This window comes from Balaenoptera musculus, chromosome 1 (assembly GCF_009873245.2).
Source record: "Balaenoptera musculus isolate JJ_BM4_2016_0621 chromosome 1, mBalMus1.pri.v3, whole genome shotgun sequence".
Taxonomy (NCBI): Eukaryota; Metazoa; Chordata; class Mammalia; order Artiodactyla; family Balaenopteridae; genus Balaenoptera; species Balaenoptera musculus.
Genome location: NC_045785.1, coordinates 116,738,366 through 116,879,813, shown reverse-complemented (window position 1 = coordinate 116,879,813; position 141,448 = coordinate 116,738,366). Strand labels below are relative to the sequence as shown.

General features: G+C 48.2%; 5 protein-coding genes across 15 annotated transcripts in view; 3 read left to right on the top strand and 2 right to left on the bottom strand.

The window, feature by feature from the left end:
* The window catches only part of ATP1A2 (ATPase Na+/K+ transporting subunit alpha 2), a 25,171-nt gene extending 19,293 nt beyond the window's left edge, over nt 1–5,878 (bottom strand). For both annotated transcript variants that reach the window (XM_036845042.1, XM_036845051.1), the window contains exons 1-2: nt 5,767–5,878; nt 148–252 (exon numbers count right to left, since the gene is read on the bottom strand). In XM_036845042.1, the coding sequence (XP_036700937.1) occupies nt 148–252; nt 5,767–5,778 (117 nt within the window). In that variant the 5' untranslated portion in view covers nt 5,779–5,878. The remainder of the gene's footprint in view (nt 1–147; nt 253–5,766) is intronic.
* A 21,036-nt stretch (nt 5,879–26,914) lies between these two features.
* Nucleotides 26,915–34,118, top strand: IGSF8 (immunoglobulin superfamily member 8). Of its 4 annotated transcripts, none has more exons than XM_036852514.1 (7): nt 26,915–27,181; nt 30,297–30,674; nt 31,373–31,834; nt 32,174–32,581; nt 32,797–33,210; nt 33,561–33,691; nt 33,865–34,118. In XM_036852514.1, the coding sequence occupies exons 1-6, from the start codon at nt 27,130–27,132 to the stop codon at nt 33,674–33,676; spliced, it is 1,830 nt and encodes a 609-aa protein (XP_036708409.1). In that variant the 5' UTR covers nt 26,915–27,129; the 3' UTR covers nt 33,677–33,691; nt 33,865–34,118. The 4 variants fall into 4 exon arrangements, with proteins under 4 accessions (XP_036708409.1, XP_036708418.1, XP_036708398.1 ...); XM_036852523.1 differs by having other exon boundaries at nt 33,833–34,118; XM_036852503.1 differs by having other exon boundaries at nt 26,916–27,181; nt 33,561–34,118.
* A 688-nt stretch (nt 34,119–34,806) lies between these two features.
* On the bottom strand, nt 34,807–43,768 carry KCNJ9 (potassium inwardly rectifying channel subfamily J member 9). 7 transcript variants are annotated; one of them, XM_036852567.1, is made up of 5 exons: nt 43,556–43,625; nt 42,379–42,432; nt 42,011–42,114; nt 40,424–41,330; nt 34,807–37,822 (listed from the first exon to the last, which is right to left on the bottom strand). In XM_036852567.1, the coding sequence occupies exons 4-5, from the start codon at nt 41,271–41,273 to the stop codon at nt 37,491–37,493; spliced, it is 1,182 nt and encodes a 393-aa protein (XP_036708462.1). In that variant the 5' UTR covers nt 41,274–41,330; nt 42,011–42,114; nt 42,379–42,432; nt 43,556–43,625; the 3' UTR covers nt 34,807–37,490. The 7 variants fall into 7 exon arrangements, with proteins under 7 accessions (XP_036708462.1, XP_036708454.1, XP_036708446.1 ...); XM_036852559.1 differs by having other exon boundaries at nt 42,379–42,491; nt 43,556–43,622; XM_036852551.1 differs by having other exon boundaries at nt 42,379–42,586; nt 43,556–43,606.
* A 7,591-nt stretch (nt 43,769–51,359) lies between these two features.
* KCNJ10 (potassium inwardly rectifying channel subfamily J member 10) lies at nt 51,360–83,377 on the top strand. Its single transcript, XM_036852607.1, has 2 exons — nt 51,360–51,557; nt 78,323–83,377. Exon 2 carries the CDS (start codon nt 78,323–78,325, stop codon nt 79,460–79,462), a length of 1,140 nt encoding a protein of 379 aa, XP_036708502.1. The 5' UTR covers nt 51,360–51,557; the 3' UTR covers nt 79,463–83,377.
* A 6,549-nt stretch (nt 83,378–89,926) lies between these two features.
* On the top strand, nt 89,927–91,478 carry PIGM (phosphatidylinositol glycan anchor biosynthesis class M). Its single transcript, XM_036835952.1, has one exon. It carries the CDS (start codon nt 90,141–90,143, stop codon nt 91,410–91,412), a length of 1,272 nt encoding a protein of 423 aa, XP_036691847.1. The 5' UTR covers nt 89,927–90,140; the 3' UTR covers nt 91,413–91,478.
* The last annotated feature ends 49,970 nt before the right edge of the window (nt 91,479–141,448 follow it).

Here is a 141,448-nt window from a genome sequence, read left to right as displayed (position 1 = left end):
GTGTGTGTCTAGAATGCATCTGCGGGCACTGAGAGCACAGCAGTGAGGCAAGGAGCATGGGGCGGTGGGCACGAGCTTCCCTGAGGGGCAGCTTTCCCAACATGGGAGCCCTTTTCCATGGCCTGGCTGGGCTGGCTGTGGGCTCACCATGGTCACCTCCTTCTTCAGCTCATCCAGCTCCTTCTCTTTCTGTTTTTTCTTGCCGCCCCCATTTTCCGCAGTGGTGGCTGCAGGTGAGTACTCGCGGCCGGCCTGCAAGAGGAAGGGAGAGCCCGGGGAGTCAGGGAGGACGGAGGCTGGAGCCTCTATTCCTACTGGATAGCCTGGGACCCCAGGCATTAGGAGTGGGGGGCCAGTGGATTCAAAGTCAGTGGTCATCCCAGGGGAGGAAAGGGGGTTGCAGGGTGGCGGGGACCCCAGGCCCTCAGTTTGAAAACTATTAGCAGAGCCCCAGGGCTCTACATTTGAACTTCGGGAAAGGCTGAGGGGCTCAGGACTCAGGATCCCACTCTTAGCTTTTGAGCAGTCGGGCTCATGCTAAGATTTTGTTTGTTGAAAGAAGCCTGCTCTTAAAGCATAGTAAACAGAAACCTTAAAAACCACCATCCTACACTACTTAGAATTGTAGAAGGGACTGGACAGGGTAGGGGGGTCGTTGAGGAAGCAGTAGGATGTCTTTGTCCCAACACCATGGCTGCTTTACTCAGAGAGGAGTCAAGACAGTTAGGAATGGGGGGGGGCAGTTAAGAGTCTTTGGGGAGTCAGGGGTCAGGGCAGGGAAGTGCCTGGAGGAGGAGGGGAGCCACAGGGTCTGGTGGTGGAGTGTGGAAATGGGATGAGCAGGGCTCACGGACGGAGAAATCAGTAGTCAGAGGATCAGTGCGTCCAGGAAATGGGCGCGCAGAGCGTCCTGGGAGCCCTCCCCATCCTGCTGCCACCTCCCACCAGAATGCAGGACTTGGGGCTGGGGTGAGTCATGACCTCTTGTTGGCAAAGGTTTGTGGGGGCGTACCCCCAAGCCCCCCTCGCCTCCAGCCTGGAATGTGAAGTGACTCCCCAACCCCTTTGGCCACGGCACTTTTGGGACTAGGCTGCCGCTGCTTGGGCAGGATAAAAGGTGCTGGGAGATCATGTGTCTGCAAGTCCTGTCAGCCAAGAAATAAAAGTTGACCTCAGAGCTGAAAAAAAAAAATTGCGACTGGGTAAGAGGCAATTCACAGGATTTGAAGCCCCCGAGCACAATTGGGTGAGGAGGGGACTGGGCCCTGTTTGTCTAAAAATGTAAGAAATTGTCTCTGAGCGTGGAGAATGGACTTGAGGACACGGGGAGGGAGAAGGGTAAGCTGGGACGAAGTGAGAGAGAGGCATGGACATATACACACTACCATATGTAAAACAGATAGCTAGTGGGAAGCAGCCGCATAGCACAGGGAGATCAGCTCGGTGCTTTGTGACCACCTAGAGGGGTGGGATAGGGAGGGTGGGAGGGAGACGCAAGAGGGAGGAGATATGGGGATGTATGTATATGTATAGCTGATTCACTTTGTTATAAAGCAGAAACTAACACACCATTGTGAAGCAATTATACTCCAATAAAGATGTTAAAAAAAAAAAAAAATGTCTCTCTTGGGGCTTCCCTGGAGGCGCAGCGGTTGAGAGTCTGCCTGCCAATGCAGGGGACACGGGTTCGAGCCCTGGTCTGGGAAGATCCCACATGCCGCGGAGCGGCTGGGCCCATGAGCCACAGTTACTGAGCCTGCGCGTCTGGAGCCTGTGCTCTGCAACAAGAGAGGCCACGATAGTGAGAGGCCCGCGCACCGCGATGAAGAGTGGCCCCCCGCTCGCCGCCACTAGAGAAAGCCCTCGCACAGAAACGAAGACCCAACACAGCCATAAATAAATAAATAAATAAATTAAAAAAAAAAAAAAAAAAAAAGAGCATCAGGTTCTTAACTTAAAAAAAAAAGAAATTGTCTCTGAGGATAAATCTAAAACTGAAAATGCATGGAACTCTTAGGTCCAGCCATTCCTGGGTCCTTTAGTGAAGTCAGGTGAACATTTTAACAGGAGCCTCGTGAGGCTACCATTTCCCCCTCCTCTTACGGGTCTGTGGTCTCCTCACCGCCACCAGGCTTCCAGGGTCTCACAGGGGGCCTTCTGGGGGAGAGGGTGGGGAATTTCTCCTTCCAAGGGGTCTTGAGTGATAGGATAGGAGGGAGCTGGGGAGGCCTGGGGTGGCATGACAAGTGCCTTCCCACCCCCTCTACCTTCCCAGGCTCCTCTCCTCCCACCTCCCTCAGGATGTCGTGTCCTTGTCACAGAGAGACTGTTCAGTTCCTGTCCTGTGCCTCCACTTTTCCACTGGACCCTAAGGGCCATGCCAGGGTTTCAAGAATGAGCTTTTCTATACTATGATGAAATTCATTTTTTTTTTTTTCTGTAAAGAGGGAACACCTGGGTGGGATCTACAGTCACGGTGTTTGCCCTTTTTTTTTTTTGCAGGATAATTTATTTTTTAAAAACAGCCTTTTTCATTCAGAGCAGTTTTAGGTTCACAGCAAAACTGAGCAAAAATTACAGGCTCCCATATACCTCCTACCCCACCCTGCACGGCCTCCCCACCATCAACATCTGGCACCAGAGCAGTACATTTGTTACAATGGATGAACCTTTGTTGACACATCATTATCACTCAAAGTCCATAGTTTACATTAGGGTTCATTCTTGGTGTTGCACCTTCTGTGGATTTGGATGAATGCATAATAACATATATCCATTATTATAGTGTACAGAGTAGTTTCACTGCCCTAAAAATCCACTGTGCTTGGGGATGATACATTTTTTTACCAGCAAAGAGGAGCCATCCAAGGAATGTGGCAGCTGCCCTGATCACAAGAGATCACGCATCTAGCACCTGGAGATATAGAAGTCTGACCAGTGAAATCAGGAACTGGGGTGGGGGAGGTGCAGTGAGAGGTGGACACCGTTATCGCCCAGACACTAAAGATCTAGAAGGATCATTAGAATGATCTAGCCTCTTTGCAGTCTGTGTTGCTCAGAAGTGCTCTTCTCAGCAAAGGTGATCAGTAAATCTTGCATTTGTTTCCATGTGAAACATCTATGAATCAAGGCTATTTTTGGCTTCCTGAAGGCTGATCTTCCTGGGGAGACCAAAGCAGCCCAACAGTAGGAGTGGGGAAGGGCTGTGAGTAGTGTTACCTCTCGCTTCCCCAGGTGACTCAGGGGGGCTCATTTAACTGAATGGATTGAAACGTCCTGGATTCACAAATCTAATGTTTTGGATTCTGTCCTTGATGGGACAGCACTGAGAAATGGATGAAAAGCAGCGAAGAGACAAGAGGCCAGAGATTGGGTTGGATAAGCTTCAATGTGACCCTCCATAGCTCCCGGGGCAGGAACAGGGTCTGGGCATTCACAGAGGAGGGGGCTGTGCCTGGGGGCCAAGGAGCAGAGCCCAGAGAATTTCTGTACATACAGGCATGAAGTAAAGTTCATGAAAATTAGAATCAAAGGCATGGTTTAAAAAATTTCCCAGCCCACATATGTACGTCTGGCATGTACAGATGGTGGCTAAGCAAGGAAGCTCTGAGCAGCAGCCCCTTTCCCTAAGTGCCCATCCTGCTTTCCTGCAGGCAGGCACAGAGCTGGGGACACACTGCTCCGTCCCACCTCCTGTCCTGGCAGGGATCTCAGGCTCTGCAGCCAGGAGCCTGCGGAGATTCGGGGCCAGCGGGCTGCCCAGGCAAGAAAGAGAGGAAGCAAGGACCACTCCCCTCCCCTCCTCCCTCCCCCATCCACAAGTCCAAAGTCCCCCTCTCTGGGCCTTGAGTGCTGAAGGAGAACAGAGAGTTCTTTCTGAGAAAGCCCAGGGCTGGGACAGAGTCGGGGCAGCTGGAAATCAGCCAGCCCTCCCCCCACCGCTGCCCTTCGGTGGCAGCTGGAGCAGGCTGGGCTCCCTCCCACCAGGGTTGTCCCTTCCCCCAACTCCCATGCTGCCCTTCACAGTCATAGGGTGATGAGGTGACAGTGAGCCCTTGCTCTGCAGGGAAAAGGGGGATTTGGATGGGGGTTGCCTTCCCTCTTCAGGGGTCTCCTGGCCGGGTGAGCTCCAAGCTCCCTCCCTAAGTCCCCCCACTCTCCCCAGCCTCAGTCTGGACAGAACCAGACCTGCTCGCTGACTCGCTACTGGGAGTAGATGGGAAGGGAGTTCAGGGATGCTGGGGGAGAAGCACAGACCCCTGAAGAAGTCAAGGTCAAATCATTTCTCAAGCAGGACCTCTTGAGCTGGGTCCACCCTGTGCTAAGGTGGAGGAGGGGAGAGGTCAGAGGTCCTGTGCCTCAGCTGGGGACTCCCGTTCCCTGGGGGAACAAAAGATGTCAAGGTGCAGCTGAAGGTCCCCAGACAGTATCTTCCCATGGTTGTGAGCTCTTCCTCTGTGAAGCCCACACGTCAGACATAGCTCTTCACAGACCTCACGTGCCCTCACACCGTGACATCTATGCTCACTCATGCTTGAAGGTCTGCACGTTTGCAAATTTGTCTGCTGAGACACAGACACAGGTGCTAACCCATGAATGTCTGTATCAACTGCAGCCTATGGAGAACACATGAAAACCACACACACACACACACACACACACACTCACACACCAGTTCTATTTATAGCTCCCACCCTAGCTCAGGAACCCTGGTGTCCAAGCTCCGAGTTTTCTCAGCTGCTAAACTCAGTGTGATACCATGTCCTTGCCTGACCCCCCTGGGCCCAAAGAGCCCTGCATCTCCCCACAGGCGCCTTCTTTCCTCAGCACCCTCCCATCGCTCCCCAGGCCCTTTCCCTCCCTGCTCTCTTCTGCCAGCATTCCACAAAAGGAAAGCCGCCAGGCGCAGGATGTAAAGGGATTGGGTCACTTTCCTCCATATGGAAATTTCATTTCAAAGAATTCAAAGCCCTGGCCCTGCCCCCCACCCCCCTTCCCTGGCGGTTGTTAATCTTCCCCTTGGCATACCCAGTGCTGCAGAATGCCACAGGCTGGGGTGGACTGAGGGGGGTGCCGGCGGCTCTCACCAGCCTCTGGGAAAGTCCTCAAAGCACATGGCTTGCAGCCAGAGGGCAATGCTGCCCGGGACATCCGGGGGCGCTGGACGGGGGGCTGGGGACACATCACTCTTCCTCCTCACCCTCCGCCCAGCTGTCCCTGGAGCTCAGGGCCCCTGGAGCTGGTGTCCGGAACTGCTTGGTGACTCTGGAGTGGACGGCCCCTGCCCCTCTGTCCAACCTCAGATTGGACCCCCATCCTCTCAGGCTGGGGCTCCCAGAGGAATGGATACTTTCAGAGGGTGGCGAAGGCGGGGAGGATTAACAGTACCAAATGTCCCTTCAGCTGGGAGGCTGGGAGATGCGGTGAGAGAGGAGGAACCGTGGGGATGTGGCTGGAGGAGCAGGGAGAGAGATGAGGGAGGGGGTGGAGGGCGGGCCGGAGGGGATGCGGGTGGTGGGCTGCGGGGCTAGTGCTGGGGCTGCTGGTGGAGAGGACCGCGCCTGGGCGGCTGAGCGCTGTGGGGCTGTGCTGTGGGGCTGTGCACACAGTCGTAGCTGGGACACTGTCAGTTCCAAGTTCAAACCAGCCCACTGCTCCTCCCTCCGTATCCCATCTCCACCTCATCCTTTCCCTCCAGCCCCCGTCACCGTCCAGAGAGCCCTACTGCTCCCCCCAGAGAGGCCCCTGCTCTTTGGGGATACTCACCCCACGGCCCATCTTGGGGCAGAGTGGCTGAGGGACCTGGATGGGGGAGGTCACCAGGAGGATCCCAAGCTCACACCGCCAACCTGGGGTGGCCAGAGACCCCGGCAGACAGACAGAGACAGTGAGCAACAGGGGAGCTTTAAATAGGTCCCTCTCCCCCTCTCCCCCCGCCTTCCCCTTCTCGGGAAAGAAACGTTTGTTGAAACAGGATCTCTGAGGACTCCTCCCCTCCCGCCCCTTAAGCAACTGGCCTGTGGAAGGTCCGTTTGTCCCGCTGAGTGCTCCCCCTGGGCTCCCCTCACCCTCCAAGCCCTGGCCTGGGGCCACCGCTGCTGAGAGCAGGGAGAGGCCGTGCCGGGTTGGGAACATGCCCCTTAGGGACAGGCGGAGGGGGTGCAGTCCCCTCAGCATCCCGGAGGCCAGATGCCATGAGATCAGACCCTTCTTCTTGTTTTCCTGATGGGGAAACTGAGGCCCAGGGAGATTGAACAATTTGAGCTGATAAAACAGAGTCAGAATCTGGGTCTCCTGAGTCTACATCCAACCTCCCAGAGAAAGAAGCAGAGACTGTTCCTTCCAACTGTAGAGGTGGTGGGGATACCGAAGCCAGGAAAAGGTAGTGGTGGAACCCCAGACCAGCCCTTGTGTATGAGGGGGCCCCTGGTGAGAGTCAAAGGCAGCTCAAGGAGCAGCATGAAGTCTGCTTGGAGATGGAGGGGAGAGGGTCTCCCAAGCCCTCCAGATGTAGCCTCTCCAAAGTTTGAGAATCAAGACTCCTGGGGCCTGGGAGGTGGCTGGCGGAGGGACAGGCTGGGCACAGAGGAGACAGCCCAGCAGGCTTCCCAGATAACATCTCTGGGTTTCGTTCACCTTTGTTACAGGCAGGACACGCCACTCCCTTAGTTGAGGAGCTCTAGGCTGAAATTGTGCCTGGGGTTTGTGGGTGCGTGGGGAGAAGCCCCAAAAGAGGCAAATTCAGAGCTTCTAAGAGATGTATGGAGATCAATATCTTAACAAGTACCAGACCTGTGAACTAGAAAGGAGGGCTACAAGCTTCCTTCTTCTGGTGGGGAAGGGAAGGCAAGTCTGCAGCCGGCAGGATGGAGGGTAGTAGACAAGGGGCCGCTCTTCAGGGAAGCATGGGAGAAACTGAGGAAGTGCCTGGGGAGAGAGGTGGGCCCTCACCTCTGGCAGGATGGGGGTCTGGAACCTGACACCAGCCAGAAACAGCAGTAGAGGAGATAGCCAGGAAAGGACCCTCTGGTCTAGAGGTGGTGTTGCTGCTTGTTTGTTAAAAGAGCCAAAGAATGGGGGCAAAGGGAGGAAGCGGGGAGCCCGAAGGGGCAGAGAGTGAAGAAAAGATCCTGCGCCTGCCTTCTCGTGGGAGCACTCAGAGGGCAGGGTTCTCCTGGTAGAGGGAAGCCAGCCGATAGGGGGCAGGTCTGAGCCTTAGCTGGGAAGCTTGAAAGGAAGTTAGGAGAGGAGGGCAGGCTTGGGGCCCTTGGGCCAGAGGCCTGAGGTGTCTGCTGATTGGGCTGGTCCCTCTCTGACCCCAGAGGGAACTCCCCACAGAGGGATTATCAACCTCTCCTCAGCAAGTCCACTCTCAGGGCACAAGGCTCTGAACTCCCCAAATAACCGGCCCCCTCCGGGCCTGCAGTTGGGATTTTCCATTACAGGGATCCGGTAGGTCACACCCTTCTCCTCCTGGGTTGCAGCAGGAAGGGTGGGTGGAATGGAGTAGACACCTTCTCCACATGGACCCCTCAACTGACCTTGAATTTGGACCTGGGGGGAACAGGCAGTGGGAGGAAACAACGAGGAGAAAACAGATCCCAGTTCAAGCCCAGGTGTGTAGAGGGGAGAGTGAGAGAAGTAGCTGAAGATGTAACAAGAAGGCTGGTGGTTAGACGTCAGGAGAGGCTGCCTGAAGAAGTCAGGGGAAGAGTGACCCACGTGTGGGGGGCACTCCACACAGAGGGCAGCCTTGCCCTGGGGAAGGAGTGGATGAGAGATGACTTGGGATGTAGGAAGCACCTGTTCCTCCATTCCTAAGTTGGAGTATCTGGGTTATCTTCTGCCTTGCCCTCTGCAGGACACAAGGTGAGGTCGAACACAGCCCCCGGAACTTCAGGGTCTGCGAACTTCTGGCACAGGGCTCTCCTAGTTTTCACTGCCCACCCTCACCCACCCTGGCACCTCCCACTACTGCCCAGTCCTTCCAATGCCCTGGCTCTGGTCCCTGTAGCCAGGCCCAACACTGGAAGGGACTGTGCCCTTCCTCTGCCCACACAGCCTAGTGGGGGGTCCCCGGCCTCGCCCCGCATTTGGGCTAGTGTGCAGCTCCAAGGGCACTGCTGTATGCACATCTAGGGCTCAGACAAAGGAAAGGGTGGACAGGACACCTGTGGCCCATTCCTCACCCGTGTCCTGCATCCCTGACCACCCTCCCTGCCCGGGACATTGTGGAGGCTCTGGGAGTCTACCTCCTCCTCCACCTCCTCCACCGTGGACCTCAGACTCCAGGACATCAGCCAGTGTAGACACCAGCTGGTCCTTTGATCTGGGGGGCCTGGTCGGGCTCCTGCTTCCTTTGAACACAGCCGGTGGTGCCAGCTTGGATCAAGGCCCTTGGGGTAAGAAGAGCAAAGCAGAGAGTGAGAAAGACTTAAAAGTAGGAGGTGGGAAGGCCGGGGGGACTGGGCTGGGGCGTGGGTTGGAGAGAAAGTCATAGATCAGATAGGGGGTCCGCAAAGGGCAGGGTGCGTGGCTCTGAATCAGGTGTTTGGTTGGTGTGGGAGGATCTGGGAAGGAGGTGTGTGTGTGTGTGTGTGTGTGTGTGTGTGTGTGTGTGTGTGTGTGTGAGAGAGAGAGACAGACACAGAGAGAGACCAAGAGAGCGTCAGAGAGAGGCAGAGGAGGGCATATTCTTGCGTGTGTGTGTGTGTGCACGCGCATGCACCTGTGTGCTCGTCATTGACTGAGGGGGATGTGACTGTGTGGGGTCCTGTGTGTGGGGAAGAGACCGTGGGAAGGAACCAAGGTAACTCCAGAGGGGGGATGTGTGGTCAGTGTAGTAAAAATCAGTTCTTTGTGTACCAGTGCATGTTAGTACCCCGCTGTGTGTGTGCGTGGGTGCGTGCGTGCGTGTGCACGTGTGGCCGGTGGGGAGGACGTGTGGGGCCGGGTGGGTGTACGTGAGAGGCCATGGGAGAATGTGTATGTGCACAGGGAGGGGGTGGGGACGCCGCTCAGCTGCAGATGGGCTTTCAAGGTCTCCAAGAAACAGTTTTGTTTCCTAAGTGACTGGTCTCCTGGGGCCTCCAGCCCAGACTTGAAGGTTGTTTCAAGATCATGAAAGAGAGCGAGGGAGGGAGAATGGGAGGGCAGGCAGCGCTGGGAGCTCTAGCACTGCCACCCCACTGGCCTCCTGCCCGTCCCCTCACCCCACTTCTCTGCCCCGGTCCCCATCTGGACCCGGATCCCCAGCCCTGCTCTCCCTCTTCCTCCTTTCCCACTGCCAGCCCGCTCTGGGCGGCCTCGCTTCTCCCCACTGTCATTCCCTCTGAATCCCTTCCCCCCTTCTTCTTCAGGGCTTGTGGTCTTGCCACCACGGCCAGGCCCCCAGGGCCTTCTGGGGGGAGTGAGTGGAAAACTTCTCCTTCCATGAGGAAGCCGTCTTGAGGTGGTAGGATGGACGGGGAGCCTGGAAAGGCCTGGAGTGGCCGTGACAAGTGTCCCAGAAAGGTGCATCTTCCTCTCCAGCCCTCCCTCCCTGTACTTCCCGCAGGTTGCAGTGACCGTGTGGTGGGCAGAGTGGCTGTCCAGGTCCTGCTGCTGCCTCCGTTTCACCACTGGACCACAAGGACCATGTTGGATTTTCTCTCTCACTTGCTCTCCCCCTTTACATCTGCACCTGTTTTCTTTCTGGTCTTTCTTTTCAAGCTACACAAAATGCGTTCTAAGAGCCTCTTCCTCTGTCTCTCCTTGTTTCTGTCATCTTTAATTTTTCCTCCAGATTATTCTTATTATCCTTTTTATTGTTAAAACCAAATTATAAAGAATTCAGGAGGGTGGGCCTAGAGAAATGGGAGGTTGGTGTTTTGTTGTACTTTGGTTTCCTTGTGGAAGGAAAACTTGTATGTCAATGGTAATTATCTGGTAGAGAAGAAGAAACTGATAATTCAGAAGAGACAGAGATAAATTCAGGAATTAAGTCCTTCAGAGTGAGGATAGGATCCAAAGCACAAAAGGAAGTCCCGGGTTACATGTTTGATTGTAACAAGGAAACAAAAATAACTAAGTGTCTTTCTTCCTTTTGATTCAATGTAAAATTATGCTTCCTGATTGAATTTAATTTTTTCATTAAGTTTGTCATATTAAAGTAACTAAACAAGGAGGCCATTAGATTGAGGTGGCAGCCTATGTAAGCAGACCAAAATCCAAACCCAAACATGTAAATGCCTCAAGATCATGAAATCAAAATGCTAAGGACAACGAATTCTAGGCTTTAAACTATGGTCATTAAATAATTTCCTTCCTTTTCTTCCACAGCTTCTTTATGTAAGTCTTTCTCCTAGCTTCTTTTAGCAAAACACTCCTAACCACTTCCAATTTGGTGGATTGGAATGGATTTTTGCTCAAATAAACTCTTAAAATTAAAGAAAAAAAAAAAAAAAGAATTCAGAAAATAGAGAAAAGAGCACCCAGAAGAATTTTCCTCCATCTCTCTGCCTCTGCTCCATGCCCACCTCTTTTGGCCCCCTTTACTGCTCTCTGGGTTTGGATAGCTCCATACCTGTGTCCTAGACGCACAGTGGAAGTCGGAGGGAGGAAAAGGAAAGGACCGGGGTGTGGCCCAGGGGGAGCGTGTCAATCCTCCTCCTTGAGCACGATGGCCCAGAGCTGCTCTGTGCCCGTCTTCCCACTGTCCTACCTGCGGCCCACACCATGGTCCAATGCAAAAGGCACATGTCTGCAAGACAGGCCAGCGAGGTTGGTCTCAGTGGGACCACTCGTGTGACCTTGGGCAAGAGGCATCCCCACTCTGGCTTTGCTTCTTCATCTGAATAACGAGGAGCAGAGCTAGAAAATCTCTGAGGTCCTTTTGCAACTCTGATGACCTCCAAATTCCAGGCTACTTCCTCCTCAGCTCATGGCTCAGCTCAGGTAAACGGGAAAATTTACCTGTGGTTCTATCTCCAACCACACGTTGGAGACCAGGGTTCAAAAGGAGATATAAGGGGGCAGGCATTCCTATTTTGTTTATCAGTGTAACCCCCAGAAATGGGTCTGATCCCTTCAACTCTTGGCCTAGAAGCAAGGAATGGCTCAGGGTTTGGGCAAAGACTACCCTGGCTTCTTACAGAGAGCCTGTGTGGGAGGGGGGAAGGGTCTGACTGTCTTTTGGGGAGAAGGGCAGGGCTGGGAGTGAGGTTGGAGAAACTTGACATTTCTTGGCTGGCATTTGATCCACAAACAACAGATGGGTCTGTTTCCAGAGATTCTTCAGGCTGGGAAAAGTCTGTTAGGGGTCATGGGGAAGATGGGGTTAATGGGCCCCACTGAGTGTGGGGGGCAGGGGTCACAGCTGGGCCCTCTAGGGTTCCTGTTTGCCTTTGATTCCATCTGGGCAGGGAGGGAGCGGTCCCCAGCCCCCTGAGGCAGGTTTGCTTTGGCCTGAGATCTGACCCAGCCACCGGCCCAGAGCTCCCCACCTCCCTGCTCCCCCTATCAAGAGGCAGCCCGGTTCCCCCCAGCCTCCTCCTTTCTACCTCCTTCTTCCCTAACCAGGCCCCCTCCACTTGGCCCAGGATACAGCTCTGCTTGTCTGCCTGTCCCCTTTGGCGTTCCAGACGCCCGGCTAGGACAAGATGCCCTGCAAACATCTGGCAAGCAGGGCCGAAAGCTCGCTCCACACAACGAACTCTCCTTGGGGCCTTGGGGAGCTCGGCCTCCACTGTGCCTCGGTTTCTCTGCAAGTCGAGGATCCTTTCACTCTTGTGCTCCTGTTTGGATGTTCTCAGCCTTGTCCCTTGGGGAACCTGAGTGGCCCCCATGGATGATTCAGTCAATGATGTGGGCTCACAGTCAGTCCACTGCATCCATCAAGACTTTCTCCCAGTATTTCTGGAGCACTTACTGTGTGCCAGGTTCTGTGCAAGGTACTGGAGAGACTGTTACAATCAAGGCAAATAAGGTTCCCATCCTCATGGTCCTTTTGTCAGAATCTCATGGCCTTTTAGTCACCAAATCCCTCTACCCTGGTCTTCCCAAGGGCAGCTCTGAGCCCTCGGGGATGCCTCATTTCCTCTAGCTCCCCTCACTTCGTTACTTTCATTTATGCTAAGTGAGATTGGGTGGGCCTGGGGCTGCTTCCCACCTGGGCGATTCTCCCATCCCAAAGATGCAGGAGCAAAGGCTGGGCCATGGAGCACTAGACTTCACCCTGGGCTGGACCAGAGGGAGAGCAGAAGCTTGCCAGACAAGACTCACTCCACCATGAACTAGACGTGTGAACCTGAATAAGTCCTTTACCTCCCATCAGTAGAGTGAGGGGGTGTACTGGGTAGTATACAGCTCACCTCTAGCTGTATACTAATAACCCACGCCTGGGCCTCACCCCAGGGATTACGTTTTAGCTGGTCTGAGGTGGGACTCAGCCATCAGTAACTTTTAAAAGCTCCCAGATGATTCCATGTGCAAGCAGAGTTGGAACCAATCATGTCTAAGAGCTCTAGCTCATCAGAGCTAACAGTTAATGAGGCACCATGCTAAGCACTTTAGCACTTCCCATGAGTTACTTCATTTAATTCTCATAACAACTCTTTTATAGATGGGGAAACTGAGACATGAAGACCCCAAGACGCTTACCCAAGTAAGGCAACTGGGATTCAAACCCAAGCAGTTTGGTTCTAGAACCTGCACATATAACTTCTGGGTTATAAGGATGCAGAGAAGGAGCTGCTCTATCCCCAGGAGCACACGGGCAGAATCCTCCAGGCTGCAATGGCGAGAGAGAGGAATGCCCCAGAAGATACAGGGAAGGAAAAGTACAGTTCAGGACTTGGCAATTGATTGTACGTCTGCTGGCTGCACACTGTTGTGTTTAGAGGGTGGTGGGAGCTCAGAGAAGGAAGAGATGGTTCTCAGCTGGAAGAATTAGGAGGCCTGCAGGGAGGAGGTGGCATTCTAGTTGGGTCTTGATGGATAGGTAGGATCCAGTTCTGGCTCAGAGAACCAGAGAGAGCATGTTCCGGGTAGAGGAAACACAATGGGCGCAGGCACAGAAGACTGAAGCACCCAGTGTGCAAAGAAACAAGGGAGCTGATACTGGGAATGGGTGTGGGAGCCATTTCATGGGGGGGGGGGGCCTTGAACACCAGACTAAGTGCCATTCTAAAACGCCAGTGTTTCCTAAAAGCTTCTGATGATAATAATCACTTCGGGGGCTTATTGCAAATACAGGAGAGCAAGCACATCTCTTAGAAATTCTGATCCATAAGGGCAGGGGTGGAGAGTGGGAATCTGTATTTTTACTGCCAAGCAAATTTGAAAAATATTGTTATAAGCAACATGGAGCCACTTCAGATTTTTGAGCAGGGGAGCGATGCTCTCGCAAGGTTCACTGATTGCGGGGGTGTGTGTGTACATGGACCGAGGTGTTGGGCTGGAAGGGAGAGACAGGTAGGAGGTTACGGCAAAAATTTAGCAAAGAGGTGATAAGGGTCTGGAGCAAGAGAGTGGCAATGACAATGAAGAGAAAGGGACTTTGGGAGGTAGAATTTCAGGATTTGGCAATTGATTGTACGTCAGGATGAGAGAGGAAGGAGCTGGAGATGGGGGTGGATACTGGTGCAGAGTTAACTAAGATAAGGGTATGGAAGAAAGGAGGTTGTGTGGGAGAGAAGATGCACATTTGCCCCGGGGCATATTCAGTTTGAGGTGTTACTGGCAGGGTTTCCAGGTGAAGGCGCTCAGTGGGTGGTGAATTGGGAACTGGAACTTGGGAGAGGGGGCAGGCTGTGGAGGTCACCTGCACAGAGGTGATCACTGAACCAGGAGCACCAACTTATCTTGGACAGAACCTTGGGTAACATCCGGTGTAGAGAAGGAGGATCCAAAAGATGGAGAAGTAGACAAGCCAGAGAGATGGGGGAACTAGACCAAGCAGGAGGCCTGGAAACCGAAAGAGGAAAAAGTTTTAAGGGGCAAGGAACTAACAGCTTCAGATGCTACAGGAGGCCAAGGGGAAATGAAAGCTGCTCACTTTTGGGGGAACTCAGAAGTTACTGGTGTGACCTTTGAGAAAACCATTTCCATAGAGGGTGGAGTTTGGAGATAAAATTGTGAAGGGATAAGGAGTGTATGGAAACTGAAGCAGGCGTGGAGGTTACCCTCTTCCAAGAGGAATACAGGAAGTGGAGGGAAAAAGACAGTGGGAAACAGAGAGCAGAGGGGGTGGGAACCAGGGGACAGACACGGCTCACTTAGAAGAATCTCCCCGCCTCTATTTGCTGCAGGTCCTGCTCCGCCATGTGCCCTAGCTTTGATCATAGCCAGGCACCGTGATACCTACATTCTCACTTTATCTTCACAACAGTCCTCAAAAAAACATAAGGTCAAGACTGTACTAATTCTCATATTCTACACGGTGAAACCAAGGCTAGAGGAAGTCAGTAACAGGATGGAGGCAACACAGCTGGTAGAACCAAGTTCAGCCAGACCTATGTTGTCTGATTCTGGAATCTCAGCCCCAAAGTTTTTGACTAAGTTGAGAGCACAGAAGTTTCACTTCATATGCCTGAACGCCTGAAGCTAAGCGGCTTCATCCCCCAACGTGGGGGTCTGCTCTGTCTGGTCACCTGCCCCCAGGGACATCTAGTTAAGAAGCTGGCATCCTCAGCACCAGCGCTCGGTGCCTCAGTGCCCTCTGGAGCAGGCAGTCCTGCCCACCTGGATTCCCATCACGCAGGACCCGCACCCTTGTCGTTCCCCCAGACACTGGCTCCTCGGGATTGCCGTTTGTCCTATGCAGAAGCTGCATGGCAACGTAGTCAGGAACTACTGTGGAGTCAGAATGCCTGGATAAGAAACCCAAATCTACCACTCACTGGACAAAAGTCTAGCTTCTCTGAGCTTCAGTTTCCTTATCAGCTCTAATTCATAGGGTTATTTTGAGAATTCAAATGCTCGACGCATGGTCGCTACTATATTTTCTGCCCTTGCTTTTCCATGTCCTGGTCTTGGGACTGCAGTTTCTTCCTTAGCTGAGTCCAGTCTCCAGCACACTTTCTCCCCAGAGGACAGAGCTCGGCCCTTCCCAGGCTGCCCAGGAAGCCAGGATGGGTTGTCTGCTGAGGGATGGAAGCTTAGGGCTCCGAAATAGGAGGAGAAGCTTTCTGTCAACTGTGGATGGTCTGTTTGTCTGTGGAGTGTCAGACAAACTCCAGAGGGGGCAACAGCGCCCACCGTGGAGGCGATCTGGCCACGAGAGAAAGGACCCAGCTTCCCTCTCTCTCCGTCACCCATTTGCTCCCTCGCTTCCTCAGTTGCTTGGCACTTATCTGTGGCGCTTCTCCTCCTTGCCAGGCACTGCGCTAGGCATGGGGGCAGAGCCAAGAAGAGCCAACGGTGGCCTTGAGCGGCTCGCAGCCAGGATGGAGAGGCAAATATAAACCAGGCCTGGGACAACAATGCAGAGTGGAAAACGCCATCAAAGGGCTGAGGACAGGTGCTGTGGGAGCAGGGGAGGGCACGTCAGCATCAGGACCCCCGGCCCGCTCCCCCCCGGGGTGAGCTCCTTCATCCTCACCATCCTATCTGTTTCTTTGTTTTTGTAGTCTTGATTTCTGGCTTTGTTTTCCCTTCTCTTTTCCAACAGAGAGCCTTTGGAAAAATTCCACCCTTGTTTCAGTTGGACTAGGGAAAAGGGCATTTGTCTACTCTTTGGCCAGGAGAACCAAGGGGTGCCAGGTTCCTGGAGAGTCCAGGTGTGGACAGTGGGGTGCCGGGGCTGCGGGGAGGGAGGCTTGGAGAGCACGCAGCGCAGCACCGGGGCAGGGAATGGTGACAAGCAGGGGCTGCATGCTCCGGTACCCTCTTCCCAGAGCTCGCCTCATATCCCCCATCCTCTGTCCTGATTGGAGGGGAGAGTTAAGGCCCCCGTCCATCTCAGGGAGCCCTGTGAACCCCGCTTTCAGTCCTCTTTCCCCACCCAGGGTGCTTGGAAGGGCTGCGGCCCCAGAGGTGGAAGTGAGCCTTTGATATCGGCAGCTCGAGGGCTGTGTATGTGTGCGTGTGTGCACGCGTGTGAAATTCCTCTTGCCCATTTCTCCCCTCACCCCACCCTCCACACCACACACACACACACACGCTCCTCTTATTGATTCCTCTTTTCCTGAGCCTCAGCACTGCATTCATTCATCGAACAAATATTTATTAAACACCCATTATGTGCCAGGAGCTGGAGATACACTCGTGGGAAAAGACTGTTATTTCAAAAGGTTGCATAGGCACCAGGAGTGCGTGCATATGTGTGTGTGTGTGTGTGTGTGCACATGTGCGTATATGAGCAAGTGTGTGAGGGTGAGGGGAGCAGGAGGGAGAAGAATGTTAGCAGCTTGAGTTCAGGAGACAAGCGGCTTGCACTTGCATCCGGGTGCTACCATTTGCTAGCCTGGTGGCCTTGGGTAGGGGATATACCCTCTCCTGGCCTCCTGCTCCCATCTGCAAAACAGGTGGCAACAGGACTCAGCCCTCGTAGCTGTTGTGAGGAGCGGGCCGAGGGAGTGAGTGCATGCGTGCAGGGTGTGCAGAGCAGTGCCTGGCGCACAGCAGGTGTTCAGTAAGTATTAGCAATCGCTGGTGCCTCCTCCTCACCTTGCTCAGAGCTGGGTGTGGGCAAACTTGGGAACGACCTGTTCTCCAAATCTGCCTCCTGCTCACTGACTCAGAGGCAGTCACCGGGCGCTTACCACCTTCTGCCCCCGGAGGCTCATCTACAACACGCAGCCTACAAACCTCTGTCTAGCCATACCGTTGCCATCTTCTGCCCTTGATCGGTCCCACTCCCCCACCCCAGCTGCTTGTGATGGGGAAGAAGTGATGTCACACAGTGGGAGCTGCTTCAGCCCCGTGCCACCCTCCAGACATAGGTCTGCACCGGCAGCCCCCTCTCAGCTGGCTGGGAATGGAGGAAAGAGATGCGGGAGCATCTGCGGTGGAGCCCAGGCACCCAGCCCTGTGGGACTGGGGAACAAGGGACTTGTCAGGGGAGGGAGGATGAGGGGGTTCCAGCGGAGAGGGATCCATCCACGGCCTTCCAAAGTGGGAGGCAGCTGGCACTAATCCTGGCTTTAGAAATGGCAGGGCTTCCTCCGGAGTCAGGGCTAGGCCAGCAATGGCGTGGTGGGTTCTCTGTTCTTTTTCTTCTTCTTCTTCGTCTTCTCCATTTTTCGGCCATGCCACGCGGCATGCGGGATCTTAGTTTCCCGACCAGGGACCAAACCTGCACCCCCTGCAGTGGAAGCTCGGAGTCTTAAACACTGTACCGCCAGGGAAGTCCGTGGTTTCCCTGCTCCTGAACAGCTGTGCCGCCCCCTTGGCATAGGGTTCGAGAACTGGGGAAGGAGTGTGGGCTCAGCCAGGGCTAGAGGAGGGTTCAGGGAGTAGATACACACACATACACACACACACGATCCCCCATGAGGGTGCAGATGCCTGGCTAGGAAGGAAGGAGGGAGAGGGTCTGGTGTGAACGTGTGTGGGTGCGGGAGGTAGCTTTGTGGTTGTGTGAGTGGGTCTGGGTGTGCCTGCTGTCTGTGTGTTTCTCTTTTGGTGCACCCAGGTCCCTGTGTCTGCATCTCTGTTTCAGTGTGTCTCTGCATGAGTTGGATGTCAGGGTAAAGGTAGGTTTTTTGCTCCATCTCTGTCTTGTCTCTTTACTTGAGGCTCTCAGCAAGTCAGCAGAGAGAATTTTCCCTTTTGGGAGGGTGGGAAAATATGGCTCATCGGGGCAGTAGGGGTCAAGGCTTTCATAAACACACACAAAGCACAGGACATTCTTGTGTGTGATCCTAAGCTCCCACCAAACTGGGATTTATACACATTTAAGAGAAAGAAAGCCAAGGACTACGAGTGTGTCTGTGACTCTTCTGTAAGTCTAATGTCTGGTGGGTATGTGTGCTCGTTTCTTGGATGTGTTTGTCACTCTGTCCCCAAGGCACTGTCCGTATCCATAGACGGGTGTATGTCTGCACATACGTGCTGGTCCATGTTTGCCTTTAAGAAGCCATTTATCAGAAGAAGCACCGGCTCCTCAAACTCAGACAACCCGAGGTTCAAATCCGAGTTTAGACAGTAACTAATCCATTAACTTTGGACACGTTCCTAAACTCCTGTAAGCCTCAGTCTCTCCACAGGGGTGATAATAGCACTAACCTCACGAGGTGCTGGGAGGATTAAATGAGATCATGTTACACACCTGGCACAGGTGAGAATATGTCAACAGCCCCATCTGTGAATGTGCCTCTCTGAGAAAAATGTCTCCACGGTTGTGACTGTAAAGTATGACATCTCAGCCAGATTCTCCACTCCTTTAGGGCACAGCGTGGGTCTTATGATCTTTAAGGACTCAGGACACCTCAGTGCCTTGTATATATTTCATCTTAGGGGAAGTGAGTTAAATAAGCCTGGGAAACATAGGCCTGGTGTCTGATGTATGCCCACCCCTGGTGGTACAGGCAGGGCGAGTTGGCTGGTGATGGCATAGTGACAACAGCCCCCCATGATCACTACCACCCACTTCACTCACATCTCTGCAACCCCAGGCTCCCTCCCTTATGGCTGATGAGGCTGGCCCAAGACTCATGGAAAGGCCGCCTTCCTCCTTTCTCTGCTCACCCCACCGCAGGCATCAGCCTCGGTGCTGGGTAAGCCTGGGTGGAGTTTTTATGGACCAGATCGGGAGGGTACAGGAGAGCTCTCCATTCCCGATGATATATCCCTCCTCTGCAGCATGTGGGTGTGCTGTGTGTCTGTGCATCGCTCTGTTGGGGGTGTGACGTCTTTCTGTATGAAGCTTCTCTGTGTTATTGTAGGTACATGCGTGTGCTACTGTGTGACGCGCCTCTGCCTGGGGTTTGCTCTCCTCCCCCAGTTTTCCCAGTTACATAAGCATCTGAGGGGCTACTCAGGCCTGGGCAATGGGCTCCCCCTGCTGGCAGCCTCTGGAACTCACAGCCTGGGGAGGGGCACGTGCAAGAGCGGGTCTCCCAGGGCCTCATTCCCACTGGAGAGGCCAGCCCAGCCCTCAGCGGCTGCCTGCCCTCGGCTCCCTCCCAGCCCCAAGCCCTAGGGTGTTCTCTGCTCCCTGAGTGTCCCTCTCATGACACTCATTCTGGGGGTTGGTTATTACTTGCTTGTGGTACAACTCTCCGGCACGACTGTATGTTCCCTGAAGGAAACATTTCTGCCTGTTTACCTCTGCATCTCCAGTGCCCTGCATGCGGTGTGGCCCCATCGGTATTTTTGTATGTGCGCGTGTGCTTCCACAGCATGTCCATTTTTTGGAGACATTTTTATTGAAGTATAATTGATTTAAAATGTTGTGTTAGTTTCTGCTGCACAGCAAAGTGAATCAGTTATACACATACATATATCTACTCTTTTTTAGATTCTTTTCCCATATAGGTCATTACAGAGTATTGAGTAGCGTTCCCTGTGCTATACAGTAGGTCCTCATTAGTCATCTATTTCCAGTCGGTATTTGTTCAATAAAAAGGTTATAGGGTGAAGAGGCTTGGGAAGAGAGACGGGGGGGTGGGTGAGGGAAGATTTGGGGTTTTGGGGACAGATAGGCCTGAGCTCGTCATACCTTGGCCACCTAAAAGCTGTGTGGCCTTGGGCAAAATGCTTAACCCCTCTGAACCTCAAGTTTCTCATATGTTAAATGACACCATCTGGCACAATATACTGTAAAGACTGGAAGTAATGTCCAAAAAGGCCTTATTGTACAGGCATCTGTGAAATTGAACAAAGGAAACCTAAATCAAAATGGAGTCAGGAAGCCATGAAGGGAGGTCTCTCATGCACTCATTACTCACCACAGCTTATAGATCCCAGCAGGAAGAAGGAAGCCTTCCTTTTGACCCAGCAACAAGCTGCCCATCACTTGCAGCTAATAAAAATTCCCTGCCACGGCCTGCCCTCCTCTCCTCCCATTTCTTCCTAAAACCTAGTAAAACTTGACCTTCCCTTTGTCTCCTTGGACTTGCCTGTGGTTCACCATAGTTTGCTTGTCCCGAATTGCAATTCCTGTGCTATTCACGGATAAACTTATTTTGGTTAGCTTAAGACCTTGTTGTTTCATTTTTATTTTGTTTTATTTTTTAACATCTTTATTGGAGTATAATTGCTTTGCAATGGTGTGTTAGTTTCTGCTTTATAACAAAGTGAATCAGCTATACATATACATATATCCCCATATCTCCTCCCTCTTGCATCTCCCTCCCACCCTCCCTATCCCACCCCACTAGGTGGTCACAAAGCACAGAGCTGATCTCCCTGTGCTACGTGGCTGCTTCCCACTAGCTATCTATTTTACGTTTGGTAGTGTACATATGTCCATGCCACTCTCTTACTTCGTCCTAGCTTACCCTTCCCCCTCCCCATGTCCTCAAGTCCATTCTCTATGTCTGCGTCTTTATTCCTGTCCTGCCCCTAGGTTCTTCGTAACCATTTTTTTTTTTTTTGATTCCATATATATGTGTTAGCATACGGTATTTGTTTTTCTCTTTCTGACTTACTTCACTCTGTATGACAGACTCTAGGTCCATCCACCTCACTACAAATAACTCAATTTCGTTTCTTTTTATGGCTGAGTAATACTCCATTGTATATATGTGCCACATCTTTTTTATCCATTCATCTGTCCATGGACACTTAGGTTGCTTCCATGTCCTGGTTATTGTAAATATTGTTTCATCTTTAAGGGTGACATTTCATGACAACCATTAAGGGATCCGAAGGAGATGAACCCCCTGGAACTGCATGCCCTCCGCTCCTGTGAGATGTCTTCTTTGGTTCACAAGCCTCCTCTCAGATTCGAGCTCCCTCTTTTTGGTCGAGTTCTCTGACTTTATTCAGGATCTGTTTTCCTGAAGGCATTGTCCTTTTGGTGAGTACTTGTTTGTTTTTCTGAACTTCTAAGTTAACATTATGGGATCCCATAAACACTCTCAGGATGGCCCTTCCTTTGGGACCCTGGCCCCATTCTGTGTTTAAAAACTATGGTCCCTCCTCATTTGCATTTTTAATGACATGGACTGACCTAACCAAAGATAATTTAGAACTTCAATGGCTATTATGGCGAAGCTTCAATCTCCCCAAATTTGTTTCTCTCAGAACTAAACTTGAGGACCACAACTCTAAAAGACAACAAATTGAATGGGTACCTATTTCAGTTGACATCTTGAGGCTTTACAAAAAAACCTTTCTAAATTGACAGAGGTGAATAAACCATTACAAGAAGATTAAAACGCATTGGAAGCCTCTTCATCCTCTTCCCCTACTGCACGTACTCCACCTCCTTTGTACCCACCACATCCTCATTCCAACCCTCCCAGTGAATTTCCCTTTTTCTCCAAACTTCTCCCTCCTTTCTTTTCATCCGAAACTGTTAGAACCTGCTCCTTTAAAATCAGTCCCTCTGAGGATCCTATTGCTAAGCCCCTAATTTCCTATGTCCTCTAGACTAAGGCCAAACTAAAAGCCATAGTCAAGGATTTTCCTAGAGCTACTGAAGATCCTTATAGATTTTGCAGAGGCATTTAATACAGGTACCCAGACTTACCAGTCAGGTTCCTCAGATTTATACCAGCTAGTTCACATGCTTGTTGGCAAAGGCCAAGCCCAACATTGAATGAAAACAGCTAATTGGGATAATCCTGAAAAATCTCTAGAAATTATAGGATCAGGCTCGGCAGTTGCTAAATGACTTCACCTGGAAATCCCAAAAACCTGTTAACTGGAATAAGATTCAGGCTTACACTCAGAAATCCAGTGAACTTGTGCACGACTATTACAGTCAACTCCAAATGTTTTTGAGATATCTGGTCTCCCTCTGGATGTCCAACCCAATTGGGTAGGCTTCAAATCTGTGTTCATCAATGGGCTAAACCAGGACTTTTCTCTCTTGGTTAAGAGAACCAGAATAGAATGGGAAACCATGTCCATTGCAGACTTAGTTTGGCAAACTAATTAGCCTGCACCCTAGATGATTATACTAAGAAAAAGACCATTAAAATCCTTAATCTCTAGCTTCAGCAGATGGAGGCCTGTAAAATCCCCCCGGCCTGTTGTTACTGTAAGAAGTCAGGACACTGAAAAAAAGACTGCTATAAACTAAATGGTCCAGGAGTCTTCAATCACCAAACCAATCTTTCCAATGTCCTTCCACATCCCAGTGATGGGACTCCGAGGAATTCCAGGGGCTTTCCCCAACCCTTCTCCAGGCTGGGAATGACTTTCCACTGGAGCTACTATTAAACAGCCCCTGGGGGCTTCCCTGGTGGCGCAGTGGTTGAGAGTCTGCCTGCCAATGCAGGGGACATGGGTTCGAGCCCTGGTCTGGGAAGATCCCACATGCCGCAGAGCAACTGGGCCCGTGAGCCACAATTGCTGAGCCTGCGCATCTGGAGCCTGTGCTCCGCAGCAAGAGAGGCCACGATAGTGAGAGGCCCGTGCACCGCAATGAAGAGTGGCCCCCGCTTGCCACAACTAGAGAAAGCCCTCGCACAGAAGTGAAGACCCAACACAGCCAGGAATTAAATAAATAAATAAAAATAAATAATTTTAAAAAATAAAAAAACAAAAAAAAACAGCCTCTGCTTCAGAATACTAAAATGATTCATATAGTGGGGATCTCTGATAAACTTCAACAAGTCAAGAGAAAAAAACCATTGCATCAAAAATGCTTAGTGCCCTTTGAACAAGAGTGAACAGACTGGTGATGACAAAGTGAGGGAGCAGGTTGACACACTGTTTGAAGTGTTGCATATCGTGAATTTTAACACCAGTGTGCAGACTTTAATGTTGCTTTCCCAAGTCATGAATTCTCAGCAGATGATATCAGACCAATATTATGCAGCATTGCATAGGAAGATGCTGGATCCAGGGATGATGTTTATTCCTAAAATACAACCCAGAAAAATCCGTCCTCACTGCTTCTAGGCACTTTACATTGCCTGATGGACCATCTGAGGCTTGGCAAATGGATTTCATACAGCTTCCCCCACCTCACGGGCGTAAATATGTCTTGGCAATGATTTGCATGTTTTCTTTCTGGACTGAAGCTTTTCCATGTAGACAGGCTACTGACTCCTCCGTGGCTAAGAACCTATTGGAAAAGATCATTCCTACCTGAGGGAACCTCCTCCAAACTTTATAGTGATAGGGGAACCCACTTTACTGGTCAAGTGTGACAAGAAGTCTGTGCCATATGGCCAGTTCTACAACATTTTCACTGCAGTTCTCGTGCCCGGTCTCCAGGACTAGTCGAATGTACCAATGGCATCATCAAAACCCAACAGGAAAAATCTGTAGAGACCCTTCAAATACCCTGGCCAAAAGCATTGCCATTAGTCCTTCTGAACCTTAGGACCACTCCTTTCAGAACCCACAAACTATACTTAACCATATATTAGAACAATCTTTCCATGGCATGCTCCCAGGACATGAAGACCTTAAGCACCATACCTTACAAACTGGAGAGTTGTCTATTGGAAAAGACATCTCCAAAAAGACTCTCTTCAACCCCATTGGAAAGGTCACTATCAGGTACTGTTAACCAACCCTTGTGCCACGAAACTCCAAGGAATATGCTCGTGGATCCATGTGTCACATCTAAAGAAAGCACCAAACCCTGACTGGACCTACACCCCAACTGGTGACCTAAAAGTAAAGATTTCCAAGAATTGAAGCATACAGTAGCTTAAGGAAACAGCTTTCCCATGATGACCGGCCTGTATATCTTTTCCCTACTGTTACTTCTTGCCTTATCTTCTCCCTCTCTTTCTTGGAAAGACGATGCTCTTACCCATATTTCCTAATCCATTGCCAAAGGGGGAAACCTTCTGACTGTTGAATATGTTACCAGAAACCTCAATATGTCCACGACAGTGGTGACCCTCTGGTATTAAGTCTGCTTGATGTAACGAAATAACCCCTCTCTTTGCAGGCTTTAGGGACAAAATCCACAGAACAGAATGGTTTCTTCTTAAATAGTCCCCAAACATCATTGACTCTTGGCTCTAAAGGACCAACTGGTAAATTCCAGTTAGTGGCACTGTTAATAAGTCTTATGTGCACCACCTGGCTTCAGCCTTGTCTGTGGCAAATGAAACTCTCAATGAGCCTATGAATGTCTGGACAGCTGGTAAATGGGAGGCCAGTGTTTATTGGGATATTTAACCATCCCTGTTAATATCTATAATAAATCTGAAGCTTCCCACTGATCTTCCCCATTAAATCTTCGTAAGCATCTTAAATGGGAACTACCTGGGGCATACATGACTCCGGGCTTGCCTCCATAGCGAGAGGCTTTCCCCCTTGGGTCAAAGTGCCAATGAGAATATGAACATAAATCTCTCCCTAACATTAGAAGAGCTAGCTGATTCTGCAGCCTAACAATGATCACTTGATTCCTTGGCTAAAGTAGTTGTAGACAATCAGTAGCCTTGATTTTGAACAAGGTGGCATTAGCATATACCACCTGTTGCATGTGGGTAAACGCCTCTGGAGAAGTAGGAACTCAATTATACAAGATCAGGGAACAAGTGCACTTGCTATTTGTTCAGTTGACTACTTTAGGATCATGATTTAAAGCCATCATACAAACAAAGTCATATTACTTTTAATTTGCTTTGTATAATCTTAAATTTTTGCACCTGTTGCCTGCCCAACCTCTGCAGAAACTATGCACCAAACAGAATGTTGACTCAACATGATGCTTTCAAGGAAAGAGTTTGATCAAAAGGGGAAAATGTGAAAATGAACAAAGGAAACCTAAATCAAAATGGAGTCAGGAAGCCATGAAGAGAGGACTCTCACACACATATCACTCACTGCAGCTTACAGATCACAGCAGGAAGAAGGGTTTCCTTCTGACTCAGCAACAACAAGCTGCTCACCAATTGCAGCTAACGAAAAAGAAAACTGCCACAGCCCTGTCCAGTTTCCTCCTAAAACCTAATGAAAGCTGACCTTCCCTTTGTCTCCTCCGACATGCCTATGGTTCACCAGTTTGTTTCTCTCAAATTGTAATTCCTCTGCTATTCCTGAATAAACTCATTTTGGCTAGCTTAAGACCTTGTTATTTTTAAGATCAACACGTCCCATAAACTGCATCTATGATGATGATGATGATGATGATGATGATGATGTTTGGCAACATCTCGCATCTCTCGAGCATCAGGAAGGCATCATGTTCACTCCACTCCCAAATAAAGGGAGAGTGGCTTTCCTCCCAAAGCTTCCCTATACATTTCAGTTTTCACACAGCTCAATCTGGCCTGTGGATGAATTTAGATGGAATGAATCTGGAGATATCAGGCTGTGGATATGACAAAGTAGGAGGAAAAAGGCACCCTGCTCCCCTGTTCCTGGGCCAGAAGTGGAAGTATTGAGAGGGGAGGTTTGGACCTCTGATTCCGTCAACTGTCCCCAGCATTCTGTCTCAGAATTTCTCCAGTCTCTCCAGGGTTCCTGAAGGTGGCTTCAACTGAGCACCTCCTCTGATCTAGCCACTGTGCCAGGCTCTGGGAAGACAAAGTCAAGGAATGTCTGGTCTGGGCTGTGTCACTTCCCCTCTCTGGGCCTCCATTTTCTCCTCTGTAAAAGGGAGTGAGGAGTGAGTGGGAGGGTTGGGGGAATGAATGGGGACTGATGGAAGTTTGAGGATGAAGGTGCTAGATGAGCTCTGGGGTCACCTCCTACGGATGGCCACTTTGACAGCCTTAGCTTTGCAGACCTGGCTGTCCCTTTTCCTGGTTCTGGCTCCACCCTTCCAGCTCCTCCCCACTCCCCACATTCTCCATAATTGAGAAAGAAACAGAGTGCCTAGGAAAGATGCCTTTTCCTGTCTCCGACCTCCAGGGCACGCCCCACCCCTCTCAGTGCAGAGTGTTGTCCACTTCTCCTCACTGGAACTAGAGACTCCTTCACCCAAACCCAGGCTCACCCTTTCCTTAGGTCCCAACTAAACCTCTTAGCAAAGAGTTTAAATAATTTATCCCCCGGCCCCATCTCCTATTTAGTGTATTCTGTGCCAAGCACCTTCTGTACATTATCTCAATTAACGTCACAAAAATCCTTTGGGATGGATGACATCCACCTCAATTTGCCAACAAGAAAACAGGTTGGAGGAGGTTAAGCAAGTTGACCAGGATCGCCAACCAGGAAGTGACAGCATCCAAACGGCCCAGCCTCCTAACTCACTTCTTCTGGTTCTGCCCCAAGGGGGTGGCAAACAGGTCTCCAGTGACCTTGCAGAGCCGTGAAGCGCCCTTCAGACCAGATCCTCCTCATTCCTTAACTCCTAGATCCCGCCCTTTCCCACTTCAGCAGGGTTTGCGGCGAGGCCTAGAGGCCCAGAGCAAATGGCTGGATTCAAAGTGAGAAGCCACAGTCACCTCGCCGACCTCAGGGCCCCTGCACCCAACTCTCAGGGGAAAGCCGGAAGGTGCAGGGCACCTGTGCACTCTGCGGCGCTGCCGGGGATTTGGCCAAGACCAGGTGCAGCCCGCCCCCGGACCGGGGTCGGGGCGGAGACAGGGCTGAGGGGGGCGGGCCTGGGTGGGGGTCGGGGCGGAGCCGGGTACCGAAGAGGGGGCGGGGCTAGGGCTGGAGTCCGGGCGGAGCCTGGAACAGGGGCGGGGGGAGCCGGGGCCGAGGTCCAGTACCCCGCTGGGGCACACCCGGGGACCTGAGCGGGGTCAAGGTCTGGAGGGGTCAGGGCGGAGTTGGGGACCGGAGTGGGGCCGGGGCCGGGGCCGGGAGCCCAGGGCGGGGGCGGGGCCCGGGTAAGGCGGGGCGGGAATGGTCTTCCGAGTTGCCAAGGCGGGAGGGAAAGCAGTAGGAGGAGGAGAGGAGGAGGGGAGAAGGGAGGAGGGAGGAGGGCAGAGGGAAGAGGGCAGAGGGAAGAGGGCGGTGACTTGGCAGCTCCAGCTTCGCTCAGCTTCGCTCCGCGCACCCACGCCTCGCTGCTCCGCTTCGTGCCCCCCACCCGGGCATGCGCCCCCCGAACCCCCGGCCACCCAGAGCCCGCGCCGCCCCCCAGAGCCTTCGCAGAGCCGGCTGCGCAGGATGGGCGCCCTCGGTCCCAAGCCGCCGCCGCCGCTGCTGCTGTTAATCCTGGGTAAGCCCGGCCCCCGGCTCCGGCTCCCAGCCCCGCCCGGCAGGTGCCTGACACCTGGTGACCAGCCCTGCCCGCCTCCCCAGCATTTCGGAGCCCCTCGCACCCCTTTCTCCGTCAGGGGCTCCCCCAGCCTCCCCGGGCCTGGCGCCCAGCTGCTCTGTGTGGCCGCGCTCCGAGCCAGTCTTGGGGCCGGCGGGGGGTGGGGTAGCGGTGAAGGCTCCCCAGTTCTAGGCCCCGGGCTGGGGCACAGTGAGGACCCACCGAGGTGTCGCCCCTAGGAACCGCCAGGCCCCACTTCTCAGCCGGCACACTCAGGTCCTGAGGTCGCTGCGCCCAAATGCTGCGACTCCTCTCTGCCTCACTCAGCTTCAGGCCCAGCCTTGGGTGCTCGCCCTGCGTGGGCAGTGTCTGTCCATCTTTATAATTGCCCGAGTTGGCTGGAGGCCCAGGGGCCGGTTCTGCCCACAATCTTTGAAGTGCGTCTCCCCTAATTGCACACCCCACCACCCCCTTCATCATCTGAAGTTGGAGGCAGTTCCATCTCCGTCCTGGGCTGCGTCTTTCCCCCACTTTCCCTCTCCCAGATAGCCGCACTTGGCTTTGTAGCCTCCCACTGGTTGTCACACCCCCTTAGTCCCAGCTTCCCTGCCTCAGGAGAAACCAGGCTCCATGGAGACTGATGCTGAGATCTCCAAGCACCCTGTATCTGTTGTGGTGGGTGTTCATGGTGGGATGTTCTGGGCCACCGCTGCATGGATGCATGAGGACAGTGACAGTGGAAATGTTTTGGGCGTGAATGGGAGGGTTCCCTGTAGGGATGGTCTGGGGAGGAGTATGGGATCGAGGCAGTGAGACTGCCCGTACAGATGTTCAGGAGACGGAAACCCTTGAAATAAGAACACAGGGTGGTGAGGGGGTGGCTTTGGTGCCAGGATTTGGAGCTGCCATAGTTAAGGCAGAGGCTGACGTAGCCCCAGCCGCCTGTTTCTAGACCAGAGCTCCATCGCAGTGCCAAGGAGCCTCCCTGTGCTGCATAGGTCCCTGGGCCCTGTGGGACTAGAGTGAGCCCTCTCCTTGGGGCCCTGGGTGGGAGGCAGGAGGATATACAGAGGAAGGAGCTGTGAGGCCTGGCAGCCTAGTAGTTGGCCCGTTTTCCCCAGTGGGCAGCGTGGAGCAGAGAGGAGCCCAGGGTAAAGGTGGTGCAAAGAGACAGAAAAGCTTGCTGAGATCTGAGCGCCCTGGGTGTAGGCGCTTACTTTCATTTTGAAGATGAGGAAAAGGAAGTCACTTGCCCCAGAGAACATATCTAGTGAGTGTTGGGGCTTGGATTTGAAACCACTCCCATCTGACTCCAAAGCAGGTCTCTTTGCTCTCCTTTCCCTCTCCGCTGACACAGAGGAGGGGACCTGGCTGGGGAGAGAGCTGCCCGGCAGCTGGTTTCCCAAGGCGGTGGGGGTGACTTTCCCATGGGTATCTCCAAGCATCAGCAGTTGTGGAGCCAGGAAGATGGGAGGGGACCCTCCTGAGCAGAGTCTGCCCGGAGCCCAGGGAAGGTGTCAGCTCGCTTGTCTCCGCCATCACTCTGATTATGAAACATCCTCGGGCAGAGCCCTTCTGAGACACAGGCTCACTCACTGTCAGGGTGGAAGCTCTTAGCTCTCTGCCAGTGTAGAAACTGAGGCCTGGGAGTGGAAGGGGCTGGTCCAAACGGTACAGCTGGGGATGGGGATGGGGATGGGGCTGGAAGCTGACCTCCTGATCCCAGCCTGTGCTCTAACCGAGCAACCGCAAGTTTTCCCTGTGACTCAGCCGCAGGAAGAAGGGAAAGGTAAGGGTAGTGCTTCTGGAGGAGCTGGAGGACAGTTTGACTACAGATTAGGTGTTTTCCTCCAGCCCCTGAAGAAAGGTGACGGTTATGCCCCTGGGAGTGACATTCTGGTTGGTGAGGTCAGTGCCTTCAGGCCTCTCCTTGGAGTTCCCCATCGCCTCTCTGGCTTTGTCCCTCTGCAGGGGCGTGTGGAAGCTAGCCAAGGATAGCAGGAACTTGGCCAAGACATTATACTTCTTGTACCTTAACTTTCTCATCTGTAAAATGGAGGCAGAGGGCTGACCCAGCCCTTCTTACGTTCTGAGGTTCTGTGATCTGGGGCTGTGGAAGGATGGAAGGAGAGAAGGAAGAAGCTGAGCCCTCCAAGGCCACCAGGAGTATCTGCGAGGGCAGGGTAGGGGTGAGGGTGGGGTGAAGAAGCATTTTGGCCTCTCTGAGAAAGATGGGAAGGGGCAGCTGGGGGGTTACTGCCTCCCTACTGAAAGGGAGCGGGATGTAAATAAATGCACACCATATGCAAATGAAGGCTTCCGTTAGGGAGTTGGAGGGGGTCGGGTGAGGGTTGTTTGTCAGCTGGGCCTGCCCCGGGAGATTGGCAGGCACTGGTGGGGGAGGGGAGCTTCTGCCCCCAGAGGCCAGGGCAGAGGCTGGCTCTTGCCCCCTGAGCCTCAGCTGCCTCGGCAGCCCTGTGGGGCAGAGAAGCAGTGAGCTCATGGCACAGCTGGAGTGGGGAGGGATTGTGTGGTGAGAACTGACTGGGCCTGTGCCCTGTCCTGCTCGGGCCACTGGCTCCATTGTCTGGAGTCCCCTGGTCCAGGTGACACAGCTGAGCGAACCAGCCCTTCTGATCAAGATTTTGCCAGCTCCCTTCAAACAAAGGAGGGGGACATGTGGTCTCAGGATCCCTTAGCTAGAAGGCTCAACAGGCATAAACGTGGGGAAACGGAGTGGAGGGGGAACTAAGGCACAGCCGGAATCAGGAATGGTTAGATCAGGAAGCAGATACACTCCTTTCTGACCTTAGGTGCTCTGCTTCTGGCCTGCCAGTAATGGGATGTTTCTGGGTTCTGAGGCAAACCTGGCTCTATACCAGCACCTCCTTGAGACCCAGGTGTCTTACCTCCCAGCATCCTTTGCCTGTTCTCGGAACAGGGCCCAAGTGTATACCAACTTTCCTCAGGTTTCCTCTCCTTTCACAAGCAGAGGTCAAGAGTGATGTGGGGGCCGGGGTGGGGGGGATGCAGTAGGGACCCAGGCATCCCTAACTTCTCCTGTCCTTCCCTATAGGAGTCGGGTGCTGTGCCCGGGAGGTGCTAGTCCCTGAGGGGCCCCTGTATCGCGTGGCTGGCACAGCCATCTCCATCTCCTGCAATGTCACTGGCTACGAGGGCCCTGCCCAGCAGGACTTCGAGTGGTTCCTGTACAGGCCTGAGGCCCCAGAGGCTGCCCTGGGCATTGTCAGTACCAGGGATACCCGATTCTCCTATGCTGTCTTTGGGCCCCGAGTGGCAGCTGGTGAGGTACAGGTACAGCGTCTGCAGGGTGATGCCGTGGTGCTCAAGATTGCCCACCTGCAGGCCCAGGATGCTGGCATTTACGAGTGCTACACACCCTCCACGGATGCCCAGTACCTGGGCAGCTACAGCGGCAAAGTGGAACTGAGAGGTACTGGGCCCTGGGTTGGGGTCAGGGCCGTGCCCTCCCAAAAGGCAGAAAGTCAGGGCCAGCAGGGACCTAAGAGGAACCTGAGGCCCAACGAAGTTAAGTGACTTGCATGAAGTTACCCAACAAGTTAGTGGCTGGCCTGAGACTCTAACCCAGAACTCTTCATTCCAGTCCACTGCTCTTATTCTGTCAAGCTACTTCTGGGAGAGGAGAAGTGTCCTTAAGCTGTCCAGCCCCTTTCCATTCCCTGATAGGGGAGGGGAGCCTGATAGGGTGAAGAGACTCCATTCCTGGAGATTCCAGGATCCAGATCTGGGGGAGCGGGGGTGGCAGGGGAAATAGAGGCAGGGTAGGAGGAGTGAGACCACATGACAGTCTTGCTCTCTTAAGTTTCTTTGTCTTCTGAGAAGGAAGACAGAGCCACTCTTCTGAGTATTTCAAACAGGGGTCAGTCTCAAGCATAAGGGTGAGTAGGCGATGGGCTGGTTCTATGAAATTCAAGAAGTATTGAGTGCCCGTTGTGTGCCCAGCACTGTGCTTGGCACCATTGGGTTACAGAAGGAATAATACAGCATGAAGTCTCTGCCTTCTAGGAGCTCACAGTCTATTTAGGGAAATAGGTTGTAGGTAGGAAACAGTACCAAGGGTTAGTTACTGTACAGCTCCCAGCCCTCCCTCACTCCAGCTGTTCTCTCCAGTTCTTCCAGATATGCTGCAGGTGTCTGCTACCCCCCCAGGGCCCCGGGGCCGTCAGGCCCCGACTTCACCCCCTCGCCTGATGGTGCACGAGGGGCAGGAGCTGGCACTGGGCTGCCTGGCACGGACGAGCACCCAGAAGCACACACACCTGGCCGTGTCCTTTGGGCGAGCTGTGCCCGAGGCGCCAGTGGGGCGAGCAACTCTGCAGGAAGTGGTGGGACTCCGGCCCGACCTGGCCGTGGAGGCCGGAGCTCCCTATGCTGAGCGGCTGGCGGCAGGGGAGCTGCGGCTGGGCAAGGAGGGGACTGAGCGCTACCGCATGGTGGTGGGGGGCGCCCAGGCGGACGACGTGGGCACCTACCACTGCACTGCCGCTGAGTGGATTCAGGATCCCGATGGCAGCTGGGCCCAGATCGCGGAGAAGAGGGCTGTCCTGGCCCACGTGGACGTGCAGACGCTGTGTGAGTGCCGTGCGTCCCACGGCGCCAGCTGGGAGCCTTGGTATCTCAGGAGGCACCATGGCCACCATGGGCACTAGGTGGCCATCGTCTGACTCCAGGGAGCCCGCCTTCCCTAGAGTGAAGTCCCATTAGTATCGCTTCCTGTTAGCATCTGTACCCATGATGGACTTTCTCTGCTCAGAAATTGGGTGTGGGGATGGGAGGGCCATGGCTGAGAGGTGAGAGCCAGGCCCCTCGGTGGCAGAGACGGGTGGCCTCGAAGTTGCTGCTATCAAGGAAGGACAGGTGCTCTGTGCCCTCTCCTGCCTCCCTGACACCCCTTCCCCTCCTGTGTTTCAGCCAGCCAGCTGGCAGTGACAGTGGGGCCTGGTGAGCGTCGGATCGGCCCAGGGGAGCCCTTGGAGCTGCTGTGCAATGTGTCAGGGGCCCTGCCCCCACCAGGCCGTCATGCTGCGTACTCCGTGGGCTGGGAGATGGCACCTGCAGGGGCACCTGGGCCTGGCCGCCTGGTTGCCCAGCTGGACACGGAGGGTGTGGGCAGCCTGGGCCCTGGCTACGAGGGCCGGCACATTGCCATGGAGAAGGTGGCTTCCAGAACCTACCGGCTACGGCTGGAGGCTGCCCGGCCTGGGGATGCGGGCACCTACCGCTGCCTCGCCAAGGCCTATGTCCGAGGATCTGGGGCCCGGCTTCGGGAAGCCGCCAGTGCCCGCTCCCGGCCCCTCCCCGTGCACGTGCGTGAGGAAGGTGAGAGGGGGCGGGTTGGCCCTGGACAGGATACGGGGTCTGCAGAACCTTTCCCTTCTGTTTCTGTGCCTCTCTCCCTCTCCGTCGGCTGCCTCCGTGTCTCAGTCTCACACTCCTAAGATTGTGGGAACACCCGGAGTTTCTGGGGTGTTGCTTGGACAGCAGTCCTAACCCCATGCCCCCTGACCTTTCACCTTCTGACCTTTGTTCTGCAGGTGTGGTGCTGGAGGCTGTGGCCTGGCTAGTGGGAGGCACAGTGTACCGCGGGGAGACGGCCTCCCTGCTCTGCAACATCTCTGTGCGGGGCGGCCCCCCCGGGCTGCGGCTGGCTGTCAGCTGGTGGGTGGAGCGGCTGGAGGAGGGGGAGCTGAGCTCTGCCCCTGCCCAGCTGGTGGGTGGCGTGGGCCAGGACGGTGTGGCAGAGCTGGGGGTCCGGCCCGGAGGCGGCCCTATCAGCGTGGAGCTGGTGGGGCCCCGAAGCCATCGGCTGAGACTCCACGGCTTGGGGCCCGAGGACGAAGGCGTGTACCACTGTGCCCCCAGCGCCTGGGTGCAGCACGCTGACTACAGCTGGTACCAGGCGGGCAGTGCCCGCTCGGGGCCTGTCACGGTCTACCCATACACGCATGGTGAGTGGTGCCCCCCCCCAGCCCCCCTCACCCCCATGCTCTTGTTGTCCCTTTTGCCTCTGATCCTCCTGCTGGTGGTGCCTCTGGTTCCTCTTTCTCTTCCTCTTCGCTTCGCACGGAAAGTCTGAAAGTCCAGCTTTCAGCCCTTCAGTGCCCGGCTGCCCCGGTGTCCTGGTGGGTAGGGGCTGGCTTGAGCGCAGAGAGGGCGGGGAGCAGGCGGGGGAAAGCTGTGTGTGAACGGGAGGAGGTGGTGTGGACGGCCTGACCGAGAAGGTACTGGCACACGGGTGGGAACGTGGGTGGAGGGCAGCGACACCCCAGGCTGAACACAGCCCTCCTCTCTCGCCCAGCCCTGGACACCCTGGTTGTGCCCCTGCTGGTGGGTGCAGGGGTTGCCCTAGCCATCGGAGCCACCGTCCTGGGCTCCATCACCTGCTGCTTCATGAAGAGGCTGCGGAAACGGTGATCCCTGACACCCCAGGTGAGGGGCAAGGACCCCCAGCCCCAGCCCCGTCTTCCCTAGTCCTGAGATGAGCACCTCCCTCCCTGGTCCCAGCTGGAGAAGGAGCAGCCCCGCTCAGCTCTGCGGTCCAGGGCCAGGAGGAAGTCACACTCTCCTCAGCCCCCTCCACGTGCGCTCTCCCGTTCCTGCAGGTGTGACTATCTTCCAACCCAGCCGCGAGCCCGCCTCTGGTATCTGAATACCCTCTCCCTCTGCCTGCCCTTCCTTTAATTTATTTGACCTACTCCCACCCAGAGTGGGGGACACGGCCTCCATGCCCCACTCCTTCCTTCCCAAGCTCCTCCCTCTGGCCTTCTGTTCATGATCTCATACATAGCCCAAAGGGAGGCCGTTCCCTGTCCTAGAATTAGTTTTTCTAAAATGTGAATAAACTTGTTTTATAAAATCCAGGGCTGGCTGTGTCTTCCCTGCTATGAGGCTCTAAGAGGCAGGGGCGCGTGGCAGGTGGGCTACTGGGGGCTGACAGCCTCTTCTGGACGACCCGTGCCTCTCTTCCCCCCACAAACACCATCTGGCCTCCGTGGGCCGTGCCACACACCCCAGGAGGGGAAACCTGGGTCCCATCTGCTGTCTGAGCTGTCAGTGCAGAGCCAGTTCCTGTTGGGATTCCTCGTTGCGGTGGGGAGAGAGAAAGGGGGATGAGTTCCAGTTGAGCACGGGCCCTGCCCCTAGACTTCTCCTAGGTTGCAGGGCAGGGGCTTCCAGGGCCCGGTGCCCTTTTCTGAGTCCCCACGCTATTCCGCAGTCTCATTCTCTTGGTCAGGCTAATCTTGGACCTGACTCCTCCCCCCAGGCCCTGGGGCCTCAGCCTTTCTCCTCCTGATCTTCATTATTCTGCCTGACAGCAGCAGAATGGAAGGCCCAGAACACAGCCACCTGGGCAGACGGGGACGCCAGCAGTCACAGGGGCCCCTGCATACACCCGCCCCACCTCCTGCGCGCATGCCCCCTTGCCTCACCCGTCCTCCCGTGCCCCCGGGGCTCCCTGAATTTGTCTCTGCCTAAGGATTCTCGGATCCTAGAATTCTTAGCTGCACTGCACCTCGAGAGGCACGCAGTCTATCTCTTTCAACTCAGTTATTTAAACATTTATTGAGCATTACCAGTTTACCAAGTGTTGTTTTTACAGATAGGGAAACTGAGGCCCAGAGTAGTGATGCGACTTGCCCAGAGTCATAGAACTAATTCGTGACAGTGTCAGGACTAGAACCCAGGTCCCCAGACTCCTTGCACTGCACACAGTGGGGCCCTGAGTGGTCGCTGAGTGGCAAGGAGAGGGGTGGCGGGGTCTCAGTGCCTTCCATCCAGCCTCAGTTCCTCTACGGTGGGTTCACTTGCAATGGGTGAACTACCGCGTGAGTGAGTGTGGGCACCCAGAGCCCGCCCCCTCCTATCCAGACTCCAGATGTTTCAGCAAATTAAACCAGAACTGCTGCTCATCCCACGCCCCAACATTTGTTCTTTGGGAACAGCCAGCACCAGGGTTCAGGGACCTCATCTTTGGGTGATGGTGACCCAAGTCACCCTGTGACCTGAGGCAAAGACGTTCTCTCCGAGCGGACCCAAGCTGGCATGGGTTCCCTCCACAGCCCCCTTTCCTGCTTCCAGGAGGCACGGCATCCCCCAGGACCCCAGCTTCCCAGCCTGGAATGCAGCACACTGGGGTGCTTCCCCGCAAGGGGCTCAGAGTTTTGTTAAAGAACAGGAATGGGGTGTAGCCAGGGCCAAGGGCTGGAGGTCACTGCTGGGCCCGTGCGGTGGGAGGGTGCGCCTGCCTGTGTGTACACGTCTCTCCCAGAGGCAGGTCCCCCTACCTCTGCCCCTTCTCGACTCGCCATTGCTCTCCCTTCACAATCCTGGGGTGGGGGGTGTCCCTGGTGACCGGGATGACACCAGGAAGGGGGTGCACGTGGCATGGGAACACCTCTCCAGGGGCTCCTGCCCCAGCTGGGCAGACAGCAGGTCACAGTCACATCCGGATATTTGGACTCTCGCTTCTCTCTCACATCTTCTCCCACATTTAATCCTGCCTCTTAAGTCCTACATGGGATTCCATCCTTTGCCACAGATGCCCTTCCTGCTCCAGCTCGCCACCACCTCGCCAGCACTCCCCTGAAGCCCTCCCGACTGCTTTGTCCTATCTATCTTGCCTACTCATCTTGCCCAAACACCATCTCTAGCTTGTCACAGCCCTATTTGCACTGACGGGTGAGGCCCTAGGCCCAGAGTCAGACTCTTCGGCCTTGGTTTCATGGTCTCCTTTCCCCCCACCACAGTTCTCCATACCCATTATATTTCAGTCTCCTCCCCAAGGACCCTCAGCTACTCCTCAGCTTGATGCTCACCTACTGACAGGACCCCCAAGTCTGCTTAGGGAAGGGCTTCTCAGAGCGTGGTCCCTGTTCCAGCAGCGTCAGCAGGACCTGGGACTTGTTAGAAATGCAAAGTTTTGGTCTCTACCCCAGACCCATTAAGTCAGAAACTCTGGGAGAGGGGCTCAGCCATATGTGTTCCCAAGCCCTCCAGGGGACCCTGATGCCCACCCAAGTTCATGACTGCTGGCTCAGGTCACTCTCCAGGCCTGACTCAATCCCTAGCTTTCTGATTACCAAGCCCTTCCACCCCCTGCTCGGAGAGATCGCCCAGGTTCTCAGTTTGAAACAGTTGCCACAGGCATATTTCTCTGTTTTTCCCACTTGTACTGTATTCCCAGAATAGGAATCGGGTCTCTGACTGTCCTCCCCACACATGCCCGGGTCAGTGCTCTGGACCCAACGGGCACCCAGTGAACCACGTGAATGACTCCCTCTCACTGTGCCCTAAGGCTGATTCTGCTTTCCTGAGGGCCCCGTGTCCCAGCTCTAGTGAACTCAGGTTTCTCCATCTCTCCCCGGCCCTTCTTCCTCCTCGGAACCTCTCTAGCCCTCCCTGCCCCCGCAGTGGTACTTACGAGACCTCACTTCACTGTCAGAAAATAGCCATCCCTGGTTCGCCTTTCCTAGGCCCTGCCCCAGGGCCCCAGCTCTGGCATCTCCCCCATTGCCGGTTTCCCTGCACACGTGGACAAGGTCATTCACACCCTGCGGAGCCGCCCCTGCAGCCTTTCACCCTCCCTCTCAGCCTGTCACAGTGGCAGGGGTGGAGCTGGGAGGGTGCCCTCCTCATCTCTGCCCGCCTCCGTCCAGCTTTCTCACCTCTGGGTCAGCTTGGGCTACTGTGTCCAGTGAGACAGGTGCGCCAGACTCAAGGAAGCTGGCTGAGGAGGTGAGTGGGGACTAAAATCCAGCCCACACTCTGCTCCCCAAGCCATGCACCCTAGTTTGGGGTAGTGTCAGTCTGGAGGAAAAGGGCGCCTTTTTAGAATTTGCACCAAGATACTCTATGAGTTAGCGGCAGGCCTGAGCACACCACCTGTCTGTTGGTCTGGTGGCCCATTCACCTATCCACTGGCTGGCTGTCTCTCTCTGCTTCCACCTTCTCATCCAGCCCACATAGGTCCATCCTTCTGTCCGTCCATCCACGCATGAACGGAAGTGAAGGTCAAACACAGGCTGGCAAGTTTACCCATTCCCCACCCTCCATTCTCCTGAAATCAGGATCTCTCCCATCCATGTTGGATCCCAGACCTGAGATTCTGAGGAGGCTCTCCAGCTTTAGTGCATTCCCAGGGACCTTGCCTGTGCCTTCCTCCACCTTCGATAACCAGCTCCCCAGGTACCTGTGTCTGGCCCTGCCACAGGGGTCTGGAGGAAACTGGTCACACCTTGGACTCACTCTCCACGGGTGGCAGGCAGCCATTCTGCTCTTTGTCAGCCCCAGCCTCTTCGCCTGCCCCCTCCCCCAACCCCTCCTCCTCCACCTTCTCGTCCAGCCGGCTGGGGATGGACCAGTAGAGATGGGCGTCAAGGCGGGCTGCGGCCTCGGCCAGCTCCCGGGCGCTGCATGAGGGTGTGGGCACCTCAAAGGTCTGGTGGAAGCTGGCATAGTCCACCTCGTAGAAGCCATCCTCCAGGGTCAGCACTGACGTGAAGCGGTGACCCCACAGCACCTCATCCACCAGGTAGGAGCTCCGAGCTTGGCATGTCATTCCTGGGGGTAAGGGCATGGGTCAAGGGGGATCCCAGCCCCAGCCTTCCCTCCCCTGCCTCATTCCACAACCCTATTCCTAGAACCCTTCCCTGGAGCCCCCCTCAAGGACCCCCACCCACCCTTTGGTCCAGCCCACTTTCTCTTCCTTCCCAACTCTTGTACTTGTCCAGCTCCCCCTCCTCCTCTCCATTTGCCCCAACTCCTCTTAACCTCCAGCCCACATTCTCCCCTCCTCTCCATTGGAGATGCCAATCAGAGAAGCTTAACCTTGAAACTGACCTTGGGGATCATCTAGCCCAATTTTCCTCTCCATACAGGGCTTCCCACTGGAGCATTCCCAATAATGGGCATCTAGCTTGCACTTGATTACCTCCCAGGATTGAGAGCTCACCACCTCACAAGGAGCCCACTCCTTTGTGTGACGGCTCTAATATTTGGGTTGTTCTTTATACAGAGCTAAAATCTGCCACCCTTATTTTCATTCTCCTGCTGTGTGACACCCCTTCAAGTATCTGAAAGAAGGAGTCTCAGGTTTCATCATGTCTTCTCTCCTTCAGGCTGAACATCCGTGTCTCCCTCGACCATTCCTGATGTGACCTGGCTTCCAAAAATTTTACTTTTTGACTGCAAACCAGAATGGCCAAGGAGGATCTTTTAAGCACTCTGAGTGTGATAAATACTCCAGCTGTGGCCTGATCCATGCATAAGAGAGGGCTCACCACCTCTCTCTTCTGGCCATGATGTTTTAGCTAATAGGGCCCAAGATTACATTACATAAACATTTTTGGAAGCTGTATCACATTGCCTGTGGCCAACTAAAACCCCCAATTCTTTTTTCACCAGAGCTCTTCCATGCTGTGCTTACATAAGTGATTTTTTTAAAGCCTAAATGTAGAACTTTATATTTATTCGTTTTAAATGTCATCTTGTTGGATTTTGGCTCATTATACTCGCTTTTCAGAAGCATTTTGGATACTGACTCTCTCACCCAAAATATTACCATCCTTTCCAGCTTTGTCTCTCTAGAAAAATCCAACAAGCTCCCCTCCCTATCTCCTCCACCCCACCCTCCCTTGTCCTCCTTGCTGTGGGCCTGTGTCCTGTTTTCCCTGTGGGGTGGGCACACCCACCGGGGCAAGTGATTTTCCTTCTACCCTGAGATCTCTCATATTCCCCTCAGTTCATATCCACCTCCGAACAAGGGAGAATGGAAGAGTGAACATTAGCTAACCAGAGACTGGCTCTCAACATTGAAAGCTCTGCCCTGAGCCAACTTGGTGACATTGGTATTCTTTGTTCCTTTGGTGAAAACTGGCATAGGAAATGTCCGGTAAAGGAGGGGAAGAAGAGGCAAAAGGGACACTGGGGAGAGGGGCTGCAAGGAAGAAAGGGAAGGGCTGGAGGTACAAAGGGAGAAGAGGGTTGGGCAGGGACTTCTCAGGTACCAGCAAAAATGTGCTAGCTGGTGAAATGAGAGGAAAGGAAGCAGGGTGAGTGGGGGAAGGGAAAGGAGTTAGGGGAGTCTGGGGGTGGGGAGAAGGAGTGGGGAACACTGAGGCAGAGAGCGATGAAGTAGAGGCTCAGCATGAAGGGCCAGGAAAGGGGTTTGATGGCACCAGTCTGGGAGAAGCCAGCAGAGGGCAATACTGGCAACAGTGGCAGGAACTGCAGGGCCCCCTGGTGGGCCTTTGGTTATCCCACTTGCAGTTTTCTTCTCCCACTTCTAGATCTCAAGTCCCAAAGGACTCATTTGCTGCCCCTGCACTGGTCTTGCCCTACCTGCTCCCAAACCTTTCACTGTATAGGCCTGAGTTGGAGGTTCTGACATCACAGGTACATTGCTAGTTCCTTCTGGAAAGGGGCTTGAAATGTGCAGATCATCTATCCTTTGTCAGTGGAAACTGAATTTTCTGATGGATGGGGAAACTGAGGCAGAAGTGAGCCCAGCTATCGACCTCTCCCTAAGGTCCAGCCTAGGAATAACTCAGGCCATGGAAAACCTGCACCATCACATTCCAGGGGCCTGGACCTCTCAGTATTGAGAAAAACCTGGAACCTAAACCCCCCCTTCCTACTCTGCACCCTAAATGCTGAAGCCAGACTGCCTGGGTCCAATCCAGTTGTGGCCGCTTATTTAGCCTATGACTGTGGACAACTTAACCTTTCACTGGGGCAATTTCCTCCCTGAAAAATGAGCACAGTAACAAGAAATTACCTTCATGGGGCTCAGATTAAATAAACCAGGAGGTGTAAAGTGCTTTGGAACCGTGCAGGGCACAGAGTAAGCACTGGGTGTTGTCTATTGTCATTACTCTCTCCTATTCCCAGTGACACAGACCTCTCGGCCCAGGGCCCCAGGCCAGGGCCACTTCGGAGGATTCCTCCCAGCTTTCTCTCGGCTCTCTGTGGGGAGGGGCGTCACTGTTTTCATACACCCCTCCCAACCCATCTCATCTCAGCCTCTCATCCTCCACCAGCCTCTCCATCCCTCCCCCCCTGGCTTCCTCCGCCCTGGCCCCTCTAGGTCCAATTCCCCGCCCACCCGCTCCCCTCCTCTGTCCTGCTTTTCCTCCTCTTCCTTCTCCTTCGGCCCGCCCGCACCCGTGGCTTCCACCATGCCCTCGAGGATGACGACGATCTCAAAGTCGTCCCTCTCGAGGGCGCGGCGCGACGCCTCCCAGAAGGGGCTGGCGGCGTCGATCTCGTGGCTGATGACGAGCGGTGAGACGAGGAAGAGGCGGTCGTCGCCCGTTTCAAAGCCCACGCTGAGGTCGGTCTGGTGCAGCGGGATGAACTCGCCCTCGAGCGTCTGGCGCGAGCGGATGAGCTTGGCGCGGATGGAAGCCTCGACTATGTGCGACGAACGCAGGTCGCCCACGCGGAACATGAGGCAGAGGCGCCCGTCGCGCAGCGACACCACGGCGTGCGAGGAGAAGACGAGCGTGGCGGCGCGCTTGTTGGGCTGCGAGATCTTGACGAACATGCAGCCCACCATGAAGGCGTTCACCATGGAGCCCAGGATGGCCTGTAGCAGCAGCAGCACGATGCCCTCGGGGCACTGGTCGGTGATGACGCGGTGCCCGTAGCCGATGGTGGTCTCCGTCTCGATGGAGAAGAGGAAGGCGGCCACGAAGCCGTTGAGGTTGTTGACGCACGGCGTCCACGCCGTGTCCTCCAGGTGCTCCAGGTCGCCGCGGCCGTAGGCGATCAGCCACCAGATGGCGCCGAAGAAGAGCCAGGTGAGCGCGTAGGCCAGCACGAAGAAGAGCAGGCTCAGGCGCCACTGCAGGTCCACGAGCGTGGTGAACAGGTCGGTCAGGTAGCGGTACGTCTCGCGCACGTTGCCCTGCTGCACGTTGCAGCGGCCGTCCTTCTCCACGTAGCGCTGGCGGCCGCGGCGCCGCGGCTGCTCCTCGGGCCCCGGCGAGAGGGCGGTGTTCTCCTGCGCCATGGCCGTAGCCGCGGCGGGGAGGTCACGGCCCGGGCGGAGGCGCGGGGCCTGGAGGGGCTGAGAGGTGGGCCAGATTAGCCGAGCCGCGGGAGAGGCCGAGACGTCCGGGCCTGCGCCCAGGGGCCAGGTGGCCCAGAGCGAGTCCCTTGCCGTCTCAGCCTCAGCTTTCCGCATCCATAGAATGGGAACAATACACACAACCCTAGCCGCCCCCACCCCCAGCTCGCAGCACCGTGAAGATCAAATGGGATAGTGTGTATGAACTGGATCGCACTCTGCACGACTATTTTCAAGGAAACGGGGTACCAGAGGTCTTGGTCCCCCTGCTCTAACTGGGCTGTGCAGCACCTCACGGCCACCCCCAGGCGAGAGGCCCAGGCAAGGAGGGAGTTCCCTGAAACGCTTAGACTGTGGGTTCCTTGGAGGCAGGTGCTTAATCTCCCTCTCCTGTGCAGAGCCCTCCCTGCCCGAAGGCCACCCCCGCCCCACTCCGCCCTGGCTAATATCAGGCAGTCCCCTAATCCCTGTCTCCGTAATTCAACCTGCAGTCTCACCAGGATCTTTTGAAGTTCACCTGGAGACTGACACAAAAAGTCTTTCCCATTCCTCCCTCCTTGGACCTCGCTTACTCTACCCCCTCCCACATCTTCTTCCTCTCAACAAGCTTACAGAGGAGAAATGGAAGTGGTGGAAAACGAGTGAAAAATCTCCAGTGGGCAAGGGTTGAACATTCCCACCTTGCGAAATTCCCGCTGGAAATCCTCCCTGAGGACTGACCATGATCATTGCGGCTGTAGCGTCAGCCCCATATCCCCTAGGTTATTTCCACAGTGGAGACAGCCTGCAAATGGGCAGGAGGACGGGAGAATATGAGATCAACACGGACAGCCGGGGTAAAGGAAGCACAAAGTTCAATATAGGCTTGTAGCCCTCTAGTATCCTATTCTTCATGAGCCATTAAATCAGATAAGTGATTTAAGCACACACCTTTACCTCCTTCCTCCCTTCAGTTCGCCCCTCCCTCCCCAGCCTCTCACCTCCCTTGACTATCCTTAAACAGCCCCCCTCCATATGCCGCAAAGCTCACATTCCAAGGGAAGCCTACCTGATTTTGCTTTAAGTTCTTCCCCGTGAGGAGCTCTCTGAGCTGCAGGCTGCCCTGAGAGAGAGAGACCCAGAGCCCTTCCCTAGGCACCCAGGGGCCCCTAGGAGGTATGGCTCGTATGAGGAAAGGTTAAGAATTCAGGACTTTTCAACTTTCCCTTCTTCTTGGGAATCATCCTCTTTCCCCACTCCAAGGACACCTGGGCTGGCTGAGGTGGGGTGATGGAGGGGAAGAGTGTGACATAAGGACCACAGATGGCCTGGACGTTTGACCAGGTCCTGGGGAGAAACTGCCTGGGTATGTAACTCCAAACCCAGCACTCTCCAATTTAAGTTCTGGAGTGAGGCGTTCTGCAGCCAGACCTCTGGAGGCTGTGTGTGTGTGTGTGTGTGTGTGTGTGTGTGTTGGGGTAGAGGGCAGGAGGAAAAACCAAAATGAGATGGCTTGGAGCTTAGGGGTATCCCCTACATTTCCAGGAGGAATCAGGGGACACAGGATCCAGGAACCCCAATGCAATGGCAGATTAGGGTCTTCCCCTCCCCCAACCATGAGCTTGCTTTTTCTCTTCCTGCAGCCCACGATGTCCTCGATTGGTTTAGAGATCACAGGTCATTCAGAGAAGTACCTGGGCCCACTTATTCCAGCTTCTGCCAAGGTGGGCTTTCAGATGTTCTCTCAGGGTCTTAGGTAATCTGACCCCCAAGCTGCCTGCTGAGGCAGATTTCTCTGCCCAGGTGTGGGGAAGAAATGCCAGAGTCTGATGGCCCCCAGAACTCTCTCACCCGCCATTGCCTCGGGAATCTAGGTGAGCCTCACTTTGATTGTGTTTTATCTCCTGTCTCCGGGCTGCACTTTCTCAATGGGTAAGGAAAGGTGTGAAATCGTTGCCTCTATCTCAAGAGCAAAGACTCGATTTCTACACCTTCCCTCCAAAGAGTCCTGTTCCTCCAGCCTGTTCCTCCTTATTTCATGTGCATGCTGTGCCCCCTTTCCAGAAGACCCCAGTGCTGCATTTTCCTGGATCTCCCTTTCTCTGGCTAGAGAGTGCTGGCCAGCAAAGGGGCTTATTTTTTGGAAGGGGATCTGGCGAAAACTCCCTCAGGAACCAGCTCTTCCCAAACCCCCACTTGCCTTGGAAATAGGGGCCCAAACCCAAGTCCCCTGGAACTCAACTCACAGCGTGTGGAGAGGAGAGTAGCCGGCAGCAGAGACCCCTGGGGGGGTAGCGTCCATGCCCCTGACACCGCCTCCCCCCCCACCCCAGCCCCCTTGGAGGGTGGGAGCCGCAGGCACCGCTGTCTCCTAAATGTAGCGGCAGCTCTGACTAGGACTTGCTATCTGTGTCATCCGCACTTCCCAGGCTCCCCTGCTCCTCTCCTGTTTCCACAGCAACCAGTCTGGCGACAGCTCTAGAGCATCCCCCTCCCCTCCCCAGTCCTGGGTACCACTAGAGGCTGATCCATACGCCATAGCTATTTTTGCCAAAGTTCCTCCTCCTGGACAACTCAGAGCTCGCCTCCTCACCCCCTCAGGAAAAAAAAAAAAAAAGAAAAGCTAGCATGCTGGCTCTTTCCTGAGAAGCTCCTTGCTCTGGGAAAATACAGGCCTTGATGTGTTTGGGAATAAGGCATTTGGTTTCCTAGGGATTCACCTCCAGCCGGGCTTCTGGGTGCATGTGCTGCTCTCGGGCCAGGCCTACCATCACAGTCTCCGTTTTTGGAGAGGCCACCTGATCCAGAAGAAGGTAGCTAGAGGGAAAAGAGATCCAAGCAAGGAAGGGAGGTAGGGTCAGAGGTTCTAATCTTTGTCACTGATTGTGACCCATAGGCATCACTTCACTTCCCTCAGCCACAGTCGCTCCATCTTTCACAAGATGTGGATATGTGCAAATAGCCCTTTCTGCCTACTTTACAGGGTGTGCAGATCGAATGAGGCAATATAAATCGAAGGGCTTTGAGGTGTAGTTTCTTAACAGCAAAAGGTCTAGAAATAACCCCAATGTCCAACAGAGAGAAAAGGCTAGTTTAGGGCTTACTAACTCTTCATTCAACAAATTTTTGTGGAGCCCATGTGCCAGGTAATGTGCTAGGTGGGGCTGGTTACAGAAATGGATAAGTCCCTGCCCACCAGGAGCTCATGGTCCAGTGAGGGAGAAAGATCCATAAGCACAGAATACTAACACTACTACTAAGAATTGATTGAGCATCAGCTCTGAGCTAGACACACACCTTATTCAACAACCCTGGGCGATACCCTATGAGGATACCTATGAGACAGGTATTATTTTCTCTATTTATAGATGAGAAAATTAAAACTGAAAAAGGTTAAGTGATTTACCAAATGTCACAGAGCTGGATATCGGCAGAGAAGTAGTCACACTCACACACCTGTGTCACACCCCCATGCTCTGCTCCCTTGGTAATGCAATATTTGTGGCAAAGCAATATAATCAGTTACTATGTTCATATATGTAAATGTGCATGCAGGCACACGGTTACATAAAAACCAGAACATGAAAGTATTCTTTTTTATTTTTGGCCTCAGCACCACACATCTTGCAGGATCCCAGGGCCCCAACCAGCGATCAAACCTGTGCCCCCTGCAGTGGAAGTGTGGAGTCCTAACCACTGGACCGCCAGGGAATTCCCCAAAGTATTCTTATAAACTGATCAGAACTGTATAGAAATAGCTTTAGGAACACTGATAAAAATCAGGAAAAAAATTGGAGAAATGGAAATACTTCAATGTTTATTTTCCCGAGGGAAATAATTAAAAGCAGAGAGTGGTAGACGAATGCCAGGTGTTGCTAGTATCAGCATTATTATACCCAAGATATTGATCAGTTCTCCAGCTGCCTTAAAGTTGGAACAGGAAGATGTGAGCTAGAGAAGCAGGATGATGTAGAAATGGATACCAGCAGGTTAGAAGTCCCTGGAATGGCCTGGCAAGGTGGAAAAGGTGGTGCTGAGTAATATAGTGTCAGGAGGCAGTGTCCTGGGTTCAAGTCCCAACTCTGTCCCCTATTAGCTGGGTGACTTTGAGCAAGTTACTTAACCTCTCTGACCAGTTTCTTCATCTAAGAACTGAGAACAACTGTATTATCCATCTCTGGGGGATTGTCATGAGGATTATATGAGGCAGTGGTGGCACATTGTAAGTACTCAGTAGATGCTAGCTATGGTCTTCTTTCTTCTCATCATCATCGTCTTCATCCCAGGCATCTCCTGAAATCTCCACTTACCCTGTGCCGCCTTCCTCTGTTCTGGTGCCACCCAGTGAGACCTGCAGGGGGCACTCCTGGTACACTGCCCTCCTCTCCCAGCCCTCTCGCTTGTGTTTCTTGTTCCAAGTGGAAATATCGAGTTTTCAGCCTGAGATTGGCATCAGGAGGGCTGTTAAAGCCCCAGTCAACATCCCCGTCTCCTGGGCCTGGCCCTGTCACCTGAGCCTTGGGACTGCTAGCCTGCCCTTCTCTGTCCTGCCAAGCAGCTGCTCACGTTGGTTCCACTGTGCCAGAAGCTCAGAGAGAAGAAACCAAACTCCTGGGTAAGAACGTATTTGCATAGAACTGGCCCCATTTCCTGGAGGGGGAAATCACAGGGCTGGCAGGGTCCTCCGGAAGATGTATCAGCCAGACCCCTGCCTCAGTGCAGGCTGCCTTGAGCATGGCCTTCCTGACAAAGGAGACCACCACCCCCTCCCCTGCTTTATGGATCCGGCAGGTCCTGGACTTTACCTGGTATCTAACCTCAATTCTTTGTGTATCATTGAACTTGAACAGAGTGAGGGAAAAAAAAGTTTTCTTAGGTACCAGGATACAGAAAAATAAGCAGGATCCTAGCTTTCAGGTATTATGAGGTAAAGAAAGCAACTTTACAAGGAGTCAATGAAATACGTCAGTACAGTTGTGATGATGGGAGATTGGGTTTGGAACTGGAGAATGTTGAGGGCAGGAGGGGCACAGCTGGGGCCACATTGCTGGTCTATAAAGAACCTTGGTACAAAATAGAAAAAAGGAACCCCCTCTGGGCAGATGCACTCCTTATGGCATGTAGCAAGTGATACTTTGGCGTAAAAAAAAAATAAAAAGGGGAATCCCTCCAGTAGACACGGCTCCAAGCCATGATGCAAGGAATGGCAAACTGAACGTGGTTCAGTCCTCAATTTGCCCCCTCAGTGGGTGCCTTTATGCAGAGCACAAACTGTACAACTGTATGTGGCAGCCTTGGGGTCAACCAATCTGGGAAGATTTCCTTGAGCAGTATCATGAGACTTCTTAGGTAAAAGGTTGGAGCTGGGAGAGGAAGCATGATGGGGAATACAGGAGGTGGCTGAGGATATGAACTTAGTGGAGCAGGGAGGCCAATCAGATAGATTATAACAATTTCTATAAATTCAAGGGAGATGCGGCCCTAGGAAACTCAGAGCAGAGGGAGCATAGGTTTGCAGGAGTGAAATGTGGCTGGATATCAGAGTGAAATGGGGAGAAGCAGAGCACAGATCCAGGACGGACGGAGCCCCACTGGGCTCCTGAGGCTGAGGGCTTTGCTGGTCTTCTGGCTGAGTTCAGGAGAGCACGAGCATCAGAACCTTCTCATACACAGGTCTATCTTGCTTTATAGGACTGGAGGAAGTAGACCAGGATTTAAAAGTCATGGACTTTAGAGGTAGTCCAGAATTAATCCTCACTTTACGGGTAAGGGATGGATCCCAAGCACTTTACAGATAAGGATGGGTCCCAAGTAATTTACAGGTAAGGCATGGGTCCCAAGAGGATAGACAGAACTAAGACCCAGGCCTCCTGGCTCCTGGTCCCTGGTTGTTTCTTTATTCCCTGTTGCCTCCCTCCTACCACAGTATATTGGGTGTTAATAGAATTTCTGTCCATTGGACCCAATTAGAAAGGTACTAGAGAAACCACCTAGTTAAAGAAATTCTGGATAGAACCCTTTGGTAATGTGATTAAGCATCCCCTAACTTATGTCTTATAAATGTGAGTTTTTGTAAATCGCATTTACTGAAAGGAGGTGGTATACCTAAATAATGATCCATTCATGACTTGGTGGGGTGGGTGTAGCTCAGTCCCTCTCTTGGATTTCTCCTCTGTGGTCTGGGTTATCCAGCTATTAGGTGCCCTACTACTAATGGAAATTGTTCAGCCTTGTGGGGCCCGAATGCTAAAATGCCCCTTGGAATCCTGTGGTGGGCGTTGTCAGTATCTCTATTTCCAGCCGATCCCTCTGACTGTGAAATGTTGCCTATTCTGAGCCTCCTCATGCCTCCTGACCCAAAGCTTCCCTCATCCCTTCCGTCCGCACTGGCTTTTCCCAGCAGAAGCCCCTCATACTGCTGCCCACTTGTGGATTCTCCTTCCCAAACAAGTTACTCACCCCTACTGTCCTCTGTGCTCTGAAGGAGCCCCTGCCCTATTACGAATGAGGTAAAAGAAGAGATGAGGCCAAACTTGGGAGGAGTGAGTTAGAAAGGAGCAATTGAGAATAAGAAAGACAGAACTTGCTAAAGTGAGGAAACAGAGGGGTGTCCTTAAAAAAAGATGGTTCCCCTAACTGCCATTTTGTGTGGGAACACTGGACATCGCAACCCTGGCAAATTTTTCATACCGATGTGTGCTCATATTGACAAGTTTGTTTCAACCATGCAAAATCACTCTAGTATCACCTTGAGACAAGCTTTGGAGTTCAACATACGTGGATTCAAATTCCAAATCGAACACTTTCTAGCTATGTTACCATAGGCGAGCTGCTGAACCTCTCTGAACCACAGTTTCTCCGTCTCAAGTAATATGTATATCTTGCATAGTAAACACTCACAAATATGAATTTCCTATGCCATTTATTATTGATTCCCTATAGGGCTCCTAGTGAGTGTTCTAGGACTTCATTTTTTTTGTAAAAAGACTTAGAAATGGGCTTCCCTGGTGGCGCAGTGGTTGAGAATCTGCCTGCCAATGCAGGGGACACAGGTTCAGGCCCAGGTCTGGGAGGATCCCACGTGCCGCGGGGCAGCTGGGCCCGTGAGCCACAGCTACTGAGCCTGCGCGTCTGCAGCCTGTGCTCCACAATAGGAGAGGCCGCAATGGTGAGAGGCCCGCGCACCGCGATGAAGAGTGGCCCCCGCTTGCCGCAACTAGAGAAAGCCCTCGCACAGAAACGAAGACCCAACACAGCCATAAATAAATAAATAAATAAATATTTTTTTAAAAAAAGACTTAGAAATTAAAAACTGACATTTGATATGTACAAAGGAATGTATACATGATGGATATCTGTGTATATGCTATAAAACATAATTTAAGAACAAAAACTCAACTTAAATCACTCTCGTAAAATTAGAAACTTACAGTGCCATTCAAGCTATCTGTGTCTTTTTCCACAACCTCTGCACACCTGCTGTTCTGGAACTTTTAAATGCTTTCTAATTGCTCAGTCCCACCGCCACCCTGAGTTTCAGTGAATGACTTTTCTGAACTACAGAAAAGTGAAAACCATTTGGAAGGAACTTCTGCAGAGACTTCTTCACCACCCGGTATCTCTTCCTGCTCCTGCCCTGTGATTCTTTCTTCCCTCCTCTCTCAGAGGAGTACTCCAAATGTCGAGCTGAGGAGTTTGCACTGTGACCTGTAAGCAAGGGCCACCAGTTTGGGGTTTTGATCCAAGGGCATAGGGACTGACATTGTGAATACAGGTTACCTCTTCCTTTGAGACTAGAGAGAAGGGTGCAGGGTGGGTCAAGGTCCTGGGCTGCTAGTGACCTTCCTGATCCTGATGGTGGCCATGAAATGAAAAAGGATATCCTAGAGAGATAGAACAAAGGGAGACTTGACAGAATTTGGTGGTTTTGTTGACATGTCAATGGATGGAACATAGGGTAAGGGTGAAGAGTGAAGATCATCTTTAGCTTTTTAATCTGATTAACTGGGAGGAACACAGAAGTAAGGAAGGAAGTCATGAGAACTCCCAGCCTTGAGGAGGAAGAGGATGAGTTCAGTTTGGGGCCTGTCCAGTTGGAGTGGAAATCCCCTGCCAGCCGCTGGAACTGTGGAGGTAATGCTCTAAAGAGAGCCCAAGGCTGAAGATAGAGATTTGGGTATAACTCAGGAACGATAGTTGGAACCATGTAAGTGATGAAGGGTCCAGGAGCAGGACATGGAAAGAGAACATAAGACTGAACCTTGGGTACTGGAGGAGGAAACAGCTGTAGGTAGGGGCAGTGGAAGAAGATGAGGCTGGAATGGCACCAGGTCCAGGTCATAAGAGGCCTTCTGTTTCATGGTTAGGAATTTGGACTTTACTTATAGACAGTGGGCAGTGTATTGAAAGCTTAAATTGAGAAGTGACACAGTCAGATTTGTGTTTCAGAGAGATTGGTGTTTCTTCTTAAATGAAGGATTTTATGATCTGACAGATTATTAGAGTAGAGAAAGACTAGAGGTAGGTGTTAGAAGGCTGCTGTAGTAATCCTGGTGAGAGGTGATGGGGTCCTGGACCACTGGCATGATGATGAGATAGAGAGGAAGGGAGTGGGATTTAGGTGATTTAGAAAGTAGATGCATTGATTAGATAAGGGAGATGGGGTGAGGAAGAATGAAGTCTAGGATTGCTGTCATGTTTCCTCTTGAGTCAAACCACTGTGTTCACCTGCAGATTAGTGTTCCTAAAATTCTGCTCTACCTTTGTCTCCCCTCTGCTCAAGAAACCTTCATTTACTCTCCATTGCCTTCAGAGCTGACCATGAATGGGCATAGCTCTATATTTACTCCAGGTCTTCCCCCACCACAAATGCTACGCTTACCTTCAGCCCAGTGCCCCCCCACCCCCGCCATGGGGGCTATTTGAAATGGACATTTACCCATCATAGGGCGTTTAGAGGCTGAACTGAACTAAAATGTCAAGCGCCGTTCCTCTTTTTTCCCCCACTATGTATATCAACTCAATATGATAATACTGGTTACTGATTAGTAGTTAAATATCTATGATGAGCAAAAATGGGGAAATAAATGTTTTCTTCCTTAATACATGCCAGGAGTGGGAGATTGTGGATAAAAACCTCTCAAAACATGGATTCAGATAATGAAAGAAGTCCTTCGTGATGAAAAGGTTGAGAACCACCACTCCGTATTCTGGTCCAGTGGACCACTTTGCTGCTGTTTCCCAAGCAGACTTGTATTTTCCTGTCCTCCCAGGACTTTGTGAATGCAGTTACCTCTGCCTTAAATGCCCTCCCCACCGTCTCCCCGTACCTGAATCCTCTGCATTCTTTAGGGGCCTTATCGGATGGATGTCACGTCTGTCCTCCCACATCTGCAGGACCCCCTAAGTAGAGTGATCTTTCCCTTTCTGCTGCCTCCTGGGCACTTGGGCTGCATGTTCTGCCCTCTCTCAGACCAAGCCACTGCAAGTGGGAATGATGTCTGCGCATTTCGCATCCAGGACCTCACCCAGCACTTAGAAAACGGCAAACAGCATGGAAATGGTGCTGAAGGATATAACCCCGTCGTCCCCTGAGCCCGCCCCTTCAGCGCTGCTTGTCGGGCCACTGGGCCGGTCCTGAATTCATTTCCACCTCATTAACTCGGCCCCAGGTCCGCCCCCGCCTGCTCCCGCTCTCATTCCCCATCCCTGACACGACAGCCTCCTTTTCCTTCCTTCTCTCTTCCCCTGTCATCTTGCCAGCTCGGCTTCTATCGCTTCGCCTATCGTCTCTCTATCTGTTTCTCCCTGAGTCTGTCTGGGTCTCTGTCTTCGGGTGTTGCTCTCTGTCCTGCTCCTCCAGCTGTCTGGGGCTCCGCTTCGTTGCCCCTACGCCCCACCCCCTGCCCAGGCCCCTCCAATCCCGGCAGCTCGGGCCTGGCGCTCCACATTCCCATTGGCCTGTCCGGAGCCCCCCGCCCCCGCCCGCCCGGCCCCTCCAGGTTCCTCCGTTCGTGCAAAGTTTGGCTCTGCGCTGCGGAGGGAGGGGGCGGCCCGGCCCGGCCCAGCTCTGCCCCCGGCCGGCCCGACCCCGGCCCCGGCCCCAGGACCAGCCCTTATCTGATCCCAGCTCCGGGTTTAAGAGTCCTGGCCCTGCCCGTCGCACAGCTCCGTTCCTCACGCCTGCCCGCCCCGTCTGTCCGTCTGTCCCGCTGCCCATCCGAGGGGCCACTCCACCCCGGACCCAAGGTAAGACCCTGGCCCTGATGAAGGAGTGCTGCCGCCGCAGCCGGGGTCCTGTCCACCTCACTCTCCAGAGATACCGGGGCCCCCAGCCCCTAGGTCCCTACCCTGACTGGCCTCAGTGGTACGGTCCTATTCCCCAGCCTCCCACCTTGGGCGGCCCCAAACGGAGCCTTCTAGGAAGGGCTCACCAAGAAGGAAACTTTCCCAAACTGGTCACCTCAGCACTTTCAGCTAAGAAAGGGGCTTTCCTAATGCTCCTTCCTATTGGGCAGACCTGCAGTTGCATCACAGCCCTCCAACTAAATACAGTGACCACCACATATAACCATGCACCCTCACAGGCACTCCAGAGAGTGCCCCCTCTTCCCGGGATCATCAGGTTACTCCCACTCCCATGCCCAGCCCCTTTTCCCCCCTCCCCATGCTGTGACATTCACACAGTGACACCCACTGATCACTAGTTCACACAGGGGAAGAAGACACCTACAGCTCAGATTAGGGAGATGTAGTAGCCTGGTGTGACTGGGACCCCCTGCCCACCCAGTTTCTTCCCTTCATTCCAACTTACCTCCCACTTCAAGACACCCCTCCCCATTACAACCCTCCTCCCCTCCCCACAGCTGTTTCACACTGAGATCACCTGGAGGAGAGCAGCAGGGCCACCTCTGCTAGAGTAAGAAGGGCAGATTGGGTTCCGTAACATCCACCCTCCAGGTGAGATGCCCCTTCCCCATCCCATCCCTTCTCCCCATCAGGAACTAACCAAGGGCACCTGCGTTAGGAAAGAGACAGGTTGGAACTTCCTGATTGGAGGGAGAAGAGTTGAGCCCCAGGATGCATGGAAGGACAAAACTGGGGACAAGTGGGAGTAGGACCTCTTGTATCTTGAGATCTCATTCTTGTTAATGAAGGGCCCCAGGCAGAGTGAGGCAGATGGGGAAGTGGGGTGGTGAAGAAGCCAGTACAGATTTGGACCCCAAAGGAGGCCTAGGCTTAAAGCCTGATTCTGTTGCTTATCGATACACATTCTAGCTAAAGATTTCTGGCCCGTCTGCCTTGGCCATGGTGCTTGAATTTTTTTTCCCCACCAGGACTGCTTTAGGCATTTCTGGGTGGGAGGGAGATGATGATGGGAGACTTGATGCCCTTCTGTGAGGAATGACACTTGTTTAGGCATGACGAGGGCCTGGAGTGGGTATCAGGAAACCAGTCTGAGAAGGGACCAGAAGCTACCACTGAATTCCATTCAGTTTCATCTTGAAAAGCTGTTCCTAATCTCCAAGGATTTCTGTTCTGTTACATGTTCCTGGCATGACGGTGGGCACCATCGGGTGCAGGGCTTGTTAATTCCTCATGGTATAGGCTGGGTACGGGGGACCAAGTGTAGAAGCAACCGAGTGTCCTGGCTTATAGCTACTTCTTCAGGGAGGAGGAAACGAGGGAGGAGGGGGAGGGAAGGCATCATGCCAGGGAGAGGGGCCAGGGCTGGTCTGCAGAGGCAATAGGCATGGCCCAGGCAGTGCCAACTCCTCTTCCCCGCCCTCCAGTCCTTTGGTGGTGGTGGCGAGGGAGGGAGAGAGGGGGTGTTGGGGGGTGATCTGGGCCAGTCCAGCCTCCCAAAGCCCTTGCCAACCTGGGTCCTGAAAGGAGCTGCTGTTTTCTGAGCCATCCCCCCGCCCCGCACCCGGAGCTGAGCAGCCAACTTGTCTCAGTGGATATCAAATGGCAATGACTCCACTGAGTGGAGAGGGGTGGCGGGGGCAGGGTTATGGTCCCAATCCTTCTGTGGTTCTAATGCAGAATCCCACTGCTGCCCCCTACCCTGAGGGAAAAAAAATCTGTCTGCCCAACATCTGCCCTACATGTGGTCTGTGGACACATAACGTTTGTGTGGGAGGGTTAGTTGTCCGACTCCTGGCATCCCTCACCTCCTCCCTGTGTCCCACTGAACGGTGCCCCATCCCCACACCTGCACCTCTGTGCACGAGCTTGTTTATAACTCCAGCCTGGTTGGCTTGGGCTAAAAGGGAAGGGCGTGGCAGAAGACCCAGGGGCCTCCTTCCCTGGTCCTCCCTAGGGGCCAGAGAGGCTGGGACACTTGGATCTGGGTGGGCTTAGATCAAGTCCTCTGAGGTCATGCCCAGATTGATGGAATAAGGGGTTTAGGGCTCTGGGGGGTGGGGGGGTGAGTCATGCAGAAAGACCCACTTCTACAAAGGAGAAAAGACCCCCTGCATCTTTTAGCAAAATGCTTGGTTTCTGCACACAAGATGGAAGATAGGCCAAACCTCCTGGCATCAGTGGGGAGGGAAAGAGATGTTGGGCAATGGAGCCCCTCAACTTTCCTGCCAAGGGTTACTTAGGACGGAAGGAAAAAACCTCCAGTCTCCCTCCCCTCCCCAGCCTAGATTCTTCTCTTGCCTGAATGGTCAGTGCTACTGTCCGGGTTAATGCCAAACTGTCCAGGATGGTGGTGAGGCCCTGGAAGGGGCAGAGAGAAGGGAGAGTCCGAGGCACACTGCTAAGATGAAACTGCAGAAAGATTAGAGAGATGGGAGATCTGGAATCCAAGTGTTTTAGCACCCAGTGAAGGGTGGCTGGCAGGGGCGTCTCTTGGGAATCGAGCCTTCTGAGTTTACCACATCACCCTGTCTCTTCCACAGGCTGCGTTCAATGCTTTTCTCCCTTCATCCAAGTTTAACATACGTGTTGCCACCATTTTCATGGAGGCAGTGCATCTGAGTGGCCCCTCTTCATCCCCTCCCCACATCAGAACCTTGAAAGGGCACAGAGAAAAGGATTATGGGAAAAACTCTCCCGTGGGTGTCTGCCAGCTGGGAGCTGGATTTGAGGTGGTGGGGAGAAGGGAGGGGCAGGCTCTGGAATGCAGGAGAGAAGTGAAAACTGAACTGCGTGGCTTGGAGAAATAGGCTGGAGAAGCATGGGCTTCAGAGGACTGAATTAGCACTTCAGGCCCCTAAAACGGTGTAGCATAGAAGGAGTGGATATGGCCATTCTGCTCCCCTTCCAATGGCAGAAGACCTGGGGAAAGGATTGGAGCTGCAGCTTGAAGGACTTAGGCTAGATTTCAGGAAGCAGGTCCATAAAAGGAAAGAGATCTGAAATGGAGTTTGGGAAAGAGAGGCAGACCACCTTCTGGACCCAAATAAAAACAAACCCACCCCCCCAAACAAAAAAGCCCATCATTAAGGCTTGTGAGGGGGGAGCTGTGAAGCTCAGAGAAGCGCACGGATTATTGCAACAGTTGTCAAGACGCCTCTTCTCGGGGGAAAGTGCGACCCCACGGTGCTGTCTCAGGGCTCCTTTCTGTTGTCTGAGAGGCAGAGGCATAGTGGTTAAGAGCACAGCCTTGGAGTCAGACTTCCTGGGTTTAAAATCCTGCTTTCACTGCTTAGTAGCTACAGATGTCTCCTCATCCTTACAATGGGGCTAATTATAGTTGTGTATTAAAAGACTCGATATTTGTAAAGGGCTTGGAGTGGTGCTTAACATGTTAAAAATAAAAAGTGCAGTTGTTGGCTGTTAATGGTTCTCCCACCTCTGTGACTCTTTCTACTCCGTCATCTCGCCTGGCTTCTGGGCCTGCTGCAGCCCTTCTCTGTGGCTTTTCTGAGGTCTGTCCTAGGTCTCTGTCTCTCCGCCCTTCTAGAGTTTGGGAAGGTGGGAGAATTATCAAGTCGTTTAACATGAGCTTCCTGTCTTCATTCCAACAAGCTGGGCGTCGCCTGGGTCTCCACGCCCCTGGGCCCTTCTTTCCATGAGTTTTCACCAAGCAGGTGTGCTGTCTGCATCTCGGATTCGATAAATGTAACCGAGCTGCTGGGCTTCCCTAAAATAGTCTCTTCCCCCGTCTGGGTGACTTATGTCTTCCAGCCAAAGACGCCGGCTTCTCTCTACCCCGACATCTCGCCCCTGTCCCTCCATGGCCCTGCCTCTTCCCTCCCTGCCCACATTTCCCCCACAACTCCCCTCAGGTGTGTGAGTCTGCCTCTTCTCTGCCCCCTGATCAGCCTGTTCATCCCGTGAGCCTGGGTGCCCAAAGCGGCCTCCTTAATGATCTTCCTAACTTCCACCTTTCCTTCTCCTTGATTCCCTCTTTACTCCACACAGAATTATCACTGGAACTGTCATCATGAAGCATCAGTTTTATCTTGCCCCTTTGCTACTCAGACGTCTCTGTGGGTTTTCAGGTGAAAACTCCCAATCAACAGTCTTCAAGATACTTTATATCAGCCTTTCTCCCATCCCTTCCAGTTCCCCTATCTTTTGGGACCCCCATCGATTCAGACCTTGTTCTGGGGGAGCATATCCCATGGCAATCCCTGAGCCACACCCCTTCCACCCTGGGCCCTCACACAGGCCTACCCCTCCAAGTCCTGCCCCTCCTACAAATCTCCATCCTTCTGTTTCCCTATCTGCTCTGTCATCTTGTACCCCTTCTCCTCAGCATCCTGCCTGTTCCTTGTCCTTCGTGTCTATGAATTTGCCCAGGATGACCTGGGCAGTGGTAATGTTGGAGGGGACATCCTGTCTCCTACAATAACAGGAGCTCCTCTAGGGTGGGGCCTACACCCCTGTCAGACTGTCGACTCCCTGAAGCAAAGGCATCTCTTCCCTCCCTGGACCCCTCTGCCCCCAGGGCACAGACTGCCTACTGACCAGCTTGACTAGGTAGGAAACCTTTCTGGTTGCTAATTCTGGGGGAGGACCCTGACTTCAGAGGTTTAGGAGTGTCCTAGACTAGGGTATATGTAAGACTCCGTTATCCAACTCTCTAGGGAACCTCCAGAGGAACTCCTCTCCTACTAAACTCCCCATCCTGTGGAGACAGTTTTACCCTAAGATTATAAGCAGCAGATTAAGCGCTGCTGGCCCAAACACAGAAATCCACGTGGGTATCCACAGAACCTTTCTCTCCACGCCAGGGAGGTCTGCTCCTGCCTGATGCTGGTCTTGTCAGTGGGCGTCTGGAGTGGGAAAGGGGGCAGAGGCCAGAGTCTAGTCTGGGACAGCCCCGTTGTCTGGAGCATACCTCTGGGTGGGAGTCTGCAAGCTGGGAGACACGTGGGCATAGCTCTAAAGTCGGGTTAGGCCTGACCTTTTAGAGTTATATCCTCAGCTCCACCCCCATCCTAGTCCCAACCACAAGACCCGGGCACACACCTTCTCCCCACATCTAAATCTCCCTGGTTGACCCTCTGTAAAAAAGACATGGGCAACGGCAAGAGGAAAGGGCGAGGATGTCTGAGTCTAGGGCAGTGGTTCTCAAACTTTTTGGTCTCAGGACCCCTTCACGTCTTAAAAATTATTGAAGACTGCAAAGAGCTTTTGTTAATGTGGATTACATTGATAGGTTAGAAATGAGAGGAAACTTAAAATATGCATTAATTCATTTAAAAATAACAGCAATAAACCCATTTTGCATGTCAAATTAGATGACATATTTTTAACAAAAAAACAGCTATGTTTAAAAACAGACAAACAAAAGTTTAGTAAGTGGCATTGTCTCACATTTTCACAAATCTTTTTAATATCTGGCTTAATAGAAGACAGTTCGTGTTTCATATCTGCTTCTGCATTCAATATGTTACAATATCATATTGCAGTGTAGCTTCTGGAAAACTCCATTGAACACTCATGAGAGAATGAAAGTGAAAAGAAGCAAATAACATATTAGTATTATTATGAAGATAGGTTTGACCTCATAGAGCCTCTGAAAGGGTCTCAGGAGCCCCCAGGGTCCCTGGACCACACTTTGAGAATTACTAGTCCAGAGGAACGTCAGAAAACAGTTTGGAAAAGCCCCAGGTGATTTGAACATCCTGGTTGATCTCGCTTAGCTGCCCATGGTCTTTTGAATGTTTTCACTAGGGAGGCAGTATGGGGTAGTGGTTAATCATGTGGGTCCTGGAGACAGACTACCTACTTGAGCTTGAATCTCAGTTCTACCACTCACTAGCTGTGTGACTTTGGGCAGATTATTAACATCTCTGTGCTTCAGTTGTCTCGTCTATAAAATCGAGCTTTTAAAAAGTGCCTACTTTTTAGAATTGTTGAGAATTAGATGTTGTAACGCTAGAAAAGGGCCTAGCATAGTGCTGAATAATATGAGCTCTCATTAAATACCAGAGCCTTGCCCCTGAATCCACTGCCCACGGGCTCAGAAGGCAGTGCGATGCAGAAGTGACCTTTCCCAAATTGCAGATGTGGGTTTCTTGAACCAGAGAGGAAAAGTGACTTGTGTGAGGTCCCAGGAAAACTTAACAGGGTTGTTGGGCCCTGAACCCAGGAGTTCTAACTCTTAGCCCTACACTTTCCCCACCAGACTTTTTCAGTGGGGGAAAAAAACCCAAGGTCCTGAGAGGAGGGGAGCAGAACTTACCTTTCCCCCAGCAATCCCAAGTGTGCCATCCAGGGCCAATAGCAGTAGAGCAGGAAGCCTTGAGTTGAGGGCAGGTAGCAGGGAGGAACTTCCTGACCTCAACAGCAACTGAAAAAGGAGAAAGCAAGCCAGGAGAAGACATTCCTAAGCCCAGAAGGTTTTTCCATCTTGCCTTGTGGGGAGCAGTTCTGTAAAGTGGCCCCTGCCCTCTCTCCTAAGGGTTTCTGGCCCAGGGCAGAGGAAGTCTGTGATAGGGCAACACTGCTTCTCCTGGGGTGCCCCTTTCCTGCTCACTGCCTGCGGCCCCTTCCTGGATCATCCCCTCCTCTCAGTCTCCCAGCACTCCAGGCTCTGGGTCCCTTTCCCAGTGGCTCCTGACCCTGCCCTTTGTGCTGTGCTGCCAGGGCAGTGCATGCACCTTGGGAAGGGTGCCAGTGGGGGTGGGGGAGGGGCTGGGGGGGTCCCCTGGCCAGGAGGAGAAGCCTCTCCCCACAGCTCTGGGGAAGGGGATGATGCAGATGGGGGAGACAGACAAACACACCAGGGGCAGGGGTGGGGGGGAGCCAGCCCTGGCTCTTTGGCCTGTCAGCCAAATCCCCCTGAGCTGGGCTGCAGGCACCACCTTGTCAGAAGCCTAAATACTCCAAACCCCAAGCACACACCCTGAGCAGAAGCATTCTGGAGGGTCAGATGCCACCAGCAGCCGCCGAGCCTGACAAGTCGAGTCGGGCTTAGGTTTGAGACCTTGCTGTCTATTGCTCAGTTTTTCCTCTGCCACCCACACAGTTCCCTAGAATAGATGGGAAAACTGAGGCCAAAAGTGGGTGGGCTCAGACTGCCCACGTGCTTCTTTCCAGAGTCCAGTTGGGAGGAAGGGGCCTGGCCTCCCACAGCCCCTCCTCCCCCATCCCTCCCAGTCCCCCTGGTTTTTTCCATTTGGAAAGCCCTTTCTGGCTCGTGGCAGGTTTGGGGGCCCTGGTCTAGTCTCCCTCCCCTGTCTCCCGGGCAGTGTCCCCAGGGGAGCCCCCGGGGGCTGAGATCTCTTCAGTCTCAGCCCTGCCCCACCCCCTGCCTCCACCCGCGAGGCCAGCAGCCCCCCAGCCCCCGCCCCTGGGCTGTGGGACAGGGAGAGGGCCGAGGGGCTGGCTCTGCATACTAATGTCCTGCCCATTGTCAAAGCCCCTTTGTGCCCCAGAGCTCCATTGAGGCGCCTCCGGGGCGGGCACAATGGGGGCTCTGTCCCCGAGTTCCCCCAAACAGTCACCTGCTTTCAGAGCCTCCCCCCCCCCCCCCGCCGCTCCCACCCCCACCCGCCCCAGTGTCCGGAGGGCCCAGCGAGCTTGGGGGAGTGGGGCCAGAGCCAGGGGGGATGGGCAGGAGGCGACCCCTCCCCGCCCCCCCCCACCCCGGGCAGGCTGGGGAAATGGGCCCAAGGCAGGGAGAGGCCCCGGCTTACAGGGGGCGGGGGCGGGGCAGTCTGTGGATGGACTTGGAATGCAGGTTCCGTGAGGCCGGCCAAGGGGAAGGGGCACTCAGCCTGCCCACTCCTCGGTTCCACATGCCCGGCCGCCGCGGCCCGTGCCTTCCCGCCTCTCCTCCTCCTCCCACCACGAGGCTCATATATGCAGAGACACACAGGCACACGCTCATGCATGCGGCCCCACACACGGCTCCCGGACGCACGCCGGAGCGGATGTGCCCGGACCCAGCAGGCCGACTCAGGCACACAGACCCGCACCGGCCACTCGCATATGCACCAGCACACCCGCCCTCCATCCCCTTTGCACCCCTTCCGCCAGCCTCCAGCCTCGAGAGGCTCAGCACCAGCGCCCCAGCCCCCGACCACCCCCCACCCCGTGCCCTCACTGGCCCCTGCTGCTCCAACACAGGTTATAACAAGTTTGCACTTGTTGTGACCTCAAGAATGTGGCCCTGGGGCGGGGAATGTCCCGCTGCTCCAGACCTCACCTGCTTATACGTTAACCACGGACATGGTCTCTGCTGAACCGTGAGCACGCCCGCCCCCTCCCCCGCCATCCCACAGACCACAGAGAGGTTTGGTGAGCCAGGACCCCCGCCCCAGAGCGGAGCCAAACACACTGAATGGAGTGGTGCGGGAATGACCAACCCCAGCCTGCCCCAGCACCGGCCCAGGGCCACCAGCCCTTGCACCTGCCCAGCGCACTCAGGGTCACGGCCTCTCACCACCCTGTGAGGTAGATGGCCTCGTTATCATTTCCCCGTTTTATAGTAGGGCTCTGACAGGTGCATGACATATCCAGGTGGCAAGACTGGGACTCCATTCTAGAATGGAAGTCTCTTGCTGCTGGGTGTTTTCCTGGGTTGTTTTTTTGCGGGGCAGGGGTCACTATCTGCCTCTTGGCTTCACTGAGATGACCCAACCCATGTGGAATTTTCACAGAATTATCTTTTGCCCACCTCCTTTGGGAAGAGTGGGGGTATGTTGGGGTTGGAGTAGGGAGAACAATGGGTACAGGGACCTTAAACAGGATTCTGCGTCCAGAAAGAAACTCAAAAGTTCACCTTGACCCTTGACTGCCTCTAGGCAGGGTGAGCCTACCTCCTTTCGTTTCCTACATTCCCATGGGCCCCATTCCCATTGCTGACGGATCACTGGAGAGAGGAGCCCCATGGCCTTCTTGGCTAGAGTTTGGAGTTTGAGATCTCTGTTGATTGTAAGTCCTTCACGACACCTGGCTCTGACCTTCCCTGTTAATATCCTATGTCTGTATAAGGATCTATAGGGCATGTCTATGCCTCTCCTACTATTCTGGTCTGGGGCACCTTCTGGAAGCCTGGAGCAGGTACCCTAAAAAGGGAAGAGATGGAGGACTTACCAGGACCAGGACCCCAAGGATTGAGGGCTGCTTGCACGATTGTGTGCTGGGACCTGGGGTGGTTGATGGGGTCACAGTTGCAGAAACCCCATTAGATGGAGAACTAAGCTGATGTTGGTTTGCTCATCTGCAAATGTTATCGAATGCCGATCTCCATGATGCTTCCCTTACATCAGAATTGCAAAGACCCTTGCAGGACCCTTCTATGCCTTAACCCCACTGCTCACCTAGAATGCTCCCCGGCTGGCTGCCAGATTCTGCTGAAGCGGCATCATCCATCTGTCGTCCTCCATGCAGGAACACTCCTCTCCCAGCCCTTATTCTCTGGTGTATTCTTCTGTCTCCAAGTGCCCTTCCAAATGTCCCCTGTTGGAGAAGGAGGCCTGGCCAAAGGACAATTTCAGCCCCTCCAGCTGCACTCAGGCTTGGGTGGGTGGGGGACAGTGAGACAGCGACCTCTGAATCTAGTTCTGCATCTAGTCAGTGTCGTTGTGCCACCCCTGCCCCCATCCTTCTACTCAAAGGAGGAATGTGGATAAGGAATAAGTGGAAAGTTGGGGAAGGGCAGAGAGATTCCCTCCCAGGGTGACAGTTCCCCCACCGCCAGGCTTCTCTGTGTGAGGGTCAGAGGTTGCTCTTCAAACGTGGAACCTGAGAAGGAAAGGGAGTGGTGAGGACCCCTGTCAGGGAAGGTGGCTCAATTCCCTGAATATGCATCAGAAGCACAGGGTGACTATGGGTCTCCATCTCCACCAAGGGTAAAAATAAGAACAAATTGCTTAGGCAGCAACAAGCAAATTTTGACTTAGCAGGAAGCATTTCCTGGGTATAAGGGATTACCAGGCAAAGGGGAAGGATGGAAGGAGGTGGAGGACTCACTCCCCTTGATGAGAAAGAGAGGCCCAGCTTAGCCGCCTATTGAACAGAGGTTGGGTGGCCTAGGAGACATTTCCAAAGGGGCTTAGCGCCCCTGTGGGCCATGGACATCCAGCTGTCTCAGGTAACTCCCTTGATCATTTCCACAACCCCTAGCAGAGAACATCATTGAATCTGCCCCTTCCCAATGGGCCCGCTATCTGCTGTTTCTTCTAGCTCTTCTTGTTGTCATATTTCTGGGCCAGCTGCTGTGGGGCAAGGAGATTCCTGAGGCCTGCTGATGGGAGGGGCACACTGGACACCCCTAGGCTGGGGCTTTGGTTGGAGGGGAAGAGCTCAGTGGATAATGCTCCTAGGTTGGCCCTTCAGGACCCCAGGGTTAAGAAAAGATCTTGTAGGAAGAGAGAGCTTGGGATGAGGAAGAAAGCCAGGGTTATTGCTCTGATTCTGGTGCTATGAGCCGGCTGTGTGATTGTGGAAAAGTTACTGAACTTTTCTAAACCTTGGCTTCCTCTTCAGTGAAATGAAGGGGTTGAACAGGGTGACCATGGGGGCCTCCCAGCGCCGACATGCCATGATGGTATGGTGGCCAGATGAAAAGTGCAGTTTAAGTGGGCCTGGGTTCAACTTGCAGTCACCTCTTCCTTACTGGTGGTCCTTCTGGACAAGTCAGCTAACCTTTCTGAGTCTGGTTTCCACACATTCACATGAAGGCAATGGCATTACCCACCTCCCAGGGAGGATAGGATGACGCGGTCCATGGAAACCCAGCACAAGGGCTGAGGTGGGGAAGTCCGCAGCACGCGGGGACACAGAGGGGCAGCAAGTCACACTGGGGCTGTGGGCGTCTGGAAGGGCTTCTCAGAGAAAGTGACAGCTAAGCCGAGGCTTGAAGGAGGGGTAGAGATCGACCAAGTGGAGTGGGGAGGGGAAGAGTGCTTCACGGAAGAGGCCCCATTGTTCGCGGAAAACTGTTGGTAAGAGAAAGCATGGCCCGTTCAAGCACTGGGAGAAGCTCAGTGTAGCTGGAGGGCAGAGGCTGTGTGTGAGGGGTGCGTGGAGGGCCGAGAAGGCTGATGCTGGAGAGGCCAGCTGATTACATACTCTGTCCCACCTGTCGTTCTAGGGGCTTGCGAGTTGGGATCTCTCCACTTCCCCTCCATCTTCCTTTTCCTACGTTTCTTTCTCCCAAGCTCAGTCCTCTTGTCTTTGGTCACGTTTGGGGTCCAGGTCTGGAGTTTCCCGCCTCTCTCCTTTCCCGTGATGAAAGAGGGATCTGCCTCCTGCAGATGACTCTGGTTTTCTGGCATTGAGGCTCCGTGCTAAGCACTGCGTACCCACTGTGGGCCCTCCCCAACCTGGCCCCTCATGAGAGAGAGATGCAAGAGTGTTGATGGCAGTGGGCTGAGGGCAGTGTGGGGTGAGAACTGAGGGAAACTAGAGAGAATACGGCTCTTCAGCCTGGAGTAAAGGCGGATGGAGAGACCGAGTCAGTGCGCGCAGCTGTCTGAAGGTTGACGCTTTAATGGGAAGCTCGGAGGAAGGACTTCCCAAGGATGAAGCAGGTCACACACCAAAAAGGGAGCCTGAGGGAGGGAAAAGAAATGTACAATATCAATCCTATGGGCTCTTTTAAGCCAAGAAATACTTAGACAAAGCTCTATACCAGGCACTGAGGAGGTCACAAAGATGAACAAAACACAGGCTAGGAAGCAGTTCAGAAATGATTCTCCTGATTGACGAGGTGGGCATGATCCTTCCTGGAAGGTGTAAGGCAGATAAAACGCCCCCTCTGGCAGCTGCTCCTGAGGGTGCTTCCACACTGGGGGTACCTCTCCTGCCTCCCCGCCGCCTACATTGCCTCTCGGACCCTCCGCCGACTAGGTCCAAGGCCTCCCTCATCACAGCCACACAGCTTCTAAGATCACAGACGAGAAAAGGTATAGAGAAGGGAGCTTCAGCAGGGAGGTAGGTCAGCCTCCCTCTCTTCTCTCAGCTGGGGAGCCCCACTGGTTCCAGGACCCTAAAGGAACCGGTCCCATCAGGTTGGCCTCTCTCTGGTTTCTCAGATTCTGGTGGCAGATCTGGTGACAGCTCAGTGGCTCCCTGGCCTCCACCCCAAAAACCTTATCTTCTGGGGCCTGGCCATCCTGGGCTCTTTAAAAAATTAAAAAATTTTTTTTTTTTTTTATCATTTCTTAGTGATTTATTCTCTTAAGGCTCCATCAGCAGGTGGAATGGAAGACCCCTCCCACCCTGATGCCTTGGGTAACCAAAGCATTATCCTCCTTCAGTGCCTGCTCTGTCTGGAGGACCCTCACATCAATGCCTTATTTCCTGAGGTACAGTTGATGAGGGTACCTTCGAGGCCTCACTCATCCCCTGGCCAATAACAAGGGTCTGCACGCCTTTCTCGACAACTTCCTGCACATCTACAGGCTGCACACCAGGAGAACACTCAGTTCCTGTTTCTCTCCGGTCCCAAGCCTGACTTCCCCCTGGCCACACTTTGCAGTCCTTACAGATTTTAGTAGAGCCTGGTACTTTCATTTGCCCCCTATGAGAGGGAAACAATTTCAGGGGAAGAAGGAACTTAACTGAACTCCAATGCCCTCTCTTTTCAGAGTTGCAGTCCCAAACGTCTCCATGCTTTACCCCTCATCCTGGGCTTTGAGCAGCCTGCCAGCTGGCTGGAGCCACCAAGGGGAAGCAGGAGGGCAAGGGGCCGAAGGGCATGATGTAGGAACTGAGTTCTTTGTGGCATCCCTCACTAAACACCTTTCCTACCTCTTGGCAGGCTGAATGGGTTTTGGAGGGAGCTTCACCTTGGGAATTATAGGGAGGTAGGATGAAGGAGGTGGGCTGGAAGCCTCCTCCAATGCCAGGGCTGTAGGAAGTCCTACCGCATGAATCACTGTTACCCTGGAGAAAGGACAAATAAGGCAGGAGGTAGCTGGAGCAGCATCAAGCCCACATGGGTGTGGAGAGGCAACGTGAGTGAAGGTCCGCGGGACTTGGAGACAGAGGGTCCGGCTTTGCCATTAAATCAACATCAGCAAGTTACTTTACCTCTCTGAGCCTTAGTTTCCCTAATTTGGTAGATATTTTTCTTTCATCTGCAAAGTAGGCTAATAATAATATCTTATATTTGCATACAGGCCTTACAGATTTCACATACTTTATCTCCTGTAATCCCAACCAAACAATGGAAGGTTTTATTGCCTCCTTAGGTGAGGAAACTGAGCCCTAGAGAGATGAAGAGATTGACTGAAGTTCCCATAGCAAGTAGATGGCACAGATCTGGATGGCAAATAGTGGGAAAGAAGAACAGATAGGGACCTTTGGCTATGACCCAGACCTGCCAGGATAACAAATAGGTTTCATTTGTAAGGCTAACTGCATTGGATTGAAAATGGCTCTCTGTATCACCATGCTGAGAAAGATTCTGAGGTTCGGTGAGGAAAAAAGTACTGTGATGAATTAGTGATATCTGTTAAGGGCAGGAGGTGGGGTAAATGACGGCCCAGACGCGGTGTCGTTGGCATCCCTAGCCTGGAATCAGACCAGGGATTTCATGTCTAAGTCTTTCCTCTATACTAATCAGTTAGGTTAAATTCAAAGGCACCAGCTTGAAAAGAGAACTAAGGTGTAGTCTCTGCCTTCAAAGAGCTCACCATCTCTCAAGGACAGAGGAGCGCTATATTGATGTGGCAAACTGTCCCAGGAACGTAGAGAGAGTAATGAGGGCATTTTAGGCAGAGAGACCTGCTTGGTAAAAGCATGGGGCCGTGCAAGTGGGGTGCAGACTGCATTTGAAGAGCCAGTGGCAATTCTATATGGCTAGAAGATGGGGTCCATAGGGAAAAGTACCAAAAGGAGAGGCTGTGGAAATCAGGGTGGCATCAGATGGTGAAGGGTCCTGAATGCTATGTCTAGAAGTTTGGGTTTTACTACAGAAGCTGTGGAACTCCTTGAAGGATTGAAAGCCAGAGCGATGGGATGTAATTGTGTTGTTGAAAGGCACTGTGGCAGCTGAGGGGGTGGAGGTGAGGGAGGCGAGGCTTGGGGTGGGAAGACAGGAGATCATTGCAGCACTTCAGGTGAAAGAGGGCAGCCTCAAAGGAGTTGGAGAGAAGCCCACAAAGGCAGAATTTATAAGAGCTAGTGACCCACTGGATGAGGGGCAAGAGAGAAACCGAGGGCGACTCTAAAGTTTCCAACCTGGGCACTGAATGGATGGTGAGGCTGGGAACAAGAGGGGAAGCACAGGAGAGACTCCCTTCTGAGTAGAGAGGACATCAGTCTGAACACATTAAAACTAGACTCTCCAGTTAGAGGGAGCCTTTAAGTGTTGGTTGTACAGGGCAGAGGTAAGGGGAATCTGTGGGAGCGGTTGAAACAGACGAGGAAGGGAGAGCAGAGTGGTTAGAGATGCCAAGGGGGATCCCTGAGAAACACCAACAATTCAGGGCCCGCGAGAGACCACAGCAAGAGAGATGGACCAAACGTAAAGAGACAGGGAGGAGAGAGCCTGGAGGACCACGTCAGAGAGTGATGATGAGACTCTGCACCGTGTTAGTGCTGACCCCACCGAGTGCTCTTGGTACATCTGTGCACTTATCTAATTCTCCCAACACCCTGGTGAGGTAGATATCATTAGGCCCCTTTTTTTGCAGGTAAAGGAAAAGGAAACTCAAAGAGTTTAAGTGATTTGCCCCAAATCCCAAGGCCTAGAAGTGGCAGGGCCACTAAAGAGCTAATCGAGGTCTCCAGAATCAGGGGATCCCCACCACATCTCAATAAGAACCAAAGGAGAGAGTGTCCAGAACGGACAGGCTGGCCATCAGTCTCACATGACGCAGAGAGACTGCTGGGGTCGAGGACTGAGAAAACGCCCTTGGATTTGATGATTGGAAGGTTAGCTGTGACCTTGGAGAGAGATTCTTGCGGCTCTAACTGCCACCAGCTGGCTGTGCGGATCAAGCGGAATTGCTTCTAATGTGCTTCATATGATGCAGAGCCTGGTAGTTTGAAGGAGGCTGATGCTGTTATTTTTATTGTTACTAAATATTGGTAAATCGGACCACTTGATATTGCTGACATGGGACCCATTCTTTAAAACTGGTGATTTCATATGGTTCAACCTAACAGTAAAAGGGGGTGGGCTGGGGTCGGTGGGCAGGAGAAGGCAGGAGAAGGCAAGCCGCCAGGGCAAGGGCAGTCCCGTGGGGCTGGGGAGCCCTGCCCCCTGGTGGTGGGGAGGTAATCTTCAGCACCAGGCTGAGGATCGGTGAGGCTTGAAGTTTGCACGAGTCCCTCTCATCTCCTCCGCTCCCCTCCAGCCATCTGTAGTCTTGCCAGCACCCTCTCCACTAAGTCCAGCTGGGCATGGGGGTGAACTCTCCCTAGGGGGCTCTGTCGGGAAGAATAATTCTAACCTCTCAACTAGGGTGATCCTCTTGACCAGTATCTTTGGGGATCAGTTGGATTCTCCCCTAGGGAGAATCCAGGAGCCTAGGCCAGGTGGTGACTGATTAAATAGTCAGAGCAGGCTGACACATGAACAAGAGGTCTTCAACAGACCCCTTGTTCATCTCCAGCCCAGCCCCTCTGAAATCTCCCCCAGTATCCTTGGGAACCTTTTCAGTGTCGCAGGTCTTACTGATAACAGTAGAATAACAATGACAACGGAAGTTATTTGTACTAATGCCATTGCTCCCATCTGTGTCTTAGCACTTGGACTGATTTTTCTGGCTCTTCGGTCAAGGTTAGGAGGGAGGGGTTAATATCTCTGAGGTGTTCCTCTGAGGTGAGGACCCAGGTGGGGCCAGGCCTGCAAGCTCTTGGGATGGCTGGAGCTGGGGCTGAGGAGGCAGTGGTGCATCCTTTGTCCTCAGCTGAACTCTGCACGGTGCCAAGCTTCTCAGATGGGACCAGGATGTGCAGCCCTGCAGCCCCACACAATGGGTAGGAGCAGGCGCTGTGGCCGCTGTGGTGACTCAGAGGGGAGCGTGCTGGGGGGGGGGGTGGTGGCTGGAGGGTGAGGAGGCAGGTGCATCAAAGAGGCAGTCCCCATGGGCTGCGTGTGCCAGGAAGCCATCCTCCCTCTCCAGCTGAGGAAAGGGGGGTCCCTGAGGTACCCCCACTCTGGGCAGTTCTCCGCAGGAACACTGTTCCCTTCTCGCAGGGGACAGAAGGCACTGCCTGGGGATTGGGGTGGAAGAAGGGGCAGTGGTCCCAATCAGCCCACACTGACAGGGCGGGTGGTGTCTGGACAGAGGCGAACATCTGACATGGCCCCATCTCTGTGTTCTTCCCTCTCTTGACCGGAAAACACACAGGGGGGTCAGAAGGGCCAAATGGAGGTCACAGGCTCCCAGGAAACGCTTTGAAGGCTTTTATCCTTTCTTTTGATCAGTCTATGAGAACTTTCCAAACGTTGACACAAGGGAAGAAAAGCCTATTCTTCCTTGGGCCAGGGCCTTGTGTCAGGCCGAGGCTAGAGGATGGGAGGGAAGGGGAAGGAGACTGGAGGGTGAGAGGCAGAGGCAGCAGTGACTCAGCTGGCAAGGCAGGCCCCCGACACACACACGGCCCTTTTTGTCCCCACCTCAAGATTTGTGTGCATCTGGCTCTGTTTCTATTTGTTTATTTTCTTTGGGGCAGGACAGAAGGGAGATTAATGAACAAAGACATTAAGTTTAAAAAGAACCCCAAACCGGACTCCATTCTTCTCCCAACCTTGAGGGCTGACATAATCCCGCAGTGCTTTTCTTCCAGGCCTTCCTTGACACCCTCTCCTTTCTCCTCTCTTCCCCCCTCTCTCATTAAGAACACTTGGAAGCCCAGAAATGCTTCTTTTCAGTCCCCAGTGCAGCTGATCTCCTCCTGGAGGCCTCCAAGGCCGCTCTTCACGTTGGAGTTGGTATCCAAAACAGAGATAGTATGGTTGGTGAGAGGAGGCTGAGTAACAGTCTCCTTTCTCCACCAAGGCCAGTGGGAGGGCTGAGGCGCATCTGCATTGGGAGGGACACGGGCTGGACGTGGACTTTTAAAGCAGGAAATGACCTTGATAACCCTCAAGCACAGAGCCTCCCAAACTGACCCAGAAACACGTTCCGAAGGGCAGAGGGAATTTTACCCCAGAAGATACAGGGATGGGCCATAAGCTCCCACACACTGGACATCCTTGAAATCTGTTTTGTCTTTTAAATTATGTAAATTTTTCATTCTACGCCATCATACATCGTTTCTTTAATATTAAAATAAGATTTTCCCTCAAAACCTTTGAGTAAAACTGATAGCCCAGGAAAATACATTAAATTTAATCCTCTGGTTCCGAGCACCTCCTGGCACACTAGTTTGAGAAGTGTGGAGCTAATCCAATGCCCTTTTCCCATAATTAAAGATATAATGGCTGAAGAGGTTTAGACACTTACCCAAGGTCACTTTTAGTCAGAGGCAGAGTTGAGGCTGGCACCTAAGTCTCTTGCTTCCCAGTCGAGCCCACTTTCCACCAGGTAATGCTGCCTCTTAGTTCCTGATACCCTCATTCTATCTCCAGGATGCTAGGCTTGGACACGTGCCTAGCTCAGCTGTCTAAGATGAGTGTGGGCTTAGAGACCAGCCCAGCCTCAGGCCCGGAGGTTGATCGTGCTCACAACCCCTCTGTGCGCAGGGCTCTCTCAAATCGTAGCACTTGAGCATGGTGGGCAGTTACTGGGACAGAGAATGAACTGGTACTACCACTTTCTACTTCTATCTATACCCCGCAGTGACTGGTTCAGGTATTCCTGTACCTTCAAACCTAAAATAATTGGATTAGTTCATAGCTATAGTGGGAACTCCTCCTGTCTTCCTAGAAACTGCCTCCCTTTCTGATCCTGTTTCCAAACCCCTAAATCAAGAAGCTCTTTTCTGGAGGGAAGAAGCAGGGAGAATAGAAGGTTGTAGGGCTTAGAATGCCTCTACTAATGTGGGCACCTAGGCTTTGGGTTATGGGTGGAGATACAGTGAGATGCAGAATTTGAAGGTCAGAGCTGTGATTTGTTGGATAGCATAGTATTCTTCCATATCACCATCTTCCAAAATCAGATTTCTAGGAGGCTGAAGAAACTCTTAGGGGAAGAAGGGATGATCCAGACAGATGTGCAGGGAGTGAAAAGACAAAGAGGACAGTGAAAAGGAGGATAGAATCAGGGAGACACATTTTGGTAACAGCCAGCATGAAATATGAGCAGGGCAGTGCAGATGATAGAAGAGATGAGAAGAGAGTTGGGAGCAGAGCCCAAGAGAAGGAAATGGGGAGGAGAAAGACCTGCCATGCAAACCTAGGAGAGGAGCACTGGGATGGAACAATCATAAAAAAAGAGTATCACCGCCAACCATCAGATGCACCCTGGGTGTCATTGCTGGTGAATTCTTCACACCTGGCTGGTGCCTGCTAGACCCCTATCATGCTCTAGGTGTCCATCTTCTCTGCTTGTTGAGTGTGGAATTTGCTCATCCAAGGCAAATTCAGTATATAGTGTTAACCTGAAGCTATAGTGGAAAGGACTTTGTAATGCAGCCAGAACTAGGTACTAATCTCAGCTCTGCTACTTATATGTTGCATTGCCTGGGCTCTCTGAACCCCAGTTTCATAAGTAACTGTGAAGATAAAAACTCTGTTCCCCAGAGTTGTTGCAAAGATGAAATGTGAAGTGCTCGTCTAAACTAGGCATTCAGTAAATGATAGTTGCTCTCCTTCTCTCTTCTTCCATTTCCCTGAACCAAACATCAGGAAGAAGTACTCCATGGTCAAAAGAGAAAACTCACCCAGTGGCTCTGTGAAAGGGTGTGCGACTAGAGCACCATGAAGAGGAGGCCAAGTCCCTGCATCTGATCCCTGTGGGAGGCACGGGGCTCCACACCCACGCCGTGTGGCTCTCACCCTTCATTCTAGTGGCCACAAGGCAGGAGGGTGTTGTGGGATCAGAGCCCATCATTGTTTTCCCAATTTGTCCTGTTAAGTCTTTCATGTGCTCCCAACACTTCAACCAAAATGATTGGCCCCTATCCCCTGCTGGCCCTGAATCTACTCAATGCTATACCTTTTGCTTGTACTGCTTCCTTCCCTGGAGGTGCCTTCTCTTTGACACCCCCAAACTCCAGTCTCCAAGGGTCCAAATCTTGCCTATCCTTCAGGCCCAGTCCCAATGCCACCTTCCTGTATAAAATCTCCCCTGAGTGAGACAGTCAGGTATGGAGGAAAATACTCAACTCCTGGTTGTTACTTACTCATAACAACCTGGTAATAAATGGGGATAATAAATGGGGATAATAACATTCCTACAGGGTTGTTTGAGGAATTATATGAGCCAACATTAAAATATCCCCAACAACTTAGCCCAGTGCCTAGCACCTAACAGGTTCTCAATCAATACACGTTCGTTACCTCCTCAGCCCCACCCCCTTGAGCTAGATGTCACCTTTCCCTTTGCAAAGTCCCTCAGCACTTCATGGATCCCTATTCCATGGCACTTATCACTTCTTGCCTGTTATGTGGTCGTCTCCCTTAATAGATTGTAAGGTCCTCAAGGCCAGAATCCACACCTAATTCACCTCCATAATTCAAGTGTCTTGTTTGGAATCTGGCACCCTGTAAATGTTTATTGTATAAATGCATGAAAACACAACTGAGACTGCATGGGTCTTCCTGTGTGGTGGGCAGCATCATTACAGATGAGGACATTTGGTTTGTTTGCATCTCTATTAGTGTCTATAATTAGTTATTGGGGTTTCCGTGGATACAAGGAAAAAGAGAAAACATCATAAGAAAAATCAAGAGAAGACACAAACAAGAAGGGGGGAGTGAGAAGGCCCCAAAGGGAGAGAGGCCCTGGGCCAGAGTGAAGTTCCATCTGTTGTACCCAGGCCAAGAGCTTCCACACATCCTTAGTCCTCCTGGAGGATGGAGTCCGTTCCCAGTGCTCTTAGATTGGCCCCTACACCTGGAGTGATTTGGGGGCCCCCTTCTGCTCATTTATTCACTCGTAAACTACTTCTTGAGCACCTACTATGTGTCATACATTGTGTTAATCATATATCAGACTAATCAAAACATATTATGGCTGAATCCTTATTTTAATAAGCTTCTTTGTAGTAGAAGACACATGCTATACCAAGTAGATGTGCCATAAGAGATATAGATGGAGATATATATAATATATATATTCAGAAAAGAGAGGCCTTACTTAAGGCTGTAGGGATCAGAGAAGGCTTCATGGAAGAGGAGTCATTTGAACTGGGCTCTGAAAGATATCATGGCTATGTAGGGACAAGGAGAAAGGGAGGTCAGGAAAAGAGACGAGCATGAACAATCATGTGAAGGCAGGAAAACATGGGTGTATACGACAGGGAGCAGGGGACAGTTGGTTTGTCTGAAGTTCGCCATAGGAGAGATGAGGCAGGAAATAAGGCTGGAATGAGGTGTAGAAGCAGACCATGCAACTGTGCCAGACTGAGTTTGGCTTCTCTTTGATAGCTAGTGGACACATTATCTGTCAAACCTAAACCCAAAGGTAGAAGGGATTGAGTTGGGGAAGGATCTGAGATAGTTACAGTATAATGAGAAGTGGAGTTTGGAGGCAGGGAGGTTTGGGAGGCCGAAGATCTCGATTTACCAAGTCACATCGTCTCTCGGAGCTTCAGTTTCTTCATTCATAAAATAAGGATTGTAACCTTAATACCTTATAGGAATTCCATGAGAATAAAATGTGAAAGTGCTTTGTGAAGTGGTGGATACATGTGCACTGATTTGTGATCAGAGGTGTAACTGAGGAAGAGTGATCCAGTAGCAGTGTAGGAAGGATTTGGGGAGAGAAAGAATAGAGACAGGAGATGTGTAGGAGGCTGATGATTCAGGCAAAAGGTGTGAAGGACCTAAAGTAAGACAAGGAAATGAAGGGGAAGAGACACAAATAACAAATCCACAGCTCGTGGCATCCGATGAATATTGAGATGAGGAAGGAGGGGAGTTTGAGATAATCCCTAGATTTTCAAAGGATGATGGCACCGTGAACTATTTAGGAAACCAAAGAGAGGCAGAGGTAGAGAAGAAAGGATTCATTCACACGTGGAGGTGGATGCATTTAGGATTCATGCCCCATAGCTTCTTCATTCAGGTTGCTCTTGCCACAGAAAGAACAGATAAAGCTCTTTGCTCAGGGCTGCTTCCCTGCCCACCACCCCTCCCTACCCCAGCCTGACAGGTCAGGAGAAGGTGCACAGCTCTAACCTGCCCCCTCCACCACTGCCCCGCGGAGGGGCTGAAGCATCCTTTCTGGTCACTCAATTTGACAGAGGCCGCCCCTATGCCCACAGCTATTCCCAGACAAGGCTTGTTTTCCTCCTTCATCTTCCAGCAAAGGGGACAGCGAACCCAGAGGGAGCTGGGAGCAGTGCCTTGGGGCTTGCTCTCTCCCACCTTTAGAAAAAAGAATTTGCAAACATCTGCACATGAGCAGAGCCCGTGAGGCAGACCAAGGCTGCAGCTCTGACTCAGGCCTCTGTCTCTCTAAATCAGGCTTCCAGTCATCTCTTTACTCAGACGTTCTTAACAAACTGCACTTGGTACTGGGGAAACAGGTGACGTTCACAGTCTGTGGCCTTAAATTGAGAACTCACAGATGGCAAACAATGGTAAACAAACCATTGCAAAGCACGATGATGTTTGAAAATAGGAATGTGTACAAACCATGCTTAGAAAACCCATGCTGGGGGCGGGGAGGTAGAGAAGATGAGCTATTTCTTCGAGGGTCAGGGAGGCTTCCAAAGGGGCAACTAACACTTGAGTGAGTTTTGAAAGATAAGCTGGAGGTCATCAGGTGGGCACGGAGCGGGTCCAGTGCAAAAGCGGGTCCAAAGGTAGAAGGGATGAACAGCGAGGTGCTTTGTGGAGCTGGAGTCTAGGATACGTGTGGTAGAGTGGCAAGACCAAAGCCAAGAAGGAGGCAGAGACCAAATCATGAAGGGCCTTGAATGCCATGCTCAGAGCAGTGGGGAGCCAGGGATCAGTTTTAGTCACAAGAGGAGTATCTGTACTGCAGAGCAGTCCTGTACTCAAGAAGGGCTCTGATAAATCCATTCATTCTGGAGAACAAATGACTCACGAGCTCTCAGGTAAAGAAAGAAAGCTCTAGGTCAATCTGCAGGCAGGAAGCAGAAGGAGGGAGAGGTATTTGCTGAGGCAACGTGCTGGACGTCACTGTAGGTGTGACTGGCCTTTGTTTTAGGGACTCATTAGTTTAATTTTTAGAGGAGAAAGAAGGTGACTGTGTCTGTTTCTGTCTCTTTTGACCACTCAGAGGCTGCTTTTGTTTTCAGAATTCTTCAGCTACTGTCCCTGGTATCTGGCTGGGACTGTTTTGGGGGAAACAGCACCCTCTAGAGGAGAGAGTGTGTGTGTTTCAGGTGGGGCAGCAACAAACCATTTCCAGAACTCTGGCCTGCTCCCTTCCCAGGGGCCCAGGGGGTGGAGTGCGGCTGATTGTTTATCTGCTGCTGACTCTCACTACCGGGGAGAACAAAGCTGCCTGGCTGTGGGAGGTGGCACAGCAGCTGGGAGCAGCAGAGAATAGCTGGAGGAGGCAGACACAAAGGCTGGCAACAGCAGGCACACAGCTGGAGGGGGCAATCACAACGAAGAGGTCTAGCCAGAGGCCAAAATCTCCAGTGCCCCCAATCTGTAGCCTTAACGCTGGGCTCTGGAAGCTCCGGGCTCTGTCTTCTCTGTCTCAGCTGTGATCCTCTATACAGGGGACCACAGAGGCACCTCCTGAAAACATGAGACTGTGAGAATGAACCTGGGATACACAGAAGCAGTCGCTACAATTTAAAAGTTCTGGATCAGAAGCCAGAAGACCTGGGTTCTGGTTCCAAAACTACTTGGAGCAAATCTCTCTGAACCTTAGTTTCTAATGATGCCTTTCCTACTTACCTCATGGTGTGGGGGTCAAATTACATGTTTCATAAACTGTAAAATGATATATAATCATAGACTATTATCTTGGGAATGATAAGCAAGACTTTCCTTGGGCCCCAAGAGCTTCCATTTCCCCAGATATACAGAGTCTCTCCTCGGCACAAACAAAGCTAGGGCTTTGATGTGGGATCTCTGGATGTCATGGTAGAAGGGCGGGTGGTGGGGGGTAGAGATGGGGAGGAGGCAGGCATCTTGATCCTCTATGAATGTAGTTGGAAACTTAAAGACAATCTTTAACCTTCCCACCCAAAGCTTTAATCTCCTCTCTAGAATCTCTGCAAAGCACTCCTCCAACCTGTCCTTGAACACCTCTGGGAGCAGGGTACTCTCTACCTTTTGAGATGCTCTTTCTACATTTGTTACAATGTTCTTCATATCAGTCTGGAATCTTTTTCTCGGTGGTTTGAACTCACTGGTCCTGGTTGTTCCCCTTGGAGCTCAAAGAACAAATCCAAACCTTTGTTCACATGGCAGCCCTTCAAACCAAATATTCTCACATAGCCTTCATAACCCTCAGATCGTCTCTCCTCCCAAGTAAACTTCCCCGTTTCCTTCAAACACGTCTCATATGATTTGGTTCTGAATCCTCTCATGTCCTGATTGTTCCTTGAGACTCAATACTGCAGATGTGGGATCAACAGGGCAGAATCAACTGAATCCTTATTTTATTCTAGATACTTTAATTCAACTAAAGCAGCTTAAGATTGCATTGCTTTTTTTGGCAACCAAAACACGTAGATAACTCACACTGGATTACTTTCTGCTAAAATGCCTAATTTCATTTTCGTGGTTCTGCTTATGAGATCACGTCTTTCCAACGCAGAACTTGCTCAGGTAATTTTTGGACCCAAATGTAATCCAACATTTATCCTTTTTACTCGATTTGGCCCACTCCTCTGGCTCCTTTTGGATCCTAATTCTGCCTCAGACCTTCCATTTGCAGTCCGTCCCAGCTCTGTGTCATCTGCATAACTGATGGCCATGTGTTCTATATTTTTGAATAAAATTAGTGTTAAGAACATCGACTAGGTCAAGGCCAAAGATAATGCTCTGTGGTACATCGCTAGAAAACTGATTCCAGGCTATCATGATCCACTCACCAGTAACACTGATTTTTTATTTTTAAGTCACCTAATTAGAGAAGCATTCTGTTCATTTTTCTCTGTCGTATCCCCAAGGACATAACTTGAGATCTTGTCAAAATCTTGCTTAGATGCACTTTCTCTGTTGCATTTCTCGGATCTGCCAATTTAGTAACCTTGTCATAGAAGGAAATTAAGTTAGCGTGATGTGATGCTACTTGTTCTTAGTAACCCCATGCTGGGTCCTACTGATAACTACCTTTCCCCCACTCTGCCCAAGAATTCACTATCTTAATGTTCCATTCTAGAATCTTGCCTGTGGTTGATACCTTATCTGTTTGTAGTTTGTGAAATGTACTTCATTTTTCTTTTTGAAATTTAAAATTATGCTCACTTATCCACAACTTTCCAGCAACTTTCCAGAATCTGTTTTAGATTCCCCTGTTCCTTAAAATCTCCTATAGAGGTTTCACATCTTTTCGCGAGTTTGAAGGTCAAATGAGAAGGCACGCTAACATGTAAACTTTGAATGGTACATAGATGCAAGCTTTGTGGTGGTTGTTTCTTTTATTAATATTACTACTATTGAGTACTGAATGGGGCTTTACTTGGGCTCTAAATAAGAATTCTTCAAACTTCAGAATTACAAAGCCTCCCTCTTGCTCCAAAGTAGCCAAGGATATGGATATTGGGAAGTGGATGGCATCCAGTTCTGGCCAAGGAGTCTCATGTGTATGGAAGTTCCAAGTGGGTGGTGTAAAATGGGCTCCAGGTTGCCTCTGAATATTCTGGGATTCTTGTCTGTCGGTGATTTCCAATTTAGTGTCCGCTTGGGTGGATATATAAATGGACCCAAATAATTTAGAGTTTCCCAGGGGTAAGGCCATGGGCATATAGGATAAGGGGCAGTGTGAAGGAGAATGATAAAATGCAGTGGTATAGACTTCTCGGAATGGAGAACGTGATGAGCCACTCTGTGTTCTCCAAGAAGAACTAAATTCCCCAGAGGTCACCTGCTCCTTCCCAGAAGGTCTGGCCATCAGATCCAGAGTCCAAGGGCTCAAGTGATTGCAATTCTTTCTCTGATGGAAAAGTACAAGTTATTCCTTGGGCAGGGGTGCCAGGCACTTTGTATTAAGTGAGTTGTCTCCTATTTCAGAGCCTTGTCCCACTTTCTACTATCAGAATAAATAGCAATCCTGAATTTGAACTTGTGCAGAAATAGCCACAAACTAATATACACTCTTAACTCTTCTGCTTCACTCAGTCAAGACAATTTTGCCACCTACAACCTGGCATTTCTCCCAGTCCTTGGGAAAATGTTTCTGTGCTGCCAGGAGGCTTCAGTTTGATGTTTTTCCTCCACCATCGCTTGTTTATTTATTTATTTAATAAATTTATTTATTTATTTATTTATTTTTGGCTGTGTTGGGTCTTCGTTGCTGCACGCGGGCTTTTTCTAGTTGCGGAGAGCAGGACTACTCTTCACTGCGGTGCGCGGGCTTCTCATTGCAGTGGCTTCTCTTTGCGGAGCACAGGCTCTAGGCGCGCGGGCTTCAGTAGTTGTGGCACGTGGGCTCAGTAGTTGTGGCTCGCGGGCTCCAGAGCGCAGGCTCAGTAGTTGTGGTGCATGGGCTTAGTTGCTCCGCGGAATGTGGGATCTTCCCGGACCAGGGCTCGAACCCGTGTCCCCTGCATTGGCAGATTCTTAACCACTGTGCCACCAGGGAAGCCCCCACCATCACTTGTTTATTTTTGCTCAGTTTTGTCTGTGCTCTTCCCAACAAGACTTCAGACCCTAACCCAGACCTAATTTCCCCAGAAGATGCAAATAGATGATGACAATAATAATGATAATAACAATGATAATAATAATAGCGAAATGGGCTGGGTGCTTAGAGAACATCTTAAGGGGTAGAAGAATGGGTAGTTTCTGCTATCTTCTGAGCCAGGCGAATATCTTTGTATCACCAGTGAGTACGGACGTGGAGGTAGGGGAGAGAGTGGAGAAATTAAGGGCATGTGTGTGTGAAGGGGGACTGGCTTGGAAGGAGTTCAACAGGATAGTCTTTCTTGCTGCTGCCATTCTTGAGGGTGGGGAGGGATCCTATTTCAGAATTAGAGATCTTCACAGAACTGGTTTTGTGGTGAATGGAGACCAGTAGAGCCCTCTTTAGTCTCACTCCCACCTTCAAGGAACTGTGAACTTATTACTCTTTCTTCTCTGCTTCTCCTAAGAATTACAAATGTCAGACTGTACTGCAATTGTTTGCTTACTGAATATGAATCTTTCTCACTATGCTATGAGTTCTTGGCGAGCAAGGATGCTGTCAGATTCATCTTTGACCTTCCAGCATCTTGCACTACAGTGCCTGGCATATAGCAAGTGCTCAGTAAACATTTGCTAATAAGAGGACAAATCAGTGGCACTAGAATGAATGTTTCTTCTTCCTTCCCACTGGGTGGTGGCTGGGAGTTGCTGGATTTTTGCAATACCGCTCATTATGCTGTCTTGCTCTCTGCAGATGACGTCGGTTGCCAAGGTGTATTACAGCCAAACCACTCAGACAGAAAGCCGGCCCCTAATGGGCCCAGGGATACGACGGAGGAGAGTCCTGACAAAAGATGGCCGCAGCAATGTGAGAATGGAGCACATTGCTGACAAGCGCTTCCTCTACCTCAAGGACCTGTGGACAACCTTCATTGACATGCAGTGGCGCTACAAGCTTCTGCTCTTCTCTGCAACCTTTGCAGGCACCTGGTTCCTCTTCGGTGTGGTGTGGTATCTGGTAGCTGTGGCCCACGGGGACCTGCTGGAGCTGGGACCCTCAGCCAACCATACCCCCTGTGTGGTACAGGTGCACACGCTCACCGGGGCCTTCCTCTTCTCCCTTGAGTCCCAGACCACCATTGGCTATGGCTTCCGCTACATCAGTGAGGAGTGCCCACTGGCCATCGTGCTTCTTATTGCCCAGCTGGTGCTCACCACCATCCTGGAGATCTTCATCACGGGTACCTTCCTGGCAAAGATTGCCCGGCCCAAGAAGCGGGCGGAGACCATCCGTTTCAGCCAGCATGCGGTTGTAGCTGCACACAATGGAAAGCCCTGTCTTATGATCCGAGTCGCCAACATGCGTAAGAGCCTCCTCATTGGCTGCCAGGTGACAGGCAAACTGCTTCAGACCCACCAGACAAAGGAGGGCGAGAACATCCGGCTCAACCAGGTCAATGTGACTTTCCAAGTGGACACTGCTTCTGACAGCCCCTTCCTCATCCTACCCCTTACCTTCTACCATGTGGTGGATGAGACCAGTCCCTTGAAAGACCTCCCCCTCCGCAGTGGTGAGGGTGACTTCGAGCTGGTGCTGATCCTAAGTGGGACAGTGGAATCCACCAGTGCCACCTGCCAGGTGCGCACTTCCTACCTGCCGGAGGAGATCCTTTGGGGCTACGAGTTCACACCCGCCATCTCGCTGTCAGCCAGTGGCAAATACATAGCAGACTTTAGCCTTTTCGACCAAGTTGTGAAAGTAGCCTCTCCAAGTGGCCTCCGTGACACCACTGTACGCTACAGAGACCCTGAAAAGCTCAAGTTGGAGGAGTCATTAAGGGAGCAGGATGAGAAGGAGGGCAGTGCCATTAGTGTGCGCATCAGCAATGTCTGATGGTTTCGTTCCCCACCTGTCCATCCCTCTGGTCTCTTTTCCTCTTTTGGCACCCTGGGTGAGGGATATTCCCCAGGTTTACTGGAGAGCCCCAGAAGCACCCTTCTCCACTCCCTCTTCTTTAACCCAGAGGCCTGTGGGTAGTCTAGGCCAACTGGACTTCCTCCCGTTGTTCCCTTCACCTCACCGCACTTCCACCCCAAGATGCACACCTGCCTTAAGCCAGGATGGGGGAAGGAGAGGGAAGATTAGGCTGAAGTGGCTTAGAAGGCCTCGGCCATGCCTGGAGACTCACATTAGGAGGACCATGCAGTTGGATGGACAGGCTCCCCCCGCCCACCCACCTCTCACCACCACCACCAGAAAGTTCGGTGCTTTGAGGCTGGAGCCCCCTATCTTTCCACCTAGCAAGCTCCCTAAGGCAAGACTCTCTCTGGGATGGTCCCTTTGGGGTTTGTGCCCTCAGAGATATAGGAATCCAGAATCATTTTATTCTGAAGTCTCTACCAAAACCTGTTGAAAGAAGCCAGGGTTTTTCATGGTGTAGTTAATTTCTGTTGGCAACTCCTGACTATAACCTAGGACCTTGGTCCCCATTGTTCTCCTCTTTCTAGTTTCTCAAGTGGACACTTTCTTAGGATACCCAGTTCCCACATAGATGCCTCTGCTCCCAGAGAACTGGAGTTGACCCGGGAGATATAAAGCATACAGGCACAACCACCACACCTGCTCCTGACCTGAATACTGAACTCTTCATTGTGGGGTGACTAATGCAGAGCTATTGTCTAAAACCTTGAACCTATCCTCCAGGCAGCCCTGGGGGGATCTGTTTCCTTGTGTCCCATGAAAGTAATGACCTTCCCGAATATGTTCCCCTGGAAAAAGTCCAACGCCCAGGCCCCATAGAAAGGTCTGGAAATGGTGTTCCAGATTACACTGTCCCTGGCTTCTCTGATCCTTTCCTGCCCAGCCCACTCTCACCTAAACCCAACTTTGGAAAATGCAAGGGCCTTCCTCTCTTACCACTAAAAGTAGACTCACAGGGCACAGAGTCCCCAGGCAAGTTAAACCAACCAAATGGGATGAGTACATTCTCCGATTTCCAGACTGCTGTATAGAGCTCCTGGGAATTGGCAATGCTTTGTTAAGGTTTGGGCAGAGGCAGAACTCTGTGGCTGGCAGATACTATTCACCCTGTTACCCCTCCCAGTGCCCTTCGGAAAAGTGCCAGCTATTTTGTTAGGCAGTGCTGGGAGGGAAGGAAATTATACCTCCTGATCAAATAACCATGGTCTCCCTCAGCCATTCCTGAGACAGTATAAAATGAATATCAGTCTCATCTCTCCTCTCTTCTGCTATGAAGCCAGTTTCAGGCAAGTTAAAAGGCATACTTTACGAGATCAGACTCAGGCCACTCCTTGTTCCCTGAAGGGGACTGTGGTATGGGGTCAGAAAGGGTGTATGGGCACCAGAACTTTCTCTAAAGCTCCAAATCCCACGAGTGCTTCCTGTTCTCATTTAGGTACCAAGGGACACTCTCCCCCACCCCAAATGGTTTGGCACAGAGTCCCTGTATGAAGCAAGTGGCCGTTTATTTAAGGTGGACCAGCCAGTTGTTATAAGCTACGCATTTATACAGAATGAGTACGTGCATCTGTGTGCAGAGCCTCACAGAGAAACCCACAAAATTCGGAGGCTGGACCCATGGTCACCATTTACTACAACTGCACAAGATCCTCTTATATTGATCTCTCCTTGAACTCAACTAACTATGTCTTGAAGATGAAGACCCTTCATTCTCCACTTACTGTAAACCCCACCATTACTCCCTAGCTCTCAAGAAAACAAGAACCGGAACAACTTGAAAATCTGAGACAGAGAACAGAAGGCAAAGAGCCAGCTTCTGGGCTCTCAACTTTATTCAAATGTTAGACTCACTTGATTTCTTTCAACGTGTGTGTGTGTGTGTGTGTGTGTGTGTGTGTGTGTGTTTATGCGTGTGTGTGTGTATCTTCTTATCCATTAGCAAGTTATCCTCCATCAAGTTTCTTCTGCACAGAGCTGCTTCCCTCCTGAGGGAAACACTCTTCCCATTCCCCTGCTGTCTATTCCAAGCCTCCAGAATCCTCAGATTCTTGGATAACAAAATGAGAAGAGAACATTTTCTGACTTAACCTTTTTGATTCTCCTGCACGATTCCACACTTTCCTCTAAATTGCACTTTAAATCATACTCTCCTCTTAATACAACCTGGCTTATTCTCCCATAAGCCCCATCGGAGAGCAATGCCCCTCTCCCTCAACCCTAAGTGATTCTTTAGACTACAGCCCCCCTCTCCTCTGAGCTGAAATCATCTTTCAGGCTATCAGGCAAGCTTTAGAAGCAGCCAGGTCTGATGAGAAATGGGATCCCTGACCACACCAACCATGGACTTGGAATGTCAAGAGAGCACCGGGCACAGATCTTCAGGGAGGAGATTTCAGAGGATGGGCAACACAACTGATGGGGGAGGATACTCAGGGTATGAAGATGAGGAAGGGTGGTGCTGTGGGATCTGGTGAAGTCAATGAAACCCTTGAGTGTTACTTGGGCTAGCAGGGAAGAGGTAGGTGGAGGCTCAGGGAATTAAGCTATGATATATAAATGAAAGGTTTATCTAAGAAAGAGAAACAGATAATATATATATATGTAGAGAGATGTATATGTATATAGGACCAAATATACTGAATGTACAGAAAGAAAGTATTCAGAGAGCTTAGCATGGGGGCAGATATCTTGCTCTGGTTTGGGGGTAGGACTCCCCAGATTCCCAGACTTACAGCCAGTGATCTTGGTTTCAACATGGAAGTGAGATACCTGACTAAGGCTTTCAGGTTTGATGACGGGGAAGGGAGGGGTGGAAGCTGCTCTTCAGAAATAAAGAGGCGTCCAGTGAGGCTTCTGACAAACCCTGTGCTGCTGACAGGACCAGGAAGAGGGGAGATAAGAGGAACATGAGGAGGGGAGACACTCCATCTGTGGAAATCTAGGAGAATCTACTACTTAGGCTGTGTGTTCCCATCCCTAGCAGTGTCCTGTGACTGTAGCACTTAAAAAGAAAAAGTCCTGTTTCCCTCTCTTAAGGTACACTGTATTTCCCGTTCCTCCACAGCGGTGGGGCAACTGCAGCTCCAGCCCCGGGAGGTGATGGCTATTCAACCAAGAAGCTGAACACTTCAGTGTGTGGGAGGCACTAAAGGGAAGCCTCAATTCTAGAATCTAAATGCCAGGACTAAAGGGCTGTTGGGCCCAAGATACTCCCAAGGCAGAGGACCAGATTTCTGTATGGTTGCAAGCAGCCCAAAGAGAATGCCCTCTATGCTAGAAGAGTCCCAATCCTGGCATCTGAGCATGGGGGAGGGCGTGGTGCTTTAGCTTTGTACCTCTGTATGAAAATGAGGAGTGGGGGTACCAGCTGCCCTAGGGGATGGGGAGAGGCTTCTGAAATCCCTGCTCTGTGCTTCACCTCATTACCTGCCCAACCTCCTACCCCAACCTGTCAGCTAATAAGACCATCCAGGGATTTCTCTCTGAGGCCTGAGAAGAGAAAGGAAGCCAGTTATACTATTGCTACAAGCCAGGGACACCGCCCCCTCCCAAGGCTGCTACCCTGGTCCTTTACCCTTGCTAGTTAACCTAGCTTATTTGTAAAATAACACGCTACCTTTGCTGTAAAGTTAGCCTGGGCTCCAGCTCAGTAATGGCCAACTCTACTGAAGCAGAAATATCTAGGGATGTTTTTTCCATTCATTGCATTAAAGACTAAACCAGGTCAAATGTACCTAGGAAAAAAGACATGTGAGTTTTTTTGGTTTATTTTATTCTTGTCTGTTCAGAACAAGTTACTAAATAAAACGGCTGAATCTCTGTTCTTCACTCTAGCTTCTTTTAGAGATCAAAACTAATCCTAGGGACTTCCCTGGTAGCGCAGTGGTTGAGAATCTGCCTGCCAATGCGGGGGACACGGGTTCGATCCCTGGTCTAGGAAGATCCCACATGCCAAGGAGCAGCTAAGCCCGTGCGCCACAACTACTGAGCCTGCACTCTAGAGCCCGTGAGCCACAACTACTGAAGCCCGCACGCCTAGAGCCCGCACTCCGCAACAAGAGAAGTCACCGCAATGAGGAGCCCGCGCACCGCTATGAACAGTAGCCCCCGCTCGCCGCAAGTAGAGAAGGTCCTCGCGCAGCAATGAAGATCCAACACAGCCAAAGAAAAATAAATAAATAAATAAAAATTAAAAACAAAACAAAACTAATCCTGTTACTAAGGCCTGAACTCACTGACCTACCTTTGGGAAAGGAGGGTGGAATTGAGTTGTGCTGGAACAGCTTCTGACCACACAGCCAGGCCTTTCCCCTTTGGTGCTATCATCCATTCCCCCAACTCCTTTCCCACACCTCCCCTCATTAACTTCAGGGTCCTGTAGCAAATACCTGTTAAACTCAGTTTTTAAAGGATTACAGAAAAAGTTAAGACCTAGACATCTGAAAATTGGCTCAGGTTAATCCAGGAAAGTCAAGTTGCTTTGGAACCCAGGCACTGTCCCTTTCAGCCAGTGATCATGCACCCAACTTCCCTGCCACACTACAGTGCAGGTCATTCCCTATATATCCTCAAGGCTCTATATGCCTATTCATTTAATCACTGGGCATTTCCTGCCCCAGTTCTCAAAGAAGTGGGTTTCTCTTCTATTCTTATCTATCAATAGCCTGAAAAAGGCCTGGCTATCAATATCCAGCCCTGAATTGAAGTAACAGACCCCTATGGTCACTGACTCTTGTTCCCCAGAAATGGAAGGACAGAGGGAGAAAATTGAGTCTCTTACCATCGTCAGTAAATACTTATCTACAACATTTGGGAAACACTGTTTTTTAGGGATGAGTCATAAGACATGAGAGATATATAAGATATATGAAATATACAGTCCCATAACATTTGAAGAAACTTGCCAACTTGTGAAGAAGATAAAATAACAAGTAGCATACATTAGGGCCAGATATGCCATTAACAACATGTTCTAAACAGTGAGATCTCTGTGGAAAACATTCCCCAGGGATAGGTACTAGGCAAGGGATGGTATCAATCTAAGAGGTCTGGTTAGAACACATTTGACACAGGACTCAAGAAAAATCAACTGAGTTCCTATTACATGAAATGTACCATTCAAGTGACAAAGAAACAGAAGACATGATACATGCCAGCAAGGTACGCAGTTTTTTTTGGCTTTATACCTACTATTCCTTCTGGGGAATTCTCCATATTGCTTGCCAACTCCCAAGTTAACTCTCAGTATGCCCATCTTAGACCAAACTCTGTTAAAAGCTGTGATTGCATCATGTACCCGTCCTTCATTACACTTGTCACAGATGCAATTTTATATTACTTGTGAATTTATTTGACTAATGTCTGCCTCGCTCACTAGCGTTTAAGTGCCATGTAACTGTAACCGGGATTCCTGTCAGTGTTGGGTCACCAGTACAGCTGGGCACTTAGCACAGCAGCTGCACGTATGATGCTCAATAAATGTAGAAGGAAGGAAGGGAAGAAAAGAGGGAGGGAAGGAATTTGCCTACAGTTCACACAGCTAGTATGCAGTGGAGGTGGTATATTGGTTAAAGAACCGTAAAAGGTTTAGATAACATATTTCATAAGGCATGACAAAATTAACTGTTTAAAAAAATAGAACAGACAATAAACACCAATGTTTTGGGGGAGAGATCATTTCCACTACTAGTTAAGATTTAGGAAGAGTCCACAGAGTTCAGGTTTGAGCCTAGCATTGAGAGACAAATAGTATACAAATAAGTGATGAGAAATAGGATTCTTTGTAGGTGGGACAGCATGGGCAAAAGTACCACAGTAAGAAAGCAAAAGGCATATTTAAGAGATTAACCATCTAACCATTAGATTAGAATATAATCAACAAGGACCTACTGTATAGCACAGGGAACTCTCTCAATATTCTGTAATAACTTATATGGGACAAGAATCTGAAAAAGAATGGATCTATGTAAATGTATAACTAAACTACTTTGCTGTACATCTGAAACAAACGTAACATTGTAAATCAACTATACCCCGATATAAAATAAAAATTAAATTTAAAAAACCTAGAATAGAGGGCTTTCTAGGTGAACAGGTTGAAAAGGCAGGGTCATGGAGGGATTAAATGTCAGTCTAAATTATTTTTTTTTCCACAGGCTTGGGAGCTATTGAAGATGTTTGAGAAAGGAAAGCATCTAATTATAGTACTGTTTATGAATAACAATCTGGCAGTAGAATTGAGAGGCAGGAGACACTAAACCAGTTAAGAGACTTGCAAAACCTTAGGGGAAAGGTAATTGCCACAGATCCTAGTTGAGTACAGGTGTCAATACTGTTACCAAATTGAGTTGTTGAAGTCTGAACTAAGGTGCAGGATGCTGAGTACAAAAAGAATTAGGGATAGATTCAAAAGAAATTACAAAGCAGGAAATATAAGCAAGATCTAGAAAAAGAAAAAAGAAGGTGATTGAATTACAGTGCCAGCAGAAAGCAGATGGTACACTCAAAGGGCTAACTGGACAGGACTTAATGAAGGGAGTATTAACAAAGGTGTGGGCAGGGTCAATAAACCAAGAAGGGCTGGTGAAGCACCCAGGGACTTGCAACAGTAGGAAGCCTTTACCGGTATTAGATCTGAAGGGACCATCATTGAAACCTGGTGAGAGTTTCTGAAGGGAGAGGGCTACAGCTTTAGCAGGAGCCTTGGCCTTAGGTAGAGGAACTCAGCCACTGCCAAAGATCTGCTAGTGCCTGCCACTGGCTTATTCTAATGAGAAGCCAGAGGGCAAGGGAGACTGCGTGATGCTGCACAGAACAGGGCAGAAGAGATGGAGAATGGATCTAAAAAGGTGATGACAGCGTATTATGGCATAGTGACCAAGGCCAAGGTCCTGGCTAAGGATGCTCGGGATGAGGTATGCGTGTGTGTGCCTTCACTAGCCACTGGCTCTAAAAGAATGGAAACCTAGAGACACACAGTGAAAGGGAGAATGAGGAAGGACCGTAAGTAGTAATTCAAGAGGTAATGAACAGTTGAGCATTTGAAAAAATGCAGCCCTTTCAGGGAGAAGTGAGAAAACAGAACCCCTACGCCCAATGCAAAAAGCTCAATATGGGGTCCTTAGACCCTGTGATACTTCTGTCTCGCCTAGAAATAGTACCAATAGTTGGCACACCACGTCCAATTAATTTTACTGGACTCCGTCCCCTCTTCAGTCCCACAAACACTATCTGCATCTCACTTTGATCCAAGCTTCGTTTCTTTTGATTAGTTGTTTACTGTTTCCTTATTTGCCCAAATTTGGTGCCTCTCACCTATTTACTAGGTAGGCTCTATAGGGACAAATTAGCTGAGGCCTTTCTGTCATACTACCTAAACCAACCCAACCAGAGGAACTCTCACTTAATTAATCTTCTGACATCTACCTCCCATATCCTCTACCTTCTGGGACTAACCCTCACTTATCTATCACTGGCAGAAGAAAAGAATAAATATACAGAATCACAGTGACAGAAAATATCAGAAAGATTCAAACAAAAGATCAATGAGAGGAGGCAGAGAGGGAAATTAGAATTCAGCATCAACATTTTATTTGCAGGTTAGCCACATAGTGTTAAGAATACTCTGGGCCAGACAGACCTGCTTTTGAGTTCCAGCTCTGCCACTAGTTGACTATAAGACTTAGGAAAATTACTTAATCTCCATAAGCTTTGATTTCTTCATTTGTGAAGGTGGTAATATCTACCTTACATGGTAAGTATTTAGCACACTGACTGACACACTGCAAATAAGTTCTCAACAAAGCTGGCTATTAGAAATCATCATCACGGACTTCCCTGGTGGCACAGTGGTTAAGAATCCGCCTGCTTGGGCTTCCCTGGTGGCGCAGTGGTTGAGAATCTGCCTGCCAGTGCAGGGGACACGGGTTCGAGCCCTGGTCCGGGAGGATCCCACATGCCGCGGAGCAAATGGGCCCGTGAGCCACAGTTACTGAGCCTGCGCGTCTGGAGCCTGTGCTCCGCAACAAGAGAGGCCGCGATAGTGAGAGGCCCGCGCACCGCGACGAAGAGTGGCCCCCGCTTGCCGCAACTAGAGAAAGCCCTCGCACAGAAACGAAGACCCAACACAGCCATAAATAAATAAATAAATAAATAAATAAATAAATAAACAAACAAACAAATAAATAAATAAAATTAAAAAAAAAAAAAGAAAAGCAAGTACAATGAAATCTTAGCAAGACCCAAGAGGATATCCAATAGTCTTGGGTTATTAAAAAAAAAAAAAAAAAAGAATCCGCCTGCTAACGCAGGGGACATGGGTTCGAGCCCTGGTCCAGGAAGATCCCACATGCCACGGAGCAACTAAGCCCGTGCGCCACAACTACTGAGCCTGCGCTCTAGAGTCCACGAGCCACAACTACTGAAGCCCTCGTGCCTAGAGCCCCTGCTCCGCAACAAGAGAAGCCACCGCAATGAGAAGCCCGCGCACCACAATGAAGAGTAGCCCCCGCTCACCGCAACTGGCGAAAGCCTGTGCGCAACAACGACCCAACACAGCCATAAATAAACAAATAAAGTAAATTTTTTAAAAAAACCTATAGCTTTCATGAATCTTTAAGATTTGATTTCTAAATATGAGAATAGCGTTTAAAAAAAAAAGAAATCATCATTATTTGAATGGTGATGTGCCGCCATTGTATATATGGCTACTGTACTGCAAAAAAAATGGTTAAAAGTAATTATCAACATAAGGCATATACTTATACCAAGGTACAGATAAAGACAAAGAGATATCAGAATATGAATATGGAATGTGTGAGATTAACTTGGTTCATACAAAGGATAAATGTAAATTGTATGATGGATGAATGGAGGGTAGTCCTGGGAGCTGCATGTTCAGACTGGATGGAGTCACCTACTCTAGTAGATGCTAGTTTAGAAGACGTCCCCAAGGAAGCAGGATCAATCTGTAAAATCAAGTAAGTCAGCAGTTACTGAACATGTACCATGTGCCTAAGACTGCAATAAATTATGAGTAATTTAAAAAAATTAAGGATAAGATATAACCCCTAACCTCAAAAACCCTACAATCTCATTGAAAGGGTTATGAATACAATCTAAAATAAATTATGAAATTCTGAATTGCAGACTGTAAGTTCAATAAGTGCCCAGAAGGGAAAGAGCTAATGGGTTAGAGTCCTTGGTGAGAAATTCATGGGAGTAAGGTTGGAGTGGGGTGCTTGAAGGGGGAAGAACTTGAAATAGATAAAGGATATTTGAAAGAGGAAAGGACTGGGAGTTGGGAGCACCCCAAAGATGCCACTCCAGAGGCATCCTGGTAAGAGGAACCTCAAAAATCAATTCAACTTGTACAGAATGCCTACTGTGTCTGATAATGTGTTATATACTGAGGTACAGAAAAGAACAAGATAATCTCTGTTCTCAAAGAACTCAAAATGTCCTGACAGAAAACTAGGAAAATGAAACAAAAAAGTTATCACTGACAAATGCTATACTATAGGGATGGTCATTCCAAAAGGGAATTTTGGAGCAATGGGAGGGCAGGCAATGGACAGGACTCTATATTTACATAGAGGGGCAGGGGCTTCTGTGTGAGTGACTTTCTAGAGCTTAGAGCCCTTTGGCCTCTGTTCGTCTACCCTCAGTTAGCAGAAAGGCATCTAAATCGCAGTGCATGATGAAAAAGTGAGCTGAGAGCCAGGATATGCTTTTAGGAGTTAACACTTGAGCCGAGGCCTGAAGGTTTAAGTAGTGACTGCTGAGGGGAAGGCAACGTTGACAGAAAGAATAGCAAGTGCAATGACACTGAGGCATGAGGGCGTGATAGAATTTAGGAACCCTACGAAGCTTCCTGTCCTCCCTTCCCATCCCTCCACCAAGGTTTGCCGGATAAAATACAGGATGCCCAGTTAAATTCAAATTTAGATAAACAACTAATAATTTCAAAATACAAGTATGTCCCAAATATCGCACACACTCTGGGCCCCCTTCAATTCATCCTAGCTCGGCCCCCCCCGGAGCCCACAAACCCCCTCGGTATTACCCACGAGCTGGCGAGGTAAAGCATGAGAAACCATCACAGGTTTATTTTTCCTTCACTCCTATTTTTTTTCACTCTCGGGTCACCGGCCCAGGCCTGAGGGATGAAGCTCGAAGCTCGCTCCGCTTCAGGGGTCAGTCTCCATCAACTGGAGTTGAGGCGGGGTAAGTACGGGGTCACCCACAAATAACACTCGCCCGGCTCTGTAAAAATACCTCCCAGCGCCGGCCTTCCGGGCAAACTGAAGTCGCCGGACCGGAAACCCCGCCCCCGCCGGAGGAGGAGAGGACGCGAGACAGCCTGTCCAGAAAGAAGGTAATTCTCCCGCTGGGTCCACTGAGAACCCAGCGCCTGGCGTGCGACCGGAAACAGGACGGGGGCGGGCCTTCCTGCCGGAAGTTGTCGTCCCGCAGTTGTTTCGGTCGGCAGTCTAGCTGGTAGGAGTAGTGCCGGCCAAGGAACTGCAGCGAGGGTTGGACCTTCCAAGGCAGTTTAGAGCTGGCGACTGAGCTGCTGTGGTGCAGTCAGGTCATGAGCCCGACCACGCACTGGGGAGAGTGGTTCCTGAATCTGTGGGTGCCCCCCGCCGGGGTATTTGGTGTGGCCTTCCTTGCCCGAGTGGCCCTGGTTTTCTATGGGCTCTTCCAGGACCGGACCCTGCTCGTGAGGTATACAGACATCGACTACCAGGTCTTCACCGACGCCGCGCGTTTCGTCACGGAAGGGCGCTCCCCTTACCTGAGGGCGACGTACCGTTACACTCCGCTGCTGGGGTGGCTCCTCACGCCCAACATCTATCTCAATGAGCTCTTTGGAAAGTTTCTCTTCGTCAGCTTCGACCTCCTCACCGCCTTCCTCTTATACCGGCTACTGCTTCTTAAGGGGCTGGGTCTCCGCCAGGCTTGCGGTTACTGTGTCTTTTGGCTTCTTAACCCCCTACCTATGGCCGTGTCCAGCCGAGGCAATGCGGACTCAATCGTCTCCTCCCTGGTGCTTATGACCCTGTACCTAATAGAAAAAAGGCTTGTCGCGTGTGCCGCTGTATTCTATGGTTTCGCAGTGCATTTGAAGATGTATCCGGTGACCTATATCCTTCCCATAGCACTCCACTTGCTTCCGGAACGCGACAGTGACGAAGGCCTCCGTCAATCCCGGTATTCTTCCCAGGCTCGTCTGTATGAATTCCTGAAGAGGCTGTGTAATCGGGCTGTGCTGCTCTTCGTAGCCGTTGCTGGACTCACGTTTTTTGCCCTGAGCTTCGGTTTTTACTACAAATATGGTTGGGAGTTTTTGGAGCACACCTACCTGTATCACCTGACCAGGCGGGATATCCGTCACAACTTCTCTCCATACTTCTACATGCTGTATTTGACCGCAGAGAGCAAGTGGAGTTTTTCCCTGGGAATTGCCGCATTCCTGCCACAATTCATCTTGCTTTCAGCAGTGTCTTTCGCTTATTACAGAGACCTTGCCTTTTGTTGTTTTCTTCATACGTCTATTTTTGTGACATTTAACAAAGTGTGCACTTCCCAGTACTTTCTTTGGTACCTCTGCCTCCTGCCCCTTGTGATGCCACTAGTGAGAATGCCTTGGAGAAGAGCTGTGGTTCTCCTGACGTTGTGGTTCATAGGGCAGGCCTTATGGCTGGCTCCTGCTTATGTTCTTGAGTTTCAAGGAAAGAACACCTTTCTGTTTATCTGGTTAGCTGGTTTGTTCTTCCTCCTTATCAACTGTTCCATCCTCATTCAAATCATTTCCCATTACAAGGAGGAACCCCTGACAGACAGAACCAAATATGACTGATAGATGCTCCAGTTCTTCTGCAACTTCCATTCTGATTGTTCTGAATGGACCAAAGAGAGCTTTGGAAAGACTTTTTTTGAACATCCTAAGCACTCTAGTGAAACTTCAGTTTAGAGCATAAAGCCCTATTCCAACAAATTTAAATGAATGTTTGCCTTATAAAGGGGACTCAGTAACTGAGGTCCACCCTTTAGGAAATCTCAGGACTCATTTATCTGGGACATGATGGGAAGTAAAGGTTACTAGTTTGAAAACAGAAGGGCTGATGAAATTATCAGATGCTAAAAGGTTTTCGTAGAAAATAGAGGAAACATAAAGTCAAAAAACATAAAGTCTAAGCCAGTATTTGTCCCAGTATTTATACTGTGGTACTATCTGAAGCTGTCTTATCTTTTAACTCCCACTTTTTCGTTCTGAAGCTTTCTTGATAACTGAAAACTCATAAAATGTTCCTAAAGTACAGCTTTTAGATATGAAGTGTTAAGTAATGATGCTGTGCTTAGGTTGGGAAAGATAATTCTGTATTAAAAGTGGGGGCTTAGAAGATAAAGAATCCAAAGAATTTAAATTGTCATGTTTCATGTATTTGTTTTATAACTTAGTTTTTCAGTGCTTAGTCCCAGTGGTAATAGACTGCTGTTTGGTTTTTTATAAAAAGGATTAAATTTAAATTCATCCATCTTTAAACTTTTCAGCATATTTTAAAATAGCATCTTGCTTTATATGTTTGAGGTCACACACTGTAAGGACATTTTAGAACTCTCTTTTACCCCTTTAATTTGCTGATTGCTAAAAAACATATTTCATTTAGAGCTTAAGTTAATCAAGTGTTATCAGTGTTGTAAAAATGATTAGTAGGTTTTAGGTGGTAAAATATTAAATTGTTAATAAGGCATTTCCCAGCTTACAAATACCTTACTTGTGAAAATTCCATGATAGGAATGGAGGCCTGCATGGGAGGCTCCTGGAAAGCATAAGAAGCATCCTAATAGCCATTAGTCTTTTAGACCAGGAAATTGAGGGAGAGATTGTGGAAATGAGGCTTTGGTGGCCAGATCCATTTACCTTATTACTATAATATTTCTAGGAAAAAATGCTTTGTGAGTTTCAAACAAGCAAGCTAAAAAAAAATTTTTTTTAAATAGCTTATCTAGGTGGCGACTCCCTAATGCTCTAAAATGCATTAGCAATGAGTGAGTTTGAGTTTATGATTTTGATATTAAAAGATGAGTAATTTAACAACATTGTTCTTTCACAGTTAAAAAGAAAAACAAAAACCTCCGGAGAAGTAGTATATTTCATGTCAGTTCAGGCCTAAAAAGCCTCTGAGAATAAGATGTCTGTTGGCAGGTCATAATTAAGAATGCTATTACTGGCAGCACTTCTTAGATCGATACCTTTTGCGACCCACTATTAGAAAGAAGGGATGAATGGGTGGCTTTGCATTGGTTGCTGTTAGGGTGAAAATAGCAGAGACAATTAATTGCTGAGGACGGTGACCTTTCTTATAACATCTTGTTTCATATCCCACATTAGATATTATCTTAAGGGCTCTTTGTATATGATTGTTTATTAGTGGCCTTCCAGCCATGGCATTTGTACCTTTTTTTTCCCTTCATCCCTTTATAATGATAATTAAAAAATTTTTTTTCTGGTAGAACTAGTGGGAAAAGGGAAACAGAAAGAGAATTCCAACATCTCATTATAATTGTCTTTTTGGTATCCCTGACTAATTTTTTTTTATAGGAATTGCTATCTATCTATTTATTTATTTATTGCTATTTATTTATTTATTTATTTAGGCTGTGTTGCATCTTCATTGCTGTGAGCGGACTTTCTCTAGTTGCGGCGAGCGGGCTTCTCATTGCGGTGGCTTCTCTTGTTGCGGGGCATGGCTCTAGGCCAGCGGGCTTCGTACTTGTGGCTCACGGGCTCTAGAGCACAGGCTCAGTAGTTGTGGCGCACGGGCTTAGTTGCTCTGCGGCATGTGGGATCTTCACAGACTAGGGCTCGAACCTGTGTCCCCTGCATTGGCAGGTGGATTCTTAACCACTGCGCCACCAGGGAAGCCCCCTGACTAATTTTTTAATAGTCACAAGTGTACTTACTTACTCATTTCCTTATTATTATTATTTTTTACTTTAACGTTCTTTGTTGTGCTTTACTCTTCCTATTTACATTGAAATTGCTGAATAATATTCTATCACATGGATGTTCACACTGTAAATGCATCATAAGACTTTAAACATTTTGCATGTTTTAGATCACTCCCTTAAGGTTCTTAGAAGTCAGTGGAGTTCTGTTGGGATCTTTAGAGGGAACTGCAGATCCTGCCTTACAAGAAATTCTCTACCAAAGAACTGCAGGCGTTTCTTAAAAGATGCAGAGAGTATTTTATAGCTTATATGCTGCGAGACATTTAGTAAATTAACTCAAGAAATGATTTCATTTGGTCTCTTGGGTTTTTAAATTTTTTTCATTCATTTATTTATTTATTTATTTTTATAAATTTATTTATTTATTTATTTATGGCTGTGTTGGGTCTTCGTTTCTCTGTGAGGGCTTTCTCCAGTTGGGGCAAGCTGGGGCCACTCTTCATCGCGGTGCGCGGGCCTCTCACCATCGCGGTCTCTCTTGTTGCGGAGCACAGGCTCCCGACGCACAGGCTCAGCAGTTGTAGCTCACGGGCCCAGTTGCTCCGCGGCATGTGGGATCTTCCCAGACCAGGGCTCGAACCCGTGTCCCCTGCATTGGCAGGCAGACTCTCAACCACTGCGCCACCAGGGAAGCCCATTTCATTTATTTTTGTGTTCCAGTTTTGTAAAATCTCTTTTGTCTTCTTTTCACTTGCAGTCCTTTGGTTTCTTTATTCATCCTGTAATAACACTTTAAAATTGAATAGCACTTTGGCTTATTTCCTATATGATTCTTTTTGTTCTTATGCCACCTCTTAAGATCAATATACCCATTTACAGATAAGCATTAATTATTAGCATATGAAGCATGGTTCTCAAGATGGTCTGTGTTCTAAACAGAGGAACTGCATTACTTATTTTCTTCTATAGTTGCCTTAATGTCTTCAAAATGTCCCTAAATATCCCTAGATAAAGTCCCTAGATTAGGTCCATTGGAAAGGCTAATCTCTTTGTTAAAACCATGTTGTTTCAGTTACTGATTTATCATCTGGCTGAAAGACTCTGTCAGTGACATAACATTGTTTCAAAAGTTTTGCAGGACTTGCCTTTTAGTTAGTTGACTTGTGGCTGAATATATTGTTATTTCTCCAGCTGTTTTCTGTTCTAACCACCCTTACCTCAACCATCTATGCAATGAGTGGAAACGGAAAAAATGGAAAATTTCACATGGGACAGTCCTTAAATGCAACCTCTTGTTTGTTTTTTTTTTCCCCCAGTGCTTCACTCTGAACAATTTTAAACATTACCCATATGCCTACTATCTAAGTTCAACAATTAACATTTTGCCATGTTTGCTTTATTTATATAATTTTTATTTATTTATATATAATTTTTTTCTGAACCGTGCAAAGTTGCCAACAACATTGAACTTCACCACTAAATACATCAGCGTGCATCTCCTAAAAATAGTCTTTTCTTACAAAACTAGTATATTGTTATCTGATATAATTTTAACATCCTGCCCATTTTCAAATCTCTCCAATTATTTTGTGTTTAATTTTAAAGAATAGACATTCTTGGATCTCAAAGATTCCATGAAAGAAAGAGATGATAAATAATCTATGATTAAGAAGTTTGGATATTTCCCTGGTCTTTAAAACAAAGTGAGAACTAAAGGGATTTGCCTTCCATCAAAGTTGAACAAACAATTTTTTTGTGCAAATCTATCTGTCTCCCTCCTAAGAAAATAAAGGGTGGTAATCATCCCTAATGAGATTTCCAAATAAAAGATTATATATGTTTAGATTCTTTTTTTTGTCTACACCGCTCGGCTTGCAGGATCTCAGTTCCCTGGCCAAGGATTGAACCCTGGCCATGACAGTGAAAGCCCGTAATCCTAACCACTAGGCCACCAGGGAACTCCCCATGTTTAGATTCTTTTTTAAAAAATATTTATTTATTTATTTTTGGCTGCTTTTGGTGTTCGTTGCTGTGCACGGGCTTCTCATTGCTGTGGCTTCTCTGTTGTGGAGCATGGGCTCTAGGCACACGGGCTTTAGTAGCTGTGGCACGTGGGCTCAGTAGTTGTGGCTCACGGGCTCTAGAGCGCAGGCTAAGTAGTTGTGGCACACGGGCTTAGTTGCTCCGTGGCATGTGGGATCTTCCCAGACCAGGGCTCAAACCCGTGTCCCCTGCTTTGGCAGGCGGATTCTTAACCACTGCACCACCAGGGAAGTCCCACGTTTAGATTCTTAATACCTACCCCTCTCCTCCAACAACAGGTGATTAACTGATTTTAAATCTTGATTATAAGTTCTGGCTTTTCATGACTGTATGAGTTGGGGTACCTATTCCACCATATACGGTTTCATTACGTTTTCACAGCAACACTTTAGAGTTGATATTTGTACTTCCATTTCATAGGTGAACAAAGAGGCTCAAAGATTAAATGGCTTACAAATAAGTGACAGGGCTAGAATTTGAAGCAAATTTTGCCTTACTAAATGTCATACTCTTTCCACTATATTAGGTTTTGGATTTTTCCAAAGTGCGCAGTTGCAACGGATAAAGATTGTGGCAAAATAAATGAAACTCACCATCACTCTAACAAATGTCTTGCCAATCAATTTGTCCTTAATCTTTTAGGTATTTGCTTGAGGGGCAGTTCTCTTGCAGTTGTGCAAGTTTCTGTCATCCCCAAACTTTTCTCTTTAATAATTCCAGACCTTTAATAACCCCCTCCCACATCCAAACCCTCTCACCAAATTGTATAATTTCTTTGTTACTGCTGACTTTGCAATGCCCTTTCCCTCCGTAGCCTGGTCTAAGAAGCTGATTTGCTGAACCACATGTTAGCCCATCTATTTGTAAATCAAGCTATGGAAGTTATGTGAACATGATTTCCAAATGATTATTGTTAAATTTCTCTTGCTCTACGATGTACCTTCTGCAGTGTGCATTCATACAGTTAAAACTCATGTCCTATACTGATAGTATAGCATAAGAGAACACAGATTCATATAGTTTAGGTTCAAATCCCAGCGTGTAACCTTGGGCAAAATTCTTTTATCTAGATGAAATAGTTTTCCATCTGTGAAATGAGGATGATAATGTAATCCTCATAGAACTGTTTGTAAGAATTAAATGAGTTAATAAACCCAAAGTGCTTATGCTGGCCCAGGACAAGCCATTCCCTATCACCTCCCCAGCTTTAATATCTGTTTACAAGCCTTTAAAGAAGGAGCTCATTTTAGAATTTAGGCTTAAACCTTTTCCTCCCAATTTACTAGGATTTAGGAAAAGAACCTGGATTTGTACTAAATAATTGTCTTAACTACCTGTCAATATAAACTTTATTCCTTCTGTTAATATAAACTTTATTCTAAACTTTGATCTGGTTCTCTGAGAAGATAGTAGTTCTATGTGAAAATGTATGCACAGGTTTTTTAAATGTCTAGTTCTGGCTTGACAATTTTTTATTTGTGCATTCCTGTCATACACTGGCTGGCTCTACGCAGTGGAGGTTTGGCTCTTGCCCCTAAGTTACACAGCACTTCTTTTTTCCATTGTGTTGAGGGGTCATTCAAGGGTTGGTTCTCTGTTGATGGAAGCACGTGTCCTCTGCCTAGATCAGAGTCATCAGAATAGCACAAGCATTTATTCAGCGCTGATGCAGGAGAACCATTCATTTAGTCAAAACAGCATTCATATTCATTATCCTAAAAAAAAAACAACAGACTAAATGGGAATATTTCCAGCTGCTCAGACACTTTGCTAATCGTTATATCTGCTATATAAAATGAAATGACACTTATAGTGACTATTTAAAGATCATTTGGATCATGAATGTTTGAAGCTCAGTGATTTCACAAAGGGAATTTTTAACTTTCTTTGCTCTCTGTTCTTTTGGTGATTATTTATAAACCCAGGCCTATGCCAAGTCCTATAATAGACAAGTAAGACAAGGTCCACGCTCTTGAAGAGTTGACAGTAAGGACAGAAGCATTAATATAATAAAATTCCATATGAGACCTCATTAAGTTCCACAACAATCCTGTGATTTGTAAAATGGGGCAGTAGAAGGTATTACTATTCCTATTTTACAGATAAGAAAATCGAGGCTCAGAAGCAAGTGACTTTCTAAGGCCACACAGCTTGTAGGCCTACACTTAGAAAAGAGTAGGTCTTCTGATTCTAATTCTATATTTTGCAAGTCCTCCTTAATTCCATATGATGCAGGTGTTCACAGTGAAAGGCTTCGTTTGTTTACCAAATGTCATTCATTTAACCAAAGGCCCCGAGTATCTTCTATGTGGCAGACATTGTTCTGGGCAATGTGAATGCAGCTCTGAGTGAGGCAAAGACTCTGTCTTCATGGAGCTTACGTTTCCACGGGAGGCAAAGAAGAAGCAAACACATGATTGTGACGATTGCCATAAAGAAAAATAAGGTAAGCTAAGGAAGTAGTGATGGCAGCGAGGAGAGGTGTGGGTGCTGTTGTAGATAAAGCAGTTGGGGACGGCATCTTGAGGTGGCATTTGAGCAGAGACCTGACAGAACGAAGACATGACATTCATGCAGCTCTCTGGGGAAGAGCATACCTTACTGAGTGGAAGGCAGTGCAAAGGCCCTGAGATAGGAAAGAGCTTGGCATGTTTAAAGAACAGCAGGAAGGGGAGTATAATTGATTGGAGTGAGCAAGGAGCACCCAGAATCTAATTCACAGTATCCAGTAGAACGTGAATGCTAGTTGAGAAATACAATTAACATTAGTATTTTTATTGGCCTGTAATAGAATAACTTTGAGCTCAACCTGTTTTTCCTGACGTTTGAGCACATGTTAATTTGTAAGGAAGATGAAATATATATAAACAACTAAGTTGAGCAGTGTTACAAGGTACATTCACATGTTACTTTGAGATGTGAGGATTGTCTTAAATCCATTTTTACAGATGAGAACCCTAAGGCTTAGAATGTATGCACTTTGCCCAAGGTCAGAGTTAGTATGTGAGACGGGACCAGAACCCATATCTTCTGGAGCAAAATTTACTGCTCCATTCTCTGTACTACCCTTGTCATTTAGATATTGACCCTAGAAGGTAGGAAGTTTGGGGAAAAGTTTTCCAACAGATCATTCATTCATTCATTTAGTAAACATTTCCTAAGGGTTTACTTTGTTCCAGACACTCAGCTAGGCTGGGGATATGAGGATGATTATGACAACAGTCCTTGCTTCAAGGAACTCACAGTGTCTAATAGAGGACACAGATGGAAAGTGATTATAATTCAGTGTGACAATAGCTAGAGCAAATACATAAAGTAATTGGGAGCACTTCACTAATCCATCCATTTGACAAAGCTAGCACACAACATGGTGCATACTAGTGTTAAATTAATTAAACAAGGAGGCCATTAGACCGAGATGGTTCCAATACCTTAGCAGCCTGCATAAGCAAGCCAAAACCTAAGCTTGTAAAGGTTAAAAAAGCCTTAAGCTCTCAAAGGTTAAGAAACCGAAACCTAAGGACAACAAGTCATAAACAACCAAGTAGGCTTTTCCAAATAATGCAACAGCTATATAGCCAATCAAATAATTTTTGCTTTGCTTCCACCTCTTCCCTATAACAGTCTCTCCCCTAGCTCCTGCCGGTGGAACACTCCTAACCACTTCCAGTTTGATGCTGCCCAATTCGAGTCAATTTTTGCTCAAATAATCTTAAAATTTTTAATATGCTTCGGTTTATCTTTTAACACTACGTACTGAGATGTTTGTTACCTTACCTGTTTTCCTTTAATACTGAGTAAATATTGGGGGCTTTCTTTGAAACTCCCTTGCTTAAATCACTAGGTGATTGATTATACTTTTGATCATCTTTAGCTTAGCTCGCAAGACCTTTCCTGATGGGGCCCTGGCCTATATCTCCAGCTTCATCTACCTCACCCCACCCTACAGTTATACCAAATCACATCACCTCTTCATGCCTTTGCATCCGCCATTTCTTTGGCTAAAGCATCCTTCTCATCCCCTTGTCTCTCTTACCAGCTCCTAATTCAGCTATTTTTTTTTTTTTAGATATTTATTTATTTGGCTGCGCTGGTTCTCAGTTGCGGCTTGCGGGATCGTCATTGCCGCATGCGGGATCTTCGTTGCATCATGCAGTATCTAGTTCCCTGACCAGGGATTGAACCTGGGCCCCCTGCATTGGGAGTGTGGAGTCTTGACCACTGGACCACCAGGGAAGTCCCTCCTGTACAGTTTAATGATTACCTTAATGAAACGTTCTCTGATTTAGTACCTCTATTATATAGAGCGGATAACATTGCACAGTAATTTCCCATTTGTGTGTCTGAGCTATCTAGACTGTGAGTTCCCTAGGGATAGTGATTATTTCTTAGTCATTGATATTATTTTCCTCGGGCTTTCCCAGAACCAAGCAAAGATGAACAGGAGTAACCCATGTCATCAAGCTGTTAGGTGTGCCACATACTTTCCTAGGTTTGTTGAATTGAGTTGTACATGAATCTGTCAAGTGGGAGCTGGGGATAGTGAGCTTCTTTGCCCAGTGTCAATGGCGGCAGCTGCGAAAAAGAAAGGGAGCAGTTTCCGGGTGCCTGTCATTTCTAAATGCCCTCAGTATCCACCTAATTTTCTAAGCTAGAATCTTATAATCACCTCCTATTACTTCTTCTTCACTTGCTATCTGCCTTCCCATCTAATCAGTCACTGATTTTTGTCAGCTCGACCTTGTAATGTACCTGGAGCCTGCTGGCATCTCGCCATTGTCATTGCCGATTCTACAGTTCAGGCCCTCACTATCTCTCATCTGGCTCCTGACTGGTCCTCGTGCGTCCCATCTCTCCCACCCTTTACTGCGCCTCTCATTTATCGTCCCCACTGCTGCCAGAGCATGCTTTCCAAAGCAGACTGATCTTGTCACCATCCTGATAAAAGCATCCTAGAGGACTCCATGCGTGACCTGCGAGAAAAAGTCTAAATTCTGTAGCATCCTCCATCTTGTGCCAATTTCTCCTCCTCAGCCTCACTCTAGCCCGCTGGATAATACATAGTTTCCTGAAATCACTGCACTATTAAGCCTTTGCCCATGCTGTCTCTCTGCCACGTGTGCTTCTCCCGTTCTTCAGGTGAACTACCACTCACTTTTTAAGACCCAACTCACAGGCCCCTTCCACTACCAGGAGGCATGCAAGGTGAGCTTATGGAGAGACATTAACTATTAAGAAAAGAAAGAAAAATAGGGCCAGAGTTGTAAGATTTGGTAAACTTTATTAATGCACTTGGTCTAGTATAGTTGTTTGCGTATCTGTCTTCTCTCAGAGTTGGTTACCTCGTGGAGGGCAAGAATTGTTTTGTGCTTGTATCCTTAGTATACAGCATAAATTCTCAATAAATATTTGTTAAATAAACGAAGCTGGAATGGGGAGGGAACAAATGCTTATTGAATACCTGTTGGGAACTTAATAATAATAATGTGTGGTTTTCACACATTTCATTCCATTCTCAAAACAACTTTTTAATATAAGTATTATTTGTGGACAAGAAAACAGGCTCAAGTAAATAGTTTTTTTTTTTTTTTTTTTTTTTTAAGGTCATAGGCTTGTAAGGGATGGAGCTAGAGTTGGAACCTAAATCTGACTCTTTAACTGTCCTCTATTGAGTGATTCTCAGCCAGGGGCAACTTTGCCCCCGACTCTGGGGACATTTTTGGTGGCCACAACTGGGAGATGTTACTGGCATCTACTGGGTACTGGGCATGTACTGGGTACTGTACTGGGTACAGGCCGGCGATGCTGCTAAACATCTTACAATGCACAGGACAGTCCTGACAGCAAAGACTTTTCTGGCCCCAAATGTCAACAGAACCGAGGTTGAGAAACCCCACTCTAGACCATGTTGACTCTACTGAAAAGCAAGAAATCAAAGTAAATGCATCTGCTAGGAGGCTAACCGGGCTGAAGAGATGTCTTAGGGGCTTGAAGCCAATCGTGAGCTACTGGCTTTAACGAGAAAAAAAGACTCTTCTGCCCAGTCCCTGACCTGCCTCCGATCTTATGGTTCTTTCTCTACTGCATTCACCCAGCCTTTCTTCTTTCCATCTTTCTTCTCTTTTCCAACTTTTCGTCTCCTCAGCAGACTCTAATTTAGCTTGGAGAAGGCAACCCAGAAAACTCCAACGTTTTTAGACCTCTTTTCTAGTTAGAAGGTAGAGTCACTATATAAGAAGCTGCAGGTTTCAAACTGACAATATCTCTAGAATCTGGGAACAAGGTCAAAAATGTCACCTTCTGAAATTGACAACAAAAAAATGAATGAGATTAATTACTGTGATAATCTTCCCAGGAAATAACCCATCTAAGAAATTCTTGATAAGTGTGCTGCTGATAAGACGTGTCTGTTTCTACTCTCAGCCAGGGTCCAAGAGTGCCTCCCCATTGAAGGAAAGCGTTTAAAATGTAACTTGTGTGAGATAAACTGTAATCTAGGAAATTTTAAAATGTTTGTCCTGGGGAAGTGTTCTAAAGGGGGAAGCTTCTGATGACTCATGAGTTTAACTGCCTATAATTGTTAAGGATGCTTTGCATGTTTTTTTTTCCTACAGCAGAATAAACTCTAGAAGGGAGGAACCACGTTTAATTTATCAATATCTCTGGCAGCAGAGGCGTGGATGAGTCATTGGTAGAGAAGGGTGGGAATTAGTGGTGTGAGTGTGTATGGGGTTGTGGTAGGTCAGAGAAATACTATTCCTAGTGAAGTTCTCAATCAGGAATCCGGTAACTTTTGTTGTACGCAAAATTGTGTGTGTGTGTGCAGGGGAGGGGTGCGCATTTATTTGTGGGAAATGTCTGTAGACTTCATCAAAGGGGTCCTTGACCTCCAAAAAGTGAAGCCCACTGCCCTGGTGATGAAAATATAACTACTGGGGAAAAGGAAATAGAAAGAAGATTAACCAGAAAAGGCAAGGGAAGTGAATTCCTCTTAGGAGAGAGAGAGGTTTCCTTCTCAGAGTTCAGATTTATTGCTGTGTTTGCATGAGGCCCCTTCATGTACATGTACAAGCAGGCAGTGGAGAGATGAGCTGTGAGCAAACATCAAGGCAGAGCAGAGTCCATCCTCAAGGATGCCGGACAAAGAATGATGAGAGGACCTGGAGAGAATTCAGGAGCGTGTGTGTGTGTGTGTGTGTGTGTGTGTGTATGCACGTATGTATCAGAGGGGACAGGATGAACATTAACTTGTCCAAGTATGCCAACATCAGTGCTGATTTTGGGTTCCAAGGATGTCCTGGGTTAGCCAATAGTCACCAGTAAAAGAAGAATTCTGTGAGGCTGAGTTCTAGCAAGCAGAGTAGGCAATTAAGATGGAGTCCTTCATTATTTTAGTCAAAATTCAGGTGTAAGTTACAGAAACAAATGTTAGCCAAGGGACTTATTTGAAGAGTACTGGATAGTTCATAAACTCCAAAGAAAGAGCTGAACAAGAAAGTCTGGGAACACAAGAAACTGGGCAGTTTGGGGACTTCCACAGCTGGTGACCAGCTCCAGTGACCTCCAGTCTCCAGATCTCTGGGTCCAGGTTTTAAATTTCCAAGAGAGAAGCTAACTGTTGGTACTGGTCCTAGAGAAGAGGAAACCGTGAGCCAAGGTATTTTCTCAGTTATTGCTGACTGCAGTCCTTAGCAGTATTGGTTTGGGGGTAGGTGTTATACCTTGAAAATAATGGGAGACAGGTACCCAGGTCTTCTATTTGACAGTTACCACTATGTGCCCTCAATGCATATTCTTAATTTCCTACTGTTTTAAAAACTAATGAATGGGAATGGGGTGGGAGTTGGGTGGGAGAACTTTGAGGCAAAGGAAACAAACAGCGCAATGGCCCTCTGGTAGGATGCACTTGGAATCCCAGAAATAGAAAGAAGGCCCTTGTAGCTAGAGAATAATTTGCAAGGAGTGGGGAGTAGAGGAAGGGCGTTCGCAGAACTTGTAGGCCTTTGTGGGCAGTTCAGGTTTTTTATTCCTAGGTGCAATAGAAATCCACTAGAGGGATTTAAACACGTATAAATTACATTTAAAAAATTCAGTTTGGTGATAGAGAAAGGATTCTAAAAAGACCAACTTGGACGTTATTGCAATAATCCAGATGAGAGGTGATGGTGGTTTGAATCAAGGGGTAGTACTGGAGAGGGTGAGAAGGGGGTGGATTTAGCATGTATTTTTATATTTTGGAGAGAGAATTGACAGGACTTGCTGATGGAACTGATGTTGATGTCAGGGAGAAGAAAAGGGAAATCCAAATCAAATCCTAGGCTTTTGGCTTGAGCAACTAAAAGGACAGTAATGCCCTTTACTGAGCTGTGAAGACGGAGAGAAGGAGCAGATTTAGGGAGGAAGATGGAGTTTGGAATCGATCAATCTCATGTCAAGTTTGAGGGGTCGGATGTCTTAGTGGGGAAGCATGGGGGCCGCTGGATGTACATCTGGGAGCCACCAGATTACGGACTTTACTTAAAACAAGGGGCAGGGTGAGGTCACTTGGGAGGTACCTAAGACCGAGCCCTGGGCACTGTCACATTAGAAAGTCTAGCTGGGCAGCAACGGGCAATGGAGACAGGGAGTGGTCGGTGAGGTCAGAGAAATGCCATTTTGTTTTTAAAGTGCAGGCTTTTAATTTGTACGTTCTACATGTCCCACTTAGTTTATTTTGGACACTTGCATTGTTTATGAATACACTACAGATTTATCTAGTAAATGTCAGACCCTTCACAGCTCCACACTTTTCCTTGCCTAAATCATCGGCAAGATATTTCTGGATTCTTTATGTGTGTTTGAAGGGTTGGCAGGAATTCACTGTTAACTAGGCCTGGCAGGAAGCCCAAGTCTGCCAGTAAATCTCTCTCTGGGCCTATACATATTTGTCTAAGGTCCATTAAGTTACTGTGGATAAACCAGGTTCTTACAGGCAACTCTAATAAACCACATGCAGAAAATCCACTTTGTGGATTATTTGCAATAAATTTTAATTTTTCAGAGTGTTACATTAAATCCTGCCTAAGCTGTTTTATGGCATTTTGCACATTTCTGGGGAGGCTCTCTTTACCAACGTTTAGCAAATGACTTTATTTTATTTATTTATTTATTTATTAAAACCCCACATTTGTTTATTTATTTATATTTGGCTGTGTTGGGTCTTCGTTTCTGTGTGAGGGCTTTCTGTAGTTGCGGCAAGCGGGGGCCACTCTTCATCGCGGTGCGCGGGCCTCTCACTATCGTGGCCTCTCTTGTTGAGGAGCACAGGCTCCAGACGCGCAGGCTCAGTAGTTGTGGCTCACGGGCCTAGTTGCTCCGCGGCATGTGGGATCTTCCCAGACCAGGGCTCGAACCCGTGTCCCCTGCATTGGCAAGTGGATTCTCAACCACTGCGCCACCAGGGAAGCCAAATGACTTTATTTTAAACGCAGTCTAAGGCTTCCCTGGTGGTGCAGTGGTTTAGAATCCTCCTGCCAATGCAGGGGACATGGGTTCAATCCCTGGCACGGGAAGATCCCACATGCCATGGAGCAACTAAGCCCATGCGCCACAACTACTGAGCCTGTGCTCTAGAGCCCGTGAGCCACAAATACTGAGCCCATGTGCCACAACTACTGAGCCCACATGCCACAACTATGGAAGCCCACATGCCTAGAGCCCATGCTCCGCAACAAGAGAAGCCACCGCAACAAGAAGCTTGCGCACCGCAACGAAGAGTAGCCCCCGCTTGCCACAACTAGAGAAAGAGCACGTGCAGCAACGAAGACCCAATGCAGCCAAAAATAAATAAATAAAATAAATAAATTTATTAAAAAAAAAGCAGTCTAAGCAAAACATAAGTAGAAAGGTGAGCTTGATGATTATATACAGTATACCTATTTACACACACACACAGAGCAAACTGAACTATGTGAACTCTATCTAGCTCCTTCTAATACTTATAGCTATGTAACTATAATAATCAATTAGTCCACCTGGTACCCCCAGGTTTCCTTATTTTTTAATTAAAAATGAAGCTTTCCCCCTTGTTATCAAAACAAGATATTCTTTATAGAAAAACAAAATGTTAAAAAAGGAAGTTTGGGGGCTTCCCTGGTGGTGCAGTGGTTAAGAATCCACTTGCCAATGCAGGGGACACGGGTTTGAGCCCTGGTCCGGGAAGATCCCATGTGCCGCAGAGCAACTAAGCCCGTGCACCTGCAAACCAGAGCTACTAGAGCCCGTGAACCACAACTACTGAGCCCACATGCCACAACTAATGAAGCCCACGCACCTAGAGCTTGTGCTCTGCAACAAGAGAAGCCACTGCAATGAGAAGCCTGCTCAACACAACTACAGAAAGCCCATGCACAGCAATGAAGACCCAACACAGCCAAAAAAATAAAATAATAAAATAAAAAACAATAAATAAAAAAATAAAAAAGGAAATTTGGAATACAATAATCATAACCTCACAATCCAGAGATAACCTCTGTTAGTACTACTGTTGATATCTTGAGATATATCCTTTCTGATCTCTGTACATACACTGTGTAGTTTGGAGTCACACTAATCTAAAATAAAAATAGACTTAATTTTATGTTTTAAATGTAATTAAAAATAAATTTAAAAAACCCTTAGCAAGGAAATCTAAAAAAGAGTGGCTTTATGTATATGCATAACTGATTCACTTTGCTGTACAGCAGAAACTAACACAACATACTCCAATAAAAATTTTAAAAAATAAATAAATAAAGGAGACTTAAAAGACATATCCCCCCCCCAAAAAAGAACCAAAAACAAAACTCTAAGCAATGTATTGTGAATATCTTTCAATATTAATAAATATTCTTCCAGGACTTCTTAAATTGACTGCCAAGAATTTCCCAGTATGAATGTACTAATTAAGCTATTTCTCACTTAGTGTTTGCATTGTTCTGTTTTTTGTTTGTTTTTGGGTTCTGCTATTATATCAATAATGATATTCTTGCACCTGAATTATTGTATATATTCTTAGTTCCTTAGACTAAACTTCCAGCAATGGACTTGCTGAGTTAAAGCATTCTGACCCACATTGCCAGATTTTTCTACAAGTTGTATTCAAAAATACCTCTACCAACAATAAATGTCTTTGTCAATACTGGGCCTCAAAAACAATTTTAAAAAATCTTTGGCAAGTCAGTAGGGGAAAATGGCATTGAGTCACTGGTTTTATTTGTATTTCTTTGATTACTGGTGACATGGGATGTTACCATATATTCATGGGCTGTTGGCATTTCTTATTTTGCAACTTGCTTTTCCACATCCTGTGCTTGATATTTTCTGAAGGTGCTTGTTACTGATTTGTAAGACCGGTCTTTCTGTATAAGAGATATTGATCCTTTGTGTTTTAAATATTTTTCCTAGTCTGCCACCAGCTTTTTAGTTTTTGAGACCTGAAATATTTAAAAAGTATATGTAATCAAGGTCAGACTTTTCCTTTTATAATTTCTTTGTTTATTGTTAGTTTTAGAAAGCCTTCCCCACACCAAGATTATATAAGTATTCAGCTTTATATTTTTTCTAGAGCTTGTTATGTTTCTTATGTTACATTTAAATCTTTACCCTCCGGACTTTATTTGGTGTGATATAAGAAGTAGAAATTTCGTTTTATTTATTTCAAATGGTGAGCTATTGAACAGTTAATCAGTTTTTGTCCCATTTCACATTTCCCTCCATTATATTTGCAGAATCGTTATACAGGAAAATGCTGATCAAAAGTTGCACACTGGAGGCCCATGGTCATATCTAGCCTATGGATATATTTAGTTCATGTAATTTTTGAATTAGTTATATACATATAAAATCAGAAAATTTTATACAAAGATATAATTTTCCAAATTCTCTTGAAAAATCAGAATATCTAGCGACTCTGTGGTCACTTTCTTTCTTGATAAAAATGTACTGGGAGCTGGGAAGCTGTTGTCTCCTACAGTCACAGAAGGTCCCCACCAGTCTGCGTCATTCATTTTTATTGTCTGCCTGAAGGCGTTTGAGGTTGTGATCGTTACTATTAAGTTTTGTACATTTATTTTGCAATTGAACACAACACAAGAACTCTCTCATTAGTACTAATCATTTTTCCGTTAATTTTCTTGATTTTTCAAATAATTATATCATCATGCAAAAAATTATAATTGTCTTTTCCAATATGTATACTTCTTTATTCTTTTTTCTTACCTTATTACACTTGCCTAAAACTTCCTAATAATTTTGAATAATGGTCGTAATAGCAGACATCTTTATATTATATTGGATTTTAATAGGAATGCCCCTAGTGTTTGACTTCAAAGATGTATATTTTTATAGTTCTCTGATGTTTCGATTTTTTACTAATATAAGTAAAATGTGTTGAATTTGATTGAATGACTTTTTGGCATCTACTGTTATTATCCTGAGACTTTTCTCTGAATTCAGTATAAGACATTTTCTAGTGTCAAACCATGTGCATATTTTTATTATAAAGTCTAACAGTACCTAGCAGTACTAGATAAGCCTTAATAATATACCTCTTAGTCTAATTTCCTATTTTTAAAAAAACCTATTAGGAATTTTTCATCTGTTTTCACAGAGGAGATTCATCCATTGTAGTCTTCCTCTCTTTCTCTTTTTGGTGCTTTATCAGATTTTTTCTTAAAATATACTTTATATAGTATTCCTACTTCTGCCCATGCTTAATTTTTAAAAATTGCATTAACTGGTACATTCTTTAAATCTTAAAAAAGTTAATTTTTCATTTATACATTTTCTTTATTCTCTATTTTAGATGTATTTTTTTCCTAATTTTTATTTGAAACATGTTATATATACAGAATAGTATACAACATGTATTTGTACAATTTAAAGGGTAATAATAAAGCAGACACCCATGAAGCTACCACTGGCCTAAGGAATATCAATAGAACTTCACCAACACCTCAGAATTTCCAATGGCATCCCTCTAGTTCTTCCCCAAATGGAACCATTATCCTGAATTTTGAGTTAATGTAATCTCACTTTTTTGTTTATAGTTTTACTTCTGAATATAGAATATAGAATCATACTGTATTTTTATGAAACCCCTTTTGCCCCATATTATGAGTATGAGTCCTCTGTGCCAAAGGTATAGCTGAAGCACACTTATTTTCCCTGCAGTATCTTCTTCCATTACACAAATGAATGATCTGTTCAGCTACCGAATGACATTTTTGCATTTAAGGTTCCAAAGCAGAAACCTGCTGCTTTTCAGTATAAATAGCCTGTTGGTTTTGCTTTCTACCTGGATGGCTATAGGCCTTTTTTCTTTATCTTTGACATTCAAGGTTTGCTTACAGTATACCCTCATGAACCTTATTTTATTGAATTTGCCTGGCACTCCTCATAGTGGCCTCTTTATTTCTATATCTGGTAATTTTCCTCCATGTTCTCATCCTTAAAGAAGAAGGTCTGTGCTTGTCCAATATAGGAAAGGATAGATGTTCTGTTAGAGATTATGCGTCCCTTCAGCAAAGGAAACAAGTTTATATCTTCTTGACTTTAATCACCTTAGACCTTTCATGGTGTGTGAGGGTAAGAGAGAGGTGGCCAAGGGCAGCCAGTCTCACCTCTGACTCAAGGGCTCCTTCTGTGGCCGCTGAGGCTGAAAGGGCAGCTGTATCTCTCCAAATAGCATGGTGGCCCGCACCAAGAGCAGACCTCATCAGTACCTCTGCTCCATTCTCATGCTTTCTGTGCCACAAACAAGCTTTGGGCGTACTTTTGGCCACTTGTCCCTCCTTGAGAACTCCAGCATCTGTCCTCTTCTCAAGGAGGTTGTGGGGTTCGAATCTGGTACCACCCTCCACAAAATCCTCATCTCATCTCTGGTCCATGTCACACTGAGGCATTGAGTGTTTGTCCTCTTCTGCCCCAGAAGTCACTTCATCTGGGAATTATGAAGGAACAGTGTTAAATTTATTGACTCAGACTGTCATTTTGGACTGGAAACACTACCTATTTCACTTGCATTGACTCTCAGATTGAAAAGTGGGCCTGCTGTGCATCTATGAGGTCTCTCAGAGCCCGGCGCGGAGGACAGAGATGGATAGGCAGCTTCTGTTTTCCAGTCCACACTTTGAGAATATTGTAGCCTATTCAGCAGGTTACTGCCTGAAGGCTGCCTGGGATTTATAGTCACCCAGGAGATAAGCATTTGTCTCTAATGTTGAATTAGATAGTCTTTTCCTCAGTTTCTGGACAACAAAAAGGAGGGCAGACCATATGCCAAGGATATTGTGGAAGGGAAAAATACACTGGATGGGAGGTTGTTAGGCAATGTCCTTAATACTCTTCGTTTCCAGAAATTCTGTGCCTGGTGTTTTCTTTTGCTGTTAAGGGGAATCCATCTCGCTAATCCTGAAATCCTGAGATATGTGCCTCCTTGTTCAATGTCACCTAAGGCTTCTTAGTCAGTGTGTGAAGGATGGGGTTGTCTTGGGATCACATAGATTTTTTTTTTTATTGTTTTAAGGACGTAACATATCAGAGATGCCTCCCCTTTGGGCCTGAAGTCCCCTTAATACTCATCGTGAAGTTAAGGTTTTCCCCTTTCTCCTGGGAAACAAATGGGAGTAACGAACTGTGACTTTATTATTCTTAAGCAAGTTGCATTAAAATTTATATGCACCTTTCCAAAAGAAGATAAATTATACATATTACAAAAGGGATGAAAACACATAGTGATGATGGGTTTCTTTGTTCTTTGCTTGCCGCATAATGTATCTATCAGAGCAGACCTGTCTATTCAGCTGGTCTACGATGTCAGTGAGTTATGGTTGGGAGTTTCCAGCTGATCATTCCTGCTGTTGAAGATAATTAAAAGGTGAGAACACTTCCCTTTGAGAGTTATCCTATGGTGCCCACAGGGCTTGGCTGTGGTTTGGGGGTCTTTTTCCTTGCAAGGCCAGGGTAGGGTAGAGTAGGGAAGGTGGTCTTATAGAGAGTTCTCAGATACTTGAAAAGAAAATCTCATCTTCAACCAATATCTGGAAACTATACATATTATAATCAAGTACTTCTTGGATTTTCTTGGATAGAGGAAAAAGGGGAAAGTAAAATAATTCTGATTTTTTAATGCCCATTAGAGTCTTGAAACTCTCATCTTTTTGCCTTAAATGTCATCCAAGGGGGCCCAACTTGAACAGGATTAGATAATCCTCTTTGTCTAATCTAAAGGAGGATTAAATTTGATCAATCTAATCTTATCGAATATAGACTTACACAGGATGCTAAGAGATAGAGACAGTCCAAAAACTTGACTCTCTCTTTCTAAATTTCCTTTTCCTTATTGAACACAATGCTAAGCAATATTCAGGCACTGCCCATGCCACTGCTGGCCCTGGGCAGAAGATGGGATTCTTCATCTGTCCAAATAATACCAGAGCCCAGAGCTGGGTGCAGCAGGGGGCCCACAGCAAGGCCTCTGAGAGTAAGCAGTGGGCTAAGGGGGAGGATGGAGCTAGTCTGACTCCCTTTTATAACTTCCCCAAAAGGGCAGAAAGTCTGGATCAGTGGTGTCAGACAATGGTAACTTCCTTGTTATTTAATGACTCTGTGCCTCAGTTTCCTCCTCTGTAAAATGATGATAAGAATAAAATGTAGTTTTTAGGGATTTTGTGAGGATAAAATAAGTTAATGCTCTTAGAACAATTTCTGGGCCAGAGTGAGTACTTAATCAACACTAATAATTCATGATATTATTATTACCTTATTTGGATCATTGAGTCGTACATTGCTCCCTATTCTTTAATAGAAATGTTTAAAAATCAGACAACTTGATTACAAAATGAAGATGGACTTTGAATGGGAAATTTGCAGATATATAGCCTGTTGTCTGGGTTGGGAACCTCAGAACCTTATGTACTTTGCTTAAGAACAGCAGACACTACTGGCCAAGTCTCTAATCTGATACACTTCCCATGAGAAGGGACACTGTTACATAGTAATGACAGTGGCTCTCAAGTCCATAACGGTTTCTTCCCAAGAGACTCCTGAAACACTCATTTTATAGCAAAGATGCCTTCCAGCAAGATTGACTATAAAAAGAATTCTCTCTCTCGTTGACTTGTGTTATAAAATCAGAGATATGATCACATGGAAAAAATATCCTAATTGGTTTGACAAAAATGCTTAGTCAAGGAAGGAACAGATGGTGTGCTTGTTTTATTCCACAATCGTATTGTAAGTTCTTTGTTCTTTTTTAATTAATTAATTATTTAATTTATTTATTTTTGACTGCACTGGGTCTTCGTTGCTGCCCGCAGGCTTTCTCTAGTTGCCGCGAGGGGGGGCTATTCTTCGTTGCGGTGTGCGGACTTCTCCTGTTGCAGAGCATGGGCTCTAGGCCCACGGGCTTCAGTAGTTGTGGCATGCAGGTTCAGTAGTTGTGGCTCGTGGGCTCCAGAGCACAGGCTCAGTAATTGTGGTGCACTGGCTTAGGCGCTCTACGGCATGTGGGATCTTCCTGGACCAGGGATCGAACCCGTGCCCCCTGCACTGGCAGGCAGATTCTTAATCACTGCACCACCAGGGAAGTCCCTGTAAGCTCTTTAAGAGAAGGGGGCTGGGACTCCTATGTTGTAGCTCATAAAGAGTTAGTACAGGACCTTGAAATGTGGTAGGCACAGTAAATGCTGACGTAGGTTGGCCAGGTCTTTATAGTACAAACAGAATTTTGAGAAACTTTTGAAAAGAGATGTGGAATTCTTTTTGAAAACAGAACATTATTTTAAAAATTGGCATATGAAGAGATAAAGAGAGAAGTGCCTAGATTAGGAGGAGGAGAGGAGCCACACTCTCTTGGCTCTGCCTCTCTGACATGGCCCCTTGGGGTGCCCTTAGTGCTTTGGAGGCACAATGGTAAAGCCCAGGTGATTCAAGGTGAGGTCCTGGAGCTAAGGCACCAAGCGTATTGATTGCAAAGTCAGGACCATAACTCGGACTTTTAACTGTGCTGGGAAATCTCCCCCTTGCTTTCTCTGTATGACAGAAATTTCTCCTATTTTGATTTACATCTGCAACTGGGTAGAATTTAGCCGTGGGATCCTCATTTCCTGTAAGAGGAAGTTGAATGCAATACCACAATTTACCAGTAGATGTCACTATATGCCATATATTCTGTATATGGTCTCCACCCGAATTTTACTTGAATTTCTTAATTGTGGGTCTGCAGACTCCTGGGAATCCCTCAATCTATTGAAGAAGGCAGATGGGGGAGCTGGGGGGAGGGGGGACGACGTGGGACCGGATGACCAAAGAGAGCTATGAGAATATTAAAATCTGTTTTAATGATGATGAAAAAATTTTTTAGTTATTTGACCAGATATAAAGGCAAAACTCTTAGTTGAAAAATTTTTTTTTTTAAAGGAAAAAAACAGGCACTTCCTAAACTGGACTCCTAGGATGAGAAGTAGAGTTAGTGGGGCTCTGGGGAGCCCCCACTTGCTCTTCAGTCAGCAAAGCCCCCCTCTTTGCTTCGCAGAGAGGGCTTCAAATGATTAAGGAGCATGAGACTTGTGGTTGCAAGAACTGGGTTTGAATTCTAGCTCTGTAGTTAGCTGTGTGATCTTGAGTATGTTAGCTAACCTCTTCTGGCCTCCTTTTCTTCAAGTGCAATATAAATTGGACACTGGTCATACGGTGTCGTGAGGACGAAAAGTGAAAACACAAACATTACCTGTTATTATTAACTATGATTATTTCACTTGATAGAAACGTTTTTATAGCTAAAATCGTTTGAAAACTACAGACTAGTCCAAGCTTTCATTTAAAAAATGTGGGAACTGGGACTTAAGAGGCTGAGTAGTTCTCTAAGTTTCACAATTTCATAACACAATATAATTATTTATGTAAAACAGGACATGCTGGTTCTAATCTTTTACAGGTATATCCCTCCCTACTTGGGGAAACTTGATATATCACCATGTGAATTTATAAAACTGATGACATACAAAACAATTCTTTTTTTTTTTTTAACATCTTTATGGGAGTATAATTGCTTTACAATGGTGTGTTAGTTTCTGCTTTATAACAAAGTGAATCAGTTATACATATACATATGTTCCCATATCTCTTCCCTCTTGCATATCCCTCCCTCCCACCCTCCCTATCCACCCCTCTAGGTGGTCACCAAAACAATTCTTCACCTAATGATCTAACATGCCAAATAGTTCAGTTTATTTTTAAATTTAATTTTTATTCTATTTGTTCGGCTTACAAAAGTAATCCAGAACAAGTCTGTCAGATTTAAACAAAGGATGTGTTTAACTAATGATTCTGTTAATGCAGTCAAAACATCATTTAATAAATAAATATAAATGGTTTCATAACTTTTCAGCCACAGATTTAATGCTTTGATTCAACAGATTTGGCAGTATTTTGGTTGGGAACTTTCATATTCACTGAATAGCTGTGTAGGCTGCCAAGTGGAGGCTTTAATGAAATGGGAATTCATGGATCTGTGGCCTTATGATATTCTTTGCTTTGATAATTATTAATTGAAAGAATAATTCAAAGTGTTGTGGATCTGTTCCTCACATGTAATGTAAATTTCATTTTACCTTCCTATGGAAATCCACCTTACACTAACACTTAACTTCTGTTTCTCAGAATTCCTAAGATTTCAAACAGTAATTTTCAAGGAAATGCAATTTTATTATGATAGAATCCCATTGCAACTCCACGTGCTCCATAATCCAGAGTCAGAGAAACCTCTGGATCATGGAACCAAACAGTTCAAGGACTGGTCTGATTAGACTCATGATGTTCTGGCTACTTTGAAGGTTGCCCATGATATTCAGGGAGAAGCAGAGAGGCCATTAGAATCACGGTCACTGGTCCCTTAAAAAAAAGCAACTTGGGCTTCCCTGATGTCCGCTGGGGCCGCTGCCGACAGAGGGCGCAGGCGTGGGCGCCCCGGTGAAAAGGCCCGTTTGCGCACCTGTGCAGTTCGGGCTTCAGTCCTGAGGGGCCCGATTTAACCATTAGGCACGGGAATCACAGTGTCTAGGGGCCACGATATTTGGGGGGGGGGGGAGCTCATGAACATGATTTGAATTTAATTTCTTTTGAAATCAAAATAAAAATAAATATACTTACAATGAATATACAATAATGAATCCAGCCTGGATTACATTTGTTTTTATACTGACAGTTGTGAAATATAATTTACAAATTTTTTTAATGGAACAAGGGGTCGACAAAGACCAAATTGCCTAGAGCCCACGAAAGTCATAATGTAACCCTGAGTTATACTTCCAAATTCTGAGAGTCCTAAATTGACTGTTGGGTGAGAGGGAGGAGAGGGAGAAAGTTGGACGAGGAGGATCCCTGTCCGGAAGGCAAACACTGGCCTGGGGCCTGAGATGGACATCGGGTGAAGAAGTCTGAGCCCATGTGGGCTCGGACTGACTGTAAAGGAGGTGGCGTGGGCGTCTACGAATTATTTTAAATGACAAAATTGGTCATACAAAGACCTTCCTGACCTCACAGCCAGGAGCTTCTAGCCTCTGACCTGCCTCCCAAATCTTCATAAATGGACCGTTTTACCCCTTGCTGTGGTCTCCAAAACGCCTTGCAATCTGTATGCCATCACACATCCGGACTGGTGGGCACAGGGTGGGGAACTGGACGTTTCCTCTCATACAGGCTGCGGGGGCGGGGCAGAGAGGAGAACAGTGCTTCAGACAAACCAGTAGCTTGAATCGACTTTTCCCTCCTCGGGCAGTGACCGTTGGAGGAGCTCTGAGATTTCCAAGCAGGTGTCTCTACCTGGACCTCAGAGGATACAGGAGACCACCACTCCGGGTGAATTGCAAGCCTTGCTGGTTGACGCAGAGGAACTCTTGAGGCGGGCAAGAAGGGGAGGTTCTTCTTCCAGCCTTCCCTCTCCAGCCAGTGACACTGTGCTCTGACACTCCAGGCCCTACTGCCTGGCCTCCTGGGGGTGGCGCCTGTACCCTCTCGGCTGCCCAATCGGGGCTGGGGCCTTCGAGGGCGTTCCCCCAGGAGGGGAGGGGAGTGGGGCAGGGTGGAAGTGGGGGAGGCTTGCTGGGCTCCTGGGTGGGGAATGCAGTGGAGATTCTGCCCACCAGGTGGCGCTGGGCAGGCGCCAGCAGCCCCTCCCATCCCGGGAAACACTGTGAGCCTCGTGGGGTGTGGAGAACGAACAGGTCCATCCATCATGTCAGGATCCCAGGACTCGGTGATGGTTATCTGACCACTGGGGTCACCAAGGCGGCTCTCACCCTCTGGCCTCTCCTTGGTCCGTTCACTAGGCTGGCTCTGGTGGGAGGCAGGGGGAAGTGTTACTACCACATTCATTTCTGTGTTCATTTATGGTTTCATCTTTCAGCCTTTATGGAGCCAGGCCTGGGTACACAGATGAGTAACATATGGTCCCTGCCTTCAGGCAGCTCAAAGGTGGGGAAAAAAAGCAAACAGACCATTGGCACACAGTGACAATTGCTGGACTAGAAGTCTGCCCAGCAGGGTGGCAGGAGTTGTGAGGTGTGCACAGGGCAGAGCAGGGCAGGCCTGGCTGGGAAGGTGAGTCCCGAAGGGCAAGCAGGAGCGAGCCAAGTGAGGAGGCAGGGAAGGGCGTGAGTGGCCCTGATGCCACAGAACACAGGGTGCTGGGGCCTGCCAGCACTGCGTAAGGCTGAGCTTAGGGGATGAGATGGGGATTGAGGAGAAATAAGCATGGAGAGAGGCAGGGCTTCAGGCTCTGCCCAAGAGCCAGGCTCCCCCTGCTAACAGTGGGGGAGTTACTGCAAGATTTCCTCAAGGTAGAGACACAGTCAGATTTGAATTATACAAAGACCGAGTCGGGAGAGGTGAGCGCACGGGAGCCCGAGACAGGGGAGCCTGTTAGGAGGCAATGCCAAGCAGGAAACGATAAGCTAAGAGAGTAGACTAGAAGCCCCCCTCTGCCTCTCAGTCACCTCGGACTCCTCCTGCACACACCCATCCTTCTCTCCCTTTTCTGATGCCCATAATCTTTAGTCTGGTTCACAAGCTCTGGGACCGTAACTGGTCCTCAAATTGCTTCCGTTCCTCCCCCAGTAAAATGCAAATAGCCAACCTCCCAGGTGGGGTTGGGAAGGTGAGATGGTTGGTGGGACCGGTGGTCGGAGAGCCACTCTCAGTGCAGCCCCCTGTACCATCCTAGTGGACCAAGGGCCTGGGGAAGGGCAGGGGGCCTGGCGTCAGCCTGTTCTGGGGGCGAGAGGAAGAGAACAGCAGACCCCAAAGTGACTGGACTCAGGCGTGCAAGCTCCCAGGAAGGTCGGGGACACCTTTGTCACTGAGGCTGCAGAGTCAGAGGCTGGGGGTGTGGCAGGGGAGGGGCTTGAACAGCCAGGAACCCACATGCCCGCATCCTTTATTCCGTGTGGCATGGAATTTGGTTAGAGCTTTAATTACCTTAATCGCCACTCAGTGCCTGTTTCTCCCTTTTTCCAAGAAGGGCTGGCCCTCTGGTGCCTGCACTTCACTGGCCCCCAGGAAGGCTCCAGAGGATGGTAGTGAATGTCAGCCCTGGGTCGTTGTTTTCCCTACTCCAGACTCACTGGGATTGATGGGGGTGGGCATCCTGCACAAGCAGGCCCAAGAGCTCAAGGTCCAGAGCAGCCGACAGGTGGGGAGGAAGGGATCCATCCTTCTCAGGGACTAGGACCCTGGACTCTGTAGTTCTGGGCCTGATCCTGCCTCTGTTCTCAGCTGCGTGGCCTTGGATAAATCTATTCACTTTTCTACGAATTGCTTTTCTCCTCTACACAATGAAGGAGTTGGACAAGAAATAGAACCCTTAAGGTCCTCACATTCTGTGAAAGTGCTGAAGTATTCTCTAGGGTGCTCCCATTCATCATTCATCATTCCTGAGGCCCCTGCCTCCGGCGCCTCGCTTCTGTGCCCACGGTTGAGTTATGTGAGGCCTGTGGGTGTTCTGTATGTTCCACAGAATGCATTCTCCTTCCCCTTTCCGTTCCAGGCTCAGAGACCACTTTCTGTTCCCCTGTTTCCTACTTGGTGAGGTGGGTTGTCATGGTGAGGGGCTGCTCCTCCTGGCCCTGCTGGGGGGTCTGGGGCCAGAGTCACTGGGTGGTTTGCATTTGACCCCCAGGGGCTGGTAAGGAGAAGATTAAGGAATCATATATCCTGGCCGTAGCTCTAAAAGCCCGGGAAGTTGATTGCCAATTCCCAACGCTGCCCACCTCCCACGCCCCCCCGCCAGGACAAATGTCCTCCTTCCCAACACCACAGCTTTTCCTTGGAGCTGAGCTCAAAGCGGTGACTTTCCCTGATTTTTTCCTGATTTCAAATACAGAGTAAGATTCCAATCCTGTGTGGTCATTTTAAGGCCCGCGTGTGTCATGTGCTGTCAGGGATCTTCCGAGGAATATCGCTGCTGGCCTTTATCCAGCCTTGGGGGTAGGGTGGGAAGTCAGAGGTCACGGGCAGCAGGGAAGCAAGAGTGGCTCAGTCGGGGAGACGCCGGCCCTTTGGGGCAGACAGGAAAGGAGAGACAGGAGTTACCCCACATGTACCTGTGTTTTTCTCAAGAGCAGGCCTCAGGCCTTCTCCACTACGGAACTGGCAATGTGGGGTTCAGCTGGCAGCCTGGGATGGGGGACAAGCCCTCTCCTGGGAGATGGAGGCTCTGTTCTAATCCTGGCTCTGCCACTTCCCAGCTCTGTGGCCTTGGGGAAGGAACCTGACCTTTCCGGGTTTCCTTCTGTGAGACGGAGATATGACCCGTGTGTGGTTGTGAGATCAAAGTGAGACCTTGCTCCCAAACCACACACTAAACCCTTAAATGGCCAGTTACAGAGAATAACTGAGACGATCAACCAAAAGCACCCAGCGCAGGATCTGGGATATGGCAGCTGCTCAACAAATGTTAATTCCCTCCCCTGTGACTCAAATTTCAAACACAGATTATTCCCAACTCCCCTCAGTTCCCTCCTCCTCCCCCACCCATGACCTCATACTCGCCCCTTCTGTACTTCCGAGCTGCCCAGCCCAGAAATTGGAGTCATTCTCTCCTCCTGCCCCGTTTCCCCTGGGTTCCCAAATCCCATCTGCTCCGCCTCTAGCTCAGATTGGTCCTTCTCAGCATCAGCGCTAACACCACCTCAACCCTGGTGGTCACAACCTCTCCTCTGGGTTAGGGCAAAGCCTTCCAGCAGCGCTCCCTGACTCCTTTCCCTCCCTGGCTGCAATCCATCTTCCACGCGATCTGATTAAAGTACAAAGCGAGCATGTCACGCCTACCTCAACAGCCCCCCTCACCTTTGGGATAATACACAAGCACACTAGCCCTGCATCCAAAGGTCTCGTGTCAGGCTTGTCCGTTTCCCATAAGGGCTCTTATGCCTGAAGTCTTTGCACGCGCTGTTACTCCCGCCTAGCACATTTCCTTTCTCTGCTTCTCATGATTAACCCTTATTTGTCCTTTAAGGCACAGCTCAAGTGTCACCTCCTTCAGAGAGACTTTTGCGACTTATTCCTTCCCCATAGCTTGGGTTAGGAGCTGCACCTCCAAGCTGTTACGGCATTTGGAGCTGAAAGTAACTGCTCGTCATAGAGCACTGAAATTGTCTCATTTGCCGTCTTTTCCTACTAGACTGTAAGCTCCATGAGTGAAAGTTCTGTTCTTATTCATTAGGTATTAAATACATATTTACCAGGAGCCTAACTTGGTAAGCCAAAAACAGAGTTAGGCACTCAAGATGCAAAGGTGAGGGGAAAGTGGGCACCAGCTGTGCAGTTATGGAAATTAGAGTCTGTGTTAACTGAAGAATCATGCTATGATGGAGAGAAACACTACACTATGAGAGCTCCTAGGAGGTTTCTGTGTTAGTCGGGGTTCTCCGAGAAGCAGAACCAATAGGATGGATAGACGGATGATAAATAGATAAATGATAGAGATATAAGTGATTTTTTAAAAATTTTCTTTTTAAATTGAAGTATAGTTGATTTACAATATTGTGTTAGTTTTTGGTGTACAGCAAAGTGATTCAGTTATATATATAAAATACATATATGAAAGATCCTTTTCCATTATAGGTTATTACAAGATAATGAATATAGCTCCCTGTGCTATATAGTAGGACCTTGTTGTTTGTCTATTTTATATATAGTATGGGACTTCCCTGGTGGTCCAGTGGCTAAGACTTCACGCTCCCACTGCAGGGGGCCCAGGTTCGATCCCTTATCAGGGAACTGGCTCCCACATGCCGCAACTAAGAGTTCGCATGCCACAACTAAAGATCCCGCATGCTGCAACGAAGATCCCGCACCTGGCAACAAAGGTCTGCGTTCTGCAACTAAGACCCGGTGCAGCCAAATAGATAAATAAATAAAAATAAATATGTATATAGTAGTGTGTATCTGTTAATCCCAAGCTCCTAATTTATCCCCCTGCCCCTTGATATTTGGTCTTCATTCCTGTACCTGGCACGAAGCTTCTAAAACCCTTGGAATTTCCTGTGATAAGAAAGATAAAGGTGTCTTTTGTTAATGAGACAAAGCCCCTAGGTAACCTATGGATGGGGCCTGGTTGCCTTCCAGTTCCACCTCATGACCTCCAGGGAGGGGAGAAGGGAGGGAGGTTGAGTTCAATCAATGGCCAATGATTTAATCAATCATGACTATGTAATGAAACCTCCATAAAACCCCAAAAGTACTGGGTTCTGAGAACTTCCAGCTTGGTGAACACATGGAGGTTTGGGGAGAGTGTCATGCTCCATTCCTGGAGAGGGCATGGAGCTTCTATGCTTTCCTCATAGTTTGCCCTGCACATCTCTTTAGGCTGTTCCTGAGGTATATCCTTTATGATAAACTGGCAATCTAGTAAGTAAAATGTTTGAGTTCTGTGAAGCACTCTAGCAAATTAATTGAACCTGAGGAAGGAGTCGTGGGAACGTCTGATCTATAGCTGGTTGATCAGAAGCACAGGTGACAATCTGGACTTGCAGTTGGTGCCTGAAGTGTGTATGTGTGTGTGTGTGTCACGGGGGGCAGTCTTGCGGGACTGAGACCTTGACTTATGGGATCTAATGCTGTCTCTGAGTAGATAATGTCAGAATTAATTGCTTGGTGGTATGGAGAAAACCACACACGTTGGAAGTGGTGTTAGAATTGTAGTATAGATATAGATATAGACATTTAAATATATATGTAGAAAGAGCTTTACTATCAGGAATTGGCTCATGGGATTATGGAGGCTGGCAAGTCCAAAACTGCAGTGTGGGCTGGAAGGCTAGAGACCAAGGAGAGCCGATTGTGCAGTTCCAGTCCCAATGTTGGCAGGTGGAGAGCCAATGTACGGGTGAAGTCTGAAGACAGACTCCTGGAGAATTCTCTCTGGTTTGGGGAGGCTGGTCTTTTTGTTCTATTCAGGCCTTCAGCTGATTATATGAGGCTCACCTACATAATGGAGGGCAATCTGCTTTACCTAGAGTTCACCAATTTAAATGTTAATCTCATCCAAAAACACCCTCCAAATTGACACATAAAATTACCATCACTGCACACTTGCTCTAATCTGGGAGGTCAGGAAAGCTTCCTTTGACAGAAGGGCAATAATCTAAAGGGTAGGACAGGGCACATAAATAAGGTGTGTGTGTGGGGCAGGAGAGTTTGAAGAGGAGGAGAGAGCCTGTCAGGCAGAGAAGACAGCCTGTGTAAAGGTCCTGTGTCAAGAGGGAGCATGGTGTTTTGGGGGATCTGATAGAAGACCCATGTGGCCAGAAGAAAAAGACCAAGGGAGCCTGGCGTGAGCCTTGTCTGGATAGGTGGAGAAGGGATGACCTTGTGGGGCCTGGAGGTCATAATAAGAGTTTTGGTTCATACTGCAAGAGCATTGGGAGGCTATTGAAATGTTAATCAAGTAGATAATATGATCAGATTTGCATGGTGATAGATGTCCTCTGGCTGCAATGTAGAAAATTCAACATGGGCAAGCAAAGGTGGCCATGGGGAGACTGGGTTAGCACTTATCCTGTCGGAGTCACTGCTAGCTGAAGCAGGGTGGTGGCAGCGACGAGAAGCAGGTGGATCTGAGCAGTGTTTAGGAGGCAAATGTGCCAGGACCTGGTGATAGACTGGGGATGAGGGTGAGGTGGGGAGTGGCTAAAGCTGCCTGGGGTTAGGACTTGGTCTCCTGTCCTGTGTTCCCAGTGCCAGCCGTGGCGTCTGGCACAGAGCAAGTGTTCAGTTCAATAAATAATAGCTTGTGTTTCTCTTCCCTTTTGGTTTCTGCCACTGATGACCTCACAGATTATTGTGAGGAACGAATGTGTTAATGGCTGTGAAACCAATTCACAAATTGGCAAGGGTTGACCCATGTGTGGTGGTTATTTCCCATAGATGAGCAGGGGAGACTGGAGGCCTGTTTCCGCCGCTGTGTTGTGGAGACGTCTCCCAGGCCATACATGGTCTTCCTTAGGGTCTCAATACTTCCTCTCCTGGGTACATCTGGGTATTTTTAGGCCTCACTTAGAGCAGATTAGAGCTGCAAGGGCCAAACATTCATTCACCAATCACCGAAGGATAGTGTAGTATGGGCCAGCCAGGCTCTGCATTGTCCTAAGAACCCAGCTTCCATCTCCCACTGGGCCACTACATGTATTTGGTGGTGAGATCCTAAGATGCTGACCTCAAACTTTTCTTCTGGTTTGGAGAAGCTACCCGAATTCTACTGGATATAAGGAGAAGGTGGTAAAGGAAAACTGGGGTAGGGTTGGGTAGGGTGGTAGGCCTGGTTGGACATCCACTACTGATTTGCCCAGGATTTGGCTCTGCTAGAAGGTATGGGCCATTCAAGTTCTGTTGCTGACTCACTGCAACACCCCTCAAGACTGTGAACACAGGAAAGAAAGGAAAGCAAGGGAAGGGGAAAGACTCCCTCCTCTTCTCTGTGGCTTTCCCTGTTCATCCAATCAGCATGGACATCTCTGACATCACTGATGACGGTCCCACATGTCCTCAAGGATCAACACTCGGGGGTCTGTTATGCCAAAGGGTCCAGGTGACTCAAGCAGGACCAGATCCGGAAGTGCGAGGGATTTGCTGGGGATAAAGTGATGGAGAAAGGCCCATCCAAAGCTGTGGGCTCTCAAGGATTGGGATGGAAGCATATGTGACCTCCCCACTGAGTCCTTGGCATTTGGGTACTGGGGTGTCATGGAACCTGGAGGAGAGGACCAGGCCACAACTCTCCCAGGGAGATCCCATCTATCTCTTCTTCTGGCATAAAGGAATCTCCATTCCACCTCTATCTTCCTGTCACTTAAAGGAAAGGGGTCAAAGAGGTGGGCATGGGGCCAAATTTCAAGCTTAATCTCTACTGCCAAGTAAAACCATGCAGTGTAGATTTTCCAAGGCAGCCCCAAGTTCAATGATCCTTTTCCAGGTGCCTCTTTATGACTGTAACTCAGAAGAGGGGCCTAAAGAAATTGTATGTACCTGATTGGGACCAGAAACCAGGGTCATAGCACATAAGCACAGGGCCGCCATCAGGCCCAGAATCATCTGCTGGGACATTTATATGGAGAACTGGACATCCCGAATGTTATGGGGGATCAGGCCTCAGAAAACACTCCCTAGATTGGGATGGGGGCAGAGAGGGAAGGCTCCTTTTGGGGTCCAGCTGCTGACTACCAGAGCAGTGTCCTATAGAGCCATACTGGAGCCTGGAGCCCAAAGGGAAAATTAATAATACTGATCCTGTCTCCAAATTTTGATGTTTGGTTCACAATGGGTTGGGGGGCATTGATATAAGATTTTTTAAAATATTGCATTAAAATATAATTTATCTTGACTACTGAGTTTTTTGGCAGTTCCTTAAATTTGGCAGTACCTAAGGTGATGTCTCACTCACTCTACCTAGTCCTGGAGAGTCCCAAAGCCAGAGAAATTTACAGCCAGTGTCCCTGAAAGGGAGTCACACAACTCTCCCTATTAAATGGAGATTCTCCAGAAAGACTGGAGGGTAATTGGCGGTGTCTGCAATAGCACTGCTTCTTCACCGGAAAGAGAATGAATCCACATTCAAAGCCAGGAAAAAGTGAAAACAGTATAAGCCCCACCCCATCTCTGTCACACAGACTCGAAGACCCAAACCGAGAAGCACGCTTTGAAAGTAGAGTTACTCTATCAAAAGCTATAAACAGAGTAATATTATTATCATTTCTCACTGTTATACTCTATTTCCATTTTTTCTTTTTAGCAGATAGATCTTTTTTCCCAGCAGATTTTTTTAAACCTCTTGTATTGTATTTTTTAGTTACTAATTAAATTACTTTGGGTTCCTTGAACAGAGGCATCATTTCACAAATGTTCTGCTGGGATGATAGGGAAAAGTCTGCCTAGAATGAAAAAAGAAAAAAAACTGTTCGTGATCCACAAAGGGAATAATCCACATTATCAACTGGAATTAATTGAGACTTGATTGGAACCATCTTAATCAAGTAAATTCTCTGAATCTAGGAACCTGGTATAAATCTCTTCCAGGCTGAGTGTTATTAATAATGTTGGGCACCCAGTCCTCCTGGTCCTGTGGCCACTGGCTTCTGCCGCCGATGAAGGTGGGAAGGTTTTGCATTATCATCATTTATGAATTGAATACTTTCCATGCAGAATGTGTTGAATATAAAAACTGCGTATGACCCTGAGTTATTCACAATCTTTTTTCAGACAGGCAAGGCAGCTGGTGATATAGATGGGCCAGATTCATGTGCCCTTGGGTTAGTATTTCAAGTTGGCACATGCCATATTAATCACGTTCTAGCTGGACCCTGAAGCTGCTGAGCTCGCTTCTTAGACCGTTCCAATATCCACACACCTTTCCCAGCACCGACATGCCCTCCAGACTCCTCTCTGTTCTTGGGCTTTCTCCTCTGTGATGGGAGTCTGTGATCTTCAGTTGCCCATCCACCCTGACCCCTGAGGCCTCAGCCCTTCTCATCCAGCCGACCAGGGCTGCCAAGGCTGTGCAGTTGGACTCTTTTGCTCCCTTCTTTAAGGAAATATCATATTGTTTGGGGATAAATAGTACCCAGACCTAGGCCTAAGTGCTAATTCTTCCAACTCAATGATATTCACATCCTCTTCCTGCTTTAATGGCGAGGGCACCCCAATGAGAACCTCCTGCATCTATGGACCTTAGTGTAATCTCTCCTATTAATTAACTACACTTTTTGTCTTACACTTATTTTCTTTTAAATTCACAATAAATGGAGGAGTTAATTAATTACACCTGCACATTTTGAGGACACACTTTGAGATTCCAGGTTGCTATGAATTTTGGGGACACTATTCAACTCACTGTGCCCTCCGCCAGATATGACATCATCTACATATTTGATCTCAGCCTAACAGTCTATTGTTCCTTATGTACTTTATGTAGACAAATGGCTGACATAAATATTTTTAAAAAACTAAACATCAAGACTGATAGATTTTATCAAATTTTACCTCTGGTTAAAATTCATGGGCCATGAATCTGGCCAAATGTCTACAAGTCTGATTGAACACTGCTGAGAGGCAACCCATGGTATAAATCCAGGAAATACATGGTGTAAATCCAGGACAGTCTTCATCCACATTTTGAACTTAAGGATCAGTGTTGCACATTAGTTCATGGTTGCTTTTTATTTCACCTTTGCCTGTCCACATCTTTGAAATACATATTTTATACTGTAATGATAGCTATTTATTTATTTTAAAAATAAATTTATTTTATTTATTTATTTTTGGCTGTGTTGGGTCTTTGTTGTTGCGCACAGGCTTTCTCTAGTTGCAGCGAGTGGAGGCTACTCTTTGTTGTGGTGCGCAGGCTTCTCATTGCTGTGGCTTCTCTTGTTGCGGAGCACGGGCTCTAGGTGCGTGGGCTTCAGTAGTTGTGGCACGCGGGCTCAGTAGTTGTGGCTCGCGGGCTCTAGAGTGCAGGCTCAGTAGTTGTGGTGCATGGGCTTAGTTGCTCCGTGGCATGTGGGATTCCCGGACCAGGGCTCGAACCCATGTCCCCTGCATTGGCAGGAGGATTCTCAACCACTGCGCCACCAGGGAAGCCCATATAGCTATTTATAAATCTGTTTTCCCCTTAAATGTATTGGTGAGCATTGGGGGTAAAGGAAGCTAAGATAAAGTGAAAGGTATTTACATTTGATAAGTAAAATTTTTTAACAGAAGGATATTTTTGTTGCTACATTTGATAACTTAAAAACACAAGGTTCATAAATATAAAATTAATATATACATACATTGCAGAAGACTTGGAAAAACATATCGACATGAAAAGAAAATGCTCTTGTAATTGTAATTCCAACAATCAGAATGAACCATTGTTAACATTTTGGAGTATACTTTTTCAGTCTTTCTTTCTAACTATATGCACATGTGAATATGATGTGTCTAGAAGAAGAGATATGTATTTATACACATACATTCACAGGACTGTAGCTGCTTCTGCCTTTAGGAGGATGATAGAGTTCATCTCAAGAAAGACTTATTTTAATTTAGAAGCAGTCCTAATGGTCTGTATAACGTGTGAATGGTGGACACGTCTCAACCCTGCTCCCAGGGGAGAGTAATAAATTACTCCACAGGAGAACAAGAGGAAAGTTTGAGCTGGCAGTTCAAGAGACTGGAGGGAGATGGGAGGAGGACAACTGGGGAGGAGCACTGGAAGCATAGAAAAGGGTAGATTCTGGGAAGAAGCACAACCAGTGAGGAATTCCTTGTGGCAGAGAATGTCTGATATTAAACGTGAAGTGGTTTCCTGCCCTGTGCCGTAATTGTACTCCATGACTCAACCCTTCAGTAAAAGTATGCTATTAACAACACCCCGGGGTTTTGTTTGCTCTGGTTGAAATGAAGCATGGAGTAAAGTGGAGTGGCAAAGGAGCAAAGGAGCTGGGAACAGAGGCTAGGAGCAGACATCAGGGAGAACAAGAATATACTGTGCATGAAGAATTTTGTAGTCAGCTTTATTAGTTTAGCAAAAAACTTCAACAGCATGTCCGCATATCATTGAATACTCTTCCACATCACCATGACACTCAACCTCATATTTATAGCACCTTTTCAAATACTAGAATTTTCATCGACACAGTTGAAAGAATGACAAGACTCAAGACAACATTTAATAAGTCCGCAATAATTACGGTACAATCGGGAGTGCAGTAAAATAGATGCCTAGAGTTTATCCCCCAAGAGTCTAGGGAGATACCCTGCTGCTAGGTTATATACATAACCCTGTAATAAACATGCTTGTACCTACAGCGTTGCCTACATCACTGATTATTTCCTTTTATATCCCAGAAGTGGATTTTACAAGGGTCAGAGAAGTATTTCAGAACATTTGACTGGCATTATCAATTGTCTTCCCCGAAAGTGGTAGCAATGTTACTTTAAACAGCCAACTGTCTTTCCCCAAACTGGGTATTATCATGCTTTTTTTTTTTTTTTCAAGTTTATAGTTTAAAAAGAGCACAAAACCATTTTTATTTTAATTTTTGATCATTGCTTGTGAGGTTAAACACTTTTCTGCCCATCTGCTTTTTTCTTTTATGAATCGTCTGTTTCTATACTTTGCCTATTTTTCCTAATAGGGGGTTCATCTTTTTCTTATTGATTTTTGTAACCTCATAAAATAAGGATATTAACTCTTTGTTGGTTAATATATTGCAGGCATTTTGTCCTAATTTGTCACTTGCATTTACTTTTAGCTATGGTGTTTTGGGACCAAGAGATGCTTTAAATTTTCATGCAGTCAGATTTGTCTGTCTTTTCCTTTATGGAGTCTACATTTGATGTTATAGTTTAAAAGAGGTTTCAAAACCCACGATTTTGAGTTTTTGTCTAGTCCTTTTATGATTTCATTTTTTAAAATGTTCAATTCTTTATTTCTTTTGGAATTTATTTTGATATAAGGAATGAGGTGGAGCTTTAGCTTAACTTTTCTCCTAAAGGCTAGCCAAATATCTCAGCACCCTTTATCAGATAATCCACCTTTCTCTATTGATTGTAAATGCCACCTCTACATTATACTAGATTATATTAAATGCTCATGTGTATGTTGGTCTGTGCTTTGCTGCCAGAGACACCCCAATATCCCTTCTCCCCTTCATCTTTAGTAATAAAACTTTCTAATTTAGCTGGACACCTGATTCCCCTAAATCAAAACTATGTTTCCCAGCCTCCTTTGCTGATAGGCGTGGTCACGTGGCTATGTTCTGGTCATTGATATATAAGGGGAATTTTGTTTGTAAATTTCAGGATATGTCCTGAATGAAAAGGGCCATGCTCTTTTTTAGATCTTTTCCTGCTTTCTGACAACTGTAATGTAAATGTGATGACAAGCACTCTGGCAGCCATTTTGGACCATAAGTAGAAGTTACTTGTTGAGCACTATTGCAAAATAGAAGAAGTCTTGGTGTCTGAAGAGGTCTTGATGACTTTCTATCAGCTGTGGATTGCTTATCTTTAGACTTCTAATAAACAAGAGAAAAATAAACTTCTATTTTGTATAAATCATTGTTATGTTGTTTTTATTGGTCATTGCAGTTGAAACTAATTCTAACTGATGGGACTTTTCATTAGATTCCACTGGTATCTGCATATTCATGTAACAAGGCTATGAAATTAGATTTTAACACTGTAACATATTTTAATATGTGACAACGCATATACCTCTCAAAATGTTTTGTTAATTATTCTCGTTATTCTTCTTGATACATTTTATGGTAAATAAGTCAGTTTGCAAACAAAAAACTCATTTGGGATTTTGATTAAAATTGCATTAAATTTGTAAGTGAATATAAAATCACTGACATTTTCACAATACTGCATTTTACAATCCAGGAATATGGTAGTCTCTCTCAAAGCTTTTATTATATTCCTCAATATAATTTTTCCTTATATCAGTTCATATACTTTAAAAAAATTTATTTATTTATTTATTTATTTTTGGCTGCATTGGGTCTTTGTTGCTGCACGCGGGCTTTCTTTTTAGTTGCAGCGAGTGGGGGCTACTCTTCATTGAGGTGCGCAGGCCTCTCATTAAGGTGGCTTCTTTTGTTGCGGAGCATGGACCCTAGGTCTGCTGGCTTCAGTAGTTGTGGCACATGGGCTCAGTAGTTGCAGCTCGCAGGCTCAGTAGTTGTGGCGCAGGGGCTTAGTTGCTCTGCACATGTGCGATCTTCCCGGACCAAGGCTCGAACCCATGTCCCCTGTACTGGCAGGCGGATTCTTAACCACTATGCCACCAGAGAAGCCCCATATACTTTTATATTTATTATTGAGCATCTTTTTTTACTGTTTGTATTGCAAGTGGAGTTTACCCCCATGAATTATTATTCTAAAATATAGCTGATTTTTGCAAATTTATATTGTGTAGAGAGTAGGAAAAAAACAGATTAAAAAAAGAAAAAGCAACTCAGCTACTACTGCCTCCTTGGGGAATGTCATACCTCATCTCTGGGGTCCATGGTGGTATGTCTTAAACAAATGCCTCCATGGGCATTTTTGGTTGAGAAAGTCACAGCCTGACATTTGGTTTGGGGAGACTCAAGGAGGCCTGAATGACATTATTATAAAGTGAGAATTTTAAGTGTCTGTGGGGAGGCTGGGAGAGGGGTTGAGGGGTCAAGAACAGAAAGGTGAGAGGAGTGTGAGGAATGTCTAGAGAGGGATTGGGAGAAGGACTGGAGAGAAAGAGGTGGAGACACGAACGCAGCGAGGCACCTAAGGAGGAATAAGACCAGTGGGAACGTCCCCATGTTGAGGAATGGAAAATGCATTTTTAGGACAATGATGACTTATATTCAATATTGTCACCCACACTGTTCTTCAATAAATAAACCTCTTTATTTTCTCAGTTGCTTTGATAAAAAGTCTGCTGTATATAACAGGCTGGGATTAACAGTGTTTTGAATGAAGGAATAGGGGCAGTGTCCAGTGTAGGGCTAAGAGATGATGGAAGAATTAAATTGTTATGAGAGGCAAGTTAACAGCAAAGACTAAGAACCTGGTGAAGTCCAGGAGTTACAGCAAGAGGTAACCAGGAGAAATACAAAGTCCCCTGAGAATATTATTTAATTGGAAGTGAAATCGTGTAACTAAGAGATTGGGACTTGAACCCATGGGCTGGGACTCAAACCCATCTAAAACCCAGATTGGGACTTGAACCCATAGTCTTTTTTTTTTTAATTTATTTTATTTTATTTATTTTATTTTTGGCTGTGTTGGGTCTTCATTGCTGCTCAGGCTTTTCTCTGGTTGTGGTGAGTGGGGGCTACTCTTCGTTGCAGTGCATGGGCTTCTCATTACGGTGGCTTCTTTTGTTGTGGAGCATGGGCTCTTGGCATGTGGGCTTCAGTAGTTGTGGCATGAGGGCTCAGTAGTTGTGGCTCATGGGCTCTAGAGTGGAGGCTCATTTGTTGTGGCACATGGGCTTAGTTGCTCCGTGGCATGTTGGATCTTCCCGGACCAGGGTTCAAACCCATGTCCCCTGCATTGGCAGGCAGATTCTTAACCACTGCACCACCAGGGAAGCCTGAACCCACGGTCTTTTAACTGAGATCACACACCTGGTCCCAGGACTTAATGAAGCTCAGGTTTTTGATGTCTCATCACAGAAAGAATTCAGTGAGAGGCAAAGTGATAGGTAAGAAGTGTATTTATTTAGAGAGGAGCACACTCCACAGACAGAGTGTGGGCCATCTCAGAAGGCAAGAGCAGCCCCAGGGTACAGGGTTGTCAGTTTTTATAGGGGTGAGTAATTTCACAGGCTAATGAGTGGGAAGAGTATTCCAGCTATTTTGGGGTAGGGGCAGGGGTTTCCGGGAATTGGGTCACTGCAGACTTTTTGATCTTTGATGGTCGGCCTTGGAACTGCCAAGGTGCCTGTGGGTATGTTACACTGAGTGCATACTGAGGCTCAAGGTCTAGTGGAAGTCTACTTGGACCATCTTGGACATATTTGGTTCTAATCAGGTTATGTTGGGTCCTTGGGCTATGTCATTCTTATAAAGATTGTGCCCTGCCCCCTTCCCTCCTGTTTCAGAGGGACCCTGGATTTTCTACATGGGATGGAGGACCGAACTGTTTTCTTTGAATTGTAGAGAAAGGTAATCCAAGAAGGCTGATGACTTCAAGATATTCTGGTTGCAGAAATCTAGGTTACAACTATACTTCATAACCTTATTTTGTGGTTGGTTTTCATTTAGTTTTTGGTTGATATTAAGAGACTAAATATACAAATGGGGGACTTCCCTGGTGGTGTAGTGGTTAAGAATCCGCCTGCCAATGCAGGGACCTTCCTGGTCTGGGAAGATCCCACATGCCATGGAGCAACTAAGCCTGTGCCCCACAACTACTGAAGCCCACGCGCCTTAGAGCCTGTTTGCCACAACTAGTGAGCCCACGTGCTGCAACTACTGAAGCCCACACACCTAGCTCCCGTGCTCCGCAACAAGAGAAGCCACCGCAATGAGAAGCCCGCACACCACAATGAGGAGTAGCCCCCACCCGCCACAACTAGAGAAAGCCCATGTGCAGCAACGAAGACCCGAAGCAGCCAAAAAAAAAAAGGAAAGAAAAGAAAAAAAATATACAAATGGAAAATGGTCAGACCATAGATGACCATAACACTCTGACCCATAACCTTTGTAGAAACCAACCTGGAAAGTCAAACCAGACCCTCTGCAGCAGTCAGACCAGAAAAGTCAGGACTTTGTCAATGGTGGCCAGTTCCCCAAATTTTTGCTCCTGATTCTGTAACTGAGCAGGACCCTGTGGGGCTCCTTGGCACAAAAACCTTTCTGTGTCCCTGTTTCTTTTTTGTAGGAAATAGGCTCCATTCAGCCTCCATGACCTTCTCTGAGTTTCAAAGGGCAGGTTCAAACAGTTGCTAATCAGGAAAGGGAGGGGATGCAGAGACAAGGGAGGAACAGCCAAGAAACAATAGTGCAGCCTTGGGGCAGGGTCCTGGTTCCCCCTCAAGAGAGATACATAACAATACCTTTGAGCTGTTTTGCAGATACTGAAACCCCCAGCAGCTGGAAGAAGTTAACTGTCTGCTGCCCACTAGCACGTAGACCCCAGACCGGTTGGAACCAGAAGGTTGATGATGCTGACTCCCAATTACCTCACCACCAACCAATCAGAAGAATGTCCACGAGCTGATCATGAGCTCCTCTTTGAACCATTACTATAAAACTCCTCACTACCCCCTCCAGGTCAGTTTTGAGGGCATTAATTAGCCCACTGTGACCCCCTTTGCCTGGGAAACAATAAAGCTATTCTTTTCTACTTCACCAAAACTCTGTCTCCAAGGTTCAGTTTGGTACCAGTGTACAGAGGCTGAATTTCGGCTACAATTCCAGCTCAGGACCAACCAGAGAAAGTCAAATATGCTCCCCAAATCAATCACATAGGATGAATCTAGTTAGCCTGGATTCAATGTCCCCATGCCAACAACCTCCTATTTGAGCATACTTGAAACCTCCCCTCTCCCGTTTTTTTTTTTTTTTTTTTTTCCCACTGTAAAGCTTTCCTGCTTGCATTTGAGTTCCACCAAACCCAAGTGAATGTGACTGACTCCCCTCTGAATACCAAGCTCTGAATAAATAGCCTCCAATTTGTTTTCATTTGGGTGGTCTTTATTTTCACAATATTCTTGGGTTTTACAGGTAGGCAACTATGTGAACTGCAACAAAGACTTCTCTCTTTCTGATAGCTATACATTTATGTCTTTTTTCTGTCCTATTGCATAGAGTTGCAACAAAGTCATACAACAATGACAATAGCAACTATCGTTATCTTACTCCTTACTTTATTGGGAAAGTCTCTAAAATTTTGCCTTTAAATAACAATATTGCCTAGTGCTTTGAAATGGATATTTCCTCTTCTATTAAATAAATATATTTTCATCTCCAGTCTATTTAGGTTTTTCTCTTTTAATATCAGAAAATGATGTTTTTACTGTATTGAGTTAATCTTTTTATTTTTCTCCTTATGGGTAATAACATATTAATAGATATTCTAATTTTAGTCCTTGTAGTCTTATAAAAATAAACCTACTTGATCACAGTACATTATTCTTTTAACACACTGCTGCATTTAATTGGCTAATATTTTATTCAGGATTTTTGCATCTATATTCATAAGTCAAGTTAGTCTGTAATTTTCTCTTTTTGGTGCTATTTTAGTCAGATTTTTGACTTGAAATCTATTTCATCTACTATTAATATTGTAGATATTTTTTGTTAGCATGAACAACTGGCTGTTGGTTTGAAATATATGTTTTTTATCATGTTAAAAGATTACACCTAGACCTACCACATTTGGAGGATGGATTCTTTGGCAATGATTTCCAATTTGTTCCATGTTTGTTAGTCTTTTCAGACCTTCTACATTCTCTTGAGTCAATTTTGCTAATTTGTATTTTCCCATAAATTTACCATTTCATTAAGATTTTCAAATAAGTTGGCATGAAGTTTTATAGAGATTTTAAAAAAAATTTAGTCTCTATATGTGTGGTTATAATATTTAGTTTTGATCAGTGGCTATAAAATATCATTTTTAATTGGGTGTAATTTTTTCTCCCTCTATGGGTACAAGACTTTGTTTTGGATATTTATTCAACGTACAGTTTAGGTTTCCCTTTGAGAAGGATTTGAGTTCAAGTAGTTTATTTGGTTTATTTGGTTGATGCAAGAAAACACTAGAGGGGAGCGGGGAGGTGACCCAGGGGAAGGAAGTCGGCCAATAAATGATGAGTCGTTCAGCCAGCCACTGCTGTGGGGACGGGAACGTGATCCTGGGGAACTCGGGAGTAAAGGCATGCCTCAGAGAGCTCCCACCAGAGACGTGGTGGCGTGGAGGTATTTACACACACAGCTCCTGACAGTTAGTGGTTGAGGGTTACTGTGTGTAGAAATGGGGTGGGTTGTGAGTGTCAGCGTGTTCATTCCCTGGCACTTAAGCCCATCTTGGGCACAAGCAGAAAGGCCTCCCACAGTCTTGGAAAAAGCTGTCATACAAAGGGATGCAGATACTGACACTGGAATTCCTTTGGAAGACACAAAAGTGATGATGCCCTGGGCACTGGGACAGGCACAACAGCTTCTGCTATGTACACCCTCTGGGGCTTATTTATCAATTCTGTTCTTTCATAGGTTTCTAATTAATTTCATCTTTTGGCTTTATTAATTTATTGCTTCTGTTTTTTTATCTTATTTTATTTTATTTTTTATTTATTTATTTTTAGCTGCGCCACGCAACTTATGGGATCTTAGTTCCCCAACCAGGGATTGAACCTGTGCCCTTGGCAGTGAAAGCATGGAGTCCTAACCATTGGAGAGCCAGGGAATTCCCTATTTCTTCTGTTTTTTAAACTTTAATGTTCTTCTTTTCAAATTCTTGCATTATGTGCTTACTTCATATATTTTTACTTTCTTATTTGATAATATTAATAAAAGCATTTCAGATTGGTTATGAGGAATAATTGAGAAACTACATGTAAAAGTGTTTAGTGCAGTGTCTGTCACATGGTAAGTGCTCAACAAATGTTAATTACTATTTGTATTGGCTACTTTGAAGTAGCCTCTGATTACAGATTTGGCTGTCTCCTCTTGGTGTTAATATGTGGTATTGTCATTATCATTATTTTTGAAGTGTTCTTTAAATTGTGGTTTAGGTTTCCTCTTTGATCCATGGATTATTTTGAAGAGTTTTTTCATACCAGGTAGTCAGACATTTTTTTGGTTACAGATTTTTCCAATTTCTAGTTTTATTGTATGTGGTAAAGGATACAGCCATGTGTAATTTCTGGGTTTGGAATTTTGTTAGAGTTTTTTGGTGGTTTAATACACATCCTTTTTTTTTATATCTTTACTAGAGTATGATTGCTTTACAATGTTGTGTTAGTTTCTGCTGTACAACAAAGTGAATCAGCTATATGTATACATATATCCCCATATCCCCTCCCTCTTGAGCCTCCATCCCACCTTCCCTATCCCACCCCTCTAGGTGGTCACAAAGCACCGAGCTGATCTCCCTGTGCTATGCAGCAGCTTCCCACTAGCTATCCATTTTACATTTGATAGTGTATATATGTCAATGCTACTCTCTCACTTCGTCCCGGCTTCCCCTTCCCCTGCTGTGTCCTCAAGTCCATTCTCTACATTTACATCTTTATTTCTGCCCTGCCACTAGGTTCATCAGTTCCGGTTTTTTTTTTTTAGATTCCATGCATGTGCGTTAGCATACGGTATTTGTTTTTCTCTTTCTGACTTACTTCACTCTGTATGACAGACACTAGGTCCATCCACCTCATTACAAATAACTCAATTTCATTCCTTTTTATGGCTGTGTAATATTCCATCGTACATATGTGCCACATCTTCTTTATCCATTCATCTGTCGATAGACATTTAGGTTGCTTCCATGTCCTGGCTATTGTAAATAGTGCTGCAATGAACATTGGGGTACATATATCTTTTTGAATTATGGTTTTCTCAGGGTATATGCCCAGTAGTGGGATTGCTGGGTCATATGGTAGTTCTATTTTTAGTTTTTTAAGGAACCTCCATACTGTTCTCCATAGTGGCTGTATCAATTTACATTCCCACAAACAGTGCAGGAGGGTTCCCTTTTCTCCACACCCTCTCCGGCACACAATCCATTTTTTAAAATATTCCATAGACACTGAAAAAGAGAGTGTATTCTTTTTAATTTTTTTCATATTTGCTAAATGTATCTCAGCAATGAGTTTTGTCAGAGGTTCTACATCTTTATGTTTGTTTACTTGATCAGTTAAGAACTGACAAAGTCTCCACAGCAATTGTTTTTCAGTCATTTTCCTCTTATTATTCAGAAACTAAAGGTTTATGACAAACATATCTTCATTGCAGATCTTGGTTTTCATTAATTATTTTTTATTTTGTTTAATAGTTTAGGACTATAATTTTCCTTTTCTAAATATATCTTTTCCCATCTTTTTATTTTTAAACATACCGAGTCACTTTGTTTTGGATGTGCCTCTTGTGGACAATATATGGTTGGATCAAATATAAGAATCTTTGTCACTTCAAAGGGAAATATAACTTATTTAGATATATCGTGTCACAACTAATCTGTTTGACTTTCTTTTTTTTTTTAATTAATTAATTTATTTATTTATTTTTGGCTGTGTTGGGTCTTCGTTTCTGTGCGAGGGCTTTCTCCCGTTGTGGAGAGCGGGGGCCACTCTTCATCGCAGTGCGCGGGCCTCTCACTGTCGTGGCCTCTCTTGTTGCGGAGCACAGGCTCCAGACGCGCAGGCTCAGTAGCTGTGGCTCACGGACTTAGTTGCTCCGCGGCATGTGGGATCTTCCCAGACCAGGGCTCGAACCCGTGTCCCCTGCATTGGCAGGCAGATTCTCAACCACTGCGCCACCAGGGAAGCCCTGTTTGACTTTCTGACGCATTTATCTGGATCCCTTATTGAGGTATAATAAGAAAAAACTATTTGATCTTTGTCCCTGATTCCTGGCAGAGACCTAAAACCCATGGAATTTCCCAAGTGATAGAGGTGATAGGAGCATCTTCCCATAATCATAAGGAGCCCCTTTCAACTAAGTTCATGCTAATAATGTGACTCTTGGCCAGCCCCTAGATAGCTTCAGGATGGGGGTTGGTGCCAGAAAGAACAAGGCAGGATTAAACACTTGGAACTTTCAGCCCCACTCTGCCCCCTCTCACCCTCTTCCACCCAACCTCCTGGGGGAGGAGAAGGGTTAAAGTTGAGTTAATTACCAATGGCCAGTGATTAATCAATCATGCCTATATAATAAAACCTCCATAAAAACCCTTAATGACATGGTGCAGGGAGCTGCCCAGTCGGCAAATACAACCACAGAAGGTGGCACATTCCAAATCCATGGGGACAGAGGCTCCTGTACTCGGGAATCTTCTGGACTCATCCTATCCTACGTATTCCTTCATCTGACTGTTCATTTGTGTGCTTTATAAAGATAAAAGATAAACTGAAACATTTTATAATTTTTAAGAGTTTGAGCAAAAAATCCATTGGAATGGGGCAATGCCTAACTGGAAGAGGTCAGGGGTTTTCCGCCTGTACAAGCTCAGGGAGTGACTTGGAGAAGGTGCCAAAGAAAGGAAATTATTTGGCTGTAGCTTAAAGCCTGACTGGCTGTTTGTGATCGGTTGTCCTTAAGCTTTGATTTCATAACCTGAAGGCATTTCCAGGCTTTGATTTTGGTTTGTTTACATAGGCTGCCATGACAATAGAGCCATCTCAGTCTGATGGCCTCCTTGTTTGATTAATTTAACATAATAAACTGTAATAATAAATGTAGAATTTTCCTGAGTTCTGTGAGTTGTTCTAGCCAATCATGGAACCTGGTGGGAATGGGGGTGGGTTGTGGGAACCCCTGACTTGGTAGTCGTGTTGGACAGACCCCAGTCTTGAGGCTGGTGTTTCTGGGACTGAGGCCTGAAACCTCAGGAGTGTGCATGGGCTCTGTGTACTTAGTGTCAGAATTGAATTGTGGGGCACCCAGCTGGCATCAGAGAATCAGCGATTTGGTTGGTGTGAGAAAAAAACCTCATGCTTGGCAAAGGTGGAAATCTATTTTCAGTTTAAGTGTTTGCTAATATTTTAAAAATACTTGCTATTTTGACTATAGGGATTGGCCCAGACCAGTCCCTACACAGCCTTGTTGATGGTGGTGCTACATGGAAACCAGACGGGATTCATGTTGCTTTGGAACAAGGCTCTTCATTGCTGCTGCTGCTTTTTGTTTGCAGTAGCTGTTCATGCCTGGGCTTTTAAGCCTGGCTTCTCAGGAAGTTACTGTGCTACAGAGCTCAGAAGTATTCCCTCTGACCCTTTTCCAGACTGTGTCAGGGCCTGCCCTTGTCTCCAGCCTTTGCCTCTCAAACTGGGAGTGTCTCAAGATTTTCCCTTCTGTTGTTACAGAACTAGGTGATGATGGACGTTCTCTTCTTCAGGAAAGAGAGGGGAAAAATCACCCTGAAGTTTTTCTTCAGTCTAGTCCCACTGAACTTCAACTAGTGTAAATGCATTGAAGTTTCTGGAGTGTGGTTGGCACTCTTCTTTGGACCCCGGTCAAAGCATAATTTTCAAAATGATAAAAGCCTAACTCTCATGCATATATGAAATGAATCATGTCAAAAATTTTATTCAACTATCTCATGAATTAATGTGGGAACCAGTAAGACGTCAAAACTGGTTCAAAGAGCATTTGAGAAACTGAATATGCAGATATATAGACAATTTAATAAAGAAATGTTAGGTTAAGATTGCTGGGTTAGATTTAGACACAAAATGTTTTAAAGTGTTATAGGGCAATAAACTGTAACCTTTGGGGTTATCTGTTCTATTTGACAATAAATTATTCACATTTTTTAGTGGACAAAAACTACAAGTTAACTTCTTAAGTATCTTAAGTATTGTAAAATAACCTAATCAATAGAAACCAAGCTCAGTACTGCACTGAAAGAACACTTTAAAAAATCTCTTTTGCCTAGTTCCAAGATACAGATTGTTTTTGTGACAGACGTGCTGTTTTTCACTTTTCACTATCATTATTTCTGGACTGGGTAGAGGTAGAGAGTGTCCTCAGTCCTTATGTGGCCATCTTACACAGAGGACCGAAAGAAGTATTTCTTGTTCTGCTGCAGCTACCTCCTGAGAGAGTGTTTTCATTTCTCTTATTAATGGATTATTGGCAGACTCAGTAGAGTCTTGGCTAAACTAGGGGTCTTAAATTATAAAAGAAGCTTCTCCAAAATTTAACACAAATGTCTTATTAATTTAAAAATGCAAACACAAAAACTCAAATAAAGAAGAATTACATTATATACTCGTTGAAGTTAAATAAGTCCAACTATATACTGAGCAAGAGAATACTTTACTTAGTAAAAGAATTTCCACCTGCTATTTCAAATTCAATGAATATGTACCACAGAATGAGGGTGAGAGGGAGACACAAATTGGCTTTCATTTTCATAAATCTCAGTTTTCTTGTGTGAGTATCTTAGTATGCTGAGTGTGATTCTCATGTTTAAAAAACACATGTATTTTGGAACCACATGGTCCCTAAATGAAAGCCACCTACTTCAACTGGTATCATAAATTCCAATGTAGAAGAAAAGAATCTAGCTGTGAGTGTCAGCTTTCCTAAAGGATTTTCATGGGTAATTTTAACACTATGTTTGATTTGCTGCATACAAAGTCTGAAGACATGGTATTAGTTTTCTATGGCCACATAAGAGATCGCCACATGAGCAGCTTAAGAACACACACATATATATTAGCTCACAGTTTCTGTGGGTCAGGAGTCCAGGAGTGGTTTAGCAGAGTCTTCTGCTCAGGGTCTCCCAAGATTGCAGTCAAGGTTTCAACTGGGCTGTGTTTTCATCTGGAGGCTCAACCGGGGGACAATCTGCTTCTGAGCTCACTCCACTTGTTCGCAGATTTCATTACCTTGTGGTCATAGGACTGAGGGCCTTGTTCTGAGTTCTTTGCCATGTGGGCCTCTTTAAGACAGCTCTTACTTTATCAAGTCAGCAAGGAGTGTCTTTCTGACCTCAGAGAAGGCCTAGTCCTCTCTTAGGGGCTTTCACCTGATTAGGTCAGGCCCATCTCAGATGATCTCCCTTTTTATTTACTCAAAGTCAGCAGTTTGAGGACCTTAATTACCTCTGCAAAATTCCTTCACTTTGCCATGTTCTATGGGTTGGAAGCAAATCACAGGTCCTGCCCACACTCAAGGGGAGGAGATTATGCAGGACCTGGACACCAGGGGACAGGGGTCATAAGGATCACCCTAAGGGTCTACCTGCCACAGACCTTAACCCCCCAAAATAATCAGGACCCAGTCAGGAAAACAGCAGCCATGCTAGGTATTCTAACAGAAAATATTTAATGTAGGAAATTGGTCAAATAGTTACTAGAGGACTAAAAAAATTAAAAAAAAAGGAATAGTGAGGTAAGAAAGAAAATAAGTGCAGGAAGCATCTACCTCTATGGCTGGGGGATGAGGGGTGAGGTCAGTGTTACCAGGACCTATGACCTTGGAGGAGAGGCCCACACTGCTGAGCCTTAACCTCAGAGTAAAGTCCCACTTTGACTACCTCTGTTTTTCAAGGAGGCAGCAGAGCTGGCTCAGACCTCTGAGGAGGGGGTGCTGTCTGGCTCGTGCTGGTACCTCTGAGGTGGAGTCACGAGGCTTGTCCTGGGAGTGTGGAAAGAAGATGTACCAGGTTGACTTGCTGCTCGGGTGAAGGGCCGTTGCTGGGCCCACCTGCCAGGAGGTGCAAGCCAATAGGAAGGGCATCTTCCCTACTCCTGCCTTCCAGTCTCTCTCTAGCGTCCCTCCTGGCAGAACCTAACAGCTGCAAGCCAGCAAAGGAGAAACATAATTTGGAAGGTACTCAGCATCACAAAACAAATATGAAAGGGTAGATTTGGAACCTACACACAATAGCTTGATAACCAGCATATACCTTCCCTAGCTAAGACTGCTGAAACCTAGGTCCAGTAGAAAATCCTGGCCTTGGCCTCCTGTCTAATACTGGCAGTGCTGGGATTTTAGGTGGTCAATGTGTAACACCTCTCTCTTCCCTGCTTGAGTTCTGAACCAACCAAGTCAGAGTATCAGCAGTTAGAAGATGGAGATAAAAATATCAGCTTTATAACTAACAAAGTGTGTGTTGTCAGGTATGTAGCCAAATGTGCTTGCAAACATGCCCAGACCCAAACTTCCGACTTCCCCTGTGGATTCATGAGAATACGTGTTCTCAGGCAGCCCATAAGTTCCAAGAAGAGAAAGAGAAACATCTAAGTGAAGCCCACCCTTGGGCACAGTGCCTGGAGGAGCTGAGAGGGGCCTGGGGGTATTCTCTGGTAGAGGGTCCTCTGCTAGGGAAGGTGAGGAGATTTGGAGGCATATTTGATCATAATCTGGCTCTGGTTAGAGATGTTGTAGAAATACAGATTATTTTTTCTCTTAGTTGGAGGTATTGTTTTTAGATTGTGGTAAAATATCTATAACATAAAATTTAAGAATTTAATCATTTTTAAGTATACAGTTCAGGGACATTAAGTGCATTCACAATGTTGGCAGGCATCTCCAGAACTTTTTCGTCTTCCCAAATTAAAGCTCTGTACCCATTAAACAAGAAGTACCCATTACCCCCTCCCTTGTGCCCTGGAAACCTGTAATCTACTTTCTGTCTCAGAAACTGACTACTCTAGCCATATAAGTGGAATCATACAATGGTCGTCCTTTTATAACTGGCTTTTTTCACTAAGCATAATGTCCTCAAGGTTCATTCATGTTGTGGCAGGTGTCAGAATATCCTTCCTTTTTTAAGATTGACTAATATTTCATTGTATGTAAATACCACATTTTGCTTATCTATTCATCATTGGTGGGTTTCTTTTACCTTTGGGTTTCTTTTACCTTTTGGCTATTGTGAATAATGCCACAATTCACGTGCTTTGAACATGGGTGAACAAATATCTGTCTGAGTCCCTGCTTTCAATTCTTTTGGGTATATACCCAAAAGTAGAATTGCTAGATATACGGTAATTTTTTAAATTAATTAATTAATTAATTAATTAATTTGGCTGCATAGGGTCTTAGTTGCGGCACCCGGATCTTCATGGCGGTATGTGGGATCTTTCGTTGCAGTGCACAGGCTCTCCGTTGCGGTGGGCGGGCTCAGTAGTTGTAGCGCATGAGCTCGCTAGTTGTGGCATGTGGGATCCAGAAAGCGTGG

Coding starts and splice junctions, on each gene's coding strand:
- IGSF8 (XM_036852530.1), top strand. CDS start 28,904: ATGGGGATGGGGATGGGGCTGGAAGCTGACCTCCTGATCCCAGCCTGT. Junction 30,675..31,372: donor CGGCAAAGTGGAACTGAGAG/GTACTGGGCCCT, acceptor TGTTCTCTCCAG/TTCTTCCAGATATGCTGCAG. Junction 33,211..33,560: donor GGTCTACCCATACACGCATG/GTGAGTGGTGCC, acceptor TCTCTCGCCCAG/CCCTGGACACCCTGGTTGTG.
- KCNJ9 (XM_036852543.1), bottom strand. CDS start 43,611: ATGGACGCTACCCCCCCAGGGGTCTCTGCTGCCGGCTACTCTCCTCTC. Junction 42,479..43,555: donor TACTCTCCTCTCCACACGCT/GTGAGTTGAGTT, acceptor CATACCTCCTAG/GGGCCCCTGGGTGCCTAGGG. Junction 41,331..42,378: donor AGAACTTAAAGCAAAATCAG/GTAGGCTTCCCT, acceptor CCCACCTCTCAG/CCCCTCCAGGCCCCGCGCCT.
- KCNJ10 (XM_036852607.1), top strand. CDS start 78,323: ATGACGTCGGTTGCCAAGGTGTATTACAGCCAAACCACTCAGACAGAA.
- PIGM (XM_036835952.1), top strand. CDS start 90,141: ATGAGCCCGACCACGCACTGGGGAGAGTGGTTCCTGAATCTGTGGGTG.